Consider the following 144,179-nt stretch of genomic DNA (forward strand, 5'->3'; position numbering starts at 1 on the left):
ATTCTTTAAACCTTTTCTCCTCACACTTTTCTCTTCGCGATCTTCATAATCCTCCCTCCTGCTTTTCCTCCTCCACCTCATCTTCCTCCTCCATTCCTCGAACGCTCCCCTTCCCTGACGTCCCCATCACTACTTGTCTATCGGGCTAAAACTTTAAATCAAGCACTGTGTCTGATCCCTGACCCTAGGCCCTTTGTAGCGGGGGAGAGAGAGAGAGAGAGGAGAGAGAGAGAGAGAGAGAGAGAGGAGAGAGAGAGAGAGAGAGAGAGAGAGAGAGAGAGAGAGAGAGAGAGAGAGAGAGAGAGAGAGAGAGAGAGAGAGAGGGAGAGAGAGAGAGAGAATCTTTCTGTAAATACACCGGCGTGCTTCTCCGTCATATTTAGATTTGGTCTTTTCTTCCAATATTTCTCTTTGCATTGACGCATTGCATCGACGGGCCGCTGTTGACAGGGAGACTTTTAATGTCATAAGTTCACCACAAATTTGTATGGCAAACCGGCGCCTGGTAAGCAATTCCGGTTCGCGCCTCGATGCTGGTCTTTGGAGAGGAGCGCTGCATTAGTGTGTGCCTCCTGCAAGCCTCTGTGCACCGAGGCGAGTGTTCTTGGTGCGCTTTGTTGGTCTTGGTCAAGTGAGCCGCGAAGGAGACTCGGTGCCACTTGTAATATATAATCAACTTTTGGTATAATAGAAGGAAAACAGGCAGACCGAGAGGAAAAGAGAACGTGGAAGAAGAGGATGAATATAAAGTTCCCCAAAGAGAAAGTATGTTTTTTTTCTCTTTATCGTAGAAAAATAATCTCTTAATCAATGACTGGAGGGAATTTGATAATCAACATTTACTCAACGATTCTTTTTATTGACTAATGAACTTAGCGTCAAGACTGCCGGAGGCGATCCGGCTGAATATGAGGAGCCGCGTGTCGGGACCCCGAAGTGACTCGGCAGGTTGTCGCGGCGGTCACCAATCGATACCCATGTCAGTCCCTTCATGCCGCGTCCCCAACCTTCCCTCCCTCACGTCACCAAGAATGCACCCGACTCAAATCACTACCAACACCATAATTCTATTAATATTATTTCATAACTTCACACTATATATATTTCAGTCCCCTCTTGGCTCCGTGCCGCGTCCCGGACCTTCCCTCCCTCACGTCACCAAGAATGCACCCAACTCAAATCACTACCAACATCTATCTCTTAATACTATATTCAAACATCAATCAATATTTATTTCAGTGTTTCAGTCCTTTCCTGCCTCGTATCGGACTTTCCTTCGCTAACGTCACCAGGAATGCACCTAACTCAAGTCGCTACCAACATCAAAGCTATAATACTCTTAATATTATTTCTATACGGCAACTGATATCTATATTAGTCCTTTCGTGCCCTGCCCCGTCCCGGACCCTTCCTTCTTTGTCTCACCAGGAATGCGCTACACTCAAATAGTTATCGATCTATATTTGTTATGTTACTATCTCAGCACCAATTTATATCTATTTCAGTTCCATCGTGCCCCTTTCCTGCATCTTGCCTCCCTCGTGTCACCAGGATTGCACTCTACGCAAACTATTATTAACATCAACATTCTTGTCTTACTTATGAACACTACTTTCTGTATTTATTGAATGCAATACGTAGAACATCGCTCACGCTCAGGATACTCACGAACTTCGAGTGTATTCTCTTGAACGCAAATCTAGCAAAACAAATCAGTCACAATGATTCAAGTTAACAGGTCATTTAGTTCTCTGGGTGACGGTATATTTGTTTTCGTTCATTTGTTTTCCTGTTTCGCGTCCCAGCGTGGCCCGCGCCTCGTGCCGGCCCAGCTGACCCCATGACTCGCCGCTTCCTGGGCCCGGAGTGTTTGTGGTGCCGAGTTTGTGTTTGTCCAAGTTAACCTAAGGACCCGACGCGTCCCTCGCCGTCTGTGCGTTGCTCCAGGCAGGTAAGACTGGTATGAGGGAAAAAGAATGAGGCAATTTTATACGTAGATTTGTCTTTCATAAGTGTTGACAAGCGCTGTGTGTGTGTGTGTGTGTGTGTGTGTGTGTGTGTGTGTGTGTGTGTGTGTGTGTATGAAGTAAAGGTTCCTCCGCCGGTACCCACGACCTACCTTGGTCTTGGAGGATAAACATGAGGGAGGCAGCGAGGGAGGTGAGGGCGGAGGGGGAAGACAGGTACGAAGGAAGTTGGACGCCCTAAGGAAAATATCATTACTAACAGTCACGAGACGCACCATGTATTTTTCCTCCTCGTCACATCCTCGTATCATCAACTTGACGTCCTGATAACTGGAGACAAAAACACGAGGCATAATTTGTCGAGCATATGCTGTCTAGGTCGGCGCTTTTAGTAAGAACAAATATGGGTAAAAAATTATTCCACATAGGGAGTCTTCCCGACCTAATATTTCAGCCCGCCAGTCCCACCCGCCCTTGCACCACCAGTCCCTTCGCCGCCCTCCCGCCCACAGCCCCTCATACCAAACCATTCCGCTCACCCCCGCCCTCGTCTGAGCCCCTTTCATCCAACATAACTGCATGATGATGAGTCAGTTTTTTTTTATTTTTATATCTATTTCCTTTAATAGTTTCGGCTTAGGGTCATTAGGTAAGTGTTTTGCTGACGCACCAAACACACAAACTCTCTTTCTTTACAATGCAGTGAACTTCCCACAATCTCCAGGACGCCTGCTGGGTCCTGGCGGCAGCCGACAACAACAGCTTCTCGCTCGCCAGGTGTTGTTAACGAAGTTCACAGTTCAAGTCTTTCCTTCTCCTGACCTTTGCCCTCGTGTCACGACGGAGCCCTGGGCAAGGCGGGGGAGGGGAGGTCTTGTCCCGGTGAGGATGTGTCCTGGGGGACAGCACGCAGACTGGGTGAGAGGGTGGATCGACCTACGCGACCGTTGTTATTACCTGCGCCGCCAGGCATTTCCTGAGGCACACACCTGGTGAGCCCATGGCCGAGTAGGGAAAAACTTTCAACGTTGTCAGCATGCTGATGCAAATTTACTCGTATTAATAAAACAAATATTTCAGTGGTGGACTTCTAGCCCTGAGATACAAAAACTGCATTGCAAAATTACCAAACCCATAATAACACTGAAACAAATAGTGCAGAACACATCTATGACTTGCATTTGTCGCAGAGTTTAGAGCGAGGAATACCTGAGGGCAGGGTGCGGAGCCCCTCCCCCGGTAGCGCTGCGTGATGCGCTCGAGGGAAAGAAATCGGTCTTCCATGTTGTTGATTTAATAACATCCGTAAAGCGTTTCTTCTTCAGGCGTTCTGAGGTCAACCTTTTGTCACACTTGGTGCCCTGGAAGAGGCGCCGCCTCGCCTGAACCACAGGATCCCGGCAGGTCCTGGCGGCTTGGCTGAATTGATTTATAGGGCGTCGACCGAGGTGTGGAAAGCTTTGTCTCTCTTTTCCTGGGAAGTTTTCCATCATCTCATAAGCATTCATTAAGGTAAATGCAATTGCATTTACTGTTTTTACTTTGGTGGAGGTTGTCTTCCAGCGTGCGACTCAAGCGTTTAATGAACACTAAGCAGCCTCATCGGCGCATAAATGTGATGTACGCCTTGACATAATTGAATGTCTTAGCTCAATAATTGACTCTAATTTCCAAGAAGTTATTTCATTAGTAATTATTTAACTTTTGTAGCCAGAATCGAGTTAGGCCAGTCACAAAGACAGTGCAAAACGAACACGCCACGACCCAAACATCACCACGCCAAGGAGGTTATCCCGGCAGCGGGAGTTACCACGACCAACAAACACATACAAACGCCAATTTGTTCTGCCTTAGCAAGCCTTACACTTCCTGGTTTGCGGGTTACTTGTTAGTCGCCGTGTGTTGCGTGTCCTTCCCACACTTGACTTCATTATAATGTTGTTTTGCACAAATCATGCTTCTTGTGCATTATCTTGTGCCGCTGTTGTGCATATTCTTCTACACGATGTAAAATGAGCTAGTATTTAATAATATTTATGGTATAATAATAATAATAATAATAATAATAATAATAATAATAATAATAATAATAATAATAATAATAATAATAATAACAATAATAATAATAATAATAAACGGTTTATTCTTTAGGCAGCTAACAAACTGAAAATGTACAGAGGGAATGTGTGTATGTGTGTGTGTGTGTGTGTGTGTGTGTGTGTGTGTGTGTGTGTGTGTGTGTGTAAACAAGACTGAGGTTCATTCTTCATGCCATTTTAGCGTCAAAAGTGAAAAGTAAGCAGTACAGTCCTGCGGCACCGATAGACCCGTGAATGTTTTAGCCTCATCCTGGCTACCGCACCTTTCCCCTCCCCTTCCCCCACCCCCTGCCCTTGCTCCTGTGGTATTAGTCACCGGCAGCCGATACTTGGGGTCCGGAGAGGCCTCCCGCCGAGCATTAAGAGGCCTCCCGGACACTCCTCGCGATATCGCTCTTATCACGACCAATACGGCTTTATCGCCACACTCCATCGGCGGGCCGGGAAAGCCGATACCTCAGGCCGCTGCCATCCATCAGTTGTATGGCTCCTCGGGGGAGTTTTTCAACGGGTGTCAATTGCATTCGTGCCGCTTGTTGCCCCAAGTGGTGCCTTTGGTTCCGGCTCATTTGTGGCGCAGCGGTGCCGGAGTACCAGCGAGGAAGGGGGAGCCTCAGGAAAACTTAGGAGATGTTTTCTGCAAGTGCGGATTTACATTATAGTAAGATTCAATAGTGCCTTGGCCGACCCTTGGCCGCGCGGGGCAGGCTTGGGATACCTGTCCATTACGGTATGCATAAATTTTCATTTGCACGCCATCTGTACGCTTGAAATGAGCACCTCTAAATATGCAGAAGTAAATATTTAGAGAAGAAAATTTTGAAAACATCATTATTTTCCAATCAATGGAGCGGCGAAGAGCGAGTCAGAGATGGATGGAAAGATGTTAGTTTGCCTCATGAGACGTGCATTGGTTCGCCTGTGTCCCTGCGAAGCCGCCTCCTGGGAACACCCCGCTAGGGGCGTGGGAAGCAGGGACGTCTATTTCCCAGAGGAGACTAGTCAGAATGAAAAAAAGATAGAATTAGATAAATAAAAAAAAATAAAAAAAAACGCGCAACACAGAAAATTATGGAGTATGGCTGCTTATTTTATTGAAACTCTACTAATAAAGCAGGGAGTCAACAGAGCCGCGAGGCACAAGATTATGACGGGAAACATTTCCACCACATACCCTGAGCACTTGAGTGTGAATCCCTGTGGTCGTGAGACTCAGCTTGAGTGAGAGGTGAGGAAACAGGACTGACTATCACACTCAGCCTTACGTGAGACTCTTCATCCAAGAACCTGAAGACATAACAGAACTTTAGGGCACTCAATGAAAAATAAAATAAGCATGCCTCTATAATTAAAAAAATGGAAACAAATAAATAAATAAAATAGAATGACATAAATAAAATAAAATAAACAAATAAATATCTTTCAGTTGCTTCATAATTAATATGATGCATCTTTCGCCAATATTTCTAGAATACTCCCATAAGTTACAGCACACAGAGTGACATAAGCACATAAAAACCCAGTACTTGAAACACGCTCATCTAGAAAGAATAATATCCCCGGAAATAACTTGAATTAATCTGAATTAATCGTACCTCTCCACTCGACCTTGAACAACTTACACACTTACGCGAACCTGCTTCCTGTGAATCAATAATTATCCTCACTGATGTCTGACGAACTTCTTAACTTGACCTTGTGACTCTCTCACCAAAACTCTCCCAAACACCAGACTTCATCAAGCACCCTTCCTCTATTAGCACATTAGCATCCTTGTTCTCTCATCACCTCATCTTTGCAAATCGTTCTCTTCATCGCCTTCCTCCTCCTTCACCTCCTCCTCCTCTTCCTCCTCCTCCTCCTCCTCCTACTCCTCTTCTGCACATCCTCCTCTCTTCCCTAAAAAGTTGGTGGTGTCGCGTACCCTAAGGGATGACAAAAATAATAATACAGCGGCGTGCTTCTGTATTCTCGCGGCAAACTTCTCAATGATGTGGCGTCTAATTTTCTCCTCTTGAGCGTTGTTGGAAATCCCTTGTTTTGTGGACCTCTGGTTTCATCTTTTCTCTTTTTTTTTCTTTGATTTTTTTTTTCATTCTTCTTTATTTTGTCTCGTCCCACATTTTTTTTGTTGATTTAAATTTAACAGTCCTCTAGTTCTTATTTTTCATACAATGAGTTTTTTTTTATTTTTGTTGTTATTTTGTGTTCTCTGTCACCTAAATTTTTTTTTTCTCTCTCTCTCTCTCTCTCTCTCTCTCTCTCTCTCTCTCTCTCTCTCTCTCTCTCTCTCTCTCTCTCTCTCTCTCTCTCTCTATTTTGTAGCCGTCATCTCTTTTTCTTGTGTTTTTTTTTCCCCGCTTTTCTATTCCTCCAACTCTCCCTCCTCTTCCTCCTCCTCCTCCTCCTCTTCTCGTGACCACACTGCAAAGTTTTCAAATCATGAGCATCTTTATTCACATTTTCACTACTCAAAATTTAGTGTCTCTTCCCTCCTCTCTAGTCTCTCTTCATTCTTAATAACCTCTCTTGCAAATTCGACCTCATCTTGCGCAGCTCCTCATATCAAAAGTTCTCAATTCACATCTAATCCACTGTCATTATCCTTCTATCTACGTTTCCCTCCGGCCACGTGCACAAATTGGCTAAATTTTTTCTTCTTCCCGTGACTCGTGGCGGTGTTTTGTGAGAGCTTGGCAGGTTGAGTTACTTTGTCCTTCTAATAAAACTTCGAGACGTTGCTTTTACTGTTTCTCCGTCTTATAGTAAAGCTTTCATCACCAGACTTCCTTTTATGTGTATTTCTTCTCCACTTATACATAGACTTTTCTGTTTCACTTTCACACCTCTTTCCTTTTAAACCATTTTCTAGTTAATTCTTGGTTCCTTCTTTCAGCTCCCTTACTGCTTTGTCATCTCTCTCTCTCTCTCTCTCTCTCTCTCTCTCTCTCTCTCTCTCTCTCTCTCTCTCTCTCTCTCTCTCTCTCTCTCTCTCTCTCTCTCTCTCTCTCTCTCTCTCTCTCTCTCTCTCTCTCTCTCTCTCTCTCTCTCTCTCTCTCTCTCTCTCTCTCTCTCTCTCTCTCTCTCTCTCTCTCTCTCTCTCTCTCTCTCTCTCTCTCTCTCTCTCTCTCTCTCTCTCTCTCTCTCTCTCTCTCTCTCTCTCTCTCTTACAATCTAATTCACTTTCATCTTCCTGTTTCGTGAACACATTATTCTTTCATATCCTTTTTCTTTCTCTTTGTCCTTGGTTCATTCCTGTCATCTTCCATCAACTTGTCCTCTTTTCCTTCCTTTCATTTCACTTTCTTCCTCACGCGGACATTCTCTCTCTCTCTCTCTCTCTCTCTCTCTCTCTCTCTCTCTCTCTCTCTCTCTCTCTCTCTCTCTCTCTCTCTCTCTCTCTGATACTCTATCCTTCGCGCTTTCCCTTCATCTTTCATCGGCACGTTCTCTTCCTCTTCTCCCTCCCTTCCCCCTCCTCTCTCTCTCTCTCTCTCTCTCTCTCTCTCTCTCTCTCTCTCTCTCTCTCTCTCTCTCTCTCTCTCTCTCTCCCAGCACTTCTCATCCCCGTCCTTTCCACATTCCTCTTCTTGCCTCTCTCCCTGCCACCTCGCCGCCACCACCAAGCCCACCACCACCACCGGCGGGTTCTGGTGCCATAAAACACAAGGCAGCGCGTGTGAGGCGGGGCGCGATACGGGTGTTAAGAAGAGCATTTGCATGGACGGTGCATGATGGTCGGGGGTACGGGATTCATCACCTCCTCCGCGGGGCTGCTCGTGAGTCAATAGTTAATGCCATCCCATCCAGCATCCCGCAGCCCTACCGCCCTCCAACCCTCCCGCCAGCTCCACCTCCTGCTCGCCCGCTACTCAGCCAGGCGGGGCGCGTGACACCAGCATCGTTCACCTGCTGATGGTTCTTCTCCTCCACCCTGCTGGGATTTCACCTTTCTCTTCCATTATTTCATGGGTGTGTTGTAAAACTGGTTAAGGATTTAATATATGCGAGTCGAAGGGGCGCTAAGGAGACCCTGCAAAGACGGAAATGAGTTAAGACAAGGAAAAGTGTGCTAATATTGTTCGTTTTCTTTTGTGACCTGGTTCTCTACTCTACTGATTCTCTTTCTCCTTCTCTCTTTATTGCGAAAGTTTGTGTGCGGGGATGGAAGATGGAGAGAAGTAGGAAAGGAAATGGAAGAAAACGGGCAGTTCAATTCATAGCTCATGGATGTTGGCGCTAACTAGACTTGTTTTTCTTTCGTTGTATTTCGTGAGTTGCTCTTTCCTTTAATGGATGGTTTTCAGCATGACTTGTATCACTGAAGATTAATTCGCGGAAAATAAAAGTGGCTGGTAGTCAAGTGTAGTTTATTGTTTCCACTTATGACCTTTTTTTTTTTAGAAGGACTGCATACAACAACTACAGAACGACAATATACAAGAACACACACACACACAAAAATAAATAAATAAATATATAAATAAATAAATAAATAAAAATAAATAAATAAAAAAATAAAATAATAACAAGCACACTGATAACAACACATAAACACACAGAGACACTAAAACCGTACAGATAAACAGACAGACACACAGACAGAGTTATATATACACCAAGTCTCAATACAAAACCTTGCAATAAATCACCGGCAAAACACCCACTATCACTGTCCCTCCTTCAACCTACCCCCCAAATAAAAAAAAATAAAAAAAATCCCCCTTGCTCTTGAAAAACCGGTTGTGTTGCGTCTCTCCTTCACTTCCTCGGTCTAATTTATTGTTCTGTCGGAAGTGTCGGGGGTCGGTTCCCACGTTTACCGCCGTGACTCGCGCCTTCCACGTGCCGCCGTCGGGGGAGGAGGGGGGGACGCGGAGAGGAAAGGTCAAATAATGATAATATTAACATAACACGGAAAGGCGTGTTGTGCAGGGGAAGAAGTGAAGGGGTGACCTTCCTACTGCTGGAGGTGAGCTGTGGGGTTGGGGTGGAAGGGGGGAGGAGGGGAAATGATGATGAAGGAAGAGAGAGCGGGGGATATGCTTGTGCTAGAGAGAGAGAGAGAGAGAGAGAGAGAGAGAGAGAGAGAGAGAGAGAGAGAGAGAGAGAGAGAGAGAGAGCAGACACCATGAGTACTGTTAGTCTAGAACGAGGGTATCTGTTGATCTGTAACACGGAGGAGGAATAAGAGAAAGACGCGGAAACACTGTCGCTGATCGTGATGGGGACTAAGGAAAAAGTAGGAAGTGGGAGACATCAAAAATCTAAATAAGACAACAGAGAAAGAAAAAAATAGTGGCGAAGGAGGAGGAGAGGGGGAGAGAAGGAACGGCACAATACAATGAGGGTTATCATGATGTCAGAGTGCAGAGGGGCAGCATTCAGATGGTGTAGGAGGGAGAGTTAAAGTATCATCACGGCCTAAGGGAGGACGAGAAGAAAGGAAGGAGGAGGAAGAGAAGAAGGAGGAGGAGGAGGAGGAGGAGGAGGAGGAGGAGGAGGAGGAGGAGGAGGAGGAAGAGGAGGAGGAAGAGACGAGGCGAGGGTCACGAACAAGTACTGAGAATGGAAACTCGGGAATGTATAAGCTCAAGGTGCAAAGGGATAAAGGAGGAAACGGGCGGGATACAGTATAGTGGATGGGTGGTGGCGAGAGAGCAGGCGAGGTGGGGCGCTGGCCAGAGGGAACCGACTTGACCCCGACCCTGAGTTCCATAATTCATGGCCCCGTCTGGATGTAATGGCCCCAGATGGCCCACGTGGGGGCCCAATCAATCACTGGAATATGATAGATTCTGCAGGCAGTAAAATCACTGTTCTGAATGCGAAATTAGACTTGCAACAGCCAGTGCATGGACCATTCCCTCCTCCCCCTCCTCCTCCTCTCTCCACATATGGAAATCATGCGTCACTTCCTCTATTCTCTTGGTGTATACGTTTTCCTTTTGTTTTTATCTTTTCTTGTGCAAAGGATACGCAAGGATATTCTATACCATCGCTCTTCCTCCGCCGCGTGATCAATAACGCTCTTGACGCACACATCAGATGCTCAGGACTTCTGCCAGTCTGAGAAAAAAAGATTAGAGTTCTTTCAGAAATGTAACTTGGGTGGGATGAGCAGGAAGCACCGAGACATTGCACCGACACACTGCGCCTCACTCTGGAACTTTCTCCACGTACCTATGGTCTATGGGACAATGATATAGAGGCAAGTTTCGAGACATCGCGCTTGCCTTGTTGAACATAATAAAGTTCTCTCACACCAAGTCTTCTTTAAATCCCTTTTAATTCATGATAAAGAAAATTATATCGCTCTCAAACTCAGTAGAATTTCATACCAGCTTCACCTGTAAATGTGACCAAAAGCACTGATAATACAAGATATGATTAAATTACTGTCGCTTAATTTCCTTTTTCTCTTATTTAAGTAAGTCACCTTCTTTACCTGAGGGAAATCTGCGCCTTTAACTGCTATGAATTACAGGGAGTCCAGGTTCCCTGTCACCCCGTCTACGGGTTCATCAGAAGCACAAGGGAACAGAGAGTAGGGTTATACACCACAGCATATTGGATCAAATCTGTATGACAGCCCCTGCCAGGAACCACTGAAATGTTGGCTATCTGTCAGCTGGTTGACTTTAATTCATCACTGCCGCCGTCAATAGATGGCAGGGTTTATTACCGACGAAAACGCACGCCAGCAGTCAGATAGAGAAGCATCGCGACATTTCTAGCACATCTTACAAGGAAGACTTATCAATTAAAAAAAAAAAAAAGGTTGCTGCTCCTCCGTCGCCAACGATATGTATCTGGAGCATCCCAAAGCGTCTCGTTGTTCCAAGCACCTAACGAGGCTAAATAAACAAGTTGAGGCCTTTGCGTGTCCCGTCCCTCCAGCGCCCCTCGCTCGGACCACCCTCGTCCATCAGCCTCAGGCAATTAACACCACGGTCGGGCTAAGGCGCAGACCGCATGCAGTAAAAATAATCACAGAGCCCTAGCTGGCGGGTGGGAGCCACACCTATCATAGATCTCGCTGCTCGTGCACATTAAACGCAGGACATGAAGGAATTGGGCGCACCGAGATGCTATATCCCTCACCTGCCGCGGCGCGTCAGGAGGATGCACGCAGGTGACGTGACCAGCATCCGCGGGGACCTTGCTCACAGATGCATGTCCTCCACCCCTACCCACTGGCACAACTGCAGCTTTGTCTTTACTATACTTTAATACGAACACAATATCACGCAGCGTTTCGCCAATACATCCTCTTGAGAAACCCATGCAAGGAGGAAAGAAACAGACGAGAGTGTATCGATCTGGTTCATCTCCGCACGCGAATATATACAGAAGGTTAAAGTCTGAAGGGAAAAGAGGAGGAAGTGAGTGGAGGAGGAGAGATGGGAGGTGGAAGAAGAGGTAGGAGAGGAGTACCGCCCTGTATAAAGCACTGAAACATCAATGACATCTCGGGAAGTGAAAGGTGACGCAGGAATGGCGCGCCGACAAGTTAATCTACAGGGGACGAGGGAGGGCTTGACATGGAGGAAACAAAAGGTGGACGCGTCGTTAAACGGGACGGCGGCGGTGGGACGGTGACGCGGCGGCGAGGGGAATGTGAAGCTTGCATAAATCTTCCGCGATGAAGCCAAAAGATTCCTCGGCGGCGGAGAAAATGAGAGGCGGGAATGAGTCTGCTTTTGGGCCTTACTACCGATAATTCTCCACCACACGCACGTACACGCCGCCTTCCTAAACACACACGCAAACGCACACTCACCTGCCAACACACACACACACACACACACTCTCGCAGACGCGCCTCCTGACATGTGAGGTGGGTTGGGTCCATATCACATCGACCCCTTTTTGGAGGTTGGGTGATTGGCGTAAAGGCTATAATGATATAGTAAGGCAGCGCGCCGATGAAACCCAAGACATGCTAAATGGTAGGGTGGCGGCGCCGATTCGTCTTGAAGCATCATCTGCCTATCTGTTGTTGTTGCCCCGAGACAGCCGGAACGATGGATTATAGCAATATTTTTTTCTCTCACTCGTCTCAAGAAGGTGAAATCTGACTCGCCTGTTGACTGGGCAGGTGGGCCGGTAATCACCTGTGCTCGCCCTGCTCACCTGACTAGCACCTTTACCCTGTAGGAAAAATTGGTTTATGATATTGTGCCTTATACGCTCCTGCCTCTTTCCGTGCTCTACCCTTGACGTAAACTAACTGTGCCTACCTGGGCTCATTGTTTACAATATACTTAATGCAAATAAATTATTAACTTATCATCTAAGCGAAGGAAGTAATTTCTCTCTCGCGTGCTGAGTTGAGATGTAGTACATGAATGCAAGCGTGTAATTGAAGTCATCTGATTAATAAACCCAATATTCATTAATTGGACATTCCCTACCTTATATACTCCCTCGTAACACAGCTCACTGTAATCGGTCTTGCCATCGCCAAGTCAACTAACACGATCAAGGCTTGTCTCTTATCTCAGGTTGAAGGCTCTGAGTGCAAACGTAGAGCACAACATGAGGTACAAACACGGCACCTCACTACACGATACAGCCACCAAGGCCACGCCGCCGCCACCCTCGCGTGACGCTGAACACCGATGAAGTCGGGTCTTCCTTTCAATTGTCTTGATTTGTAACCCTTGGCTTGCACACAGCCTGCACCTTGCCTCTTACTCCCTCCACCTCCACACACCACGTGACCCGCGGTAAGGAGCACCTACCCACTCACTCATTGCGGCAGCACAATGACTCCTACACTATATAAAGAAAATAAAAAAAAATATCCTGGGGCTGTCCGTCCATTCCTACATGTTCGTCATGGTTCTTCACGCCGAGGACGTAACAAAACAGACGTGACGGAGGCCCAGACACGGTCACGGGTCCCGAGCGAGTCTCCCGCTGCCTGCTGGAAGCGTGAAGGCGTGAAGGGAGAGGAGACGAAGGGGGGAAGAGGATGAAGGATAGAAAAAGAAAGACAAAAATTTTATCTTTTGTCAATACTTCTTTCATTGATCGTAAATAGAAATATGTTCAAGATAGAAATTAATAAACGTACAAAAAATGGCCTTTGTTCTTTTTACGTTTTTTTTTTTTTCAGTCCCTTGGTTTTCCACGTGTCATCATGAGAAAGCTGAGTGAGAGAAAGCATATAAGAGAAGAGAAGAGAAGCCAAGGCAGAGGAAGGAGGCACGAGGTGAGTGGAGGTGGAGGAAGGAGGAGGAAGGGACAATAGTAAAGAGGCATACCTACATAAATGCATATTAGACCTGCATACATTAATGTTTTCCATACACCCAGAATTAATATACCCGGGCCTGCATACAAAGAAAACCAGGCATACATCCATACATGCATGGCCGGCCACTCGGTAAGGCCTGTTCTTATTATGCACCAGGGAATCAAGTGGGCTCGATATGCACATACATAAATAAATACATACCTACACACAAACACGGCACGCATACATAGCACGTTTCATTACGGAGGGAAATAAATCTGCAATTATTCAAAGACGTGCAGTGAAAAACAGGACACACACACACACACACACACACACACACACACACACACACACACACACACACACACACACACACACACTGGAGGGTATCATTCTTGGCTTCACGCTGCCGGCGGAGAGGGACATGAGTGCACCGAAACATCAACATGCGAAGAGGCGTCAGGCTGAGGAAAAGTTGCTGTAAATCATGAGGTGAGGAAGAGAAAGGTCACGGGAGGGAGGAAGGAAAGGCAGAGGGAAGAGAAGGGGAAGGGAGGTGGAGCAGGAGGAGAAAGAGAAGGGGATGGGAGGTAGAGTAAGAGGAAGGAGGAGGAGAGGATGGAAAGGTCAGAGGAGGGAAGGGAGGCGGGTCACATCCCCGGCCTATTGATCAAGGTGATGACCTCAAGAGTTTTGTTTTTCTTTCCGCACCATCCCGGCGCCGCCTGTCAGCCTCTGCGTGCGGGTGAGGCGGCGACGCGTGAGGGAGCGAACTGGGTGTGAACTGAAGAATTGCAGGCCGAACCGAGGGAATTGTAGTGTCCGTTTTGAGAGGAATTACAGAAAGTATTGTGCGGGGATTTACGAATACCAGTGTGCTTGGGGATGACGCAGCGATTGCCGTGTGAGACCTGCGTATTACATGACCCGACATATGTTAAGTTTTTACTCCTCTTCCCTCAGACGACCCTTCCATGTCCATGCCGACGTGCACGCGGCCAGTTATAAGGCTGACGGGGCGCGGCACGTCACGGCAACAATGACTGGTGTTGTTTCTTGCCTCGCTGCGACGCCGGTGGTTAGCTGGTCGTTGAAAGAGAGAGAGAGAGAGAGAGAGAGAGAGAGAGAGAGAGAGAGAGAGAGAGAGAGAGAGAGAGAGAGAGAGAGAGAGAGAGAGAGAGAGAGAGAGACAGAGAGAGAGAGAGAGAGAGAGAGAGAGGAGAGAGAGAGAGAGAGAGAGAGAGAGAGAGAGAGAGAGAGAGAGTAGAGAGAGAGAGAGAGAGAGAGACAGAGAGAGAGAGAGGAGAGAGAGAGAGAGGAGAGAGAGAGAGAGAGAGAGAGAGAGAGAGAGAGAGAGAGACAGAGAGAGAGAGAGAGAGAGGCAGACAAACAGAAAAAATACACACAAGTAGACAGACAAACAGACAGAAAATAGACACACTAACAGGCAGACAGACAGACAAAGGCAGACGGACAAACAGACATACAAGACACACGCAGACAAAAACAAATAGAAAAAAAAGACACAGGCTGATAGACAAGAAAAAAAAAAACACAGGAGACAAAGAAGACACGAGTGATATAAATTGATGTACTATTATGAAACCCATCGCAATCTTGTATCTGATATCAAAGCCTAGTCGCTCTGTCCACTACGGCTCCTGCGGCCTCCCACCTGTCGCTTCAGTGTCTACGAAATAAAACTAGGCACGTACAGTAATAAACAACAACTATGCGATTTAGATACAGTAACAGAATGATCCCTAAGTTGTATTACCAAACATCCTGGCGTCTTAACTTGACTTCTGACAGGCTGTTGTGGGAGGTATTGGGGTTTTCAGGAACGTCTTCATGATTCCAGTGATAGTTTAACGAGAGTTCTGTACGGTGAATGAAGACGGCATTATGAAAACACGGGCAATCATCCTTCTTGCTTTTAAAAATACACTTGATAAGATCACAAAGCGTTTCAGAATATAGGCCATGAGGGAGATACAAACACACAAACTCACTCATCACCCGACCTTCAGGACCCACAAACTGAAACCAGCACACAACTTTTTTGTGGCCTTTGAAAAAAAACAGTCGAGGTGAGAACACACAACACAACAGAAAACGAACCATGAGACAGATAAAAACAAGCACATCAAGCACTCAATCGTCACCAGCAGACCAAGAAAACCTCACACCAGTATATAACAATGATGCACACCCTAACATCCCAACACCCTCACACAGCCTGCTATAACAAACACCCCAGCTTCGCCGTTTAATCCCCTGCGTGACTCCCGATCGGTCTTCTCAGTAGTCAAACAGAGGAAATAATTAGATGCATAACTGGGCTCCGGTGGGCCGTGGATGGAGGCGTGATAAGACAAGCAACTTGTAGACAGGAGGAGGAGTGGGAGGAGGAGGAAGAGGAGGAGGAGGAGCAACAGCAACAACAACAACAACAACAACAGCAACAACAACAACAGCCAGCAGCAACAACAACAACAACAACAAGATGATGAAGAAGAGGAAGAGGGAGGAAGAAAGAAATACCAACAAGAAACGAAGAAACAAAAAAGGAACAGGAAAATAAAAATAAAAATAAGAACAGATGAAAAAGAAACCAGCAACAACGATCGAGGAAGAAGCGACAAGGCAAGACAAAAAAATCGAAAAAAGGAAAAAAAATAATGAAGAGAAAAGGAGCAGAGGGAGACGGAGAACGAGGAAGAATAGCACGGTGAGGAGGAGGAGGGAGGAGGAGGAGGAGGAGGAGGAGGAGGAGGAGGAGGAGGAGAAAGAGGCTTGAGGGGTGTAGGGGAGAGCGAGGTGAAGGGTCAAGTATTGGTTGCTGACTGCATCGAAAGGTGGAGAAAAGCGGACCAGGGAGGGAGGCAGGTCAGTGGAAGGGTGGAGCCCGTGGAGAGGGAGGAGTGTGGGCAGAGAAGGAGATCAAGTGTGCAGAGAGAGAGAGAGAGAGAGAGAGAGAGAGAGAGAGAGAGAGAGAGAGAGAGAGAGAGAGAGAGAGAGAGAGAGAGAGACCAATTGCCTTAACATGGGAGGACGCCACAGTAGCCTGGACGTGAGGAGAGTGGCGGACGTGCAATGTTGAGCTGAAAGCAAGATAAAGAAAAACTGTCTGGCAAATGCAAAACGGTGAAGGTGTTGCCTAAGAAATACAACGGAGCCAAGTATGGAGGACAAAAGGGCTCCGAGAGGTGGGTCGCCACGGAGGCATCTGGAACCATTTATGTGCTGGCGAATGGTGACGGGCCTTGTATATTTGATCAAAGGAGAGGATACAAGTGGAGTGGAAACGCTGCTGTCTGTTGAATGAGACAGAAACAGGACGCATAGTAGGAAGGCTATTGCATACAGGTAAAGAGATAAGCTAGAGATAGGATGGACGTTTTGAAATGTTACAGAAACGAGAGATGGAAGATATTGGTATGGGAAGATATGAGGGAAGATCACTGAGAGAAATAAGACCCAACACAGAAAAAATAGTTATAATATATATAGTGAGAGACAAGCAAGTGATAAGATGAAAACTTGGAGATGTTGACGGAAACGAGGAATTGAAGACACCTATAAGATAAGATATTAGGGAAGGAGGATTATTGAGTGAACCAGGAGATAGACTAGGAAGGTTTACACTAGATAGACTAAGACAAGATGAAAATTTTGAGATGTTACGAAAACGAGAGATTTAAGATAAAAAAGAAGGTATATTATTTAGCTGAAAGAAAAACAAGTAGGATACAAGGACCGAAATGAATTAATAAAAAGAAACTCCAGTAACAATAACATCGAAAAATAACCATCGAAAAATAAATAGGAGGAGAAACGAGAGATCTAGGCAGCTTAGTTACTGATCCCTTTTTAACACAACGCAACTTAATAAACAAATGAACAGAGACGCTCGCTAGCAATAACATTCCAACAAAAATAAACAGGAGAAGAAACGGGAGATTTAGGCCCAGCTTAGTTACTGATCCTTAACACAACACATCCTTAGGGCAGAGTGAAGCCTCGTCCCGCTGATTAGAAAGCTCGCCGCAGGAGTGGGACGGATAAGCAAACACGAATGAAAAAGGAGAGATAATCCTCTTAAGAATAAGCAGTAAACAAAAAAAACAAAAAAAATGTCGCTGTGACTGTAATGGCGCGAGTCACAGAGGGTCTAAAGAGAGCCATTGATGAAACAAAGGATGAAATATGAATGAATAATGAAGGATTCTTGAGATTACTGACCGTCCTCACAAGTCAAAATTCACCTTTCATTCACTTCACGTGATTGACGTCCCTCTCTTCTCCTCATCTTCCCTTTCCCTCCCTCCTTTTCTCCCTTCCCTTTTCTCTTCACTCAGATGACTTACCTCTCATCTTTCCTCCATATCCCTCCCTCCAATTCCTCCTCTTTTTTTTTTTTATTCATACTATCTCGCTTTCTTCTAACACGTTCTTATCATTTCCTCTTCTTCCTCTTCGTTGTTTTCTTCCTCTTTCTGACTCTCACTACTCTTTTACTTTCTCCTTTCCATCCTCCATCTTCGTTTATCTTCCTTCCCTTTCTACCTTATTTTCTTCCGAATACGTCCTTTCTCATTCATTCTTTTTTGTTTTTCTTCCCGTCTCATCCCCTTTTATTCTCCTTCCACTTCTTATCCTCCCTGTGCATTCCTCCTCTCGACCTCTACCACTCTACCTCCTCCATTCCCTAACCAAACAAAGGACTTTTTCCCTCTTTACTTTCCTTTCCTTTTCTCTTGTCCGGCAACCAACCATTTGTTCCTTCTGTCTCCTTCATCAGTCATTCATTTAATCCTCTTCTGCCTCGAGATTCTTCCTGTTTCCTTGCCCTTTTTATTTTATACATTCTCTAATTCTGTCTTTCTCCTGTCCTGTTAATCATTTTTTTTTTCTTCGAATTTATAACCCTTGACTTTATCTTCCCTTCCTTGTTCCTTTATCTTTCTTATTCAGTTTCCTACTTCCTATATTTCCTCACTTTTTACGTTCCTGCATTCTTACAACCACTCATTTCCTCTATTTTTTTTTTCCATTTCCATCCCTTTCTTTACTTCTTTTCTTTCTTCCTTCCCTCCCTTCTTTCATTCTCCCTTTCTATGTAAATGAATGATCAAAATTTGCAGGTTATTTCTTTTATCGTCGCATAGCCTACTCTCTCTCTCTCTCTCTCTCTCTCTCTCTCTCTCTCTCTCTCTCTCTCTCTCTCTCTCTCTCTCTCTCTCTCTCCTCTCTCTCTCTCTCTCTCCTCGTCTCTCTCTCTCTCTCTCTCTCTCTCTCCTCTCTCTCTCTCTTTTCACATCACGCCTGCTGCACAACTCCCACACACACTCCCATAACACACCCTGGAATTCACACCTGCCGCCGGTCTCTTCTTTACGAGAGTGCCACTTACTTTGTCTGTAGGTGATGTGTGTTGACTGTAATCACGAGCATAAGAGGCGGGATGAGTTTAGCATAACTTGTTCTCTGGCTAATAGAAGGCATTTGCACACAGCCAGCCCGCCAACCAGCCAGCCAGCCATCCAGCCAGCCGGTTCCCTCCCTGCCCTGTGGCCTGTATTGTGAACACTTCTCCTGGCGACTAATGATTAAGAAAGCAGCGAAATTACAATATGAACCTTCTGTGCATGGTGACAAAGGTGAGACTTGACCTTGAGGGATTCCGTGGTGTTATTATTTTTTTTCTATTGTGAGTGTTATTATTACTATCATTGGCTGCATCGATTCACCGTCTCATTCCTATCAGTTCAGTGTATAATGAGGAGAAAGAGAGGAGAGTGAGGGAGAGAAAAAAAGGGTCATTCAGGGCAAAGGAGAAAGCAGGAAAGGCTCAAGTTTAAAATTCGTCTTGGATTTTTTTTTTTTTTCTCACCTTGCACTTTCATGAGTTTCAAAATGATTTCAATTAAAGAGAGTCTCAGGAACACGCAAGCCGTTAGTCTATCAGTGTTAAATTATATTGGTCTCTCTCTCTCTCTCTCTCTCTCTCTCTCTCTCTCTCTCTCTCTCTCTCTCTCTCTCTCTCTCTCTCTCTCTCTCTCTCTCTCTTTCTTCTCTCTCTCTCTCTCACCACACACACACACACACACACACATACACACACACACACACACACACACCTTTCACCTCCCTGGCTAAGGCTCATAGAAGCTCCCTGGCGAGGAGGATTCAGGCATAACCCGAACACGATTTGAATATAATTTGAATATCAGAGTATAATGAGATACACACTATAACACGGGCGGCGTGTGGGAGAGCGGGCGGCGGGCTGCGAGGGGGAGGAGGGCAGCAGGGACAGCTGGTGACGGAGAAGCAGCTGGTGGTCCTCTGAAGCCTCCCAATAGTCCTGTAACTCCTGCAGGTGCTAAAGATTTCCTGTAAAGGCAACAGCTGTGTCTTCCAACGTGACCCGCGCGTGTGTGAGGGTTAGAGAGAGAGAGAGAGGGAGGGAGAGAGAAAGAGTGAGGGGCACAGCAGCGTGTAGTCTGACCTCTCACTTCCCTCACGACGCTTCTCATTCCTCTGTTCTCTTCTGTTTCATCATCACGTGACCCTCACCAGCTCTCTATGTGTCTTCTGCCCAGTAATTTTCATCTTTATCTTCCACACTCCACTTCATCCTCTGTCCTCTCATCCCTGGTCTTGTCTGTATCCTCTTCCTCCCTGCCTCCTCTGATCCCCTCATCGTCCTCCTCCTCCTCCTCCTCCCTCCGCCTTTCCTTCATGCTCTGTCTCCTCCTATTCCGCGCCACGCGAAGGTAATTTTGATATTCTTAACTTTAATGTTTTTAACGTTTCCCTGAAATTAATTGAAGGTGAGTATAATCGGCTTCCTCACGCCCTACCGGCTGTCATATTTACCTTCATGACACGAGGTTGGAAAATATCCGAAAAAATGTGCTTTTCAGTCTCCGCGGAGGCTAATAACTCTATTGTGTTATCATTACGTCCTCGTCACCGTCAGGCGAGACATCCTGGAGCTTCCTTAAGTCTGCTGATAGCGGCCTGTCAGGAAGCTGAGGGGCGGCAAGCCCTCCTGTGTGTGTGTGTGTGTGTGTGTGTGTGTATAATATATATATATATATATATATATATATATATATATATATATATATATATATATATATATATATATATATATATATATATATATATAAAGAGTGTTCCAGCTTCCAGCCTCCCTAAGTCTTATATGGCGAAGAGAAACTCGCATCACAATCGAATGAACTAGGGATTAATGGCGGGTCCTGCCTAATGCAAACAGTGCAGTCACCTTTCTCATGGATTGGAATGCACTGTAATTATCACAACATAATTTGTGAGGAGGAGAATTATTGATATAACGAAGTTCATTCATCAGGTGTCCGGGAGCTCACGACACCATTATGTGACCCCCACGACGCCCGGGATCACCTGGTCATTATCTGCAACCCGCAGCTACTTATTCCCGCATGTTCCCGCTGCTACGAGTCAACGATTATTTCTGCCGCGGCGGCTGCAATTTACACCCGAAGTCTCATTTAGACTCCTGTGCTCACCGCGGGCCACAGCCTGACAGTGGCAGCGGGGGGTCAAGGGTTTTTCCGACCCGGCGGGTCACCTGGAGGCACCACCGAGGGCTTGCCTGTTCTCACCTGCCAAGCATCACCTGTCTTCAGCCACCTGGGACTTGCGAGTCTAGTCGAGTAATCCTGCCGATTCCCACGATCTCTGCAACCCTGTATGCAAAGGCGGGCCGCGTCCAACGTTCCTAGGAGTACGTGTGCTGACGCCTCAAGCAGTGGGGGGTCGTGCCCTCAGAACACCTCCCTCCCATCCGTGCATTAGTCCTTCCCCACACTCCCTCTTCCCTCCCACAATTTATTACCTCCCGCCACCTCCACTTGTTCCTCCTTGCCCCCATCCATCTGTGCCTCCCGGCACCCCTTCCTCACCGCCTCCTTCCCTTCCCTGTACTCTTCTTTGTGTACATCGCGTCTTGTTGTGTCCTCTCTGTCGTATTGTTTCGTCTCATTCACACAGACAGACAGAAATGCAGATAACCTCACACACACACACACACACACACACACACACACACCCTCTCCCAAGCATTTCCTCCCTTGCCAAAAACGAAAAAAAAACTATATTCACAGATGCCACTATCAGTTTCTCTCTCTATTTACCACAATATATGATAATATTCGCAATCTCTACATCACCTCCATTGTGCTCAACCCTCCGCATCCTATTTGCATCTCCAACACCACTAATCTTCCTCGCCTACTGTCCACACCTTCCATTACCTCACGTCCCCAATTCTTTCTCGCCTGTCTTGGTTACCCTCGACCCCTCTGCGGGCGATTCATCACTTTGCCATCATCATCACATTACTCAGTAACACCTCGTGACCCTCGCCACCACTGCCTGGCCGCTAATGTTCCTCAGGCACCACCATGTTCGCCAAACACGGCTACCCGCGCTTCTCCATATAACGCATACAAACACGTATTTACCTTCCCACATCCCTCGTGGATCTAAACATTTTTCCTTCTTCCTGCACGGTCTTCCTTTACATCTTTTTTTTATTTTATTTATTTTTTTTTTCAACTCACGGGTTTAATTTGTCCATAAAACGCCTTTAATGAATCTGGCTCGCACAGATCGCCCCCCAGCGCGCGTGGGTTGTAAATGATCCGCACCTCACGTTTGTTATTAAGTCCCGGTGTCATAAGGCTGATTTGATTTTCACTCTTCGCCTCCCACCCAGAATGCAACACCACCACCAACACTACACCGCCACGACCTCTCCCGCATCAGGCCGCGTACTTCATTACGTCACCCGAACACGCAGCGGCAGGAATCGCCTTATATTTTTAAGATTTTCTCTATGCAAAATCATGCGACCCTTCGACCTCTGTTTTGCTGCGCCCTGGCCTCGCGCTGCAGGGGGAAGGCAAGGCGGGAGGAGAGTGGAGGCAGGCCCTGTTAGACGGTCGACGTGGCTGACAACCTCCTCAATATTACTCCGCCATCAGCGCCCCGGCAAGCTTAATGGCGGATGATGTACGCCCTAATTATGCTTCTTCCTGCTCATGACTGCTCTCACACGGCGCCATTTGTCACTATTACTCCCTGCCCTACTTCTTGCTCTCCCTTCCTCACTCTCTTTCTCTCCCGTCACTCCATCTCTTCCTCTCTCTCTCTCTCCTCCCTACTTCCTTATCTCTCTGCTCCCGAAGTTGCTCTCATTCTTCATTTTTTCCTCCACTTTTTTTTTCCCTTCAGAGGTCAAAGGTTATCGCTCACTTATGTATATTACTAAAATGGGCCTCACGTTCTTATTTTACTGGACGAGAAAGTTTTTATTTAAGTATTTTCACCTATATATTTTTTTTTCAGTTATTCTTTTTTTTTTACTTCCTTGCTCTGCCTTATTTTTGTTCGTGTTTCCCCCCCCTGCTCTCTCTCTCTCTCTCCTCTCTCTCTCTCCCTCTCCTCTCTCTCTCTCTCTCTCTCCTCTCTCTCTCTCTCTCTCTCTCTCTCTCTCTCTCTCTCCTCTCCCTCTCTCTCTCTCTCTCTCTCTCTCTCTCTCTCTCTCTCTCTCTCTCTCTCTCTCTCTCTCTCTCTCACATACATTTTCCACGCTTGCATCAATTCCTCTTTAGTAAAAGTACACGCCCTTTACCTTGTTCTCACTTCTCATTCGCGTGTACATTCTTTTCTACCCATTAACTTGCGCTAGTTTACATCTCTCTCTCTCTCTCTCTCTCTCTCTCTCTCTCTCTCTCTCTCTCTCTCTGGTCAACGGTACAGAGAGTATTGAATTCTATCGTAAAGTTAACCTATTTTTATCAATTTGTTATACTCCCTCTCTCTCTCTCTCTCTCTCTCTCTCTCTCTCTCTCTCTCTCTCTCTCTCTCCTCTCTCCTCTCTCTCTCTCTCTCTCTTCGTCACTGTGCCTTGGTTGCCCCCATTGACCACCATTATAAGCTCACGCTCCTCCATCCGTCAAGGTAATATATAATGCAGCGCGCTAACAGGAGCCTTGATTTACGTGCAGCTTCCATTAGAGTTGCCTTTCATTATAGGGGTCGGAGCCGCGCGTCCCCGGATCGTCCTTCATACAACCTAACGACGGGGTATTTATTATGCACTGGATTATTATCCTCTAATTACTGCCGTTAAAGAAACACTTTAATACCTGCAGAAGTGTGGGAGGGAGGTATTCATTTTGGCTCCATCCCATCGTGAATTTTTTCATTTACTTGATATGTTGAAAGGATTCTTGCTGTTTTTTTTTTCTTATTGTTTTCTTCTCTCTCTCTCTTTTTTTTTTAATTTTTTTATGGTCATTTTATTTGTAGTTTATTTTCTCTTATATTTATGTTCCTCTTAAAGTTATTTTCCTTGTTTGCTTCACTTCCTATGCTCTTTTCATTTGTATTTTCTTTTCTCTTACTTTTCCTTTTTCTTCTTTACTGTTTTCTTTTCTTTTCTTTATCTTTGTTATTTATTGATACTTGTTTCTTCCTACTTTCCCTGCTCTTCCTTCATTATCTCTCTTGTTTTCTTTATTTTTCATGATAATCTTCATTTTATTTTTCTCTCTGTAATACTTATGAAAATATCAATGATGTCTTTTCCTTCATATATATATATATATATATATATATATATATATATATATATATATATATATATATATATATATATATATATATATATATATATATATATATATATATTTATTTATTTTATTTTTTTTTTAATTTCATGTTTGTTTTTCTATTCATTATTTCTTCTTTCATATTTTCCTGGTACTCCACCAATAAATAAAAGTCCCTTGATGTTTTTTTTTTCCATTCAAATCTATTTTCACATTTTTTGTCTATTTCTTTCTCCTATTCTACGTCATCTCCATTCTTATTGTCCTTACTTTCAGATAAATTTTTATATTCCTTTTTTTTCTCTCCTAATTAACTCTTTGGTCATTCTCATTTTCCTTTGCACCGATACTCCCTCTTCTCACCCACCTACCCTCCCTCCCTCCTGCTGCTCCTTCATCGCATCGCCGCTTGGCCAGGCACACAAACACAACTTCATCAGCGGCTTGGTCATCGCAGACTTGCAAATTCCCGTGTTAACATCCACACCGGAGAAACAAATCCTTGTTACGTGTACCAGGAAGCGGGATAACTCTTTCTCTCATTACTTAGTTCCGTTAGGGAGGGACTGACGTGCGTGTTTATTCCACCAAGTAGTCGTAGGCTTGGGAGGGGAGGAGGGACAAGAATAAGTTTAATTTTCGTTTTTAGGCTCACGCGGCGGAGAGGTTAGTTGAGTCCAGTGGGAGAGAAAGCGATAACTTCAACATAAGAGCCACAAACAAACTCAATGGATCTTCTCATATATATAATTACTATCATTAACATCGCAGTATAAACCTGTGCGAGGAGAGAGAGAGAGAGAGAGAGAGAGAGAGAGAGAGAGAGAGAGAGAGAGAGAGAGAGAGAGAGAGAGAGAGAGAGAGAGAGAGAGAGAGAGAGAGAGAGAGAGAGAGAGAGAGAGAGAGAGAGAGAGAGAGAGAGAGAGAGAGAGAGAGAGAGAGAGAGAGAGAGAGAGAGAGCACAAACGAGAAATCTAGTATGCAAATGAAAAATGAGGGGAAGAAAAGATAACAAAGGAAGGAGGAAAAGGAGGAAGAAAGAAGAAGGAAAAACAGACAGAAATAAACAGGGAAGCAAGAAAAATAAATGAGAAAATGCACAGAGAAAAGAAAAACAAAGAGAAAACGGGAAAGGAAAGGAGAAGATTTGAAATAGAGATGAAAGAAGGCAAAGAAGAAGGTTACAGAAGGAAATATACAGAAGATGGAGTGAAGGAGTAGGAACAAAGTAGTGGGTGGAGTGAAGGGAAGTGATGGAGGAGAGATGGGGAGAGATGAGATGCGGTAATGGGGGCTTCTGGGAGAGGAAGGGGAGGCGGGAAGCTGGAAAGGTAAGAAGGCAAATTTTCATTCAAGAAAACGAACGTGAGGTTTAAATTTGAGTGAGATAAGAGGCAATAGAACCCAGCATCTCTCTCTCTCTCTCTCTCTCTCTCTCTCTCTCTCTCTCTCTCTCTCTCTCTCTCTCTCTCTCTCTCTCATCAGCGCCCAATCGGATCTGAAGTACTGGTGAATTTTAAGATATTCCTCCCATAAATCTAAGAGGGGTTATCCGCTCTAGACTTTCTTTCCATTGCAGGAGTGTCTGATGGTGGTGATGGTGGTGGTGGTGGTGGTGGTGGTGGTGGTGGTGGTGGAGGTGGTGGAGAGAATGGTGGTGGGATGAATACCCTTGTGGTAGTAGTAGTAGTAGCAGTAGTAGTAGCAGTAGTAGTAGCAGTAGCAGTAGTAGTAGTAGTAGTAGTAGTAGTAGTAGTAGTGGTAATAGTGATGTTGAGAATTATAAAAGAATAAAGGAAGTGACTGTGACAAATATGCATAAGGTTTTCATGCTGTGATTGCAATACTTTAGGCAGATAATGTGGGTAAATAACGAAACTAAAGTATGTGAGAATCCCTCGCTGCCTCACAACACCCTGCCTTGCGTGTCTTCCACAGACTGCCTCCTTCACACAAGCAGGGAAAGGACAGGAGCCTTCACGTGCACTCCCAGCCGTGCAATAAAGTGTCAGTGAATTACGGTTCTATTAGCAGCCTCCACCGTTCTTGTTTTTACTCTCGCCATGACAGTTCAGCTTCCAAACCTCCCCCAGTAAGAAAAAATGCGCAAATCCATCCTAGGTGTCATTGGGAAATTTAAAAAAAAAGGACTAACATAAATGGGAGTGAGTCGCCATATTACCAGGATTTCGGCCCCGTCCTGTAATTATCGTCAAGGTAGCCGTCACCGTCCCCCACGTAGCTGTGGCGCGGGCTCTAAGCAGTCCTATGGTGGCATTGCCCGGCCGCTGTTGTCCCTCCATTCTGTTTCTCATTAGCGCCACTTCACGCTGTGTCAAGTGTCCGTTTAGATTTTTTCTTTTTCTTTGATAGTTAATTTTCTTGTTGACTTCCATGGGTCGCGAAGTGTCTTGCGTGAGGCCTCAGGTCACGTCCCTACCAGCTGTCACCGTGGTCTCTCTCTCTCTCTCTCTCTCTCTCTCTCTCTCTCTCTCTCTCTCTCTCTCTCTCTCTCTCTCTCTCTCTCTCTCTCTCTCTGTCATGATCCTCCTCTACACCTACACCAAGGAGAATAATTCACTCTTTGCGGGTCAAAGAGTAAATCATAACAAAGAAAATCAAATGAGAAAGAAATTAGAGAGTAAATTTCCGTTTGGCAGATGCTTGGTGAGATATAATAAATCATGCGGCGTAACCCTGACCCGCGCACGCCCCCGCCTCGTCTGGCCGCCAGGTGCGCCCCTCGGCACACCTGGGAGGGTTGCCAGTCACCGGGCATTGTGTCGCGCCAGACAGGCTTTACGGGTCTTCCGCATCCTGCCGGAGGTGATATGTTTGATGTGCACCCCAAATATGATGCCGAGTGCCGTGTTTTAAAGGCAAAGGCAGCTTGTAAGGAGCTCTCTCGTTTGGAGGCTTTCTGTCTCTGGAAATATGTGACTGTTTTATATTATTTACGAGTGAAGATACCATCCCTTTTACACATGGTGTCTCGTATATATGTTTTCGTTTTTTTTTTTTTTTTTTGCCACCAAACGTCTTAATTTCTAAACCTGCAATGTGTAATGTATACATCCGTATTAGGATACATGCATATTATACGCATATTCATATACAAGATGTCCTGTGAGTTAAGGTACATGTATGCTTCAGGATTTGATCAAGTAATTCTAAGTAAAAAATAATCTATACACATATGCTGTGTTTTGCTTTGTTTTGAGATAAATTAACGGGAACCGCTCGCCTGGGTGGGCCTCCGCCTCTTTCCTTCCCTCCACGGCTCGAGTGGCGCCGCGCGGCATTAAGTGATCATTATTTTGTGTACAATCTACGCAGTAAAATCCTTACAGGAAACAGCAAATGACAAGTTAAAATTTTTTGTGTTAGTGAGGAAAATGTACAGGTAACACAGTAATTGTGGTTGTTAAGTGCTACTTTTTAAACATATATGCAATTGTCAAGCCCCCCTCAACACCCAAACAGTTGATGTCTTGACACCTAAGTGACAGGTCTCGTCAATCAACTGACTACCAAAGTGCATCTTTTTGGTAAGGTGAAGATGCCTTTCACATTCAGTAACGAACATGATATTCATGTGATAATATTCATGACATGATATTCATTCTGCGATGGGAATGGCCTGGCTACAGCAGAATACAGACATAGTTACCCAGACAGAAGACACCCAGATAGCAGAGTGCTCTACAGTATCAGTATCTCCGTGAGAGAGGATGTTTCCCTGGTACTTCTGCAGCAGCTGAACGAATTGGAGCAGTTCAAGATGGTATCGTCTAGATGACAAAAAGGAAACTCAGTACAAGAATACAAATACAAATACACAAAGGGACAAAATTCACGGAACACAGCACAATTTGGCATCACTTAAAAAACAATATCGTACAATCTAAAGTGATTTTGCAGGAGTGGCGGGAACACCGGGCAGCCGTCGTGAAGCTGGCGTACACGTATGCTTAAAAGTAGCATTTAACAACCACTATATTGCTGTGTTACCTGTACATTTTTTTTTTCACTGAAAAACAAAAAATTAATGTGTCATTTGCTGTTTCCTATAAGGCTTTGCACAGACTGTACACAAAAATGATCTCTTAATGCTGCGCGGCGCCACTCCAGCAATTTACGTAGCGAGCTGAGGAGAGAAGGAAGAAGCCGGAAGTTTTCACGTCGATGGTCAGTGCTGTGAACACCCCGTGACTGTTAGAGCGAGGTTGAGATAATGTTTTTGTGTGTGTGTGTGACATTGATTCTCCTAATTGTGGACACAAGTCGACAAAGATCAAACATACAAATAAACTTAGTAACATAACAAATAAATATCATGTAATATTCTTACCTTACATTCGCGGAAAGCAGGCAGCAGACCACCGTCACGTGGCCATCAGCGGCTCTTTGCAGCATCTGAAGTCACACGGTTGGGTCAGAAGTTCCCTTGGAAATATTTGTGGTGTGTGAGCGGCACTAGGCTACTGAACAGGTAATACTTGAGAGTTAGAATCACAGTCAGTAAATCATTATAATCTTTCAGTTACCGTTTCCAAGAAAGGACGTGTGGTGGAGGCGACCTCGCAACGCAAACCACAATCTCGATAATGAGATTAGAGGCCACAGTGATTGTCAAGTGACTGGTGAACATAGGGAGGGTAATAGCTGGCCGCCGCGAGTCGAGCACGGGATCCAAGGGCCGTGGGTGAGTTACATAGCCACACACTACAGTTTCCACCGAATAATAAACAGCAACAAAAGCGGCATTTAGACTCCTTGTGGAAAGGATAACGGGCTCAATCTTCATTATTGCGCCGCGTGAGACACAGAAAAGGAGGCCTCGGGCAGCGGCGCGGAACACTATGAACAACGCCTCGGGACAATGACGCAGCTGGTTAGGCATCACTTGTTGTTTAACCAGTTACATCTTTGAACATGATATGCATTACAATGAACCGCATAATTTAATACATAACCAGATATTAAGTTACCTTGAGATTATCTAATGTAGGGAATTTCTTGTAAAACAACAATAATATCTGATAAATATCTCTTCTCAGTTTATACGTGCCTATCTTACATTTTCTCTTGTAACACTCTACTGTTGCCAAGTATTGTATCTGAGCTCTATTTGTAAACCTGCTGGCTGGCCTCCAAGTGTGGCAAAACCTAATAGCTTTGCTTAGGAGTGCAGTCGCTAATGTGTGAATCCCTCTATACTCACGCCTCAGGCAGGCGTGTGTGGTGCGCATCAAAATGTTAGTTGGAGAGATGGCATTTGGCACTATTCCCACCAGCGACTGTGTGTGCCCAGATTTCATTATCAGTCTGTTTCCCTCTCCCATTGCATTGGTTTTCATGTCACTTGGCATGTAGCTATGGAAAATAAACCATCTGTTAGCAATAAGGATCTCATAGTAGTAACTGTAGCTTGCTTGCATGGTGTGTCATGCAAGCTTTGAGAGTCAACCAGTTTGTGGATGTCCTTGGCAGGGCGCGGCACTTCATTTCGCTTCCAGATGCGCCTGCCAGCGCATGTAGATCCTTCCGGGCCGTAGCAGTAGCAGAGTGGTGGTGTTGCTGTGGTGTGTGGCAGTACCTTGGTTGTATTGACGCTGGTGATGGCGAGGATGATAATGAAAGTGATTGATTGGTAAGTGATTCTCATAATCTAGTGAGTAATAGTAGTGATGATGGCTGATATACGTAGCGGTGGTACTATGTAGTAGCTGGGATAGTGGTGGTGGTGGTTGTGGCCACTGCCGCGCAGTCACGTGACTCAACGAGGCAGCCTCGGCCTGACGCTCCAACAGCAGCTCTTCCCGTCGCCTCCCCTCCCGGCCCCTTACTTACGTCTTATGGCCCTGCCCGTCCCTTACTGTCTCTTCCCGTCTCCAGCATCTTCCCGCCCCTTCCTGGTAATTTCTACCCCCTTTCTAGCTCAATTCATCTCTGCTCCTCTTGCTTCCTCCCGGCTCATCGTATTTCCTTATTCTTCTCGTTTCCTCCCGGCTCTTCCCGTGTCCTTCTGGGTCTTCCCGTCTCCCTCAGGATCTTCATATCTCTTGAAACTTCCCGTCTTCTCATGTCTCTTTCGGTCCCACTCAACTACTCTCGCCTCCTCCCTTTCCTTGCCGCCTCCTCCCGGCACTTCTCGCCTCCTCTTGACTCTTCCCGGCTCTTTTCACCTCCTCCCGGCCCTTCCCGTCTCCTCCCTGTTCTTTCCGTCTCTTCCCTGCCCTTCCCGTCTTCTTTCAACTCCTCCCGTCTCCTCCATACTTTTTCCATCTCTTCTTGACTCTTCTCGCCTCTTCCATCTCGTCCAATCTCCTCCAATGTTTAAGACAATGAGTTCTTGTGGAATGATAAGGGAGTTACTTAAGAAATACCTTTACTTTACCTGTACATGAAGCATCAGTACTTACCTGTGTGTGTGTGTGTGTGTGTGTGTGTGTGTACCTGTGCAAGCAGTCACGTTCACTCCTGCGTGGCTGGTTATATGTATTTATCTTAATTTCTTTTCCTTATTTGCCTATTCACTTATCGTATCTTATATTCATTTCTCCCTTTACTCCGTTATTTACTCACTTATTCACATGATGTCACCTTGTTTACGCAGCATTCACCTCTCTGGCGCAGGTAGAAGGAGGAGATTAAAATAAAATGAATATCATAAAACATTTTCCTTCTCGAATACATTTTGTGCATCCTGGGGGGAATCTTATCTGCAATCATGATCTGGAGAGCAAAAAAAAAAATAATAATAATAATAAAAAAAGAAGAAAAATGCAGTAATCCCTCTAGTGTTGGGTGTGAATGGTCCGTCGCACCACCAGTCATGTACACCTAAATTTGTAAATCCCCACCTTTTCAGCGGCGCCAGTCAAGCACAATATGATTGACGCCTGAAGGGGCCGCGAGGACGGGACAGGGCTGGGTTGGGATACGCTGAGGCGGGGCACAATGGACAAGGGCGGGGTTTTGGGGCGTGGCAGCTTTTACTGATCAAAACTTTGGTAAATGCTTTCTTTCGTTTAGGGTAATTATTTCTTAGTGTTTTAAGTTTGTATTTAATGTTTGTTTTATGTGAGTTTTTTTTTTTATTGCTGAAGGAAAGAAGCCTAGTGCAAGTCTTTTTGTTGTATTATTTTTCTTTCCCTTCTTGGTTGTTTTCCTTTGCTGTGTTAGACAAGAGAGGTCGGATGTGGGTTGTGAAGGAAAGTGCTGCAAGGATAATTTTTTCTTTCTCCTCTCCGTTTTAGCTGTTGGCGTTGGTGCTGCAGTTACTTTATTTGTCTTCAGAAACTCGGTAGTCTTCATACATTTACTTTTTTTTCACTTGGAAAGGTTTCTCTCTCTTCCTTCGTCAGGATCATTGAAGTCCTTCCACGCGTCCCCCTCAGCAGCAGCACAGCGTCACCACGGACCATCGTCAGGATCAGCGGTAGCACAGACAGCACCATCATCATCATCACCATCACCATGCATACCAGAGGAGACTGAGTGAGGCAAACAAGTACAGTTCTTTTCGCTCTTTATTCCGGTGTTACGCTATGTACAAGTAGGGTGTGTGGTGTAGTACAAGCCTTCCCGATAGAAATTAATAGTATAAACAACAAAATAGAATTTCTTTCCCCGTGTGGAATTCTCACAAAAATCGAAAACTCCACGTGTATTACATATATAATTATTTATTGCTTACATCCGACCCTGCCTGCGATCCCCATAGTGCCTGGCCGGCGGGGCGACCTGCGCGGCGAGCAAAGGAAGGCGGAAGAGTGCAAACTTGTGCCGCTCCTCCCTGCTTCTGAAGCCCCGCGCCGCAGGAAGCCCCGCCAGGCTCAGTCTGACCACCGGGTTCTCATTCTTTTATAATACGTATTGAAAAAAAAAAAAAAAATTTGAAGTAAAGGAGGATGATCTCCATATGTACATAATGTATAAAAAAAATTACAAGCCTTTATAAACAAAGTGAAGTATGACAGCGACTTTATAAGGGAGGGATGGCATGGAGGTGGGTGATAGAGGTGGAGGAAGATGTGGAGGAAGAGGAGGAGGAGGAGGAGAAGGGTGACAAGGCGGAGTGACCATGACAGTGGAGGATAGTGAGGGGAGGAGGGAGATGGTGACTCGTTTTCTTTCCTCGCCGCCGCTCAGGGAGACAGACGAATGGTGAGTTGTGACAAGCTCATCAAATAAATAAAATTAAAAAATCCACAATTTTTGTCAGGTTTTAATATTATCAATTATTTTTTTTTCTTTTTGAGGATTTTGTGAGATTGTTTCGCTAAGTAATTTACTGAATGGTTTTTATCTGTTCTCGAGAAAGTATATATATATATATATATATATATATATATATATATATATATATATATATATATATATATATATATATATATATATATATATATATATATATATATATATATATATATTTTTTTTTTTTTTTTCGCCAGTCAACTGTCATCTCTGAGTGACCATGTTAGTTTCGAGTGAAAGGAAGGAAGATGGTGAGTGACTACGATAAATGACAACAACAACGAGTAAAAAAAATGTTTTGAAGACGTTACATATAACATGACAAAAAAAAAAAAGATGCATATCAAGAATATAAAAATGACTAAGAAATCCTTCCTCTGGTGACCGTGGGCGTGGTGGGGAGGAGGAACCAGCTGGCCAACGCGTGGGAGTAACAATGCTCTCTCTATATACAAGCTACGTATTAATCACCAACAATTTAGGCCTCACAGAATTATACACAAATAAATACTGAACCAACTCTATGCCCCTACCATCAAGGAAATGACTAAAACATCCGACTTATTCATAATCTTTGGGTTAACACAGGTGTGGTTTGTAAGGGGGACGCCCCGGCAGGCAGCCTCTTGAGCCACGCCGACTCGGTCTCCCTTGCAAAGCTACCACTTGTTCAAAGCTAAACTCTATACAGCATGTGTCGTTTATTATTAGCTTTAGCTTTTTCCTGCATATCTAGAAAAATATAAGTTGCAATGCTTTCGAACTGGAATAAAAAAAAAACATCTACTAATTGTCTGAGGTATACCTACGCAAGTACGTTTCTTTCTAATGATGAACAGTTGTACATGGACAAATTTTCCGGCATGAGAATGATGAACAGAGTTGTAAGGAAACACTATGACTTGAAAATCTTGAGCGGGTTTTGTCTTTTGAAGGCCCGGATAAACTCAGGGCCTGGAAGCACCAAGCGCCAAATTCTGAAACGTAACTTGAAAAAAATAAAAATAAATAAAAATAAATAAAATTCCTTTCTTTCTTTGCTCCATCAGCATTTTGAATAAATACAAACACAAATATAACATGAAGTACAAGAATTTGAAGTAAGGGAAGTACTAAGATGTTATTTAAGTATTAACACTTAGAAACATATAATTTGAGATCAGAATTACGTTTTAGAATCTGGTCCTAGTAAGCGCATGCCTCGTGTTACAATGCGGAGAGTTTGTGAACACCTACGAGAGGTCTCATTGGTCGACTAAGCAACAGCAACTACCATTGTCCATCGTCAGTTAACACTTTGGGAAATAAGAGCACCTTTGTGGGTCCGGGAGTGGACTGCACTTAGCTTAGTCTCTTCAAGGATTGTCTCGTGTGTAGTGCAGAGTTACTGGTACTGAAGCTCGCGGCGCCACACCGCGAAGCCATGAAGACCGTGGACACTCGGGGGTCATTTGAGTACAGGGCGATACTGCACTCAAGTGATTGACTCGCGCTGGCTTGTGTCGAGGCCCACACTATCGCAGGTTATCACACCAAAATGTTCTTTGGGAAGGCTTATCCGCATTACCTCCCAAGTTCACTATTAGTTTCAATATCAACACAGCACGTCGTAGGGGTACCCAGAAGGTCCTCTGGGTGAGAGTACTGCAGGTCCCTGAGGTCATTGTATGCTTTCACTAGCCCGGTGAAGCCGAGCCAGCGTGTGAGAGTGTGTGTCATCCCTTACTAACCCACGGAACTTGTCCAGCGTTCGTTCTTGGTACACGGAAGACCTGTGGGCATGCCCAGAGGGATTCACATTGGGTTGAGGCTCCTCCTCGCAGGCTGGAGTGTGGTCCTATTGACCTGACGAGGCGGAACTGGGCCGCCGCTCCTGCGTCTGGGAGTGGCAGTGGTCGCAGTGAAGGCAGACGTTGCATGCCCCCAAGCGACGTGCCAGGACGGAGCGGAGCTTGAGAGCGGGGCCGAGCTTCATGTTGATGCTGGAGGTGAGGTGTTCCTCTGTCAGCAGCGGGAGCGCTGAACCATCGATACGTTGCTCACGGAACGCCTGAGGGAGAGGAAAAGAATCATGGTTTAGCAGAGGTGTCTTAACGACGTCCTAATGGAGGGTGTTTCACAAGTGATGGACGTCAAGACTGGTTCTCTTTGGCGTAAATGTATGTGGATCCATTACGCCATTGATAACGTTTATAATGATCACTATTATCCATCTAACTTATTCCAAAGAGAGAAAAAAAAAAGTAATGTTGAAAAAATACCAAAGTAATGAATGTCATAAAAAGTAATGAATAACAATAAGACTGGAAGAAGAAAGTTCTCCATCTCAGTGCTGGAAACCTCGCCCCGCGTAGGTCCCGCCAGAAGCCTCGACACCCAAGGAGTTCATTAACACTGCTTCGTGTCAGTGTCTTCCCTCGCGGCTGCAGTACAACCGTTCTGGTCAGTTTGTATGTAGATGAGCTGGTCGCTGCGGCTGCCAGGGCCAACATCAAGTATAAAAACAGCAGCGGTGGGAGCGGCTGTGTGTGGGTCGCGGAATACAGCTTTGTTTTACGACTCGCGTGCCGATGTCTGGCCCTTATGGATGTTGGGTATTGCGGCAGTATAGAAAGTACACGATGGTACATGAAGTATTGCTGCATAATGTTTTATACAAGGCCGTCAACGACCTGCCAATGATGGTTTGGCAGAGGATGCTTGCTTACTGCGTGTCGCTGCCACCGCTACCACCACCACCATCATCACTAAGGCCACGTCTAGCCAGTAGCCACTACGACGCCTCGCCATCATAACCACCGCGCTTTGCCAAATTGCCACCGCACCCGCATACCAGCAGTGGAGTCAAGGCGCGATTCAAATAAGGTTCAGCTTTGGTATGTACCATGTATTTTATTTTTAGACCGTTTTAAGAGTTTGATGTAAATAAAAAAAAAATGTATATATATACCACTGTAGTTTTCCTTAGTTTTCTCGAAGCAGCAGCGGGAGTATCGTGTGTAAGGCGGAGCACGTAGTACTCGCTCACAGGTCGCGGCAAGCACCACAACCCTCTGAGGCAGGATCGATAGGAAAGCAACGCACGTAGCCGAGGGTAAATAATAATAAAAAAAATATTCCCCCACTCGACGTCTAGTTTGGCCGCGGAGTAGAGACGCTGCCCGCCGGGGGTCAGGAGGTAACGCTGTTGCATGCTATATGATAGTAATTTTCGCGCAGCGCCCCGGTAGCTTTGTTTACTGATTACCTGATCGTGCTGCCGAGCCCGCCCTCCGCTCACGCCTCCCCTGCCCCGCCGGGGTCACGAGATTATAGTGAGTTAGCCAACGCAGCATCGTTTTGGCAAAGGAGCAAATTTTTTCTTGCTCACACGATAGAGTCTATTGTCGGCATTTTACCTCACTTGTACAACTTTCGCAAGCCTCTATACAGAAAAAATCCCCGTGTCCACCTCCCCGTGCCGGACACTGATTTCTTTAAGGGAAAGAAAATTTGATATGTAAATTCGTCAGGTAATCAGAAATTTTCTTTTTATCCTCCTCCGCGTGGCTTTCATATGATAATTTTTCACATTATGTAAGTTATGCACATTTTTTCTTCTGTCCAAGTCGAATTGAACCTGCGGGTGATGAGAGGGTGACGTCACGGCCTCGGAAGCGTGAGCGTGGGGATCGATTTGTTAAAAATTAGCTCGTGACTGAGGCGGGAGGAAGGAGTCGAGCTGGTCACGTCAGCGGGTTGAGAAGTTTGACCCCATCTTCCTTCCCAGCCACATCCAGCCGCGAGAGGACTCAGGAGTGCGGCTGGGGTCATCTGACTCTGATAGGGGAGGCTGGCTGACCCCGGGATGCTGCAGGGGTCGCTGAGAGGTCATTTTATCTTTTGCTGGACGTGGAAAGTTTTCTGCCTGGTGGTGGTGGTGGTGGCGGGTGTTACTGAGGAGCAAGCGTATGGCGGCGGCCGGCTGAGGGGGCTGACGGGACTGACGGGGGACAATGTTGGCAAGGCGAAGGGTATTTGATGGAGTGTATTATTTCTGGGCGAAGATGACTGATGAGGGTGCTGCTTGGATGTGATGGCGGCGGGTGTCGGGGAGGGTCGGCGAGGGGGGAGCGGGAGATGACTGATGGGGATGGTGGTTGCGGCAGGAGGAGAAGGGTGGTTGCGGCTTGTTTATGGAAAGGTGCATGGCTGGTTGTGCCTTGATCACGGTTCTTGTCCGGGGCTGAGGATGGCCTGTGGATGTCCCTTGTTCTTTTAGCACCGACATTATTTTTTCTTCTATACCTCAAGGCGTCAACGGTGAGAAATATGCATAAAGGAAAGACGCAATGGCACAATATTCTCTGGAGGTTTTTCAAGTTAAAAGAGCTTATCCTTCCACGCAACATCGCTCACTGGCTCTCCTCACCACCACCTCCTCCTCCTCCTCCTCCTCCTCCTCCTCTTTCTCCTCCTCCTTCTCCTGCTCCTCCTCATCTTCCTCTTCCTCTTCCTGGTCCTCTCGTCCATAACATGCAGTAGCTGACGGTGCTCCCGGACAGGCGAGAACCATGATTCATGATAAACATATTATGAGTGGGAGTCAATATATGTTGATATATTCTCAGCTGCAGGAGTCATGATGGTATCTGGCCCTTCACTCCCGTCTTGCCACACCACATCGCTCCTTTGTTGATTGAGGCCACAATTCCCCAGCTAGAGGGAGCCACACGTTGTCTCGTCCTTCCCTTATCTCCCGTGTTATTTTCTTATCTTGTCGTCTTGCTTGGAATAATTGTGACGTGGCAGATCAGGCAGGACAAATGACGCAACTCTTCAAGTCTATCAATGTTTAAGCCAATTTCACAAGTGTGTTCAATTTTCTTCCCCGCTAATAAATGATAGCGAAGCACTTGTTCACCGGCCATAAATGTTACTTTTTATCATGTGCCGCCTCGCTTCAGCAGCGCGAAACAAATTTGTCATTTTACATCCTTTTTATACTGGCGTGGAAGAATCCTTTAATGGGCGCAATTTGTACCTTCGAAGACAGCTTTTGGCCTCCTGCTCCCCCTCCATCACCCCCCGCACGTTTTCTTCTGGCCAAAACACAAAGCATCATTCATCGTGGCCACATAATGAGCATAAATAACCCCCGCACCCCCGCACCACTGGTCACGGGGCAGCTCTCACACAGGCCGCGTCGGGACGAAGGGTCGCGTTGGGGTCACCGGTAGGTCATGAACGAGCCACTTGAAGCCACCAACCACTGCTGCGAGAAGAGTACCCGAGGCGATGCGGGGAGGGGGAGGAGGAGTGGTGTGAAGGGACCAGTTGCGGGAAGAGAGAAGGGAAAGGATGAGGAGCTGGAGGAAGAAGAGGAGGAGGAGGACATGGTAGTGGTGGAATAAAAGGAGGATGAAGAAGTGGAAGAGCAGGATGAAGAGGAGTAAGAGAGAAGGAGCAAAGGAGAGGAGGACAAGGAGGAGGAGGAGGAGGAGGAGGAGGAGGAGGAGGAGGAGGAGGAGGAGGAGGAGGAGGAGGAGGAGGATGCTTGCTATGAGAGAGCTGGTGGCAAGAGCGTGGGTAGGTTTTCAACGTATTCATCTGATGGATAATTTTGCAGCGGAAGTCTGGTTAAAGAGACAGTCTTAAAGCATCAAAGGAACTGCCAATATACTGCACGGTGTTGCCTCTCACTGACAACCCGTCATTCGCTTGCCGGTCGTCCTTGGGTGAGTCCCGGCTGGAGGTTAAGGGCACCAACACACCTGGCGGAGGGCAAGGTGAGGCGGCTGAGTGACAGTCTCACCCAAGGAATACCTGATGATAAAACCTGTCCTCTAGTGCCCAGGTGCAACACGACCATCTACCGGGACCTGGAGATACCCGGGTGTGTACCTTGCCTAGCTGTCCTTCCCTTCCTAGTACATCTTCAGTGAGACTTTTTAGTGTCCCAGCAAGGCCAGGTGCAGGGAGTGGAGGGACGACTGGTGGGAGGCGAGGCAAGGACTGGATGAGTGATTGTATTCCTTCCCAGTGAAAATTCTCTGCATACCTTTAAAATGCTTTGTATAACGAATGTTTCCAGGACGTATTGTTTCAGTTAAGAAAGTGTAACTGCATGATGAATTGACACGTTACCTGAGTCCGTGCCCAGGTGTGTTCCGTACCTGCCCTAACAGCGCCACATAAATACCGTTGGCGGTCGACAAGAGGACGAAGGTTTGCTTTACGATTGCCTGATGCATCAAGTTCTTAATCGATGCAAATTAGGCTTCTCGAAACAAAGACTCGGCTGCTTAACGAGCGAACATTAGTAGGAACTCACTCGACACCGGGACTCACCGCTTAACGACGCAGCATTAGCAGCCCAATCTAATCTTACAAGATCATGAACAATGCAAATGTCTTGGAATCCATCTCGCGAACCGGCGATCGCAGCCCAGATAAACACCTGAGTAGTTACGCGCCGCCGACAAATCACTGGGTGCTTGGTTAGGGTCGAGGCTTCGAGAGAGCGAGCGAGGCAGCACGACCCTCCCTCCACGACCCCCCAGACACACGCTGCCCGTGATGGCTATCTTCACCACATAACTTATTAATTGAGCTTTTGTTTCTCTGACTGCCATTGTTGCCACGCCAGTCCAACTTGAAGTAACAAGCCAAGAGCTCATGACATATTGGCGGAGACTGTCTGTGTTTGTGTTATTATGGTGCAGAGAGAATATTTGTAAAACTAGATACCTGGCAGTTATTTATTGCCTCCCGCACGTCAGTAAACGATATTCATCATCAGGAACAATGAAAGAAAGGAGTTTTCAACTAAGCCAAGCCTTTAGCAGAAAACAATGGAGGAACACGATGATGATAGTGATAATGGTGATGATGATGATGATGATGATGATAATGATGATGAGCACTCTTCGCCTCCCACCTCGTACCTCACGTCATAATGTCAGGCATGCTTAGAGTTACTATTCTTAGAGAAGAATTTAGTTATCCTGCCTAACCGGTAACAACAACCACATTTTCACCTCCCTCGCTGCCCTCCCTCCCTTCATTTCCCTCTGCTTACCGCCACAACACAACAATTTTGAGCCACACCTCGACCTCCTACACGCCGAGTTATCAGGGCACAGTTTTGACGGTTACCTCAGGACTTGAGCACATTAACTATCCTCCCAAGAGCCAATAACCTCAAATAACCTCAGCAGCCAAGAAAGAGCAACTTGGAGGAGTATATAAAAGCTCCGCGCGCCGCTGCCACCTTGCCGGCTACTCTCTGGGACCTTCGTGCCATCCCACTGATCTCAGATTAACACGAAGCCAGGGAAGGTTACATGAACCAACCCCCGAGAGCTGCAGAGGTCAAGGGTCGCGTCCAGGAGGAGCCGCTTTAGCAAGACCCACTTACAAGGGAAGCTCGGGAGGAATACAATCCGTGAGACGCCTAAACTGACAGGGAAATGCAACGCGCCAGTGAGTCCCAGCTGGCAGAGTATCACTTTATAGAATTATCTTCACTGCCCTGTTGACGGAGGCAGAGCAAGTGAGCGTAAGAGTACGTACAGTGAGAGTAGCATCCGTTGAGTGTTAAGGATAGAGAGACTTTGAGGGAAGACTACGGGGAATGCGAAGATGATGGGTTGATTACGTAACCGAGGAGGGGGGAAGAGTGGTGACAGGACAGTGAAAGGAATGTTTGCACGAGAGCCTGGCTGGGAGATGAAAAGGAGAGGATTGGTGAAGGTGCTTAATGAAATGTGAATGAATATGAACAAGGCGATGTGTAATGAAAATGTTAAATAGAAAACAGACGATGAACTGATGGAAGATGTGATATGATAATTAGGAGAACGGGATGACACACGCACACACACACACACACACACACACACACACACACGCACACACACACACACACAGAGAGAGAGAGAGAGAGAGAGAGAGAGAGAGAGAGAGAGAGAGAGAGAGAGAGAGAGAGAGAGAGAGCCCCAGAGTAGGGGAAAGGGGGAGAAGGAACAATGATGATGAGAAATATTTAGGATACGTGACAAGGTTTTATAAGATATTAAAGAGATAATGAGAGAGAGAGAGAGAGAGAGAGAGAGAGAGAGAGAGAGAGAGAGAGAGAGAGAGAGAGAGAGAGGATTGAGAATTACGTAGAGGAAGGAGGTGGCGAGAGGAGCATGACCCGCGCAGCTCCTCCCGGCGATGGTATCTCCTCCCGCTCCCACGACTGAGGTGGCGTGGCAGGGCTGGCGTGGAGGGGCGCACTGCCGAGGTTTTTGTGGCCCGTCGATGCGGCAATAAAAGAACCGTCGTGAATATACGGAAGAATTGTGTCCTTCTGAAGAGGCGGAGGGAAGGAGGGAGGAAAAAGAGTAGGGAAGGAAGGAGGGAGTGAAGAAAGAAGCGAGTGAAATTGAAAGTGTTACGAGGAGAGTTTTTCAGTCTGTAAAAATGTGGCGAGGAGTGAGATTTTCCTGATCGTAATTGATAAAGGTGAGAGAAAAACAGAGAACAAACCGAATGAACAGCATGAGATTTACGAAAATTGCAGTGTGGTTTCAGAAGATAAATTTCCGTGTTATCAGCGCAAGGATAAACATTGTAGCGGGATCTGATAAGGTGGTGAGTGGGAACGTATTTACAACTATGTGGTTTGGCGCAAAGAATCACCAGCAAAGAGATTTCAAGTGAAAAGCAGGTGTTGGCCCGAGGAGCCGCCCCGTTCCGCCACGCTCCGCCCCGCTCCGCCCCGCCGCTGGGACGATTATTTCCTTATCTCAGGAATAACGTCGTGACCATTCGTCCTGGCCCCGCCCCGCCGCAAGTCGCTCCCGAGCCACCAGATTATACAACACCTGTCTGATAACATGAAATTATGGCTGATAAAGTAAGTGACGCTAAAGTTGTCTGCAGGACGAGGGAGGAAGCGTAGCCTTAAATCGCAAGGAGGAGCACCTCGCATCTCGCCGCCCAACACTGATGGTGAGAGGAGATAACGCTGCCCAGACACATTGCCACGCCCTCCCCTCCTCCTCCACCACCTGCACCGCCACCATCGCCTCCATCTTTACCATCAAAACAACAACAACACCACCTATAAATTATATCTAATTAATTGCATTCCTGCCTCCCACCAACGCAGACAAATTGGTGAGGTGAAGAAGTGGTTCCGATGACGGTAATTATCGCGTTTTATGTATCAATTTGAGCGTCTTGATATTTACACCAGCAGGAACACCGCAGCTCTGCCTGCTGATGTGGCGAGAAGGCTTTGAACGATAGAAGAGTGACTACTGAGCTTGCATTCCTTGTTCTGCCACGCCTACAATCTTTCGTGTTTCAGCAGTAAGTGGTCAAGGCCGTGACTGAATGAGCTTCACTTTTCTCCTTCCCTTCCTCCTCCTTCTTCTGTTCATTCTGTACCATCATCCCATCAGGCGCCCTCATCCCTCATCCTCCACAAAGCCCCTCCAACATCACTTTAACCTCACGGATCACAAAGGCAAATCGAGAGCGTTCATTGTTCCTCATTTTATCCACGAAGGGGCAATGATTAACAGAGAAAGGGAGGGATGGTGACGGGAAGGAGAGGGGAAGAGAGAGAGAGAGAGAGAGAGAGAGAGAGAGAGAGAGAGAGAGAGAGAGAGAGAGAGAGAGAGAGAGAGAGAGAGAGAGAGAGAAGGAAAGTGAGGGGGGAGAGTGTGAGTGGTAGGGAGTGCTATAAAGGGAAGGGAAAGGGAGAGGGGAGGAGATCATGACAAGAAAATTGAAGAGATGATGTGATTTTCAGTCGTATTGAGTAGTGAGACCATCGAGGGATCCGCTGACTCACTTACTGACTTACTGATTGACTGACTGACTAACTGACAAGATGGTTAATCAGTCAGTACTAAAGGCTACACGTTTCTTTCTGCTTGATCTACACACTTCGACTCACTCCCAAACGTACACTTCACGAAATCAAGTCTCCCTGTCTTTAATCAAATGAGTAAAAAAAAAGAAAAAAAAAATATATATATATATATATATATATATATATATATATATATATATATATATATATATATATATATATATATATATATATATATATATATATATATATATATATATATATATATATATATATATATATATATATATATATATATATATATATATATATATATATATATATATATATATGAGCTTTTGAATTTCTCATTTTATCAAGAATAGTATAGAATTATCATGGCACTTTCTTCATCCACATTGTTAACGGCAGGAGGAGAAACTGGACCAGGAAAACTGATGAAAGCTTTAAGCCTATACTTAATTGAGTTTAAGATGAAAGAGAAGGAGGAAGAGGAGGAGGAGGAGAAGGAGGAGAAAGAGTAGAAGAGAGGCCTATAGGTAGGAGGAAGGCGTCAGGGTAACAAGAGCAGGGTTCATTAAGGAGTTCAAACATCCTCGCCAGCTTGTAATGGAAGCTTTGCCCTTTCCTCCTTTCTCTTCGGAGCGTGGCGTTGCCTTATCTGCTGGAACTAGAGCTTTTTACGTTTTCCTTATTCCTTAGTTATAATTAGTTATTTGTATATTTAGTTAATTTATGCTTCTGTTATTTGTTTGATATTTGTTCACTGTTTAGTTGATTTTGTGACTATATTTATTTATATTTTTTGGTTTCTTTATCCTCATCGCCATTCCTGTAGGAGTGTGTGCATGTAAGACGTATCCTGTGGCTCATAAATGTCCCAATTTTTTCTCCTCGCCTTGCTCCTGATGTGAATTTTATGTTTTCTTTTATTAGTTGATAAAATTCACGCTTGTTGTGTGAGGAAATATTACATTATATATATTGGGTTGATGATGTGAATTATCCGTTCGTTTTGTTTCTTATTTTCCTTCTTCTCGCATATACATTTAACTCCCTTGATTCTGTCCTCTTTCATCATCCCTGCCTGTCTGTCTATTTATTTTCATCCTCGACTATTTTTCCTCCTTCGAGCAAGAATCTGGGCAACCCACACTACAGTCCAGACCGGAGACGAGATAACACCCGGCAGGAGATATTATCAGCGGCGATCCCACAGCTGATACAGTTCACCCTCGAATCTGGAGAAGCGCGGCGGAGGCTTGGGCGATGCCTTAACAACGGCCCCGGGTGTGGTATGTCTCCCCGGGCACCACTGAGGCTTAAATGGAACATAAAGTGCAAGTCACCTGGGGCAAGCCGCCTCAGCAATGACCTATAGAAGACCACCAATTAGCATTCCTCGGCGGCCGGTGTTATGATGGTCGCTGTGGTGGTGGTAGTGGTGGTGGTGCTGGTAGTGAATCGTGATGGTGGGGATGGTAACGGTGGTGATACAAAGCCACAATAAGATTTCATATGAGAACAAAAGCTTGAGATGTCTTATAAAGCAATAGAAAAGTCGAGTGATAAAGCAAAACAGCTTGAGGCGAGGCTACCAAGCACCGTACAGTCTTCGGGAGTCACGACAGAAGCTCCCGACGAATAATAACACGAGGGCCCAGTAGGGAGGCGGGACCTGTCGCTGCCCCGGCTGGCATTCCTGGCCCGTGTTCTGGTTCCATCAGGTGGCCGAGCGGGAAGACCCAAATGGGCAGGAGATCAATCATCGTGCCCTTCATTACATGGACAACCCTCCCCTTCCCTTGCTGCTCCTATACGCCCCCGCCTGGCCACTACCTGCTCCCACTCATACAAGTGACCCTTAGGCCTGTCACGTGAATCCTACAACGGTCATACGAAATAACAAAAGTTGTGAATTATCTTTCGTTTTCTGTTTTACAATTTATACTGTAACCACTTTTGCGAGTCCTCTGTCATTATGTTTCTGTACGTCATCTAATACAAAGGGACTCGAAAAAGTGTTATAGGACGAAGTACAATACTGAAGAGGTACTCCCCTTGCGGCGCCATGTAGGGGCAAGGGGATGAAGGGGTTAAGGTGGCTCGAGTACAGGTGACAAAGAGTCGCGCCGCGTGGAGGAATGTCTCACCTGGATCGGGAGAAACAAACAGAGGCGGACGCTAATGACGCCGCCGCGGGACTCAGCAAGGGGGGATGGCAGTAATATCAGCCGCGTCGGGAGGCTGTAGGGGCATCGCAGCTCCTCTACACTGGAGCCCAGGCGGGGGTCGAGTGCCTCCGGTGTTTGATCTTACCTCCCGTGTGTTTAATGAGGTCCCGCAGCGCACACTGGGCTTGGGGTGTTTGCCTGACCCATAGCATACGGCAGACGGGGCCAGGGAGCGGCGCCATTAGCATCGGCGTGTCCCGGGGTGTAGCCGTGGGAAGCGCCGCCTAACAGCCCCATTACGAGTCGCTGTGGTCATAGCCGGCGGGAGGCACGGAACGAGAGGCCTTTGTTCCGCATTCACCTATGGCAGGTACCCTTGATTGTAGCAACAGGTAAACGGTGTACGCAGGTAACTTCCTCTCCTCAACCTGGTGACAGGTTGATTGCTCTACTTCACCGGGTCGGGCAGCTTCATCATCGTCATCATCGTTATCATCATCATCATTATCACCACTTTCCCCAACATCGCCGTCATTAACATCATCGGTATCATGAGTGTTATTAGCGTTGATTATCATCATCTCACTATTACTCATCTCTCACTATTACTACAAGAGCAACAGATAATCGTTAACGTTCTCCATTTGCGCCTGAGGTTGTTCACACTTTCACTTTACTATTACTTTCTACATTCAATTATTATTTACAGTTCCCGGTCGATGCATATCCAGAGCGTTCCTCGTAACTCTGTCATATTCACATCACATTTGTCCATCCTTAGACACATAAAGGCCATGAATGTCGCGTTGTCTTCATCTAATATAGCCTGCACAATCTGTCTTGCCTCAAAAGGATCATGTAAGATTTACGTTCATATTATCGCATCTAAACTTCAGGTGACGTGTTCTCGCGGTGTTCTTGGTTGCGAGGCTCCGGCAAGCCACTATATAAGGAAGTTTTCTCACCACAAGATAGAAAGGACAGAATTAAGAGTTAAATATATTATAAAAATAGGACAGCTTACCTCTACATACTCGGCGCAGAGTTCTATACTCCCCACAAAGGAACAGACGTCGTCGACGGTCCAGTGGCCGATCGTCTCGAGTGAGGGACAGTTCTTGTCTGAGCAAGGCGTGGGTGGCTTATGGGATCCGGGCGAAGGCGTGGGCCGTGGCTTTGGAGGCGTGGGTGACCGCGTTGTGTGGGCCTTAGTTTCCAGTTTCTTCTCCTCTTCGTGTGGAAGGCCAAACAAGGTCTTGACATCGAAGGACTTAGAGGGTTCCGTGCGGGGCCTCTTGGTGGTCATAGTGGCGGACAGGTCGAGAGGAGACGTCGGGGCGTCAGCCGGCCGCTTCATGGCACCCCGCAGATAGTTCTCCAGCTGGGACTGTTGTGTCGCTGAGGCGTTCCTAACCATATTGAGAAGGACTTGTGAGGAGGACATGTCCACGAGGGGGAACGCGGGGAAGCCAGAGAGGCCCGCTGCCCCTGGGAACATCGGGGGCCCGCCGGGATGTGGGAGAGCAGAGATGCCGGCGGCAGTGGAGACTGGGGGTGTGTCGATCTTTTTATCTGTGTCCTTGGCTGAGGCGGAGGTGGTGGGAGGGGTGGGAACACCGAGGAAGGGCGCCGACCCATGCTTGAGGCCCGCCAGCCCACCCAGAGGATGACGTAGAAACCCGTTGTTTGGACTGCTGAAGTAACTGTGGGAGAAAGAGAGAGGCCCCATTAGCAACGCTTGGCAAGGCAGACGTTTCCATTACATTACCTACATCAGGCGCCATTAGTGGCTGGTCACCCTGGTCACCCGAGGAGGGGACAGAGGCGGGCCGGGGCGGGCACGGGGCGGACCTAGAGGCCAAGAGGGTCAGGCGATGCGTTTTAAGGTAATAGTGCAGGCGCTACGGCCGTCCGCCCCCTGCAGATTACCAGCCGTCACCAGCCCCGCCCCCCGGGTCGCCTCCCCCGGCCCAGCACCATAACACCGCGTGCGCAGCGCCATTATTCATCACCTACACGCCATAAAACAACACACTCGCCCGCCATGCTTTAAATTTTCAATACCAAAACTCTAAAAGTTAAGGTAGTTAATAATTCTCTAAGTCATAAATCAACCTTTAAGATTTATACTCAGCATAATAGAAACTTCACCTTGTAGTGTGTTGAATATCATCATATGATACATTGTACTTACATTTTGTTAGATCTTCATTTCCTAGTGGAGACTTAGCATTTTCTTAACTATGTTTTTTATCGCGGAAGGAGTTCACATACAAGTCTATCGCCTCACAAACATCGCATAAGGATTCTCATGGAAAAACTAAATACAGCTACAATAACTGAGGAAAGCAAAGGAAAGCACGAGGAAGGGTGTGGACTTCAGGGTATGGCAGAAGGAAGTGTTAAGGTGCTACAGTTTATGGGCAGGGCGTGTCTGGCTGTAGACTGTAGCGGGCGGGGATACAGAAAGACAGGGCATGTTTGTGGAGTAGAGAGGCCCTGGGTGTGGTGATGAGTGGGAATGGGAGGTACTGGAGTCCTGCTAGAGAGAAGTCAAGTGTACAGCTATTGTGAGGCTTTAGCGGGCCAAGTGTGAGTCTAGGCTGAATGTGGCGGGTGATGTATGCGTGCAGGATGCGGCGAGGCTCGGAGATGGTGAAAGAGGGTCTGACCACGTGGATAAAAGATTGTGATAATGAGGGTGAGGAAGGTGAATAGTCTTGGTAACGTGAGATTGGCTCTAAGCTTGACCGGGGTGTAAGAGGGAGTGGCGGCGTGTCAGGGGGAAGGGAAGCAAGGTAGGCGGGGAGCTAAGGCCACGTGGGGAGAAAGGGGTGAGCGTAGTGATGGATGGAAGGCACGAAGAAGGATGGATATTTTATGTAATGCTTTCTTGGCACGATAATCAATAAATCTCGTCTTTCGCTACGTATAAACACGACAAGCGTCCCTGGAGAAAGAAGCTACGTCTCCAAACTGGGGCAGACAGCGACGCTCCATTCATCAAGGGGAGAGATGCAGTGATAGGTTGGTCAATGATGATAAAAACGAAGCACCTCTTGGGACTCTTGTGTCCACATGAATCATCCACTCCCCAAGCACTCCTCTCCCGTCCCTCTGTCTGTCTGTCTGTCTGTCTGTCTGTCTATCTGTCTGTTCGTGTCTCCGTGATTGTGACTGTTTTGTCTCTGTCTATCTCGCTTGCTGGCTGACTGTTTGAATCTGTTTGTGTGTTTGTCTCTCTGTCTGTTTGTCTGGCATGCAGGCTGACTCTCTGAATAATACATACGTATATACGTAGTGGGAGGGTGCACACACACACACACACACACACACACACACACACACACACACACACACACACACACACACACACACACACACACACGTCCATCGCTTTGTTCACCTTGAGATCAAAATTTTAAAGTGAAAAAAATATATATAAAAGTTTAGCAAAGAAAATACCACGAAAAAGGTGACGCGAGTGACACGAAGCTTAGGGCAGACACAAAGCCACCATTAGCTCGCCCCCTCCCTCCTCCCTGGCCCCTCGTGACCTCGTGTCATGGGGGTCAGGACAGGTACACGCCCTTACTGGAAAAACAGGTGGAACACAGACAAATTTCACTCGTACGCTGTCTGTGAGTAAAGATTATTCTGGCGCCCTCGAGTGACCTGATGTGGCGGCCCTGTGTCACGCGGGGTCATCGGGGAAGGTCACACCGCGCAGAAACCAACCTCGGCTAAATATGACTGACGATTTGCATTCTGGGAGGGAGACTTTTTTGAAACTCGAAAACAAGTGCGCATTTTGTTATTTTTATTTCTGGGCGAATGTAAAGCTAGAGGGGCGTCTGCTGCGCACAAAGGCGGAGGGGAACGAGTCCGCGCCTGTATTTTTTTCTTCCTTATTTAACTTCAGAGGAACCTCAATTTCTCTTCCAGGTTCGGCCCCTGTCCTTGAATGTGCTATTATCTTTATCTTTATTTACTTTTATTGTTCATGGTGACATTTTTCCTAAACCATTTACATATTAATGAAAACTGTCTATTCCCGCTGTATATGCTAAACATCCTTTTGTGTCTTGCATCTCTAAGAAGCGACGACAGCAATGGATGCAAATAATCGTAGTGGGAAGAGTAAACATCCTACAAGGCGATGGGAGGAGGGAAGGAGGGAGGAGGGAAGGAGTGAGGAGGGAAGGAGGAGAGGGAAGTGCAAGGTGTAAAGACCAAGGAAATAGTTATAACAGACTAAATCTTACAAAGGCGAGGTACGGTGGGTGGGCTTCGGAGTCCCGCACCGAGGCCTCCTCCAGGAAACTATTGGCCTGGCATTACTCAGCGCCGCGCGGCCGCGAGTACCGGCGACCCGCCAACACAGGGAGGGATGGAGCCGTAACCTCACTCAGCTCATTGAATTCGCCGGCGTCTGTGTTCACTCCTTACTCATGCGTCTCAACGGACTTTAGAACGTAAAGAAAGCGATATTTCAGGCTGATTACCCCAACAAGTGGCTCACCACAGTATGAGATTTTGCCTTTCTCGGCCCCCTGCGAGTGTTCCATTATTCGAGTGGTCATTCAGAGGAACATCCTCCCCGCCGCCGGGTCAGGGAGCCACACCCTAATTCACGACTCGCTCAAGAACAATAAGAATTCGAAGTCTTCCAAATCCCAAGATACAATGGTCTATAAAGAGGAGCAGGGCATAAATCCTCCGGCCGGGGGAAGAAGGGCCACGCCGGCTCTCGCCGAGCAGCGGGCCCCCTCACCTCTGACCTGTGGGGGAGTTGTTAGCGCCGGGAGGCCCCAGCGCCGCCGCCACGAGGGGCTGGCTGGCCCGGCCACCATCTGCGGTGGGGCCACAGGGGCGGAGGAATGGCCGTGACCGCCCTCAGGGTCACACGCCACGCAGGAGGGTGGCGGCGCTGCTCCGGGTTCGTAATGAGGTGTTTTGTTTACTTTCGCCATTTTTCAAAGTGTGTCGTGTCGAGAATCAGAATAATTGAGATATATTGTTTATGTGATGCGTGGGCCGCCGAGGAAGGCTTCCTGCGGCAGTACATAACCGACGAGAAAAATGTGGTGCGACCGAGACGAAAAAGACAAGGCAAGGAGAACATTAGTAGCAGAGGCACGAATGATAAGCGGACATTTTCCAGATCAAGATGTGTTAACGAGCGGAGCCAGTCACGACCGAGCCATCCAGACTAATATCTGGTCCAGGACCGTCCAGCCGCGCCCTTGGGCTTCCTCAGATGACCATGTTGGGAGAAGGAAGCTTCACTTCACCCCAAGCAAGGAGTGTCCAGAAGACCCTTTACATCACTCCCCGTTACCGCCGCGCTGTTAAAGACTTATACACAACGCTCGGTGAGGAACACTCCCTTATAACTCGCTGCCTGCATTACAAAGGTACACATGGCGCCTCTGCCAAACACTTACACGTGACGGTATAAAGAGGAGGAGGCTGTAATCACAAATACCTCTCCTTGGCTGTGGTCGGCCCCGCCCGCCACCCACGGCTGCTGAAGACGTTCGAGGAAAGGAGTGGCCGCCTGATGCTCACGACTGATGGCAGTTAATTGATAACGACGACACATTAATTTGCCATCAGACCCCAAGTTAGGAGACGACAGTCCTTAATAGTCGTCGAATAATTAATGCAGTGGAGAAGACATAAAGATAGAAATGGAGTCTTGCACGCATATGTAGGCTGATAAATGGATTAGTACGTCCGTTGAGAAACTATCGGGGAAACATCATGCCAATGTAAACACGAGAGAGAGAGAGAGAGAGAGAGAGAGAGAGAGAGAGAGAGAGAGAGAGAGAGAGAGAGAGAGAGAGAGAGAGAGAGAGAGAGAGAGAGAGAGAGAGAGAGAGAGAGCGCAGATGTTCAAACCAGTCTTCACTGGAGATTAATGTGGAGGTTCTCGGGAGGCAAGCGTGAGGCTCGGGACCTACGGGCTCCAGCATTAACTATCTCCGATATCAGCGGTCAACCAATTGATGGGGAGATGGAGAGGGAGGGGGAGAGGGAGGGAGAGGGGAAGGAGGCACAGGAGCTGTGGAAGGAATGGAAGAAGGAATAAGGAGGTGGAGTAGAGGGCTTGAAGAACATTATGCAAGGGATAGGCGCAGACGAAGGTGTCTGCCGGTGGGGAGGTGAGGGAGGGAGCGCACGGGTTATCATTGAGGCGATCTTTATGACTCGGCTACCCAAACATCATCTGCATATCGAGAGGCTGGTGGGCTGGACTCGTCTGGGACGCGCCGCGTGTCTGGCCGCGACCTGGGGCGCCGGTAAGCAAGATGTATTGATTGGGAGCGGCACCGCGTTACCCGCACGTTCCTCGGCCACACAAACTCAATCAGGTATAAAGAAAAAACAAGCAGATGATTTAAAAAGTTGGCGATATGCGATAAACAGGCGGCGTGGGCGGGACGTGAAGGCGGGTGTGCACCCCAACACGGTATCCACCCGGCCATCACCTCCTTGTGAGCAAGACGTATTGTTGAGTAGCGGCAGCCACGGCCACTCCTGCCCGACCCTTTCCCGGGTGCAGGCGGCTCATTTATTATCATCACTACCAAAATTTCATACACCTGACGATATCCATGATTTTATTGTGTGCTTTGTGGGAACATTCTGAGACACTTGACTCAGCTGAAGTTGAAAGGGAAATTATAGGTATTTAAAACGGTGATTAGTTGCAGGTTGAAGTTGTCGTAACCTCATACTCAAAAAGTTCAAAAGGAAATTGATCAGTTTCCTGTGGCGAGGCGTCACCAGTATGACCTATCAGGTGCTCCCTTTGATGCTCCTGTCTGAAAATTTCCTCTCATTGATTGTGCGTCTTACTTTTACTTTGTCCTTGCTCTGCTCCAGCCTCTCCTCCCTGCCCTCCCCTTGTCCTCCCGCGACCCACTCAGCGCGCTGTGATCTTGTCACCTCAGCATCTCGCCTCCAGTGGTCTTGGCCTCTGACCCCCACCGCCTTACAGCTTGAAGCACCTCGTTAGAGTTGTTTTTCTGTATATGTAATTATCCTCAATGACAACGAATGCCAACAATGATACGCTCCACCGCTCGTTCTAACTGACAGCCTCCCTTTGCCTCTCCTGGAGCCCTTCTGCCGTCTCCTCTCCTGCTGCACTCATAACACTGTCTCCTTTCTTCCAGCTCCTCACACGCCCTCCCTTCCCTGCAGCTGCAAACACACAGACATCCTCTCCTCTCCTCTCCCATCGCACTCACACCACAGCTTCCCATCCTGCCTCGCACGTTAGGCGACACACCCATCCTGCCAAGCTCTCACCTCCCTCTCCCTCCAGCTGCAGCTTAAGATAATGACACTTTCAGGGGCATCAACCGAAGGCACACATACTGCAAGACCCTCGAGTTCCCAGAAGACAAATGACAACACTCCCTTCCTCAGGAGACTTTCGGAGTAGGTGTCGGGATATAATAGATTTACTTTTTGCCAGACCATGATGGCGCAGAAGGAGTGAGACAATGGGGTTGGTGGCTGGGAATAAATAACCAATTTGCTAAGGGTACAGCGAGCCCAACCTGGATCCGATCATAGAGGGTCGACGAGGCTCTGTACATTTTGAGCCTTTTGTCGCGGCGTGATAGAGGCGCCAGCCTGACCTCCACGTGTCCGGCAGAGAGTGGCACGAGGTTTATCATGCAGGAAAGTGTTAATGATGGGCAAGTTGCAGCGGTCCAGCAGTCCAGCGGTCCAGCAATGAGTGGCGCCTCGACCCGAGTCCTGCCCTGCTGGTGACCTCAGTCTGCGTGTGGGTTGGTCACTCACACCCACCACTGCCTTTATAATTGGTAATTTATCAGGGTACCACAGATTTAATTAGGTGATCCCCGCGGAAGGTGACCGGGATGTGGGCTTAAGTGAGACAGTAGTGATCCTCGTCCTGCAGGAAGAATCTGTGCCACGGAGCCAAATGAGATCCTGTCTCTTACTCGCTTTATATACGAGTGTTTCCCAATTTAAGATTGATTTAACACGCACATGGATTATTTATTTATCTCTCTATAAAATGTTCTTATTCTGAAACTGTTTTTTAGTCTTAAAAATGTTCATTCTCTCTCAGACATATTTTCCCTCGTGTTGCTTGCCAAAGAGAAGAGATCCCGAGGCATGCATCGTGTGCCAGCGTCTCGGAAAAGTACGCTTGATTTTTTTTTCTCTCTCCACCTAAAGCAGCAGCGAGGCACATAAATCCTGCATGACCCCGGCACGGCTTATCGTCTTCACGGCAATTAAAGCGGAGATCGAGTAACCCGCTGCCTCCCTACCTTGCCTCCGCTGCCTCACCCCGGAAATTTGTCGCTTACTTTCCTTGACGCAAGTAAAAGCTTAGGTTAATCAGCAAAATTATTCATCAAAGACCCAATACATTCACACGTGACTCAAGATGATGAAGCTGTTAATCTAAATAAAAGCGAATAGAGATGAAAGGTAATTCCAAAATAGTTTCCAGGCAAAAGTCGACATGATTTAGTGGTGTGAAGCAGAGAGAAAGAGAGAGAGAGAGAGGGAGACAGAGAGAGGGAGAGGGAGAGGGAATGAAACACGTCGATGGGAGTGGAGACAATGGCATGGTGGAGGCAGCTGTGATAATACTCGCCGCCGTAATTGGGACTTGTTACCTTGGCCGAGGGAGGGAGGGAGGGAACGGGAGAGAAAGGGAGGGAATGGGTGTAGAAGGCGAAAAGAGAAAGGGAGGGGCTGAGGTAAGGCAAGCGGGCAAAAGGGGAAGATAAAAGAAAAGAGGAAGAATAGCTACCTTACAAAGGGAGGAGTGTTTAAGAGAACAGAGCTAATACAAAAGATAAGATAAGCAGGAGATGCGGTGAAAATTACGTATCGGCGCAGCAGTTACGTTGTGGAGCGGACAGAAATATGGCTGACGAACAAGAAGAAAGGGACTGCTAGGGTGTAAAGTGGATAAGTAAATGTAAGTTGGAAATTAGATAAAAGAAATTCTGTAATAAGGTTCGCATGAAGGTTTCCCATGTTCTGAGTTCCATTCGTGAAGACAGAATGTGCGGATAAATGAGGACTGATAATGATGAACACTCAGGCAGATGGTCGTGTGATTATCAACATGTGAGATTCATACAAGTTCAGGTTACGAGAAGACGACACTCTCTTTAAGGACAAGATCTGTGAAACTATGTACATACATGTACATATTTTACATGCATGCATTTACATATGTATACTACGCACACATACACACGCTCACACTCGCAAACTCACTGCATACATACACACACACGCACAACCACACATATAAGCAAATGATCCTAATTCGAAAAAAAAAAAAGAATAAAAAGTGACTCAGGGCGGCACCACTTGCTAAGACGGGTACATCTAAACACTCACACGCACACACACGCACACAGGAGGCAGCGCACACAGACACCCACTCATGCTCACACACACATAAGAACGCACGCAGTTGTACACAGAACAAAACAGGGCAAAGCATAACCGAATAATAACAAGGAGCAGCAGGTGGCAACGGCGGAGGGAGACGGGACCCCAGAGGTTAAAGGTCGGATCCCCGCTGGCCTTTCCCTCTCCCTCCGCTCCTCCTCCGCCTCCTACTCTCTCCACATAGCAGCCTCTCTCTCTCTCTCTCTCTCTCTCTCTCTCTCTCTCTCGGTTCCTGGCAGGTAGCGTGGTTTCATGGCGTGGCGGGCTGTCGGGCGCACACCTTAGCACGGAGGGAGGAGTCGCGGGTTTGTCCATGAGGTGTCTCGCTTTGATTGAAACTTATGGAGGAGGTGGACACAGCGGCGCGGGGAAGTCTCGGAAGGGGGGGGTGGGGGAGGAGCAAGCTGGGAGGAGCGGGGTTTGTGGAGGGTTCTGGGGGGGTTCTGGGGGTTTCGTCTCTTCTCCCTCACCCCCCATAGCCTCCTGGAGCGACGCCAGAGGGGGTCCTAAGTGACGTCCTGACGGGAACACCTTGTGATAAATTTAATTGGCTATGTGATATTTGTTCGGGTCCGTTTTCTCTTACATGTGTGTCTGAGAGAGAGAGAGAGAGAGAGAGAGAGAGAGAGAGAGAGAGAGAGAGAGAGAGAGAGAGAGAGAGAGAGAGGGGCAGCTTCTGGAGATAAAACGGATGAGTGGTGGATGGAAAAATGACAGAGAGAGAGAGAGAGAGAGAGAGAGAGAGAGAGAGAGAGAGAGAGAGAGAGAGAGAGAGAGACGTCCTCCTCCTCCTGCTCCTGCTCTTCCTCATCGTGCTGGTCGCCTTCCCCTTGAGCCACGGCCTCTGCCCTCTGCCGTGTCTGGTGGGAGCCTCGAGGGCCGCAGCAGCAAGCAACACGGCACGAATTTCATACTTGTCAGGCAGCGCGAAGTTAGGGAGCCGTTTCATTTGTGTTGCTTTATAAGAATGAAAATATATAGTGACGACTTAGAAGCCCTGACCTCATATCTCGGTTCCCGCCCAAGCCGCCGCCTTTGCCGACACAAATGACGCGAGGTGCCTGACTATACGAGTCTTCGGCATGTCTGCTAATGTATGATTTCCTGAGTTAGCTATTGAGGGTAGGCTGTTCCCGGCGCTACCCATGTAATAACCATTCAAGGATGCTCTTGTAAAATGAGTTGAAGTGTGTGTATATCGCGCCTCTGTTTAGAGTTTTGGACAATGGGTGATAAATTTGAGTTTCGTATGTATCTCTTTTTTTTTTCTCTCTCTTCTATCCCTGTGTTATCTCTGCTTCTAAGCATATCCGTGTTTGTTGTACAGGTGCGAACGCTGATGTGTATTCATATATTACCGATTAAATCTGAAGATCAAAACACGTTCCTCTCTCTCTCTCTCTCTCTTTCTCTCTCTCTCTCTCTCTCTCTCTCTCTCTCTCTCTCTCTCTCTCTCTCTCTCTCTCTCACACACACACACACACACACACACACACACACACACACACACACACACACACACACACACACACGCAACCCTCAAGCATTCCTCCGACATCATCCCTCAGCCTTGCATGCTTACTCTCCCTGCGCCAAGCTCTTCTCGACCCCTCAACACCCTCCACCCGCGCACTGCAACAGACTCCAGGTGACGGATGGTGACGCGTGACCACTGGCGGGGGAGGGGAGGGTGCTGCTAGCCTTAGGAATGACAATTAGGAGAGAAGGTCGGCGGAGCGAGGAGAGCCGTTTAGCAGGCGGCCGCGACCAGGCTCCTCGGTTGCCCTTGCCCGCCCCAGGTAAAGGCAGTGACTAATTGCATAAACACTCGTGAGGATGCCTGGGATGTTGCAGGACTTGAAAGCCTCCAAGGACATTCCCGGCAACATGATCGTTTTGTGTTGTTTGTTTTGCATTGGGTGTCTCGGGAGCTTCTTCTTTTTTTTTCTTTTTTTACGTATTTTTTATTACTTTTTTTTTAAGTGGAAGACTGGTAGTAGTGTTTGGATAGGATTATTTTAATTAACTAAGACCTGAGTTTGGTGAAAAGTGTGGCGGGGGGGGGAGGGGAGGGGATTTTGCTTATTGTGTGTGTGTGTTTTGTGCGTAGGTAGTATAGTTATGAAGATGTGCATGGTTATTATTATTATTATTATTATTATTATTATTATTATTATTATTATTATTATTATTGTTCTGATGATGACAGAGTCGTGGAGTGGCTTATGACATATGAATGTTTCTCTTCATATTGATTAGCGTTTTGTTGCTGCTGTTTTTTGTTTTTTTTCCTCCTCTCTCATGTTAATCACCGTTGTTAATTTCATCCACCGTTTTCTTATTTGCCCTTGACGTTTATTTGTTCAGTTAATTCAATCATATAATCTCTCTTGACTTGCGTTTATTCTTTGTATTATATGAATTTGTTTATAATATTGATTTATTTAGGTGTCTTTTATTTTTGTTAATTAGCTGACTTGTGCATTCATTCATTTGTTCGTTGTTTCCTTATTCGTTGATGTGATATTCCTTCATTTATTGTTTCTTTATTTTGTTTTCTTCTCTTCGTTTATTTTCTAAGCCTAGTGTCTGACTCTTTTATTTATTTGTTTATTGCAATTTTTCGTTAATTTTCTCGTTCATTATAGCAGTATCTGTTTATATTTATTCAAGGTGTTTTTATCTTCTTCTTTTGTCTGTTGCTTAATTCTCATTTACCTTCACCACGAGGGTAAAGGTAAGCACAGGTAAGGAGTGTCCTTGGTGGGCGTGGCTTCATTACCTGGAGGGTCACGTGTGGCGCTCCTCAGGTATGGACGAGCCCCCACACACACACCTGTTCTCGGGACCAAGCCATGAATGTGTTAGCCGCACAAAGGGTCCAGTTTGCCTGAATTATTACTGCTGCTTCTTAATAACCGTCCAGACAAATACCATACAAATTGTCTTTTAGAAAATTTGCATAGTAATTCAGGACTAGAGGCTCGTAATATGGACATGTAATTAATTTAAGAACATTTATTTATTTATTTTTTCTGTCTCTAGGCTTCTAACCTTTACTTTTGTACAGGTAACATATATTTCGCACCTGGCACTGGACATGGTAGATAATTAATTCGGCCATTATCGCGGAGGGCATCTCGGAAATCCAATTACATTCGATATATAATAATGTATGAGCGAGCAGCGTCACCGAGAGGCACGCTGTCAGGCCGCTAATTGTCCGGGTCGAAAATGAACAGCTATTATAGAAATCTTAATCACGTCCTGCAAATGGCTTCTCTATCCCTTACGAGGGAGATAAAGACGCCTGATTAGCATAATTTATGACATTAGCGGGCGTGCGGGATTTAGCATAACAATGATGCTACATCGAAAGGGTATAATTTTATGTGATTGGTTGTATCTTCCCCTCAGTGTGCGGTGGAGAGGGGGAGGGCGAGGAGGAGGAAGAGGAGGAGGAGCAGGAGGAGCACGGAGAACAGAGGGGGCGTGCAGGAAGGTAGCGGTTTGTTTACGGGCTTGTATGGTGGACAGGTAGATAGAGAGGGAGGGAGGGAGGGAGGGAAGGAGATATAGAAAAAAATATCTGGAAGATCATTGGTTGTAAATGATAAATCAGGTTCCCCATAGAATAATATGACAACCGGAGGCTTCTACATGGCAGGAACACACACACACACACACACACACACACACACACACACACACACACACACACACACACACACACACACACAGCTATACCTAAAGGTCAAAGTAAGAGACATAAAGAAATCAAAATCCACAAAAAAAGATAACAAAAATTGTTATAAAACATGGCAGCAGCTGCAACACCAACACACAATGGGGAACCGAAGAAAAGAAAGAAAGAGATCAAAGAATAAGTATAACAAGTCCCTCCCCTTGTTAAGTAAGATTGGAGGAGGAGGAGGAGGAGGAGGAGGAGATTGGACAAGGCAAGGTGAGGTAAGGTGAGGTGAGGTGAGGCTGGACGGCAGATGCTTGGCGGCTGCTACCTCACATTGGCAGGCAAATTGCAGGATGCTGTGAATTACTTGAAGGACCACGTGGCTGTAGTACCTCCCCTTGTGATACTGCGAGGGGCGAAACAGCAGCACGAGGCAGAGTTGCAGAGGGAGGAAGAAGGGGAAGAAACGAGACAAGGCAGAAGAATAATTAATAATGGTGGATAGAACCGCAAGAAGGAAAAGAAATGCAAGAGTCGAGGAGGAAAAGATGAAGATAAAGTGATTATATAACGGAGAAAAGGTTGTATCGATGAGGCGAAATTAAAAGAAAGTTTTACGAAAGGAATGTGTGTGTGTGTGTGTGTGTGTGTGTGTGTGTGTGTGTGTGTGTGTGTGTGTGTGTGTGTGTGTGTGTGTGTATGTGTGTGTTGGAAAGCAAGAGAAGTAGACAGGAGGTGACTGAACAGAAAAGGATGGATGGAGAGATGGAGTAGAGAAGAGGAAGGAGGGCAGGTGATGAGAGATAATGAAAGGCAGCAAGTCGTGTGTTCTTACGAGAAATTCGATCTTGAAAGTAATATGAGTCTTTTATCGCTGAGATTATAGGAGGTGGCAGCCTGATGATTCTTTATTGATAGGTGCGCTCTGTCAGAAAGCAGGAAGTGGGAAGATATGAAGAAGTTTGAAAGTTTAATGTCTTAAAACTTTTCCGTAAAACTTGAAAATAAATATCTTTCTTCCAGAATATTTTTACATCGGCTGAAGTGGGTCTTTTTTTTTTCCTGATCCATGTTCGTGTTAGTGTTTTACTCCTAAAATAACCAAGAGGACTTGTACGAATAATTTTTCCTCATGTTAGTCTTCAAGTAAATAATGAGTAACACTTGACTGTGATATGCAAAGTTGATAATGGAAATACAAAACAGGTTCTGAAATATATATTTTTTTTTTGCCAAATGGTGTAATACATTTCTTCTTTTCTTTCTTTATCTCCTTGGATGGTAAGGTGGTTGTTACAATATGACTCTGGCATCACAAAAGATTTATTTAGTCACTGCTCCTTTTGGTTCAATTTATTGCCACCGTGGGCTGAGTTGCAGTGTTATTTTGACCTTGTATATTTTCTACAGACACCGCTATATTCAGACTTACTGGCTTCTTGCAGCTTCCATCATGCCCTTATATTCTTATGTTACAAAGTGTAGTGAGAGTGATGGAACGCTTGCGTGTGCTGCCCCAACAAGACAGCAAGGAGGAGCAAGTGGGATGAACAGTAAGACGAAGAGAGTAACAATAGCCTTTAGGTTCATAATTTATTCTCATTTTATCAACTATGCTTAACCCGGCGCTCGGTCCTTGACATTGCGTGCTTTGGATAATAATTGACTCCTTCCTGCAGTGTGTGAGGCCAAGTGAGGCTGGTGGGTATGCTGAGGATGGCTTCCCCTGCTACACCACACGCTGCCTTTCCGCCACAGCGATGCCATGATGCACCACAACCCGAGTAACTTGCATGTGAAGGTAAATGATATGCACTTTCATGTCTGTCCGGGTGTATTTACTGAACATTTGCAGGGAGAGCAGGCGTAGAGGCTTGACTGGTGATTCACGTAATTTATCATAATGGATATTCTGTTTCATTAAGTATCAATATATTTAAAGTTAATGGTCAAGGGGAAGTTGTGTACTCTCTCTCTCTCTCTCTCTCTCTCTCTCTCTCTCTCTCTCTCTCTCTCTCTCTCTCTCTCTCTCTCTCTCTCTCTCTCTCTCTCTCTCTCTCTCTCTCTCTCTCTCTCTTTATTTCGCATACTGTTGTCATTATTATTATTATTATTATTATTATTATTATTATTATTATTATTATTATTATTATTATTATTATTATTGCTCTTATTCCCTGGTCATGTTTTTTTTTTTTACGAAACCACATAAAACGTGGTATTTGTCTTGCTGCCAGCGATGAGGAGAAAAGAGGAGGAGGAGAAGGAGGGGGAGGAGAAGGAGGAGAAGTAAGAGAAGGAGGAGGAGGTGGTAATGATTTACTGCTAATGAAACTTTCCATCACGGTGGACGACTCATAATTAGGCCCTTCACGTCTCGCCATGTCGTTAATGACGCTAATAAACCAACACGAGCTGGAGGGACGGCCACTGGGGGTGTCGCTAAATACCGCCTGGCCTGCACTCCATCTTAATTGACCGGACCATCGAGTAGCCCCGAGAGACGCATTCGCTGCTGGACGATCAATAACCTTCAGGAAATAGAGCAGTCTTGGTTAAGGGATGGCATTTAAGAGTCTCGGAAAACACTGTTCCTCTTATAGTGGCTTCTATAATCGGCAAAAGGGACAGATTTGTAGCACCGAGGTCAGTAAGGTAAGGAAGGTTATTAGTGAGTGTGGCAGGGACTGTACTTAACTGCATTCGTAAAACAATGCTTCTGGATTAGGCAATGTTAGAGGTATGAGGAAAAAAGAAGCGGTTGTTAAGTCGTATAATTAACTCAAGTGGCAGATTTGTGACAGTCAGACCAGTAACGCAAAGAAAATGATTACTTCACTTATTAGGCACTATACTTAACCGCATTACAATAACAACTGTGCTTCCGCCTCAGTAAACAGATGTATGAAAAAAAAATACACTCGCTATCGTAATGAAGAACACGGGCAGATATGTAACAGTCGGATCAGTAATGCAAGGAAGGTTATTAGTACACGCGGTAGGCACTCTGGTTAACCGCGTTAATAAAACAGCTGTGCTTCTGCCTTGGGAACATTTGAGGCATGAGAGAAAAAAAAAAAAAAAAAAAAAAAAACAAGAGCCTCGGATCGCAGTACAAGTCACCATGAAGAGCTGGAGTGCACGGTTAGCGGCATAACTGGCATTGCGTGGCACTTCAGGGTCGCATTATAGCATCGGGGCGGCATGCCGTGTGTTCCAGCGGCGAGCGGCGGAATACCGGGGTGGAGGGACGCGCCGGCCACCGATTCCTTATTTGATGCTCATTGCTATTCCGACTTCGTGAGACAGAATACCTTATATTGGCGGTGGACACCCCTCACTACAGCCAGCCGCGCTCCTTGTCTCCCTCTCTCCCTCTCTCCCTACACCTGTCTCTTGGTTTCTCTCTGTGTTAGTTCCGCTGTTAATATTTCCACAGACTTTCTTTGCTGCAGTCTTTTTGTCTCTAAGAAAGCTGGCATTATTGTTATTATTATTATTATTATTATTATTAGTAGTAGTAGTAGTAGTAGTAGTAGTAGTAGTACTAGTAGTAGTAGTAGTAGTAGTAGTAGTAGTAGTAGTAGTAGTAATTGTTGTTATTGTTGTTGTAATAGCAAGGGTGTGTTTACTGGCACGTACTAAATACTACTGGATGTCAGGGTTTGATATTTTTTCCCACCCTCTCTGTGTTTGTTCGTGTAAGTGTCTGTGAGTTTTTAATGTCAAGGAAAACGTGGCAGGTACTCGGCGAGGTGAATTTACGGTGCATTTTCTCAGCGAAGGGAAAGCGAGGGAGGGAATTAAGCACTTAGAGGTTCAGTCATGGGAAGAAAGTGAGGGAAACGTTCTTAGCATCGAAACTTAACTCATTCACTGGTGTGGCTCCTTTATAGCATAGCATAATGGTATTGGTTAAGTTTACATGGTTTTGAAAGGTTACACTTATAGCAAAAGGCGTTATGGAGTATGCATCAGTGCCATTTTTAGTGTTAGTAGTTTGATGTCCATTAGTGAAGTCCCCTGAGCTTACCAGAATGATAATAATATACCCTCTCTTTAATTTATCTCTTCTCACAGTGGTCGCGAAGTGTTTTTGTAAGAGGCGATTGGAAAGGCTAACCTTCTCTCTCTCTTTCTCTCCTGTCTATGTACACACACCACCTGCTGCCCTCTTGCGACAGTGTCAAGTACTTGTCCTTCTTTCAAAGGTTCGAGTTCATTTGCTTTTTTTTTATTACAGTATTGCTCAATTTTACCTTCGGATTAAAGATTTGTTAATATCTCCCTTGTTTACTTCATTTTTTTATCCCTTTTGTTCCAGAGAGAGAGAGAGAGAGAGAGAGAGAGAGAGAGAGAGAGAGAGTGAGAGGGATCGTCGGGCAGCAGGCTCGTCACCGGCGTTTAAAAACCCCGCCCTCCCCATTGGTCGGTGGGCCGCGATAATGATCTGGTAACCACAACAATTACACCCAAAGCCGTGACCTTCCCCCGTCCCTTATTAGGTTCCACAGCTGCCCGGCCGAGGCATTATCAGCGCCGACCCTGGAGATACCGCGCGGCCCTCCTCTGTTTATGGCTGAGAGAGAGAGAGAGAGAGAAGAGAGAGAGAGAGAGAGAGAGAGAGAGAGATGAGGAGAGAGAGAGAGAGAGAGAGAGAGAGAGAGAGAGAGAGATTATGCATGAACGCGTCAATATTACGTGACTTTAATTCTTTCGTTACAAGCCAAGCAGCCTAGTACAAGATTTATTGCCCTATCATGCCACCTTTCATTTCTACCACCACTACAACCAATAACAACCTTCCCTTCCCTTCTCTTTCCTTTCCTTCTCCTACCTTACCTATCTCCCCTTGATCCCCACCACCACCACCACCACCACCACCACCACCACTCCCACTAGCACCTTCACCCCTTCGTCAGGCAGTGTATGTAATCTTGCTACCGCCGCCTCCTGGACACCTAGTCAGCCATTCGTCTCTGCCACGCCCCGATTACACGTACACGACTCTCTCGATACCCGCCGCCCCTCGCCCCGTCCGACAGTAATTACACCTCAACGATACTCCTCCATTTTTCACCTACATGACCCGGGCCCGCGCTACACCTTTGATGGCTGGCAGCAACACGAGGCGCCGCTCAGGTTAGGGGGCTCAGGGCAAGGCATGGGAGATAAAGGTGATGTGATGAAAGATGAGACGATGAGAAAAAAAAAAAATAGAAGGGAGGGGGAAGAGAGTAGGAAGTGAAAATGTATTAGGGAAAGTAAGGGAGGAGGAGGAGGAGGAGGAGGAGGGGCAAGGGAGAAAGATAAGGTGATGGAGATGAAGATGAATACGAGTAAATTAAAAAAAATGACTGGTGTGGTGTGATGTAAGAGAGAGAGAGAGAGAGAGAGAGAGAGAGAGAGAGAGAGAGAGAGAGAGAGAGAGAGAGAGAGAGAGAGAGAGAGAGAGAGAGAGAGAGAGAGAGAGGGTCAAGTTTGATGAATACATGAAGAATGAATAAGAGGAATGCAGGTGTCATTTCCGAGAGGGACAGTTCTCACCTTGGGCAGGGCAGCGGGACGCACAATTTAATGGTGCATAAGCGAGGAATTGCAATGCGCCGTGTGAGTAATTACCCTCTGGCGGGAAAGGGTATGAAATTTGTTAGAGAGAGAGAGAGAGAGAGAGAGAGAGAGAGAGAGAGAGAGAGAGAGAGAGAGAGAGAGAGAGAGAGAGAGAGAGAGAGAGAGTGCTATTTCTAATACTACAACATCTACAACAACAACAACAACAACAACAACAACAACAACAACAATTACTACTACTACTACTACTACTACTACTACTACTACTACTACTATTACTCCTTCCATTCCTCCACTACATCTTGCTCTACTTTAGTAGCAGTGATGATGATGGTGGTGGCAGCAGTAATAGCAGGAGCAGCAACAACACTAGTAATAACTGTCAGTTAATTGGCACGAGCAACCTTGACAATCCTTTATTTTTTTTTCGTATACCTTTTATTTATGTGTGGGATGGAATGAACTTAGAGGAAATCTTACTTTGAAGAAAATGAGTGGCGGAATGGAAGAACAGAGGCAGATGGTTGGTGAATGTAATCCCACCAACGCAAGACTTTTTCAGGATCGGTGCTAGCGGAGCCTAAACGTGCTGGCCTGTACAGCTCGTGATTGCAGTGGGGTGTAATGAAGTGGCAGCTGTATTTTATGTGGGACGAGCCTCAACTCCTCATCACCTCCACTTACCACCACGTACTATTGTCATTGCTACTACATTGCTCGGAAAAAAATAAACACTGTATGACCCTGAATTACGCAGGCGATGTGGCTGTTGGGAGGTGTTTATGTGTGTGTGTGTGTGTTTGTGTGTGTGTGTGTGTGTTAGCGTATACAGGTCTGTACTCCTATTCCTCCCATCTCTCCTACTCACAAGAATCCTCTCTCCCTCTTCTGTCATTCCACCCAGGCTCTCTCTCACTTCTTCCCCTTTTACAAACCTGTCTCCTCCTCCTTTTCCTCCTTGATGCCTCCCTCCCTGTCTCCCTTTTCCTCACTCAATACCTCCCTCCTTCCCTGCCTCCCTGCGTCCCTCCTGCGGTGTGTCAGCCTCCCGGGGTTTGGCGTGGAGGAAGGACGCGGAGGTGTGTTGTAGTGGACGGCTGGCGGGGCCTCGCTGAATAATGCATGCCACCTCACTTGCCCAGCATCCCACAGTAGCCTCAAGAAGTAGTGTGTGCTACGGGAGGCTCGGCGCGCAGGGGAACGTGGCTTCGGATGCAAAAAACAAACGCGACAGACTCCACTACATGGGACACTGCCATCACAGGTTGGTTGTGAAGGCGAGTAGTGTTGGGTGTCGGGTGTTGTAATGCGGGAGATGCGACATGAAAAGCCACATTAAGTAGTACTGTAAGGGGGCAAGTAAAGGCTGGTTGACTTTCATGAGAGAGAGAGAGAGAGAGAGAGAGAGAGAGAGAGAGAGAGAGAGAGAGAGAGAGAGAGAGAGAGAGAGAGAGAGAGAGAGAGAGAGAGAGAGGGATGGAATCTAGTATATGAAGATAACAAAATTGTTTGAATGACAAGGAAATGCTGGAGTTTGTTCGCAGATGTGTGTGTGTGTGTGTGTGTGTGTGTGTGTGTGTGTGTCATTGTGATGCTGCGCGGCGCCGGGTTGGGCACACCTGCTGTGATTGCTGACGATTCCCCGTGAGACTCATGCTCTCCTCCATTCACACTCACTCCCTCCGATAATTGGTGTCTCCATCACACACATTCGCTCAGCGCAGGGAACACGCTTTTTCTCTCGCATTGTTTATACCCTCGTTCCTGCAATTCATTAACTTAGCAGTCAAAATCTCGCCTGACCCTCGCACTCCTCGACGCAAAGGTGAGGGTTGCATGCTCTCCTCAGCTGCTCATTTCCACTAATTAGATGTGGCGTACTTTTACCAGTAGTCCCTTTTTGTACGTGTATATCGTGTACCTTTGATATAAAAAAAAAGTGTAAAGAACTTGCTCGTCTCCGTTCGCTTCCAGTCTCTTTCGTTTTATAGGGACTAGATCTTCATCGGCCGGGAAAAAAAGGAAGCTACCAATTAGCATAAAAGGTTTCGAGATCAACCCTCTCTTGCCTGTAAAAGGAGTGACGAGGGGGTGTACGTACTTACATAAAGCTTGACCTGCTTATCTGGGCCGGTGTAAGTAGCTGGCAACACCCGAGGAACCTCCGTCAGGGCACAGGGGACTGGGGAGGAGGTGAGTGGGACAAGGTACCCTCAGAGGTATGTACTGGTAGCTTTTTTGATGCCCAGTAATTCGGTGGCGGAGCGATCCTGTCCAACGTCTAGGGAGGATGGTAAACAAGGGCGCGATGTGTCGTTAGCGGCCAAGAGAGGCGGTATCACACGTCGGAGCGGTGACATTAACCGTGTGACATGTATCTTAATGCATTTTTCCCCGTCTTCCTCTCCTTCTCACTTCAATTCCGCGTTCTCAAGTAGCCGTTACCTCGTCGTCACTTGAAGTCGGCTGCTTATCATCAAGTTTGAACCAGCGGCAGTAAGAGCGGGTGATTTCCTGTCGATATCTGGGATTTAGCATTGCCACAAACAGGCTTCCTCGAATAAAGTGATGCGGGATTATATTGGGAGTCGCGCGGCGCTGGCAGCGGTGAGGACGGTGGCGGTAACAACGAGGAGTTAATATCATCGTTGAAGGAAAGTGGTTCTAGCGAATTGACGCAGTATGAGGCCCCCTGCTGCTGCGTGGTGTACTTACATGGTTTTGAACACGACGCCAGAAGTGCTGTGTGTGTATTTGGCGGGTTTTAATTCCTCGACGAGTGGACTGCGCCTGTGAAAGCGGGACAAGGTTATGACTTGAACCGTTGTCGTTAACCCGGAGTCAGTCAACTCCTGGTCTCATCCTTGCACCTCGTGACACATTACGCGGTTCCAGTGATGGTGGGACCTCGAATATGTATTTTTTTTTTTTTTTCTCGTCCTCTAGCTGTGTCTTCTCCATCACCACAGGGAGACGGGTTAAGGGAGTCACACACTATTCAGCTGTAGAGGGAGGTGAGGGCGGGGGTGGGGCGTCACTACGGGATTCGAGTAAGGTGACTCCAGAGGTCATCATATCCTGTGGCGCTGCCTCAAAATAATCTGATTTTCCTGCGGTCTACCGACGCGAGGCCCGCTTATGTCGCCCACTGCCTCGCTCCCTCGCTCGTGTTTCGCCCCTTGGGTGAAATCGCGGTAAGGGAGATTTTATTGTGTCGTTTTCAGCCGTTTTTTTTTTTTTTTTCATAGGTAATAGGTAGTTAATGATCGCAAAAAATTATCTTGCCAGCAACTGGAATCCGCTTCTCCTTCTTCTGTTAGTCCTACATAAGGTCATCTGTCTACTTGTGATGTTTAGCGAGACGTTAATAGAATTTTCTCTAGAAAGAACGGGGCGCCCTGAGAAGTAGCATAAACATATATTGTATTTGTATCAGTTATGATGTGAAGCTGAATGAAACTTTGAATTTACTGCGAAGAACTTTTGGAAATATGAGGGAAGAGGAAGGCTGTGTGTTGGGAAGAGAGACAAGGTGTAAGGAAGGTAAGAAAGGTGGTAGGATATTTAAAGAAAATAGCACAGCTCGTCACAAATCAAACGTGCCTCATTTATTATTCAAAACAAGATACTCTTTACGTCTGTGAATATGTGATCAATTATTCATCGATTTTAGCGTCACTGCTCACGTCACGTCCCTCATTACTTCATTCCCATCCTCACATATTACTGATGCTCGATGTCCCGCACTGATAGATCATTCCTCATACACTGCCAGAGTTATTCATGTTTCCATCAGACTGTGGCCGCTGATCAAATTCTGGCTCGAATACGCATTCAGCATATAATTATTTTCCACTGCTTATTTCTCACTGTTGTTTCCCTGCCGGTGTTAAGACCTTACAGCACAGCCCTGCCTTTCCCTCACGTTGGTCGACACGGCCGCTCTTAGATATTACAAAATGGGGGAAAAAATATGTAGTGGCCTCGCGTCCCTGAGTTGCGGGTGGAGCAACAGGGCGGCGGTCGGAGGGGAACTGGAGCCGCCCACACGCGACTATCACGCCCAGAATCAGACAGACGGGCGGGTGGCGTCCGTGGCCCCGGCAGACCCACGCAACCATATGTCTCGTACAATTATATAAGGAACACAGAGGACGGGAAAAAAATACATACAGGCATGTCAAAAGAGGGAAAAAAATGCAGGGGATCCGACCGGCTGGCTGCCCAAATGTGGACTTGTTTTCTTTCATAGGGAGAAAAATTCCTCTTATTTAACAGCATGTCGACGGGGTGTTCTGAGGGGCGTGTGGCAATCCAGGCGGCTCGCTGCGCCTCCGCCGGGCCCGAAACACAAGACTCCGGAGGGAAAGTATTGCAAGGGAAGGAAAAAAAGGAGAAGGGTATTATCTTGACGTTAGACTTGGAGATTGCCGAGGACCGGTATAATCCCCTTGTTGGGTGTCACGAGGAGGAAAAGGAGGAGGAGGAGAAGGAGGAGAAGGTGGTGGTGGTGGTGTTGGGGTGGTGGTGGTGGTGGAAGAGGAAGAGTGAGATGAAGACTGAGAAGTTTTGCCCGTTTGTGTGACATGACTAAAAACTTTTCAAACCAACACAGGAATAGAATAGAGAGCGACGCAGCGTACCTGTCATAACTGCGCCACCGCCATGATCCACACGCTGCCTCCTCCTCCTCCTCCTTTTTTTGTTTCCTGGAAGCCGCAAATCCAGTCATCCCATCGGTAGCTTCCATTCGTCACTATACACACCGACCGACTCGTCCGTCCACACCCATCCACCAAAACACACACACACACACACACACACACACACACACACACACACACACACACACACACACACACACCCTACACCTGGGAATTAAATAGAAAAGGCTTGAATGTCAAAGTGAAAACAGGTAAATATTTACAGGTATATAAAATTCACCTGTATCTTCATATTATTGACTACTTGGTTACGATTTAGTTCCTTATACACAGAGATTAATTATACACGAGAAGTGGATCGACAGTGTTGAGAGGGAAGAGGGTGAAGGTGAAGAAGGGGAGAAGAAAGTGACGGGGTCACGAGTCAACACCTTGTAATTATAGGGCTGTTGGGACCCTATCATCTGCGTCTGGGTCTGTCTGGTGCTGTCACTCTGTCGTCTGTACTCTCTCTCTCTCTCTCTCTCTCTCTCTCTCTCTCTCTCTCTCTCTCTCTCTCTCTCTCTCTCTCTCTCTCTCTCTCTCTCTCTCTCTCTCTCTCTCTCTATCTATCTATCTCTCTCTCTCTCTGATTAGGCCTGTAGCATCGGATGACATACCACGCCCATCAACGACAGAAAAAAAAAATTTAGTAGGCTAGGTTAGAGAGGTCACCAGATGTGTGTGTGTGTGTGTGTGTGTGTGTGTGTGTGTGTGTGTGTGTTGACAGGTTTCTTAGCGATTATGTAAGTAATTTACACGTTTATTAGCTGTGGAGCGTCGTTAAATTTTTGTTCGATACGGTTATTCGGTGAGATTTTATACATATTTTATCTTTGGCCAATCGTGGGATGAGGTTGACCTGAGTAGCTGATGGTATTGTGGCTATCAGCAGACGACTTGTTGCCAAGTTTAGCTCTAGTGTATCAATGCAAGGAGGATGATGAAAAATTAAGAAGCCTCTTTACGTTCTAATGGAAGACACGGACATACACATTCCATAAACCCAGGTTAGGCAATAATGACAATGTGTAATACGAAAATGTGTGTACTTACTCGTTGGGATTACTGTTGTTGTACTTGGCCGCCAGAGATCTCATGAGATCAGAGCAGTTTCTGTTGGTGAGGGATTCCATTTGCTTTATGGCTCCGGGGCCGCCCGGAAGGCCGCCCACACCGCCCAAAGACAATGGACTAAAGCGGTCGTAGGCGGAGGTGATGGCAGCGGGCGGCGTGAAGGCGGGATTGGGTGGCGTGCCCGGGAAGGAGGGCGTGCGGGTGCGGTGCGAGGCGGGGGACTTGGGAGACACAGAGGGGCTCGGGGTGGCGTGGGTGGTGGCTGGGGCGTCGCTGCCGGGGTCGGGTGATAATCTCTCAGACTTGACGTCGTTGGTAGAGTCTGAGGGCATCCTCTCCTCGACGCGCGTACCGTTGAGCACCTCGCGCCGCACTTTCTTGCGGCCCTTGGTGCCGTAGGCTGCGGCAGCCGCGGCAGTAGCGGCAGCGACCGCAGCCTGCTCTTTGTCTTTGGTGAAAGGGGTGTTGTTGTTGAGCGCCGGGTCTTGTGCTGCCTCGCCCTCCCCCTGGTTATCTGAAACAAGAAGAAGTTCAAATTAGCTTATGGAGACTGGGGCGCAAACACAATTGGTGACTAAGGGTTTATATAGTCGTGTATTGAAATACTGTATAAAACATAGTACATTAAAATATGAGTATCCCACACCATGCCCTCGTTTGGCATTGTGGCGAGCACCACAGGCACCAGAGGGAAGTGGGAGCACCGGCCACGCGGGTATGACTGACGCAGCACGTGCCGAGCACGTCCCGCTGCCCGTCCTCCCCGCGGCCTGGGCCCAGCCTGTTCGCCCTAATAGCCACAATAGCGGCTGTGAAGACAAAGAGTGTGGGACGGCGCTGTGAGCCCGGCCAGTGCCGCGGGGGGTGGCATGACCTCTGCCATGCTCTGACATGTCCTCGCCCCAGGGACACACATTAGCTGGGTGTGGGGTGCAGCTTGCCCCGGGCTCCTGGTGGGGATCTCGTGCAAGTAAGGACCAGTCAGCCCGACCAGGGGTTTGAAGGTGCAATTTAGTCGGTCGGTTGAGGGTTAGAGTGGCGTGCGCGCCCTGCAGGGGAAGGTGGAGACTGGGGGAGGGACTAAAATTGTTCGGTAGCGATGCACAACGCAGACTAAGCAGAGACCACTCCCGACCTGTGATCTGAGTGTACAAAACGCAGCATGGGTGGCAACACATAGTCTTAATTCTTATCCTCAACGAACCTCAGGGGTCTCCGCCCCAAATCCCGACTCCCTCCTCCCCCCAAGGTCCCCAGAGGCCCATGTACCCTTGACCCTATCCTCGCCCGCTGACCCGCCACTGCCCCGACCACTTTTTGTGCCGCGGCTGCCCGCCCCTGTCACCCGAGGCTCCACGCGTCACGCACTATGAGGGAATTCGATGTCAATTTTTGAGTAAGGAGTAGGCAGAGCAGCACGTGGAATACAGTAGTGAATATTGGTGCGTGAATAGAGGGTAGGATTCGCGGACAGCAAATAGTAATATAAAACGCAAAGTTGGTAACTTCTTGACGTCAAGAATGGTAAGCCAATCAGGATGGAGAGCCGCTCCTTAGGGAAAACTTCTTCCTTCTTATTGGTTGCTTGTTTGTTATTGCATGTGTGTGCCAAAGATCATTGTATTTTTGTTAAGGTTTGGAAAGGAGTGTTATAGTGATAATCAGCGATGAAAGAGGGGAAAACTGGCTTGCTAGAGCTCGAAACAAATCTCTAATACACATCAAGAGGCGCTGGGTGAGGGCGGCGAGGATTCTCGTACATCAGGCAGGCGGGCGGCGGCGACGGGGACCGCAGAGGATGGGTTGGCGAGGCCTCACTGCGAGCCGTGGCGGGGAAGCGGCGAGACCAGCGCTACGCCGCGCCGCACCGCACGGCATCCACAACTCATCCATGCACTTCGCTATCAGAGTTCAAACACCAGCAATGGATAAAAGCGACCCTGATGATGATAATGATGGTAAATGATGACAGTAGTAATAATAGTACGAATAGCTGTCCAATCCTTTGTCATCCAGTTGTGCGTAACTACTTCCCACTTGGTCAGCTTAGCCTTGAACTCTCGGCACCTAATTACAGTGTCAGAGTTATGGGTGTTATCGGGCCGTATCGGAATGCACGTGGGAGTGGCTGCTGTGGGCGGCCCCCGAGGGCCAGGGTAGGCCAGGTCACTACTGTCTATGATAGGAGAGGGAAGGGGAGCGGGAGTCTCCCTTCAGTTGTGAGGGAGGAATTGCAACATAAAGCTCTAGTAATTTTTAGTCATAAGGTGAGTGACAAACTTGCTGCACTAGTCTTGTGTCTTGTGTTGTGCTGCAGGAGATAAAAGGTGCGATTCCTTAGATCATCTTGAGAGGGCACGATTTCACGCTACTGAAGAATTTACGAGAAAAATTTTATACCAGATATGCCATCACCTTTCTCCAGTCTTAATTTCAAACTGAAAGAGGCTATCCTGAGCTACAAAAGACGGCAAGAAACACACACACACACACACACACACACACACACACATACACACACACACACGAGTACAAACGCAAACAAAAAGTTCCTCACTTTTCAAATTCTGTCCCAACCTCCTCTGGTAGAAATATCCATTGTTTTGCAGTTCCTTAACCCTTCCCAAGAAAGTCTTACACGGCCGTTAGAAGTGAAGGCAGACCTTGTTGGTGGTTAGTGATGCAGCGCGCAGCCGCCGCGATAAGGCTCCGATACCGTCCATGCACGTCGAGGCGAGTGGAGCAGCGGGGCAGCCTGATGCTTAGACACTGCCGATGCGATGAAATGTTTCCCAGGTTCAGTCTGCTAATTCGAGTTTCCTTTGCAATACGCGGTGGAAAACTGACCAAAGCAAGACCCTGAGAAGTGGACCACTGAAAGGCCTTATGAAGCAGACTGCACCACTAACAGTGATTATAGTCGACGTCTGGACCAGTACATCACACCACAATAAGTGTACTGAACAGGAAGCAGATGTCATACCGATGGTAACCTACCTCAAGGTAAATGCTGGAAGTATCCCTGTTGGCGGGAAGCGCTTATAGTCTCCAGGAATGTGAGGGCCGCCGCCGCTGCCACCTCCAAGCCTTTGCTGTCAGCGACGGTCTTGGGCATCCAGTAATTATGTGTCCCACGGCTTAGCTATTTTGTTCAGCACGCGCCCCTTGTCGCTGGATAATGATCCCGCGCGGCATATAGTTTGAGCAGTTAATGGCTCAGCTGCTGATATAGTTGTGTGTGGCTTTACGAAGCACAGCACACTACTATGTAATTATTTAGTGACCATATGGTATGTCAGGAAGTTACTAAGATGGTGTTTTTGAACGATAATTTGTCATACACGGTGTCTCCATATCACAATTAGGTCATTCAGGATGTAGGGAATGTAGGAACTGGTGACCCTTGGCTCAGTTCTTGCGACATGAGTCCCGCTATGGATGCCACAGCGGCCGCCTCGGGCATACCTTCCAGGTACCGCCGGGTGGGCAAAGGGGCACGTCGGTCAACCCTCCCCTCCTCCCATCCGCCAGGCCTCATCCTCTCGCTCTCCCCTGCCGTAGTTGTGCCCGCGGCCACCACAAGAGGCGAAGGGTCACCCAGGCCTCACCAGCGACGTGTGGCGGAGGGGCGGCACACGCGTCCTCGCTCTCAGCCCCCTCCATGCATCTGCCGCGGATACGGAATCCCACCACCACTGCTTTACAAGTGCTGAGAGATTAGTGGCTACATGTAATTTTCTCCATAGCAATGAGTGAACTCTTTTATGTATGAGGAAATATCGACGGACACTCAACAATACTTTTGGACTCTAGTTAATAAGAGACTGGTGAAGGGAGAATACCAGCACGTTTTTTTCATCGTCTGTCTTTGTCCTCGCGTGACGCATCTACGACAATTCTATGGAGAAGCGAAAAATATCTTTCATTTCACTGGGCATTCGTTGTTGTTTATCTTCGCCGTCTCACATAACTTCTATGCTCTTTCCTCATATCCTCTTTATCACCCACCGGTCTCTGTTATCACCACCATCATCTTTCACTCCGCCTCACCACCACTACCTTCGTGTCCCACCCATCCAACACCACCCTTGTCTTTGCCCCACCCTGTCCCATCATCCTTATCTGCCCACCCACCTACCCCAGCTACCACCGCCCGCACAGCCACCACCTCCCATTCTTCACCCTTTGTAAATTCTCTCTCCCCCACGCTATTTTCTCTCTTTCCCTCCCTTTATTGGTTGTTTAGGCGGCTTTTTGTCAATAAAATAATTACAGTCCCTTTTTTCTTAACACCGCAGGACCAAAGGGATGTGAAGGTGCCTCCTCCTCTTCCTTCCTCACATCCCCTAAGCACCACCAACATCACCAATTCTGTTACCTTAGTTATTTTATCGTCCTGTATTCTCGTAATTATGCCATTCAGATAATTCTTATTTCTTGATAACCACACACACACACACACACGCACACACACGAATCCTTTCTACTCTCAAGATCTACTATCATTGTTTTTTTATTTAGGTGTATGTTTCTTTCTGTCTGTTTGTCTGTCTTATCGATCTTCCTCACCAAACTTCTTCAACTATGCATCTTAAATTCTTCCATCATTTTCTTTATTACGTAGTACTACATTAATATATCGAAGGGCACAAGTGACTTCCCTCCCACCTGTTCACACTGACCAGCTCACCACGCCTTCAAGTCTCCGGGAGGGAAAACCACCATCCCAGTCGACCCACAATCTAATAAACCCAACGTATTTTCCCTTTCCTGAAGATTAGATATGGAGGTTAAGCGAACAAGAGAGGATTAGATTCTCCTCGCACCAGGCACGCGATCGCCTTTTGTTTTGGAATGTGGAGAGGGCGAGGCCACCCTAACCCTCCACCCCACCTCAAGCCATTCCACTCCATTCTGCCCACCGCGCGCCCCCATTTCCTTCTCCGCCTCCTCCTTCACACCACCGACGCGCCTGTCACTCCCTCCAGCCCCTATGATATTATCGGTGAAGGGGAAAATAAATGGTGTTTTTTCACAGGTTTTCTGTAGCCTGTGCCGAGGAGTGATGAGGAGCGCCCCTTCGTCCACTCCTGGGCTACCAACAAGGAGAGAGCTTGTGTCATTTTCGTCAAAACGGAAGAAACGTGCTATTTTTTTAGTTTCTTTGCTTCCCCAACAACCTTTAGTGATTATTACTTACTTTAGTTACATGATTTATATAAGAAAAAATATAGTTTATGGGTGAGTTTAAGTGTGAAACGTGTACTCCAAAACCCTGTAATTTTTAAATGGAGCATCGTACAATTACTCAATTTTTCCTTTCATACAGTCCTTTATTAACGCGTGAGGCTGTTACGTCCCATCACTTCCCTTCGTGGCCTTCCCCGCACTAGTGGCCTCAATTCCCACGACAGATAACGCCTTCAAATGGCTCTTCCCTAAAATTATCAACACGGTTCACGGAGGGCGGGACCCGCGGCCTCTAAAATTTGATGATACCTTCACCGATCCTTAACAGGTCACGCCACGCCAGGGCGCCGCGGACGGGCGTGTAATGCCGGGCGGGAACCATTGTTTCCGTGGCGTTGAAAGAGGAGGAGGGGGAGGAAGAGGAGGAGGAGGAGGAAAGGATGGGGGAAGAGGGAGAGGAGGGCTAGAAGGATGGGAGAAGGGAAGGAAAGATTGGACGTGCAGTGGATCACGCTTAAAAGTGCTTCTTTCTCCTCTTGGTGCGAAACAAGAGTGTGTGCAGGTCTTCATGTGATAGATAGATGTGTCAGAATGTGTGTGTGTGTTGGTGAGGTATAGCTTTTATTTTATTTTGCACAAAGGCGACATTGATTTGTTCAGACGTCGACTCGAGGCGTCAAGATTTTCTAAAAATTATCTTGAGTTATATCATGCGTGACTCATTAAAAGGAGAAAAAGTTGCAGGAATCCCTTTGCTCCTCGATAAAACTATCATCTTCTAACAAGCTTCTCTTTTTTATTAATTTTTATTGACTTATTAAGTATCTTAATTTTCGTCCTGCTAATATGCTTCCTTTTAAGGCAAGCTTTCAGGTAAATAGGGCTTATTACCTTCAGGATTTATAGGTCATGAGGATTCGAAATAATGTTTCTGAAAGTAATGTTGAAACTAGACTCAGAATCCCATCAAATCTAGAGCAATTGTTTGAAACTATCTAACTTCTTCTGGAGTGATGCTTTCTTCCAGTGATTTTTATTCGCCACTTGTTCTAGTCATAATTGTCTTACCATCTACGTAGTGCTGGCGCCGAACCTCAAGCAAGGAGACCCAGAGAGCGTCATATATGTAGGTACTAATGTTAGGCGAGCAAATAAACCTCTGAGTTAGGCGCATTATCACTTAACAGAGCAGGAACACAAAACTGGCCCTTGAGAACGTGGTTATTAAGGCAAAACTGTGCTGAGTCAGGTGTGTACTAGGCGATACAGATCAGGTGAGTTTTATAATAGTTTGTGCCTGCCTTGCTCTCGCTTATTATAGATATCAGCTTACCTATTTATAGACTGTGGTAAAGGTGTAAATTTGGTTCCCAGTGAAGCTCCTGCATGCATCACTTTGACTCAAACCTTTGCCCTTGGAAGAACTGGAGGAAAATTTTGCTTCTTAATCATTAGATACTTTCATTGTACTATTATTACTTATCAGTAGCTCTGTTTTTCTAAGCCTCATGGTCTGAAAAAAAGTCTGGGAAACGAGCATAACCTTTCATCCTTGACTTCAACGTATTACAGATAGAACGCTTCATTATTAGTTAGAACTGCGCCCCAGTAGATCGGGAGATTAAGACTGCTATACATAAGAAAACTATAACTGATGAATACTTGTCCATGAAAAAAAAAAAAAAAAAGAGGGCAGAAAAAGTAGGGTTGCAAGGTTATAGACTGCAGGACATAGATGGCTTGGGGCGGGTTAAATTTTGAGCAGAATCTTCGCATCCTGTTCTCAGAGGGGGGAAAAAAAGGCTGAAGGGTGACTCTTCGATTGTAAATATTCGCCCTTCTGGACTATCTGTGTCTTGCATGTGTTATTATGCAGCGCAGGCAGGTGTTGAGACGGCCGTTGCTGCTATTTAGTGTTGGAGAGGATTGACTGTTGTTGTTATTATTATTATTATTATTATTATTATTATTATTATTATTATTATTATTATTATTATTATTATTATTATCATTAATGAAACTGCTAGTGCTGCTGTTGCTACTACTACTACTACTACTACTACTACTACTACTACCACCACCACCACCACTACAACTACACTCACTTACATAATCTCGTCACTATAACCAATACCCACCTCCTCCTCCTCATATCTACAACTAACAGCAATAACAGTGACAATAATATGCGTAAAGAGCACAAATGCAGTACCTTTCTATGCAACACCTGTACACACACGCATGGCAAGTGGGACTGAGCTCAGGACTACTCTGCTTGATACTCAATACCCTTTTATCCTCTATAAAGCCGAATAGAATAAGACCAATCTACAAGGGAGTTCTCAGCTAAGGCTCTCAGGGCGCGTCAAGGTGATAAAGAGGCTCCGCACTAAGACTCCGAGTGAAGCAGGATGATGGGAAGAGAGAGAGAGAGAGAGAGAGAGAGAGAGAGAGAGAGAGAGAGAGAGAGAGAGAGAGAGAGAGAGAGAGAGGGCGTCCAATCATGCTACAATAAAGTGGTCTCGCGGTTTATGTCGCCCAGCCGTTGGTCAGCCCAGGATGCATCAGATTGGTCGGCATTTAACTTAGGCATGTGGTGTTGTGCTGATGTGAAAGAGGTGATTTTCTCTTTACGATTCCCATAGTCGTTGGCAGTGGTAGTAGTAGCAGCGGTGGTGGTGGTTGTGGTGATGTTGTTGTTCATGGTGAAAACAATATTATAAAGTATGATAAAAGTGATGATGAAAATAAGATAATACAGGAATGAAAGGAACAATATTCATGGTAAAATTATATCAACTAGCTCTTCTACCACCACCACCACCAACAACAACAACAACAACAAAAGACAAAAAAAAACATCAACAAGAACAACAACAACACTCCAACCAACACACTTGCACCACTACAGCACAGGATATTAATCAGCAGTTCCCATGGGTCCGTGGCACTGGTATTCCTTTGAAGTGTCCAGCCGTGGGGGGGGGGGGGCGGGGCAATGAGGGCTGGGGAGGGCAAGGGATAAAGGGGAACTCAATCCGTTGTGGAGGCTCCCTATTAAGACGGGAATCTCCGACAGTAAGCCAAATTGAGGCGTTAAGAGTGTAAGAGTCCACTCTCAGTGAGCAGCGAGAGTTGTAAGGAAGGGAGGAAGAAGGGGCATGGAAAGGTGTCATGGGGTAGGGGCACACAGACTTACTCCATTCATAGAAGCTTTACAGGTTGATATAAGTGATAAATTAAATCTCTTCTATAAGGAATGATAATTTTTTTTGCATGTGCACCTCGCGGACAGCTACTAAGTAAATTTAAAAAGTTTACATAATGAGGGCCTCTTGCCACCCGCCCCAAAGCCTAAAGCCTCCCATTCACACATCACGCCGCAAGGGAGGAGCCGTCGGGCATCCGTCACACACTAAATTGATTCAGGGTTTATAGGTTCATACCAGGACGCTGGGTGGAGACTTATCATTACCGTGGTGGAGGTGGGAGGAGGGAGTCAAAGATTCTCACACGCTCGGGAAAATATTATGTAACCGGATCAAAGTTCACGTTCCCCTCGCGTTAACTCTGAGGCAATAAGATGAATCGTAAACGCCGCTCGCCATTAGCATAAGAATCGTTGTCACCTGCACCCCGGCTCTCACTGGAGCGTTTTTACACCATATCGCGAGAACGGAAGCCCTGACAGGACCCTTGATCGAAATATATATGGCAGGAGCTGGAGTGCAAGGGACCTTAACTTCACACTTGATAATAGACGACCAAGTTAGTGTTTGGGAGGTAAAACCCATTACTTTTGCACCCAGTAGACCCCGGCGTGCACGGGGCGTGAGGGTGCATCCCGTGCAAGGGAGGAAGGCGGGCACAAAACATTTGGTGCACTGTCATGTTCAGCTCCTTCCTTGTCTCTGAATTGGACTCTTCTTTCTAAAGATTTCTATTTTTTTATTCATTCAGTTTAAGTCGATAACTACAGTTGTAAATAAGTGTAAAATGCTGTTTGTTGTTCCTCTGAAATGACACAGCATTCATTGTACCCCCGGTACTCGGCAACACACACACCCACGCTTTCATTAGGGGCCAAGTGAAGAGATAATGTCGCAAAGAATGACCAGGTGCTCAGACACCCGCAAGCAGCCTCACTCCAGGTCCACATTTGCTGGGCACATGGCCGGCGTGTCATTGGAGGCCTGGAGGCTGATCAGGGCATTGAGTCATTGCATGTTAAGACTTTCCTGTCTGTCATTTAGGTTGGAAAAACAAGTTATAAATCAGTTGGTTATGTTGAGGAGTAGTGGCGCCCTAGGCCTCCGTGCTTCGCTCCCAGCCGCTGCTGCCGCTGCGGCCGCAGCCTCGGGAGGCACTCCTTATTTAGCTCCTCCCCTTGCTCCTCATCCCCAACCGACTCAACCGATCAATTCAGATTAATTCAGCAGCCTTCTCACCACCTGAATAATAGATGTGTGGAGAAACCGATTTACACAGGTACTTTTTTTCCCTTTTCATATCGTTATATCGTTCCCTGGGAGATGAGGCTTGCCTTGCTCGCCCACCGCTTGTTAAGGAGTCCTGATGGCCTAGGTAAAGTAGCTGGAACGCGCGCCACCGCCAGTCGTCAGAATCAGCTGTGTTAAAGGGACCATCCACATCTGCAGCAAAACGTTGATAATGCAACACAACATATTAGAAGGCCATCACGATGATCACCTCTCTGTCCACCTCGGTGGTCCCCGCGCAGCGCGACCCGACCCGCGGCAGAGATGGAAAGGAAGCATTCCGGGGCGGGGCAGCGTCTGGGCCCCGGCGGCTCAAACGTGCGTGTTCACAGTTACTACATTTACATCTGAAGCGACCTCACCTCCATCACGGGTCTTGCCTCATTTGCACCGCTTCTGCAGTTGTTGTGGCATTCCGGCACTCGACAATATATATATATATATATATATATATATATATATATATATATATATATATATATATATATATATATATATATATATATATATATATATATATATATATATATATATATATATATATATATATGTTATATCATATTATATTATATTATGCCTCCTTATTTAGAGATGTTCGCATTTTCTACTTATTCATGAACGACATATTGTGTACGTGTAGTGAGATGTAATTCTGCTCCGGAGTGAGGTGGTTGCAGGCACCCTCGACCAGCGTGACGAGTGCTGGGTGCGCCATCTGGCCTCGGCCCCGGGGAGGGAGAGTCCGTCGTTCTGAAGACCCAATAGATAATTGTGATGGCTCAGTTTAGTAGGTAAAGGAGGGCCATGGAGTCAACAAAGGTCGTTTGGGGGCAGCGAGACATGCCGGGCAGGAGGTGGGTAGGGTAGGGCGTGCTGAGGGCAAGCAGTAGCTGACGGAGCCAAGCATCCCTAGGTGGCGCGTCAAGTATGTAGCTTCGATACCGTAGAGTGTTATGCGGCGAGTGTTTATATTTCATCCTGACCCATTAAAGACATGCTAATGTGTCTTTCTATCCCCATTAGGGCAGATGAGTGTAAACTGTCAGGTAATATGAAGCAGTTGGCGAATTTTACTGCGAAATAAATTTTCATACATACACAAAGAGAGAGAGAGAGAGAGAGAGAGAGAGAGAGAGAGAGAGAGAGAGAGAGAGAGAGAGAGAGAGAGAGAGAGAGAGAGAGAGAGTAATTATTCCATAATGAAAACGTGAAAAGCTCTTTAGTAATCGTTCATGTATCCTGAAAGCTTGTGAAAATGTTATTTCTATTGATATCCCTCCAAAATACTCTTAGAAATTGGTCTGACCCAACAGGAGACACGAGAGATAAGCTGAAATTCAACAGCTGCAAGAGAAACGAAGAACGAAATATATACTTTTTTTTTTTTCAGACGGTGACACCTGGCACGGCACTTGGGGAGCAAGAACACATCGCGGGCAGTGGTGACTTCAATGCCTGAGTGAGTACCTATCAGTAGCATAGTGGACATTGCCTGAATAGCATCAGTGGGCATATTATTTTCTGTCAGTTTTTTTTTTTTTTTTTGAGATTAAAATTACTTTGATAAATGGACGACAGAGGACTCAGGAAGACAAGTTATGGAGCCCTGTGGAATGACATGTGACGAATGTGAAAGATTAACGAGGAAGAACTGATTTACAGATGTCTATGTGAATATGTATGATACCTTAAGTCGTTTCATCTCATGACTTTTTATGTTAGTTTCATGTAATTAGTAACAAAACTGGAAATTCTGAAACGCCATAATTATTAATATGTGTGTGTGTGTGTGTGTATTTGCACATACACACATTCACACGAACAACTTACGCATATATAATTTTTACTCAGCAAGCTCAAAGAAAACTAATTAAATGTCGAACAGATGGAAGAAAAAATATCCCTGAAAACCACGTTCAGAGATCACCAGAAGAGACGTGTGGTCGCCTCCTGTGTTCGCTCTGTGTTCTGACTCGCCCACACTGCGCCCTCACGCCCACGTCCATACCCACGCTGCTGTTGCCGCTGCCGCTCGCCAAATATACCTAATCTAGCATCAGGGTTCTTCAGGGGTCAGGGCAGATAGTTTTGGGGCTTGAGTTTCCCTCCTCGCCAACCATCACGGCAGACTGAGTGGCCAGCCCTTCTCGCCTCGCCTCGCTAAATGTGTAGGTACTTGGTATTCGCTCCGGTTGGTGATTCGTCTCTTATTTTTTCCACTCCTTTTTCCCTCCCTGTAGTTTGGCTCAGAAACAAGCGAGATAACGTGATTTGATTGACAGCATTTACATTTTGGTATTCATTGGGGGCCTCCGTGTGGGCAGCAGTAATTTCCCTGTATTAGCATTGGTAGGGCACGACTACCATTCACTGACGACTGCATGACAGTACTCGGCTGATTCGGGTGATTGGTCAGAGAAAGAGAGAGAGAGAGAGAGAGAGAGATAAATAGATAGATAGATAGATAGATAGATAGAGAGAGAGAGAGAGAGAGAGAGAGAGAGAGAGAGAGAGAGAGAGAGAGAGAGAAAGAGAGAGAGAGAGAGAGAGAGAGAGAGAGAGAGAGAGAGAGAGAGAGAGAGAGAGAGAGAGAGAGAGAGAGAGAGAGAGAGAGAGAGAGAGATACCCTTCGGAAAGTCAAGTGGGAGGGATTCTCATAAATTGACGAGTAAACTTAGGCTCCTCCTGCGGCCTTCCATGATGGAGATAGGCTGCCTTCGACGGAAGAATGAGGAGGAGTAGGAAAACAAGGAAGAGGAGGGAAGTTTCTCGTGACACAATCCATTCCTTGTCACGTAAGGGGTATGAAACGCCAGAGCGTAGCAGTGACATTGTTGAGCATGTCACACCCTACACTGATGCAAACAGTAATCTTTAATACAAAATCTCTCGTGAAAAAAAAAATAGTAAAGGGTTGCACTGCTTCAACCTATGTCAGTACGGAGATTACCCGTGGAGTGAACTCAGGTGAGATTTAATATCATGACATCCCGACACACCCACACACGCACTGGTCCTACTTATCACCTGCAAGGGATGCGGAAATCAACCTCTCTCCCTCAGATGACACTTTATACACGAGTGGTGGGACGAGGCAGTCTTCCCTGGTGTGTATGTGTGTACCTGCTCTGGTGGAGAATTGATAAATCACTGAAACGCTATTCAGCCTCACCTCTCCCACTACACTATCACTACCACCACCATAATCTACCTTGTCCTCATCCCTTTTTCATATCCGCACATATCACACTCTCAAAACTGCTAACTTAGATCCGAGCCATTTATAGGGGGCGCACTAACTCTGCCACATAGACGCTGGTAAGGGACATACGAGGCAAAACCTTTGATATAACATCTAATGAAACCCGACTTAGTGGACATCCCGCCGCCCTTGCACTCCCTCTTTCTTCGCATCCCTGACCACAGGCGTCTCTGAACGGGTCACGTTTCCATGCCAAGACCTGCTGCAGAGGTTCGCTAGCACGGTGTCTTGTTGGCACCGTTCTGACACGATGCTATGGTTATGTTCCTTTGATGAATGTAAAGAGAAGAGTGATGAGTAGTTGTGTGACACTTTATGACTGTTTCATTTGTGTATTTTCAACACTTGTTTTTCTGTCATCAGTCACAATTTGCAATGTACTATTTTCGGTCTTGTAAACATCTAGCAATTTAATTAACGTACCACTTTATGCTAATTGCATCTCATAAAATCTTTTCTTCATGGTGTCCTTACACTTATTTAGCTTCGCAATAATAATATTGGCTCTCCTTTTAAAGCGACACTGCGAAACTTTTCGGTACTTTCTTCCCTTCAGTTCCTGTCATATGTCTGTAGGTCTTAGGTAAGCTCTGTCACACTTCTCTTTGCGTTTCTCTCGTGTCTCTCTCCCAAAAATGTCTCTCCGACTGGGAAACTTTTTATACATGAATGGTAGTTTTTTTTTTTCTTTCTAGTTAACAAAACTTTGCCATATACCATAAACCTAGAGTTTCTCTGAAACTCATCACATCCCAACTGAGTGATAGTTGTCTATCCATCACCTACAGAAACTGGAAACTGTCTCTTGCACCTCCCTTACTCGACAGTGGTTGACGTGTCGGTTCCGCAGATTCAACACACCAATAATTTATGTTACTTGTGCCTTCCATCACTGACTACTCATCTCATTCATTTATATATCTCTCTTGAAGTCTACCATGTGTCCGTCAGTAGAAAAGTGATATGTGCTTTCTTATTTCTAGGCCAACTCCTAGATACTCAGTAACGTGTGACCAATTCTTTCAGACGTAAAGAACTTAGGCACTGGAATGTATGTACTCCTTGTTGGGGGTGCCAAGAGAGGAAGTGTCACGACCTCATCCAGTGACAGGCGGGAAGCGATCTGTTTAGCATGTGATAAGTAAGGAACATGTCACGCGGTTGGATGTTATATTTTTCAAGTCCCTTACTTTTTAGAGGGCCAAAACAGAGGGAGGACTGGACACTTCGTTTACTGAGAACATTTTTTGAGGCCGGGTAATCACTGAAAGTTTTCCTTGATACATTGTAATTTTACATACACTCATATTCACGTGAGTCCAACTTGTGACTGTGGAGGTGAGGCACTGTGCAATGCGCGATGATAAAAGATGATTGTGCAACTACGAGTTGGAGGCTCAGCTGTTCAGCATTAGTGGAAGACTATACTTAGGTTAGTTAAGGAAGAAAAATTGACTTACTGGGATGATACCAAGCTGACTTACTGGTATAACACCACTTGGGCCAGACGACAGCGCCGGGGGTGTCAAGATCCGTCATGGCTCGCATCCAGCCTCAGTGACCCCGCTCTCCCACTGGACAGGTCAGTTAGGGTCAGATAGGGTCACTGCGCGCTGACCACCACTTGACCAGCGGAGAACAACATGCAGAGGTCACTGGACGCTTCAGAACACACTGTTCTCAGCAGAGCGCGTCTGCAGAGCACAGCTTTAATCACTGTTTCCTGTCAACATAACTTTAGAATCCACGTCAAGGAAACACTGCGTTTGCACATTATTCAAACTCTTCATGGAAATCACAACAATATTCGTGAGATCAGAGTATAAGACACTGAAAATTGGCTCCCCCGGCGGCGGGCTCCGGAGAGCGTTCACTTCACTGCGTAAGTCAGAGGATCCCGAGCTCGGTGACGGGGTGCCGGCGGGGCGAGGAGCAGGGAGGCGTTGTGCACGGTATGGCGTCTGCCGCACGACTGTCGACTCCCGCTACAGGTGAGCGAGCGCAGGTACACTGGACGGCGGGAGGGAGGGGTCAAGGGGGGAAGGGGAGGAGCTGTGTGTTCGTCCGTGCGTGTTTAAGTTCGCCACGTTAGCGATGGTTGGTGGGAGCAAGAGGCCAGAGGCAGTGTGGCTGGCGCGGGAGGAGGGTGTGTGTATGTGTGTGGGGAAGTGCTGTCCCTCCGCTTCTCCCGATGCTCCCACTCACTCGGCCTCCTCCTGCTTCTCCGCCATTAAACATTACGCTTCTCTTCCAACAAGCACTGAATGATTTGATATTTTAGGAGGTATATTACTATATCCTTACACCTTACTGATTTTTTTCTTTTTGTCGCAGTTTATACCTGTTTTGTTTATCATTGTTTTCCCATTGAACTTAGAAGATGCATCTGCGGTCATCATCCCTGTATTTTTATTGAATGAATTGATTTTTTCATACTTTCTCTTTGCCTCTGTTTTTTTTTTTCCCATTAAAATTCGATACTTCAGCGCTGGACTTAAATATTCTATTCTTTCCTAAATTCACCTTAAATGCTCTTTTAATGTTTTTTTTTTTTTTTTTACATAAAAATTCTTAGATTTTTTATTTTTTATTTTTTTTTACCTGTTGAGTCTCTTCTCTACCATCCACTGAGTCTTGCCGCCGAACAGTCTATTGATATAGTTACATGTGTCCTTGAGAGCTTGCAGTCATTTGAACTTTTTAGTCGAGACACCGTCCTCGTCGCCAGCGTCCCCACCATTGGGTTGTGATGGTGGTGAGAGGCTGCTCAGCGCGTCAAGTGTGCGTGGGGGCCCGAGGGTGGAGGCACGGAGGGGGGGCCGTTTGGGACGGGAGGGGAGAAGTCCCGGGGAATGGGGAGGGGTGACCTCCTCACCCTCTCCCCCGTCACCGCCGCTGCCGCTACTGAAGAGAGACCCTGACCGCTGCTGCCTCTGGGGGATATGGGAGGGGGTGAGGGGGCCAGACACCGTCACACACGTCACCTTGGGCGCTTTCCTCTAGCCGGGTGAGAGGGAGGAAGGTGGTGAAGGTGGAGGGGAGAGGGAAGGAGGGGATGGGGTGAGATTCGGACGTGGGAGGTGAGCAGAAAGCGCGATGTTGCGTCCCTGTGCTGGACGATGTGTGGCTGTCGTCGCCTGATACTGAGGGTTGAGAGACCCTGAGGTTTCTCTTAAAAGGAAGTCGCTGCTGTGCTCTCAACAGAATGCAGTACGCGCGCCGCCTCGGGACGTGTTGCTGCTATACACACATTAGTGCTCGGTCTCTCTCCTCCACTAACACACTGCAATATAAATGGTTAATAAAAACACGAGGCAAAAAAATTAACACGCATAATCCTAACAATGGTATTAGGATTAAAAAGAATCATTACTTTACGTGTTTATTACTTACAGAGATGAATGTTGCATCCGTGTGCCTCAGGATGGTGAGTGAGCGTGCTGCCACAGGCTGAGGAAAGAGTAAATAAATACTGCGTTAGGTAATACGTAGCTGCAGTTAACAGTTTTCTTCTTATCTTGAATACTTAAAAGACATGAAAAACACCAGAACATGAAATATTAATACAGGATATTCGGTAATCATAACAATTGGCTGAGGAACTGATTGTTTTGGGTAATGTAACTTCTGAAAAACGACGAAAAAAAAAAAAAATGCTCGCCTGCAGCGGCGCCCGAGTCAGGCTACGGGTGAGTCCTCGTAAATCAAGGGTGCGGTAATTTTTACTTCTCTTGTACACCTTGCTTACTGACTCACCTGGGTAAACAAGTCCATTAAGTGTGCGTGCGTGCGTGCGTGCGTGCGTGCGTGCATGTGTGTGTGTGTGTGTGTGTGTGTGTGTGTGTGTGTGTTTGTGTGTGTGTGTGTGTGTGTGTGTGTGTGTGTGTGTGTGTGTGTGTGTGTGCGTGCATACTTCATTATAGCCTTATTTGTTCAGATGTGTGTGTGTGTGTGTGTGTGTGTGTGTGTGTGTGTACTTGCATGAACATGTTTGCATATCTTAGCCAAGCAGTATGTGTTAATTCAATTTATTTGTGTGTAGAGGCGCAAGTTTGGGTCCTTTGCACCCCGCTGAGGCCGTGGCCAGCTGGGTTGCTACCACCTGCCTGTCTAGGGCGCCGCCACACTTGATAACTCCCGCTCCGACAGACAGGTGTGAGTGAGTGCACCCCAGCATCACACTCGGAATTTGCTGATTAATGCTGCTGTAAACGGTGGGAGGCCAGGCAGCGGAGCAGAATTTGGACCTGCTACTGATTGAGAGCCTTTGGGTGGTGTCAGGGCGGGGAAGTGGCTTCATTGTGCGCTGGAGGGACTAGCAGCCTTGATTTGTGTGTGAGGAACGGGGCGACTGTCGTTCTGGAGTTGTGTGCCGGGAAGCGAGTGTTGGGGACTGGTTGCAAGCTTCAGTTTAGGCTATTTGACAGTGATTGTGCTTTTTTTTTTTTTTTACCTGTTGTCGCCTTTATTCCCTGTAATTTGGGAAGGGTTATTGGAGTTAAGTTATTACCATTAAATTATCGTCAGCAACAGCATCATCAGTCTCAGTGGCACAAGTCTCTGATTCCACTACAGAATGCAGGCCTCTCTGTACCTCGGCTACTTGTCTCTGTCTGTTCCAGGCCACTCTTTCCTGCCGAGTTAGCTGAAGTTGATTTATATAATGATTTTAATTAACCAAAACACTGATTTATCTTAAACCGGTTCCTTAGATCCCAGTTTTCTTTTAAGTCCTATTTGCTTCTGTGAATTAAAGGAAATCGAAAGTTAAAAATGACGAAAATAAAAAAAAACTATCATTCATATGGAGGAAAAAGAGATCACCTTCCCTGAATCTAACGAGCAGTTTGTGAATGTGAGTTGTATTCGATTACTGGGAGATGATGGAGGCTGTAGTGTGCAGAGAGTCTCAGCACCGCGTCTGGCTTCCCGCTGGCCTCACTCCTTAACACTCACGGCGACACTCAAGCCTTGTTGACGAGATGAATGTACTAAGGTAAAAATTCTTACGCTGAGAGTTGTAGTGAGCGTCTGGAGGGTGGAAGGCTTGAGCAAAGGGTGTGTTTCATAGATAAGTTTAAGGGGAAGACCAAGTTGCTCGGTAAGGTGTTCATTGATGAAGGCCATACTTGGAAGTGAGCTGATGGAATGATAGATTCGTAGATGGTGATCGATGGAGAGGGGGTGGTGGGCTTGTAGGTGGTGACAGGTGGAAAGTAGTGACACTTACGTGGTGATAGGTGGAGAGAGTGGCAGGTTTGGGTGATGATGGATGGGAGAGTGAAATACAATGATGGACGGCTACGTTCACCTAAAAAAAAAAAAAAAATAGTAACTATATGCTGAGTACCACAATCTCCACATCTATCTGTGTCTGTCTGTTTATCTATTCATTTATCTATATTTCTATCTATCTACCTGTTTTCTATTTATCAACGTATATCTATTATCCATCGGTATCCTGATAATTAAACCAATCTGATCACAACACGCACGTGAGACATAAACTTCGTGGTGGCGATCATGTGTAGCACCTTACGTCGCACCTTATTAAAGGGTGGAGGCGAGGCACGGAGCGTTAAGCCTATTAATCCCTAGTTACGAGAGCCGATATAGGCTTTGCTGGAGTACTTGACACACGAGGCAGTGCGAGGTGACTCTACTATGTATAATAATTGAGCCACACCATGCGTACCTCTCTCCTCTCTCTTCTCTCTCCCTCTTCCCTCTCAGCCTTCATGCCTCGCTCTCTCGCCTTCACAAGGAGAGAGATGCAATTAGTTTGTCGCATAACTCGATGGTCATTATAGCGCCAATTGGACTCGCTCTAATAAGCCTTGATGCAGATGTCCAGCGGGAGGGTTCATTGAAGATTTATTGGGCCCCCACGGCACCCAGGACGCGGCACCCACTCACACCCACACGCCAGCGCACCCACACACACTTACTCCAACGCAAACACACTCCTAGTTTTAGCTTCTTCGCTTTACCACGCGTTGCTTTGTACCATTATTGCCTCTCACGTACTCAGCATCCTCATGTGCCTCGGTGTAGCGCCCTGTGGCATCCTCATCCCTCACGCATGCGACCAACACTTATGCATCTTCGCTGTCATTTTCACATTATGACTGCAGTACTAAATCAGGCTTTCGTATTAGAAAACCACTAGCGTTGTTATGAAATATATATCATCTACTATCTGACTTGTTTATTGTTGGTAACGCTACATGTAGGTTCTTCACACAGAAGCATGTACATTAAATCTTCCTTGTAAAGTGTTCTAGGGCGCTTTGGTCTTTGGAAATACGAGGAAGTTCCCACAGGGAGGTGGTTTTAGGTACGTATTTCGTCTATTCCCGTCTCTGTTCAGGCGTTCAATGCTTATGACGGCAGTACAGCACTCCTCTGTCAGTTCAGGTGTGTCTTATTCCCTCTAGAAGCCTCTTTCCAACTACTAGGTCTGCAGTACACGACTTTCAGCAGAGATGGGAGGTTTTGGTGGCTAGAAATAGGATAGCTGAGGTCACAACCAGGGTCATGTGCTCTTGGCCATACGCTCAAGTACCAAGCACTAATTACAATAAACTTTAATCTTTAATGGTGGGGGGGGGATCTCTCTTAATAATATTTCCTTGTTTACCAGAAGCACAGCATCCCATTCTATTTCTCCTCTGATTATCTAATGATATAAACTTGTACTAAATTCCTGGCCTAGATAGATAAATAGACGGAAATGGACAATATCTATTCCACTTGATCCTCTGCTTCAATTCCCTGAGTCTAGTACTATGTAATTGTTGAACTTCAGATTTGGTTTTCTCCCTACTTATCTGCAGACCCACTTTCTGGCTTTCTCTGTGTAATTGCAAAATCATCGGTAGTTGTAGTCTACGGAAATATCACCCACGTAAATTTTGCATCGCCAATTTAGAAGTAAGTGGAATTGTGTTAAAATGCATTACCTTCATGGCCATAATTGCTGAGTGAGGAAGAGGAGCAGGACGGAGAGGGGGAGGCAGGAGAGAGAAAAATGAATGAATAAATGAATAAATGTAAAAGAAAAAAAAAACCGACAGTTATAATAACATATACCACGAGGAGGACGAGGATGAGAAGGATGAGAGAGATGAATATACAAAGAAATAAAACGGAAAACAAGCGGCAACAGACATGTTGGCCCCTGCTAGACTGCTTGATGGTGAAGAAAATAGAAATTCAATAATGAAATTTTGCCGTAACAGAAATAATAGTTGAGTAAGAGATAAGAAAGACGAAAAAGAAAATGTGAGGAGGGAAGTGGGAATGACTGGGTAGATGCAATACAGCGAAAAGATAAAAGTGAGGTAAAGAAAAGTGAGGAAGGGAGGGAGGGTGGAGAAGAACGAGGGAGGAGTCTGGGATGGTGAGTGAATGAAGGAGGGAGGAGGAAGGCAAGGGGCGCGTCAAGAGAAAGCTGTCTATTATTTTTCATAGGATGTTATCTGTTCCCTCGTGCATAGCGTCATGTTCTCCATCACGGCCACGCGTTAAAGCTTCCGTCTGCCACACACACACACACACACACACACACACACACACACACACACACACACTCATAGGTCACAATAATCTTAAACTGTTACTTCTGCTGTTGCTGGTACTACTACTACTACTACTACTACTACTACTACTACTACTACCACTACCACTACTTGACACACACACAACGATCTCTCCAGCAACTTACCAATGCATCAGCTACACGTCACATACCTCTCCTAATTCTTTAACTAATTGCTGCTCCTTACATACAAAGAGAAAGAAGAGAAGCACGACTAATACCAACCAACACACGTATGGTACAGTACTTTCATCCCGTGTATGGCTGTGTGTGTGTTCCTCCCCGGTGATTTATTTATGTCTATTACGTGTTTATCGTAGTGAGGCGTCGTGGGTGTGTGGAGGAGTCAAAGCGCTTATCTTAGTGCTGTGTCAAGCTCTCCTCGGGCCGTGGAGAGCCATCAACCAAGATGCAAACATCACCATACATACTGAGAGGCTTACCATTACTGCCAGCCATCCCTTCCATCCCTTCCCTCCCTTCCTTTCCTAGCGCCATGTAAGTCTTCCATAGTTTTAGGCCCCTACTCCACCTTCTCCGACTCCTCCACCCTTCCTCAGCGGCGCTCCATCACTGTATCTTTTATCAGAGCCCGCCGGAGCCCCTCGACCGTCACCCCCGCCGCCTCTGCCCCATAGTCCCTTCATCACCCCGCCAGGCCATCCATCCCTGTCCCCCTCACGCGCGCCATCACTGAGTCTCTCCATTTGTTCTCTTCGATAAAACTGGTAGCTCGATCTACGCCACTTCCAGGGCTTATTGTTATTTTTTTTTTTATCTCTCTCCTTCCTCCTTCTCAGCTTCCTTTTCCTCCTCCTCCTCCTCTTCCTCCTCCTTTTCTTGCTGTTGCTATTGATGTTGTTCGTGATTTGGGTATAGTCCATCTTCTTCCAAGGTTTTTTTTCTCTCTTTTAATCTTCCTCTTTTTCCACTTTTTCCTCTCCATTTTTCATCTCTCTTTTCTTTTTGTTCTTGTTCTTGTTCCACCACCACCACTACCGCCTCCTCCTCCTTCTTCTTCTCCTTTTCCTCCTCCTTCTCTTCCTCCTCCTCTTCCTTCTTCACGTACCTTTTCTTAATCTTGCTCGTTTCAGTACTTTCACCCTTTTTTTCCTTGGACCCCTCTCCCGTATGTCTATCTCCCCCTCACTCCAGCCATCATGGACGAGTTATTTAACACATCATTGCTTCAGAACAACAGTAAGAGCAATACCGGTAAGAGAAATGTCTCGGTTACCTATAAATCTTCTTGTGGCAACCAATAGTTCTTCCCTTCTTTCTTTAATCTTTCTTTAGTCCTTCCCTTGTGCCATTCTCTCTCTCTCTCTCTCTCTCTCTCTCTCTCTCTGGTCTAGCGTAACTCGTTGTTGTATCTTTTTTTTTTTTTTTGCATTCCAAGCTTCATCTGTTTCCATTTCCATCGGCATCAGGTGATTTACTCCGTGGCTTCAAGGTGTCGTCTGATAAATGGGTTCAATTACTGAGCTAATTGGTAGTTCTCTCCGGGCAGCACGAGGCACAGAAGGAACAGGAGAAAGAAGAGGAGGAGGAAGAGAGAGTGTGGAGAGAGTGGAGTACAAGGAGGAGGAGGAAAACCTGTAGATCGTTGTTGGTGATGATAATGATGAGGCTTATGATGATGAAGCAACCATTGGAACCACTTCGTATCCCAGTAACTCTGCTTAGGTAATGATGACGCAGATAATGATGATGGAGATGAGCAAAGAACAATGGCAGTGTAGATTATCGGTGCAGCCTCCGTGCCTCGTGGACCGTCCCTGACCGTGAGAGTCCCGCCGGCCCCTACTGAGAGAGAGAGAGAGAGAGAGAGAGAGAGAGAGAGCTAACTTAATATACATATACAAGGGCGATATTGATAGGTTAGATCACGAGTTTAGACTTCGTTAGTTTATTAGATGAACACGTAGGTTATAATAGATAGACTTAGTTGCATAGAGTATATGTTACAGATAGGCCTACTTTGGGGATCTAAAGGGATAAGGAAATGCAAGGGATAGTGATGAAAGGCTGAAGGAGAAGGAGTATATAAAAGTTTATTTCCTATATTAAACTCTGGAAGTCCCTGCCTGGTTGTGAATTTCCTCCTTCCTAGGATTTGAACTCTCTGAAGAGGGAGGTTTTAAGACACTTATCCTTCAATTTGCGATGATTCTCTTGACGTCTCTTTTGGGACTGGCGCCTAAGTGGGATTATTATTTTTTTTCCTCCGGTTTTGTTTCCCTTGGCCAGTGACCCTCTTACATTAAAAAAAAAAAAAAAAAATTGTCATAATTTCCTGAAGAATATTGTCGGGTGAAAAATTAAAGCCTTATTCTGAAATAGGTTTTGGCGATTTATCCATACAAACTGTAAATTGAAACATGAAGCTTTACTTTATAATCCCACCCAAACTCTTAGACGAGGCAGGACGCAGATGTGAACCGACCACGCCTCTATGAAAAAAATTAATTTCTTCTTGCATTTTCTTTTCATTCTTCAAAGTGCGCGGTCCAATTTATTCGTGTCTGTAAAATCAGGCTGTGTACCGTGTTATCTTATTCATATCAGTTCAGGTCGTGTCCCACTCAGCTTTGTTCACAGGAATGTCTTGTGATACTTACAGCCAAGATTTCTTTGCTCCAGGCTACGTTTGTGGAACCATGAATTAGCGCTCGTGTTTGGAATCGTAATGCTGTGACCGTAGTTCTGATAAATCATTTGTCATTGAACACACACACACACACACACACACACACACACACACACACACACACACACACACACACACACACACCAGATCGCCACCTCCTCGCCGCCTGTTCCGCCACCAGCCGTTCCCTTATCACGGCGGCCGAGGCGAGGCAGCACGGCCATCCATCCCGCTAACCACGCCATCATACTGTTTTAATCAACCTCTTTACGCTGCGTCTAATCTCCTCCAGCATCGCCATTACGCAGCATGATCCCATCCCTATAGTCGTTCATATCAACCCTCACCTCGCCTCACCTCGCCGCCTCCCTGCCTCCCTCCCTTGTCTCCCTTACATCCTTCTCTCCCACTCCTAAGTCACCCGTACCCTTCTTCCCCCCTACCGTTACCTTTCCTGCCTCTCTCACCTACACACATCACCGCGAACCCCTTAGTAACCTTCTCTTCATCACTCTCACCCATCTCTCCTCCTCCTCCTCCTCCTCCTCCTCCTATAATGTAAACAATTACACCAATGAACTCTTTGATACGGTCGAGGGTGGAGTCTGATCCATCACGTCTTCGATGATTGTTTCTCCTCCTCCTCCTCCTCCTCCTCCTCCTCCTCCTCCTCTTCGTCTTCCTCTTCTGTCAGGCCTAGTGTTTATGGGATTTATGATTCTTTTTTTCATTTTTTCTTTTTCTTTCTTTCTTCTTCTTCTTCTTCTTCTTCTTCTTCTTCTTCTTCTTCTTCTTCTTCTTCTTCTTCTTCTTCTTCTTTTTGTTGTTCTTGTTCTTCTTGTTCTTGTTCTTGTTCTTCTTCTTCTCTTTTCTCCTCGTCCTCCTCCTCCTCCTCCTCCTCCTTCTGTATGATTGATTGGTGCAATTTTCTGCTTCATGTGCCTATGTGTGTTGATAGGGCCATATTTCGTGTTGTTGTGGTGGTGTTCCAGAGACCTGTTTCTTACTCATTGCTCTGTTACGCATTGGTATATTTTTACATTAGTTTTCTTTCGGTTCGCGTTGGGTTTGTTAGATATTTGCTTTGGTTTTGTCTATTAATGTTTTTTTTTTCTAGTTCAATGAGAAATGTTTCCTCTCTCTCTCTCTCTCTCTCTCTCTCTCTCTCTCTCTCTCTCTCTCTCTCTCTCTCTCTCTCTCTCTCTCTCTCTCTCTCTCTCTCTCTCTCTCTCTCTCTCTCTCAGTATGTATTATTTCAGTTCCTTTTTCAGTCTCATATTTTTTCTCATAATTCTTTGACTTATTTTTTTCTCCTTCCTTCATCCACTTCCTATTCCACCAACTAATCTTTTCTTTTCTCTCACGTCTTTTTACTCTCATTCTATCTCATTTTATCCTTCTCTTACATTTTTCCTTACATCCCTTGTCTCTGCGTCAGTCTTTTCCCTAACTTTTGATTTTTTTCTTTCCATGTCCATAACTCATCGCATGCTCTGCCCCCCCTCCCCACAGACTGTTCGTCCATGCATCTGTCAGCTCGCCAATCAGTCAGAAGAGCCTGGCATTAGATCGTAAGTGAGAGCAGTCCACTTGGTAATTGGCAGACTTCTGGGCATCAAGCGGTGACTGTCCCTTGGTGGTGGCCCGGCTAATGAAGGAGGGCGTCTTCCTTCAGGCAAATTCTCTATACACTTAGCTCTTATTAACGGACTTATTAAAGCCCATTATCTTGCGGATTTAATGTTCGGTACACTCATTTGACCCGTACGAGCGAAGAGGGACGGTAGGGAATCCAGGCCCCGAGAGAAGGAGGATTGAAAGAAAAAAGGGAGCAAAAATAAGAAAAGGGAGAAGACAAAAACCAGTAGAAAGTGGTGTTGGTCTGTAGTTCCACCATGTATCAGAGGCTCCGGCCCCACAAGTGGACAGGGAACACCCAAGGCGGCGGCGGGGCGGGGCGTTGAGTGTGTGTGTGTGTGTATAAGGGAATCTCGTGCCTGGCCCCGCTAACTCAGGCACCGTCTTCCCCTCGGGTCTTGGATAATTCACCGCTACCATCGCTATCCGGCCATCGATAAGTCAAACACTCCTACTGGTTCTTAACAATTACTACTGTTATCCTGGAATCCCTGTGCCTTCCTACAAACCTTCCTTTCTCTCTCTCTTTTCCTCCTCGAAGTAGTTAAGAGGTGGTCGCTTTTTTTCCCCAATCCTTTGTGTTATCAATCGAAATATAGAGGTTTATATATGTCTTCTGCAAAGTAAAGTATTCATTAATTTACGAAGCGTTTATATTAGAGCAGAACGGGGTAGCGAGAGAGAGAGAGAGAGAGAGAGAGAGAGAGAGAGAGAGAGAGAGAGAGAGAGAGATAGAGAGAGAGAGAGATAGAGAGAGAGAGACCAGGTATGTATCGTGCTGGTAGACACTCAGGTTTTAACAGTTTAACATCTTGCCAACGCCCGACGTTCAGCGGGGAAGAAGAAGTAAGGGACCAGATATTAAAGTTAGATCCGTTGCACCAATTTATTGTCTCATACAAAACGCTGGATTATTATTCTGATATTTTTTATTCGGGAGTATATAAGAGTGTGCTCTATAATTTCTCCTCCTCCGTGTGGGTATTGATGGCGCTCGTTCCTTATTACACTCGTATTAGTCACACTTGGTATTTTTTTGTATTAGTCATAGTCACGTAAAAGGATCATGAAACCTACCGGAGTTACGGATTAGAATCTGGAGCCGCAAAGATACGCTGGTCAGAGATGCTGGTTCTCTTCAAACACACCGCTGGCTGGCTCTCTGGATCTGCCTTTACCCTTTACTTAGGTTCCTCTTCCTCCTGCAGCTCCACCTACTCGTCCTTCTTCTCTTCCTCTTCTTCCTTCAACTTCTCCTCCTCCCCCTCTCCTCCTCCTCCAAGAATTTCCTTATCCCTACCTTGAAACTCCCACCCGCTGCCCTCCTTCCTTCTTTCCTTCTTTTGCCTCATACCTTCCCACTCTTCTTTACTTCATATTTTATTTTTTTACTTGTTTATTTGTTTATTTTGAGGGCGTCGCCAATAGTATAATGATAGGGGGGGAAAATATTCAGAGTGTTGGTAACTGCGGCTGGTAACGTTACAGTGATATAAGCTGTGGGGTCCTCCTTTTTGCAGACGCTTTCAGGAACTAGAGTGTACCCTGCTGGTTCTCAGGTTACGTATGAAGGATCCTTTAACCTTTTGAGTGGCATTGCTTATTCGCAGCCTAAGAAAACCATCGCGTGGAAATTCGGTTTATAATTTTTGAAAGATAACACTGAAGGCAAAGAATGTATTCAAGTATCTGGTAAAGCTTTTTAATGGATAAAGTCATTTTTTTTCTGCTTAATAAAATTGCCTTTGATTACTTTAATAAATTAATCCCTGTTATTAGCTGTTAAAAAGTTAATCTGATCATAACTCACACACAACGAGATTAAGAAGTCAAAGTTCCACAGGAGAGTACCACGGTTGTTTAGAGTTTGAATTAAAATTATTTTTTGGCGTGGCTTTGAATGGAGTCATAAAACCTATAACTTACTTGGCTCCAGACGCAAGGAAACCTGTATTTTTAACCTACATTTTTTCATTGATCTGGGAGGTTTGCAGCCTGTGGTATTCTTTGCTCCTTGCAGTTTGTGCTGTGATATCATGGTTTTGTATTTATAGACCGGTATATACAGACGGCAGGACTGTGGGGTGGCTCAAGGGTAATTATTATCGTTCATATAAGAATTAAAAAGTAAGGCATCTAAAAATTAAATGAATAGATTGGTAGGTAAGTAAATAAATACATAAAAGCATTAAGATCCTCAAAGCGTCAGTATATAAAAGATAAAGATAACCTGCCAGGATTCAGTAATGGCGTCTTACTTGGAAAAGAAATTAATTGCATATTATACCATTCGTCTTGTGACTCCTCTCTGTCCACCTCACTCGGGTTCCTCCCTCGCCTTTTTGCTTTCCCTCCCGTCCCTCCCTCCTTCCTTCCCTCCTTCTCTCCCCTCCTTCCCTCCCTCACTCCTTCGCATCCTCACCCCGGGTCTCCCTCCCCCTCCTCTCTTGTCTTGCAATTACAAAGGGAAGTGAACGTTGTCAGTCAACACGCCGCTCTTCTCTCGACCAACAGCTGAGCCATTTTTCATAGTCACTCCAATAAATATAATCGGATCCTCGTGATGCATGCTAATAATGTCATTACGGGGCTTTAGCGCAGATCAAATTATCGCCCGCCCTCGGTATCCGTTTGATTCCAACAATCTTAATTGATCTCGGACGCGTGAAATAGAAATGGACTTTGAATTCATTATTGCTTATCCGTATTAGGCCGGCTTTCTATTGGCTATGGGGGACGGCAGGATTTATACAGGCAAGATAACCCTTCCCGCCCCCGCCATCTGAACGGGGTAGCAGGTGAAGGCAACTCGCCGCCTCCGAGGAACCTGATCGTGTTGCGGCTCCACTGTCTGTATTGACTCGGCCTTGGTTGGGATCACTGGTCTTGTTGTCACCACGGCGGGGCTGAGGACACACTGAGCGGACACTCGTGCTGCATATGTCCCCTAAAGGCGTTAGCATCTGGCCGAACAGTAGCGTGTGTGGACAAGGAGGGTTTTCTTGTTGGGGCTCACCCAGGAGGGAGGGTCGGAGTGCGGGGGGAGGTGGAGGTGGAGGGGTGCGGGGGAGGTAGTGGTGGCAGGGAAGACGGAGATGAAACACGCGAGTGTCTAGTTTGTATGCAAAGACGTTTATACACCTGCCTTTATCGAAGCGTCCATCAATAAATTGATTCGTGCTAAAAGGTGGTTAACCATCCATATCATTGTCAAGGAATAATTTGCTCAACGGGATTGCGGCTATCGTTCATCGCGCAGGTGTCAATGGCTCGGGTGCGGACGTTCTGCCGTGACCCCGCCCGACCCTCGCCGACGGCCCCTGAACACTTTGGCAAATCTGAGTCGTTAATTTCTGACTCTTATCTAATCCCAAACACTGCCCTGCATCATGCAATGGCCACGCGTCCGGCACCGGGCTGCTGCTCGGTTGCTCTCCCGCCCTGCACCACGTCTCGTTCAGCACGGCCGACTTCAGTAGCCTGCACATTTTTTAACACGTGTACGTTAGCTGAGCGATGAGAATACCAAGCCTAGAGATTTATTCCAGATACATCCATTACGTTGGCAAACTTGTTGACTTTCTTTCAGGCTGAGACATTTTTGTAGCCGTATCTTTCTTTTCCTTTATCTTGAAAACTCTTGGTTATAAGTATGTTGTTATCAGAATTTTTCCTGTAGATGAAAGACCCTCAGCTGAACCTTCCGTCCACACACACACACACACACACACACACTGGAATTGTGACTAGACTGAGGGTAGTAAGAGGAGCCGAGCAATTCCTCAGCGCGGTCGGGCATGGTATACCACCCCGGCCACCATCCTTCATCACTACCCAGCAGCCTCTCAGCACCTCGCCGTTAACAAGCCGTTCCTTCCTCTGCCCCTCCTGCCCTCTGTACGATTACTAATGGCGATATGCAGTGATTAAGGATAAACACCATGCTTCTACCACACCGTCAGATAACAGAATGGTGGCCACATGAACCTTCAATTACAGCCAGACATTGCGTGGCTCCTTATCTCTGGTCCATTAGTTTTCCCTTCCTCTCGTGACACTTTCCCTACACCGTCTTCCTATTAAGCTTACTCGCTGGACGCCCCTGCAGCTTCTTCCTCCTCCTCCTTCTCCTCCTCCTCTTCAAATGGTGGACGTCCCTCTGGCTTGGTGAAAAGGGTAGGAAAGGGGGAGCGGCGGCCAGTTAAGAGCCTAGTCGTGCCTCAGAGTAGCGCTGTAGGGGTGATGGAGGGACCCTTCTGATGCTGACGTCACCCCTATAAAGACTCGACCTCAACCCCATCCCCATCACACCCTCCCCTCATCCCCTCCACCACTGCCATCACCATCTGCCCACACCCCCACCCCTCTCACTGTCTCTTCACCACCTACCTCACTTCCCCCTCCTACCTTCACTTTTCAGCCTGTTCTCTCCTCCCTCCATCTACTCCTCTTTATCTATAATCTCCCTGTCTCTCCCTTTTGCTCATACCTCTTCTTTTCGCCAGTGCTTTTGCTTAATTCTCAGTGGAGTTTTGCTGTGTCATTTACGTTTTCTACATCAATTTACTATCCATTCAGTATCGCTCTAAAGTAAAATATTGCGTAATAAAGTATAAGTGATGGTGTAGGGCGTGCATATCCCGTGTGGGGCTGTTATCTCTGCTGTCGTGGCCCGAGAGCCCTCCGCGCGGTATTCACCAGGTATCCCCCGGCGCAGGGCTACTGTACTTATCTGGTATTGTTATCTCGCATAGGTCTTAACTCAGTTTAACTCATTTGCCGTCACAGACCCGCAACTGAATTTGTGTGTGTGTGTGTGTGTATGTGTGTGTGTGTGTGTGTGTGTGTGTATGTGTGTGTGTGTGTGACAGGTGGCAGGTAGCAGGTTTTCAGCGTCATGTGTGGATAAGAAGTCCAGACATCCCGCGGCACCGCCTCCTCCGTGTCCCGAGCAGCGCCCCGCCAGGCTCTCCACATTCTCCTCCCAAACAGTAGATAAATAAGAATCGATGTTTGCTCCGCGTGGGCGTGCTGCTTCCAGCGACTACTTGCAGCCAACTGATGCCTATAATAAGGTAGCCGGGTGTGTGTAATAAGGTGGGCAGGCAAGGCGTTCTGATTGCGGGGTGGGTGGGGCGGCCCTGACGGGACTCCTGCCGTGTATGGCGAGGGGCCGGCCAGGACACGCATCTCCTGGGGGCAGCGGAGCAAAGGTCGGAGGGTGGGTCAGGTGCTTCATCACCATCATTATTGGTGTATTCATCATGGCCGTGTGATCGTTATCATCTACATAAACTGAACGATAAACGAATTTCGATGCTATCTTAGTAAGGGCTTCCTGAGCTCCGCCGCGCAGTGAGGACTGACGCCTGTGCTGGGCTAGGTGGAGGCGCCTCGGCAATGAGAGAGAGAGAGAGAGAGAGAGAGAGAGAGAGAGAGAGAGAGAGAGAGAGAGAGAGAGAGAGAGAGAGAGAGAGAGAGAGAGAGAGAGAGAGAAACCTTACATGCAACTCAAAATTTATCATTTAGGTTGGAGAATGAGAAAAAAGAGAAGGAGGAGGAGGAGGAGGAGGAGGAGGAGGAGGAGGAGGAAGAGGAGGAGGAGCGCGAGGGAGAAGAGAATCAGGAGGAATAAGAAGAAAAGTCGAAGAGGACTTAACCAGATATTGATCTCCAGCGGGTCGTCCTTCAGGGTCCCCGGCGTGCTGCCAACGCCGCCGCCCCGTCAGAAGATATTTTGATGGTAAACAGATTATCTAGTAATTATATTGATCAGGTCGGGTCGTGCTGCCGTTTGGAGATTACCCTCCCGTATGTCAGGAGGAGGGGAGCCAGTGAGCTGCAGGGTATCGGGGCGCTGGCTGGATTTACATTTTAGCCTTCTGAAATCTTGGGTTCATGTGTGATTATGTTTCCATCTGCTTTTGGGTGATTTTTACTTAATTGTTCATGCATTTAGCTTTATTTATATCTATATTAGCTTTGTTTTATTGATTTGCGTCTATATTTTTCGTGTATATAGATTTTTTTTTTCAGCGAGAGGCAAAATAGATGAGAAATTGAGACACAAGTAAGTTATTGTTTTCTTTATATCATAACGTGTAAACAAGGTAATCAGCAAACACACACACACACACACACACACACACACACACACACATCTTTACGCAACACCTCAAAATCGTCCTTCCCAGTCATCAGTATCGACCTTAACAATGGGCCAAGGCTGAGCAGCTCATATAATTTCCTCCTGCCTCTCTCAGCCGAGGTTGGAGCGCCTCGGCTGAACAGGGCGCCGCCGATGCTTCCCACACGTACTCATGCCATTCCCCTTCGTCTGCACCTACATTAGTTGATTTTCTGATGATCTGAGAGAGAGAGAGAGAGAGAGAGAGAGACGATCAAGCATACATAATTATAGTCCACATAAGCCATAATAAGCGAAGGTCAAGATTAATAATAATTCTTAAGTAATTGAGGAAATCGTAGAACATGATAACAATAAGATGTAAGCAACGCCCTCCGCAATGCATGATACAGGGCAGTCAGGGGTATATTCAGCCAGCCTGCCAGCCATCCTCCGCCAGCCTCCTCCACCCTCCTTCAGAAGCTGCTGGTGCTGGGGGAGAAGAATTGGCGGGTGGGGTGGAGAGGGAACAGTAATCAAGGTATCAGGATTATATAGTGTATAGTGTGAAATGAAAGGTATTATTTTGTTTTCTCTTTCTCTGCACTCTCTCCTCTCTGCTTTGCCTTCTTCTCCCCTGCCTACCTATCTACCTACCAATATTTAATACTTGCGTATGTACACGTTCCTTCCTTCTTCCCCTCTGACGTGTATCTTAGGTCGCCTTCTTCCTCTCTTCCTCCACATCCACTTCCCCGTCCCTTTTCTCCAACCCCATGCTTCTCATTCCTCCTTCACCCCCACCTCTCTCTCTCTCTCTCTCTCTCTCTCTCTCTCTCTCTCTCTCTCTCTCTCTCTCTCTCTCTCTCTCTCTCTCTCTCTCTCTCTCTCTCTCTCTCTCTCTCTCTCATCTAAACGTTCAGGATAATTTTTACAATATAACACACACACACACACACACACACCGCATAGTGTAGTGGTCAGCACGCTCGGCTCACAACAGAGAAGGCCCGTGTTCGAGTCCCAGGAGCGGGGAGGCAAATGGGCAAGGAATCTTAATTTACTGTTCACCTAGCAGCAAGTAAATACGGGATTTAGCCCGAGGGATTGTGGCTTCGCTGTCCCTGTGTGTGGTGTGTGAGATCTCACTCTTACCCAAAAAATCGGTCGTTATGAGCTCTGAGTTCTTTCCGTAGGGTAACAGCTGGCTGAGGTGACCTTCAGACGACCGTAGGTGAATGACAGAAACACACACACACACACACACACCAAGTAGCAGTCTAAGGATTAAACACCTATAATACAGTTTTGTGACTGGTCTCTGATCGGGGTCACACACAGGCGCGCGCGCCCAGACACACACACACACACACGGTAGTTAAGCTTGCGGAAGTGTAGTGTTAACACCACACTACCACACCATACCATACCACACCATACCACATGACTCCACCACCACCACACCACACCGCTACCAGACACCACCCCACACCACGCCATACCACACCACATCACACCACACCACTAGCAGTACACACCACACCATACCACACACTTCACCAACCACATCACACCACCACACCACGGTATCCTTGGCGCCCCGACCTGCCCAGCCCCACCGAGCCCCGCCAAGTTCCTCAGACCGCCGCCCCGACCCGCCGCTGCTACGATAATTTCCCGTCACATATTTAGCGTAATTTCGAGGGTTTTGCAGGTGTTTCCAGGTGATTTAAAGGCTCGCTGTGTAGGAGTAGATGGAGGAGGTGGAGATGGAAGGTAGAGGAGGAGAGTGAGGGGGAGGGGAGAGGAGGAGGAGGTACTGAGAAGTGCAAAAAATCTACTTCGGCTCTATATCATCATTTTATATTTTTTTTTATTAGTGAAGTTTGCAGTGTTTTGATATTTTATTTATTAATAGAAAAGTATAACAAGTTATGGAATATGATAAAATTTTGTCTAGCTGTTTCTTTGTTTCCGGCTAAAATAACACTTTCGTCACTTAATAAATCTTCCTTTTATTTATTTTTTTTATTAGCACGCCTTGGATTGTTTTAGTGTCTGATTTAAGGCTTAAAAAATATAAGAAACGTATCCCAAGTAATAATATCCAATAAGATCTACTGTAACATTTCGTATTTTTAAATTTAAAACAAGTCCGTTGCTACATTTAAAAAATATTTTCCTTATACGAAGAGGAATTCGTGTTTTCTTTATCTATCTGGAAAGTAAATATTTTTTGTATTCAGAAAATGTAACATAATATAGTCTAGCTGAGTTTTCATTCTCGATATTATAAGCTTTTTGTGGTCCTGTTCATAAAAATTACAGATTGTATTTTGGATTTTTCTTTATTATTGGTCAGGATGGAAATGTTTTCATATTCCAGGTATTTATTAAAGTATTTGGCAAGTCTGAATATATAAAGCATTCCAGTCTAGCTCCATTTTTTCGAAAGGTCAATTTCAAAATGGATTAACGAACGTATTTTAAAGTTTAAAGTGACGTCATCAGTGACGTCAAGGTACCGAGACCCGGGACATCCCTCCATTCCAGTCTTTCTCTGTCAATGTTCAGTGTGTTAGTTGAAGTATATGGCAGATCAGACTATAAAGTGCAGTCCAGTCTGGGCGTGTTTCTTCTCGCGAGTCAAAATGAATTGCCGTACGTAAAAATAAGGGCCGAGACGGACATTTTTCCTGCCTCCACCCTTGCCTGTACATCAATATTTAGTTAAGACTCCGTGTGTTTCCAGACTCAGATGTGAAAGAAAACCAGAATCAACCTCGAAAATAAATAAATAATCCCAAAATGTCCCTAATAATACTTAAATAAAGTGCATGTTGCAGCCCCGTTCAGAGCGCCCACCGTGAAAACATCAGGACCAACGTTTTTTAGGTTTTTTCAGATGTTCTCCAGAATAAGATGTGTATGAAGAAATGAGGAATGGAGGGAGAGGAGATATAAGAGGAAGGAAGAATGAAGGTGGAGGATGGGTGGAGAGTGGTGGTAATAGTTGTAGTGGTGGTAGTAGTAGTAGTAGCGGTATACAAAGGAATACAAAGGAAAGCCAAACAGCAACAGACCTTTTGGCCCTTGCAAGGCTGTTTGGTAACTACTTTTAACTAGCTACAGGGAAGAGAGACAGGACAGCATAGCAGAAGGCTCCTCCCCACCCACCACTCTCTCCAGCTTGCGCTGCCATGGAAATAGTTGGGAAAAGTGCCATGCAGTATGGAAAAACTGACATGGAATTTTCATAGGAAAGGATGAAAGGAAGTTCTACTATTCACCCAACGGTGAACTCTATACGCCTATCTGAAAGTTAATACAATTTATATTAAAACTGGTGTCTGTAGAATAAGAGTTTATTAGTGAATTTAGTAATTATTCGGACAAGAAGAGAGTTTGTTGGGGATTTGCTTTTAAATATTTGCCCATTTTATTTTTGAATGATTCAGTAGTATTGCTGTTCGCAATTTCTGCAGGAAGTTTATTCCATATATTTACTATGCGATAAAAAAAAAAAAATGTTTGGTCTCGTGCGATTTAAAACGTTCGGGTATAATCTTGAACCCATTATTTATTTTTAGGTTAGAATGATCAATGGTAAAATATTTATATGCATCAATGTTACTATATCCTTTGAAAATTTTGAACACTTCAATTAGGTCTCCTCTTATCCTGCGCTTTGTTAAACTAAATAGGTTTAGTTCTTCCAGTCGTTCCTCATACGGCTTATTGCGCAATCTTGGAATCATCTTTGTGACTCTGCGCTGTATCTTTTCTAGTTTTCAATGTCTTTTTTTGTAATATGGTGACCAGAACTGTACACAGTATTCTGGATGAGGGCGCACCAGTGAATTATATAAAGCAAGTATAACCTTTTCTGATTTAAATTCAAAGGTTCTTCCAATGAACCCTACCAATTTATTTGCCGTCTTTACTGTTTCTGTGCAGTGTTGACTCGGCTTTGGGTCGTTTGATACAACAACACCAAGATCTTTTTCTTTATCGGTACTTGACAGTGGCATGTTATTCATTACATATCTCGCCTGAACATTGTTGCTGCCGATATGTAGAATTTTACTCTTTTCTATATTGAATCTCATCTGCTATTTTTCTGCCCAGCTTGTTAGTTTTATTGAAGACACATTGCAGTTCCTGCCATTGTGACACAGACGTTACTCTACTTGTTATTTTGGTATCGTATGCAAATTTACTTATTTTGCAATTTACCCCTTCATCAATATCATTAATGTACATCATGAAGAGTACTGGTCCTAATACAGAGCCTTGAGAAACGCCGCTATTTACCTTTTGCCACTCTGACTCTTTTCCATTTATCACTAAGCGCTGTTTTCTGTCAGAGAGCCAGTCTCTCAGCCATTTCAGGGTGTTTCCGGCAATGCCGTGAGCTTTTACTTTACTGATGAGTCTCTTATGGGGAACAGTGTCGAAAGCTATCTGGAAATCAAGGTAGATAATATCAACAGCTTTTGTCTCGTCATACAAGTTAATACTTCATAAAAGAAGTCTAGCAAGTTTATTAAGTAGGAACGCTTGGTTCGGAAACCGTGTTGAGAATCCATTATGATTTTTTTCTTCTAAATATTTAACAATTTTTATCTCTGATTATTGTTTCCATCAGGTTGCACACTACTGAAGTGAGACTGATCGGCCTGTAATTGGCTGGGAGAGATTTATTTCCTTTTTTTAAAGATTGGCGTGACATTTGCTAGTTTCCATTCGTGTTAAACTTTACTCGCTAGTAAAGTTTTTATTGAATAAAATTGTAAGCGGTTTCACGAGGTCATTTCTTGCTTCTTTAAGAAGCCTGGGTGATACTCGTATGTTGTCTGGCCCGGGTGTTTTGTTTACGTTCATGCTCTTCGTGACTGAGAGGATTTCACTTTCTGTGATGGTGAAGTCTGGCAGCGTGGTGCCTCGTGATTGAGGCGTGGGGGTCGGCAGACTGCCCTGAACATCCTCAGTCGTGATGACTGTTGAAAAGTAATCGTTCAGGGTGTTCGCTGTAGTAGTAGTAGTAGTAGGAGGAGGAGGAGGAGGAGGAGGAGGCGGAGGAGAAGGAGGAGGAATAAATGAGAAATTGAGGGGGAGAACGAAGAGAAAGAGAAAATGGGAAATGGAGGAGGAGGAGGAGGAGGAGGAGGAAGGAAGGAGGAATGGAATGAGGAGCGGGTTCTCTCTCTCTCTCTCTCTCTCTCTCTCTCTCTCTCTCTCTCTCTTCTCTCTCTCTCTCTCTCTCTCTCTCTCTCTCTCAGGCAATTATACTTAATTCATAGAAATAAAAAAAAACACCTTCCCTACGGGTACTTTCTAATGATAGTCCAGTTACTAAACAAAGGTAGGCATAATATAATCTATGAGTTGTTGCTAAGACCTCTCACCACCATACACCTCCGCTATGAGTGGTGTGTGTGTGTGTGTGTGTGTGTGTGTGTGTGTTATATTGTAAAAATTGTCTTGAACGTTTAGATATGAGAGAGAGAGAGAGAGAGAGAGAGAGAGAGAGAGAGAGAGAGAGAGAGAGAGAGAGAGAGAGAGAGAGAGAGAGAAAGAGAGAGAGTGTCTTAGATGGAGGTGATAGGGAGAGGGATATGAGAAATGTAGAAATAAGGAAGGAGTGAGGATGGGGGAAGCGGACATGGAGTGCGGTTGAGAAAGGAGATGTGGCTTGATTTACACGTCACGACTTCTGGCCAGTGATATTTACCCATTAAAATCCCTTGAGTTGACATGTCGCTTTAGCTGAAAATAAGAGTAGGAAGGCTGTTTCATCAAGTAGGGAGCCGTCTGTACATGTTCTCTCCTCCTTCCCTATTTTACCCACCCATCTACTTACTACCTAAATACGTTCTTTCTTCTCTTCTTTCATTCATTCCTGCATTCACCTACCCAATCAGCCACCTATCCATCTACCTACCAATACTTTATACTCACGTATGTATTATAGTGTATAGATGTTCCTAGCTTCCTTCCCTTCTTACCTATCCGTCTACCGACTACGTTCTTCCCCCTCCTTCTTTCCCTCCCCGTATTCACCTATCCAACCATCTAGCCAGCTATACCTACTTAACCACCCAGCCATCCAATCACCGCACCTCCTCTCTCCTCGTAACCTGACTCCGATACCGCCGTGGCTTCTAGAATAATTGAGTGAGTGCGCAGCCCGCGACTAGGGGCTCCATAGTACCTTTCAATTACCCGTAGCGGCAGCAGTATGCGGCGCGCCTCTTACCCCCCGCCGCGTGAGGGCCCTGATATCATCCCTAATTATACCGGCGGCGAGGAAAGTCACCCTGTAAAAGAATAGTAAGTGTGTCGCCCTGAGCACCCCGGAGGTCACTGAGAATTCATCAGATAAACGAGGAACAATCAGGAAGCTGCCTCCATTGTGCCTGCCTGATTGCACCGGATGAGAGTCCTCTCGAGGATAATTCCCTTAACGTCATACTTATTCTGCTCCTCCTCTTGTTGTTGTTGTTGTTGTTGTTGTTGTTGTTGTTGTTGTTGTTGTTGTTGTTGTAATTATTGTTATTCTTCTTTTGTCCTCCTCCTCCTCCTCCTCCTCCTCCTCCTCCTCCTCCTCCTCCTCCTCCTCCTCCTCCTACTACTACTACTACTACTACTACTATTACTGCTGCTACTACTACTACTACTACTACTACTACTACTACTACTACTACTCATGTTCGACTCATTCACATCTTCAACTAAAAAAGAAAATAGTAAAGCGGTGTTGCGGAAGATTTTATTGCGTGATAATGAAGAAAACTCGTGTGTGTGTGTGTGTGTGTGTGTGTTGAGACTTGCTTCTCCCACTGTATTCATATTTCATCGTGCAGCCTTTAATGAAGACATCACAATACTCGTGTGGCAAAGAAAAAGAAGCAGAAGAAGGAAAAAAAATAACAATCAACCAGACTCTTGTAGCAAACCTGCAGACACACTAGAAGGAATAAAGAGAAGGGCTTCATTACACAGTGGACGAGCAAACAGCAGTTGATAATGGTGAAGGCACTCAGGCAGATGACGAAATGCTCTGCTGCCAACGTGTACTTAACTCTAACGGCGATGGAAGGGGAGGAGGCGAAACGAAGCGTGCAAGGGCGCGGGGCATCTGCTCATGCTATGGCTATGGTCTCTGATCACGACACTTAAGAGGCACGAACCTATTTATATCTCTGGCCTTCGCGGGTATTACCTTGCTCACTACTACTATTATTACTGCTACTACTTCGACTACTAATACTTCTATTCCTGTTATTACTACTGATTATGTTGCTGCTGCCACTGTTACTAATGTTGTTGCTACTACTACTACTGCTACTACTACTACTACTACTACTACTACTACTACTACTACTACTACTACTACTACTACTACTACTACTACTACTACTACTACTACTACTACTACTACTACTTCTACTACTGCTACTACTATTGCTGTTACCACTACTACTACTGGCCTAAGGGAACAAAAGAACGAAAAAAAAACTGGAGAATAAGTGTATTGAAACTACTACTACTACTACTACTACTACTCTGTCTTATTCCCTTCTTTCTCTTCATCCATGCGTTATATATATATATATATATATATATATATATATATATATATATATATATATATATATATATATATATATATATATATATATATATATATATATATATATATATATATATATATATATATATATATATATATATATATATATATATATATATATATATATATATATATATATATATATATATATATATATATATATATATATATATATATATATATATATATATATATATATATATATATATATATATATATATATATATATATATATATATATATATATATATATATATATATATATATATGCTTTTCTTCCAGCTTCCCTCGCCCAGAAGTCTTTTCTCATTCCATCTTTCCGTCAGTCTCTCTCTCTCTCTCTCTCTCTCTCTCTCTCTCTCTCTCTCTCTCTCTCTCTCTCTCTCTCTCTCTCTCTCTCTCTCTCTCCTTTCAGACGCATCAGCTTTCTTTTTCTCACTCTTTCTCATTCTAATGCCACATACCACCTCGTCTTTCACTCTCACACCCACACTCCACATTATTCTTTTTTCACCTCTCTCAGAAGCCATCCCAATATTCTCTCAGACGTCATTATCTTTCTTTCCATTCCGTCTCTCATTTAGACTGCAGTCACTAGCACAAATAACTGCTACTATGACTATACTGTGAGATATTATTTAGTTTCAAGGTTTAGAAATTGAATTCTTTTATGAGAGAGAGAGAGAGAGAGAGAGAGAGAGAGAGAGAGAGAGAGAGAGAGAGAGAGAGAGAGAGAGAGAGAGAGAGAGAGAGAGAGAGAGAGAGAGAGAATTCAAGACTACTCCACACAGAAACAACCTCTTTGAAAGTTTGTGAGGGAAGAAGAGGAGGAAGCCGGTCCCTCACCCTCTTTCGTGCCTTTATTAATATTTGCCTCCCTCCCTCCCTGCGTCCCTCCCCGCCAGGCCTCCCGTGATTAGCGAGGGTGCCGCGACAGCCTCCGTGACCCTCCTGTAGGTGTTGATGAAGTGGTGAGGCGGAGGTCGTGGCGGGGGAAGAGAGAGGAAGCCCAGAGGGAGTGTAATGGGAGTGGCGTAGGCATGAGAGAGAGAGAGAGAGAGAGAGAGAGAGAGAGAGAGAGAGAGAGAGAGAGAGAGAGTAGACATGAGGAAGTGGATGAGAGTAAGGAAATATGCTTAGGAAATTATGATAGTTGTGAACGGGAAGTAAAAAATAAAGGGGAAAGGAAGATGCCATTAAATATAGGAGGAGGAGGAGGAGGAGGAGGAGTGGGTGATGAAATGAGATGCCATGGGAAGAAGATGCGTGGGAGTCAGGAATTAGAATTGAGTTATTAGCGTGAGATAATTAATGATGAAGATAAATTATATGCAAGAAGTCAGTCTGAACAATGAGTCCGTGATTATTATTATTATTATTACTATTAATATCATTGTTATTATTGTTGTTGTTGTTGATGCTCACTAAAAAAAAAAAACATCGCACCAATGTTACTTTCTTCATATTTTTTTTTTCATCACTCAATTCTTCAGCTTATTTTTTGGATGTGATGCGTGTGATGATGGCATTGGTGGTGATGGAGTAGCTGGGAGGGTGATGATGATAGTGGGTCGTGGTGAGAGTGGTGGTGAGAGAAGGGGGGCGTGATGGCGGTGGAGGTGTTACGGAGTGGTGGTGATAGAGAGCTTAGCCACTGGCGATTAGAGGGATGGCGGCAGTGAAGGATGTGATGAAAGGCAGGAGAAGGAGGAGGAACAGTGAGGAATGGTGGGAGAGAAGAGAGGAGGGAGATAGAAAGTGACGATGGGGAAAGTAGGAGGAAGAGCAGGAGGAGGATGAGGAGTAGATGAGGGAGGCCCAACAAGGTGGGGTCAGGGAAGAGGGTGAAACGAGGCTGTCACGCCACCCTCGTTATCGTTGACCTCGCCTTCCTTGACCTTCGGTGACCCGGCCCACACACCCTACCTAAAGATTCTCTCCGTTCCTTCTCCCTCCTACTCGCTCCTCCCTTCCCATCTCCCTAATCTTCTTCCCCTACCTCCTTACATCCTTTCCAGCTCCACACCCCACTCTCTCACATCTCCCTAATCTCTCTCTCTCTCTCTCTCTCTCTCTCTCTCTCTCTCTCTCTCTCTCTCTCTCTCTCTCTCTCTCTCTCTCTCTCTCTCTCTCTCTCTCTCTCTCTCTCTCTCTCTCTCTCTCTCTCTCTCTCTCTCTCTCTCTCTCTCACTTATTTACATCCCTGTGTATTCCCTCTCCATCCTTCCCATCTCCTCAATTTTTCCTCTTCCTACTTTTACTTCCTATAAATATTTTCCTCTTTCTCTATTATCCATAACCTTCTCGTCTTCCTCTCATATCTTTCACCGTTCCTATTTCATATGTTCATCCTTTCCCTTAATTGCCTCTATTTTCTCTCCTAATTAACATCCTTCCTTTCTCTCTTTTCCTCTCTATTTTTTTTTCCGAGAGTAATTAAGTCACCGAGGTCAGAAAGAAGTGTTTGTAGTTTATCTGAAAAAAAAAAAAAAAAAAAAAAAAAAAAAAAAAAAAAAAAAAAAAAAAAAAAAATATATATATATATATATATATATATATATATATATATATATATATATATATATATATATATATATATATATATATATATATATATATATATATATATATATATATATATATTACGAGAGAATAATAATATAGTTTTGCCATCCAGATTTGATTACCAAGTGTCTCATTTTTTCCTCGGTTCATGAAGTCTTAATCTCATGAAAATTTTTGTGATTTTTCCCCGTTTTTGTCATAGCTTATAATAATAATAATAATAATAATAATATAAACTTTATTCAGTCTTTTGTACATACATTGTATAAAAGAAACTTTGTTCGGACTGGGCTCTAGTCTACATACTGTCATTAAAATAAGAATAAGAAAATATGAAAATAGTTCACATAGTAAAAATTCACACAATCATACAATGAAGCTGATATTACTGTTAAGCATTTTAATGCTCCTAGGTACAAATGAATTTTTATATCGTGAGGTTCGTTGTACAGGTGCTTGTAATCTTCTGCCTGATCTTAAGTACACATAATTATGATGAAGCGGGTGTGTCTCATCCATCATAATTTTTTTGCTTGTTTTATGACATTTACTTTATATATCTCCTCCAGTGGCATCACATTTGCCCCTAACCTTTTAGCCTGTTTTACTATTTTATTGAGTTTATTTTTATCCTTACATCTGAGAGTACTGAACCAAGTGGTTATTGAAAAAGTTATGATGGATTCAACAATTGATTTATATAGTAATGAAATAATAGTTTTATCTACCCTAATGTTGTTTAAGATGCGAAGGTGATGCACCCGTTGGTTACACTTGCTATAAACTAGTTTTGTGTTGCTGTTCCCAGTGAGTTTGTTATCTATCATTATTCCTAGATATTTATACTCATCCACCCTTTCTACAGTTTGTGATTTTATTACAAGTTGTGCTGGAGGGATCTGATTTTTCCTAAAGTCAATGATCATCTCCTTAGTTTTTAAAACATTTAGATTTAAATAATTCTGGTCACTCCATAAAACAAAGTGGTTCACTTGGCTGAGAAAGTTGTTTTCATCACCATTAGATATTTTCCCAATTATAGCAGTGTCATCTGCATATTTCATGATAGTGACATTTCTATGATTACTTTGACAGTCATTTGTATAAATTGTGAATAGTATCGGTGAAAGCACACATCCCTGTGGAGCTCCTGTATTGGTGGTTAGAATATCAGATTTTATGTTTGATATACTGACAAACTGTGTTCGGTTTAAAAGGAAATCTAGAATCCATGAAATAAGGTTGCTGTTTACATTCATATTTAAGAGCTTGTCAATAAGTAGGTGAGGTTGAATGGTGTTGAAAGCACTACTAAAGTCAACATATAGTATACGAATATAAGAGTTTAAAGTTTCCAGATGGCTAGTTATTTCATGGTTCATGGTTAGGACAGCGTCTTGGACACTTCTACCAGCGGAATAAGCAAACTGTCGTGGATCACAATACTCAATTACATCTCTGCACAAGATATTCTTGACAATACTCTCGAAACACTTAAATATCACGCATGTGAGCGCCACAGGCCTAAAATCATTGTTTACTTTAGGAGAACGAGTTTTGGGTATGGGGATGATTTTTTGATAATTTCCATTGGGCTGGGACTTTACTTTGGTCAAGGGATGCCTGAAATAATTTATGTAAAGGGAGTGTTAACTGCTCACGACATGACTTCAGTACTCTGGCACTCACACCATCGGGACCACATGCTTTCCCAGTCTTCACTCTTTTTAAAGAATTACAAACTTCCTTAAGGGATATTTCGATACGCCTATCATTTGTGTTGCTTAACAGTGATCTTAAATTTGCATTATTATTTTCAAAGTTGTGTATATCAAATCTGGCAAAAAATGTGTTCAGTTCGTTAGCGTATTCTTTGGTGATATTTTGTTCTGATATTTTTTGCTTTGTTTGATAACCACTTAATTGTTTCAGTCCTTGCCACGCGTCTTTCAGGTTATTAGTTCTAAACTGGCGTTCTACCTTCTCTTTATATGTTTTCTTGGCACTCGATATTTTTCTTTCTAGCCTTTTCTGTATTGATTTCACTTGGTTACGGTCACTTGATAGGGCTCTTTTCTTTTCATTTAAAATGATTTTTAGATCTTTCTTTACCCAGGGCTTATTATTAGGAAATATGGTTACTGTTTTTGATGGAACAATCATTTCTGTACAGAACACTATATAAGACGTCATTACGTCTACGTTGGCATCGATATCTGAGTTATCGTCGTATAATACTGACCAATCCGTGGACATGAAGCACCCTTGGAGTTCGCAGATGGATTCCTCACTCCAGCGTTTAATTGTCACTTTTTTCTGTTTTTCCCGTTTAAGTTTCTGTTTGTATACCGGCATACAATATAACATATTATGGTCAGAATTTCCAAGTGGGGTTTTCTTCACAACACGGTAACCGTCTTTGATATTACAAAACATGAGGTCTAGTGTGCTGTCTCCCCTAGTTGTACACTTCACATATTGCTCGTATGCTGGTATTTGGTCGTGAAAATTACACCCGTTAAAATCACCAACGATAATTTTGACACTTTCAGGGCAGCTAGTTTCAAATTTATTAATGCTATTTAATAGTAGTTCACTTGCAACTGACATATTGGCAGATGGAGGTATGTACACATTAAAAATAAATACGTTGTTAAACTCTCTGGGTAAATAATAAGGTCTACAAGATACAACTAAAAATTCTAGGTTATCACAACAATGAGTCTCCTTGGTTGTTACGTTATTGCACCATTTGTCGTTAATGAATACAGCAACACCACCTCCACTTTTTTTCATAGTGTTTTTTCCTGTCAGCCCTGACCATCCTGAAACCATCTAATGATACAGTACCATCGCCATCCCTTTCCTCTAACCAAGTTTCGGTAACGGAAATTATTGCACTGTTTCTATATTCATTTAAAAATCTGCAGTTTGCGGCGAGTTCATCCGTCTTGTTCCTGAGTGAACGAACATTTCCAAACATTACCGTCGGTAGCGGAGTCCTGTTCCCTCGTCTCTTGACGAGATCTTATGATTTAAATTTTATTGTTCCATCTGTAAGGTCTCTAATTTTGCTTCCCATTCACTTCTCATTCACTTGTACGATCTGTTATTTTTTTTTTTGTTGCTTTTTTTGTCCTTTCATACGATTACCGCTCTATTTTCTTATCCTGTTCCCATTAGAAGTAACATTTTCTTTCTCATTCTCCTCCTCCACCTCCTCTTCCTCCCCCTCTCCTCCTCCTCCTCCTCCTCCTCCTCCTCCTCCTTCTCCTCCTCCTCCTCCTCCTCCTCCTCCTCCTCCTCCTCCTCCTCCTCCTCCTCCTCCTCCTCCTCCTCCTCCTCCTCCTCCTCCTCGGGTAAAGTTCCCCACGAACGGGTAAAGTTCCCCACGAATGGAAACTAGCAAATGTCACGCCAATCTTTAAAAAGAGGAAATAAATCTCTCCCAGCCAATTACAGGCCGATCAGTCTCACTTCAGTAGTGTGCAAGCTGATGGAAACAATAATCAGAGATAAAATTGTTAAATATTTAGAAGAAAACAAAATCAACCGCAACACGGTTTCAGAACCAAGCGTTCCTGCCTAACAAACTTACTAGACTTCTTTTATGAAGTATTTAACTCGTATGACGAGACAAAAGCTGTTGATATTATCTACCTTGATTTCCAGAAAGCTTTCGACACTGTTCCCCATAAGAGACTCATCAGTAAAGTAAAAGCTCACGGCATTGCCGGAAACACCCTGAAATGGCTGAGAGACTGGCTCTCTGACAGAAAACAGCGTGTTGTGATAAATGGAAAGGAGTCAGAGTGGCATAAGGTAAATAGCGGCGTTCCTCAAGGCTCTGTATTATGACCAGTACTCTTCATAATGTACATAAATGATATTGATGAAGGGATAAACTGCAAAATAAGTAAATTTGCAGACGACACCAAAATAACAAGTAGAGTAACGTCTGTGTCACAATGGCAGGAACTGCAGTGTGACCTCAATAAACTAACAAACTGGGCAGAAAAATAGCAGATGAGATTCAATATAGAAAAGTGCAAAACTCTACATATCAGAAGCAACAATGATCAGGCGAGATATGTAATGAATAACATGCCACTGTCAAGTGCTGATAAAGAAACAGATCTTGGTGTCATTGTGTCAAACAACCTAAAGTCGAGTCAACAGTGCACAGAAACAGTAAAGACGGCAAATAAATTAGTAGGGTTCATTGGAAGAACCTTTGAATTTAAATCAGAAAAGGTTATACTTGCTTTATATAACTCACTGGTGTGCCCTCATCTAGAATACTGTGTACAGTTCTGGTCACCCTACTACAAAAAAAACATTGAAAAACTAGAAAAAATACAGCGCAGAGTCACAAAGATGATTCCAAGATTGCGCAATAAGCCGTATGAGAAACGACTGGAAGAACTAAACCTATTTAGTTTAAAAAGCGCAGGATAAGAGGAGATAAGAGGAGTAATTGAAGTATTCAAAATTTTCAAAGGATACAGTAACATTGATGCACATAAATATTTTACCATTGATCATTCTAACCTAACAAGAAATAATGGATTCAAGATTATACCCAAACGTTTTAAATTCCACGAGGCCAAACATTTTTTCTTTAATCGTATAGTAAATATATGGAATAAACTTCCTGCAGAAATTGTGAACAGCAATACTATTGAATCATTCAAAAATAAAATAGACAAATATTTAAAAGCAAATCTCTAACAAGCTCTCTTCTTGTCCGAATAATTATAAATTCACTAATAAACTCTTATTCTACAGACACCAGTTTTAATATAACTTGTATTAACTTTCAGATAGGCGTATAGAGTTCACCGTAGGGTGAATAGTAGAAATTCCTTTCATCCTTTCCTATGAAAATTTCCATGTCAGTTTTTCTATACTGCATGGTACTTTTCCTAACTATTTCCATGCCAGCGCAAGCTGGAGGGAGTGGTGGGTGGGGAGGAGCCTTCATCTATGCTGTCCTGTCTCTCTTCCCTGTAGCTAGTTAGAAGTAGTTACCAAACAGCCTTGCAAGGACCAAAAGGTCTGTTGCTGTTTGGCTTTCCTTTGTATTCCTTTGTATTCCTCCTCCTCCTCCTCCTCCTCCTCCTGCTCCTCCTCTCCTCATTCCGTCAGCACGAGTAATATCTTCATGGACTTCTCATTCCACCGGCACCACTTTCCCACCCTTCATTTCATTAATAAAATTTTCATTCTATTAATGTAATATAATCTCAATTAAGTTCACTGCAGTCATCGGGTCATACTTCAGGTCACGCACACGCACACGGCCCTTCCTCTCTCTCCCTCTCTCTCTCCCTCTCCCTCTCCTTCCCTCTCTCCCTCATGCACACATTTTCTCTGGAGGTGAGAAATACGGGGCAAAAAGCTCTAATGAATGTTTTGCTATTAAATTCATAATAACGCATTATATAATGAGCGTGAAAGATGCTCGAATTTTCAGAGTTGGCTATTGGCAGCCTTTCCGTTAATTACCTCATTAATCCTTTTAATTATACCTCGTTGTTAGGTCAGGAAAAGGTTACTCCAGGACGAGCCTTCACCGAGAAACGAGCGGAGCCTGATTATTATGTAAAACTGAGGGTATTAACTTCGGTGATATTCGCATAAGTTACGGAGCCTCACGCCTTGCGCCGTCCTGGTCTGCGTACGCCGCGCCGTGCACCGCCGCGGCTCCACGTGAAGCAATGCACGAACCACCATCGCCACGCGGATTAATGAACCCCAGGCAGAACTTGAGCAGAACATCATACTCGTGCCTCTTCTTCCTCCTCTTCTTCCTCCTCCTTCCTTCCCGTGACCTCCTTCTTGGTGGGATGGACAGAGGGCGAGGTCATCCCAGGCCTTGTTTTTGCTTAATTTGCCTCAGCTGACCTGGTTCATGCCGTTGTATCAAGGGTCTTATTATGGACGCTGTATTACTCTTAGACACTATCCTATATTCTGAGTGTTCATCATAACTCGAGTTTTCATGTTATAAATCTCATAGTAATCTTTAATTTTGTGCATTATAATTTTTTTTTCTTTTAGAGGGATTCTGGTCAAGGGGAAACTGAAAAAAAAGTGCTCTGAAGGTGCCAGTCCCTTACGAAGACAGTGTGAAAGGAAGTTTAAATGTACGTTGTGAAGTGTCGCAAGTGTGGTTATTGCTTAGCTGAGGTGACGTGGAAGTTACGTGCAGAGATGAGTGGAGGGAGGAGTTTTACAAAGGTTTTCCCCTGCACTAGAATCATTGACGCTGATGATAGTCACCCATAAGCTTGCATTAGCCTTACATTCTTAGCATCTCAAGTTTGCCGTAGCATACCCCTCGTAATAACAGTACTAAGATTTATTGACTCTTAGTATTCATGTAAAGCTTTCCTGATCACATGTGTTGTATTAACCTACAAGTCTTCATAGTAGCACAATCTTCCTTTATCATTAAACTTCAGAACAGTTTGATTGATACCTGGCGCCCCTCAAGCCCAGCACCCACCAATCAAACGCAGCCTCGCACCAAATAATCATCAGTCACGTAGATTAAAAGAGGTAGTGGAGCGGCGCCTGTCCATCGCGTCGTTCAAGTTATGTGCATTAGAGGGAAGGAAGGGGCGTGGCGTATCCATCACGCGAACCAATGATAGCCATCGAAAGAGTGAGGAGGCGTGGCTTATACGTCAATTTAAGCTGAACGTACCTTGGGGATGAAACTTTTGACAGTCAACTAAACGAGGTCTGTGCAAGATGCGATGTTGTGAAGAGTGATGTTGCGTTGCCTGGTGTAGCTCTCGTTCTCTTCTGGGTCTTAGGGTGTATTGTTATGTAGTGAAATCTTTTTGTAGGAAACTTAACTCATTCCACATTATGAATAAGGAGGATGAGGAGCAGGAGGAAAAGGAAGATGAAACGAGGGGTGGCCTTGTAGTAGGAGTGATGGAATGGTGGATGGCAAGAGAAGAGGTGACGTGATGGTGTGGATGGATGAATGGATGAGGTGAAGTGGCGTTTATGTAAGGGTCAGGAGAGGTGAGGGGCTAGGGGGCGGTAAGAATGCTGTGCAGGATGGAGGAGTGAGTTGTGAGGCGGATATGCAGGTGAGGGTTTTGTGAGTGTGTTGTGTGATGGTGAGGGTGGCAGTGATAAAGTTATTTATGGGGTAGTGGTAGTGGAGGTGAAGAGAAGGACTGAAGGTGATAAGTGTATGGGAGTGGTGGAGAAGGACTTGGGAGGGGCGTGTGGCCGCTCCATCTGGTCCCTGCTGTAGATATTATCATACATAAACCATCACCGCTGCTGCCCCTGTCAGGTATCTATTTTCTCTGATAATGTTGACCCCGCACTTTCAACTTGAGATTTTTTTTTTCTTCTTCTAAATCCTACGATGTCCTCCACCGCGCCTCTGCCACTGCCGCGCCCCCCTCCTGCGGGGCTCGGCATGAGGGAAGAGGGAGCGGTGCTGCAGGAGTCATTCTCATTGTAGCATTTTTATCTATTACTCGATTGTTTTTTATGGTGTATACACTAATATTTACAACCAATAAACCTCTCTTTGTTCCTCTATCTTTATCTGTCCGTGTGTCTCTCTCCGAGACGACAAAAACCCATAAAATGATGTGACATCTATCTTGCGCAGCCATGTCTTGGTGTTCGTCATGCATGGCTTGTGGCGAGGAACTCTCTTTTTTTTTTTTTTGCTTCTTTCTCTCTCCCTTTTTTAGGACCAATTGACAACTCTGTTTGAGGTAGTGAAAACAAGGAAAGGTTTTGCTTCTGTTTTAACGTTGAAACATTCCTCGGCACTTAGCGCCCACTGACGTCAGCTCCAGCAATTTTCAGGTGATTAAAGTACAGTTGGCGATACACTGAGCCTCGATGCAAAGTTCCTCTTGCTCCTGCTTCTCAGCCTGCGGGGGATATAATTCATTCAATGTCTTGAGTCACAGAGTCGCCGCTTTGTCTGCCTTACCACAGCCCACCGCCGTGAATGACAGCCCCCCAAAGTGCTCTCACTGGAGTCTACTTTGATAATCATCATGAAATGTTTTAGGTTTTTGCTTTGCAGTAAATATTAAGTACATTCTCTCTCTCTCTCTCTCTCTCTCTCTCTCTCTCTCTCTCTCTCTCTCTCTCTCTCTCTCTCTCTCTCTCTCTCTCTCTCTCTCTCTCTCTCTCTCTCTCTCTCTCTCTCTCAGAGTGGATTAGTTGATGAAGGACGGATGTGCGAGTAGATGGCTGTAAGGAAGGGTGGATTGAGATGGGTAGCTAGATGGGTGGATCTATTGATTTGTGGATAAGTGAATTGTTGTGTAGATGGATAAGTGGATAGGTGAATGGGTGAGTGAGTGGTTGGATGCATGAATGGGTGGGAGGATAGACAGCTGGGTGGAAAGATAACTGATTAAATGGATGAATAAACCAGTGGGTGTGTGTAAATGAAGGGATGTGTGAATTGGTGGATGCATTGATTAAATGAGTACCATTCCCTCCAGTACCAAGTGACAAACTCCCGTCGTAACTTATGCAGACATTGATTGTTGCGGTGAGGCGGCCGCTGGTCACCGAAGCGAGAGGGGACGTCCGGGGTTTGTTGCACCAGTAGCTTTGGGTCTTGTTCTCTTAGCGATAGATCAACAATGGCGTGTTACTTATTACCACTGATGCCTCACATATCTTGCCAGTTGAATTACATATAGGCGATAAGGCCTAAAGGAAGAAAAGATTACTGTAATATTTTCTTTGCTAAATCTAATAGCCTGCACTCGAGTCTGCACGTTATCTGATACCCGAAAGCTCATTATTAAAGGTAAAAAAAAACGACAACATTCATGTGGACTCTGGTAATAAAAACACTTTGCGCAAAGAAAACAATTTGGTTTCGGGACGTGAGTGTCTGTTTTTCCTCAGCGAGTGTTGTATCTGTCGACAGGAGCGCGTCTCGCCTGTCCAAAGGGAAAGCCGCGAATTAGCAAGTTAAGGCAGAAATAAATTAATAGGCAAAGCACTGTCTTGAGAGGTGGAACATGACTTCGCTTCGCCCACGATACACTCAGTGACGGAAGGTCATTCAGGGCTTCTTAAAAAAAAAAAAAAATAAAGAAAAAATCCTGCTGCACCTTTCCTTAGATGTGAAAACGTAAAAATATAAGGAGTATCCCATGAGAATTTTCCTTTTCTTTTCTTCAGGCATGCAAAAAAGCCTAATTTTCATTTACTCTTTTCCATTGTTTCATGTGTACTTTGTTGCCTTCCTTTTCTTCTCTCTCTTTCTCTCTCTCTCTCCCTCTCTTTCTCTCATTTCTTTTCCTCTTTTTCTTCCTATGCAATACTTACCAACGCCATTTTTTCCCTCTACACTTCCCTTACACCAACATTCCATCCTCTAACTTCTTCACTCCCTTCCCTAAACTCCTTCAAACACTCCCTGCTGCCCCATCCTGTTTCTCTCAGTCTCCTCTCTCCTTCCGTTCCATTCCCGCCCCGCTTTGCTTCCCTTGCCTCCAGTCCTCAGTACCACCAGAACAACGGGATGATAATGGTAATCAGCCGAATACTTATGCCAGACATATATTTGCCTTACGCGAGTCACTGAGGGACGCGAATACAGCTACACTGGCATACTCTTGATTCGATATGCATGAGCAGCGTCGCCTCATAACCTTTATTCTTTTCCCTGAGTTTTTTTATCTTTTTTTTTTTTTTTTTTTTTAGAGAAGGAAGGTAGGCGTTATTTTCTTGTTATTTATTTGTGTGTGTGTGTGTGTGTGTGTGTGTGTGTGTGTGTGTGTGTGTGTGTGTGTGTGTGTGTGTGTGTGTGTGTGTGTGTGTGTGTGTGTTGTCTCTGAGTATTATTATCTTTATTTTTTCCCCTTACTTTCTCTTTTGCATTTAATTTGTTGTATTCTCTCTCTCTCTCTCTCTCTCTCATCTCTCTCTCTCTCTCTCTCTCTCTCTCTCTCTCTCTCTCTCTCTCTCTCTCTCTTGCTCGGTTATTTAATTTTATCACTTTTTTTTTCCGTGCTTGCCTGCAATGCTTCTATTGTGAGGGCATCATTGCAATGCCTCTTTGTATCATAAATTTTCTTCCTATGATCTTATAATGAATTTTTTTTTGTATCCTTATGCTAATTCGCTTGCTTCTTTTATCTCTATGATGCTTATTTTCTTCATACATTCCAGCAGTTCTCAGTCTTCATGATAAATAAAATGTAGCTTGGGTTTAGTTTATGTCTAGAGAGAGAGAGAGAGAGAGAGAGAGAGAGAGAGAGAGAGAGAGAGAGAGAGAGAGAGAGAGAGAGAGAGAGAGAGAGAGAGAGAGTGTAAAGAGAGAGAGTAAGTGTGTAAAAAAAAAATCCTCTTGGTGTTGAGGATAAAATACTTGTGTACTTTTCTTTTAAGATGAGATTAACCTCTGGACACTTCTTTTTTTTTTCTTCACTGGGTTAGGCAAACATCGCCACAGGAATAAAATTTTTCTCGCTTTAAGAGTTTTCCTCGATTTAACTATGGTGTGTGTATGTATGTGTGTGTGTGTGTGTGTGTGTGTGTGTGTGTGTGTGTGTGTGTGTGTGTGTGTGTGTGTGTGTGTGTGTGTGTGTGTGTGTGTGGGTGGGTGGGTGGGTGAGTGGGTAGTTGGTTGGTTGGTTGGGTGTGTTTATCCATCAGTCTTCGAGGTACGGTTCCTTTGTGACATGGGTTCTCGCACACACACACACACACACACACACACACACACACACACACACACACACACACACACACACACACACACACACACACACCACAAAACTGACGAAAACGTTTAAGACAACAAAGACTCAGCCTATCTTACACTTTTTTTTCCTCCTTTTTCTCCTTTCACACAACCCCTCCTCTCTCTCTATCTCCTTTCCCTTTACCACCCTTCCTCTCCCTGACCATGTACACCCATACCTTCCCTCGTCCTTTCCCTAAATGACCGCCTCCAGGTAGGACGAGGACGGAGCTGGTTGGCCTAAGGAACACCCGCCACCACCACCACCACCACCATTGCCTCATTATTCATCTCCTACAGCCGCTAGTCTACCCGAGAAAACACACTCTTGTTGACGCTTCACGAGACCCAAACCCCACGTCCTTCTTCACCTTTCCTCCTCTTGGTTTGTTCCTCCGCCACCCGTCTGCTCAGTTGGCACGGGTGTATATGCCTGACCTGCACAGTGGTAATACAATGTCAGTATTAATATTATGAATGCCCTACACTACTTTTTTTTTTTTATTTCGTCTATTGGTCATTCTAGGTTTCTTCTCTTCTTCAATGTTTTTTTTTTTTTTTTTTTTTTTTTCCCGTGCGGTGTTATCGTTTTCTTTCTGTCTGTTTTTTTTTCTTGTTTTGATTTTTCAGTATCCTTTCATCACTTCCTTTCTACAATTGCTTCTTTTCTCGTACGCCTTTGTTTATCTTCCCCTTCCTTATCTATCATCCTTCTTTTTCCTGCTTTATATTCCGACAATCCTCCTATATTTGTGTGTGTGTGTGTGTGTGTGTGTGTGTGTGTGTGTGTGTGTGTGTGTGTGTGTGTGTGTGTGTGTCTCTCTCTCTCTCTCTCTCTCTCTCTCTCTCTCTCACACACACACACACAAACCACACACACACACACACACACACACACACACACACACACGACCTACCACAAACTTTCCGTCTTTAAAACATTACAGGATTTTTCAGTATCCTTTCATCACTTCCTTTCTACAATTGCTTCTTTTCTCGTACGCCTTTGTTTATCTTCCCCTTCCTTATCTATCATCCTTCTTTTTCTTGCTTTATATTCCGACAATCCTCCTATGTTTGTGTGTGTGTGTGTGTGTGTGTGTGTGTCTCTCTCTCTCTCTCTCTCTCTCTCTCTCTCTCTCTCTCTCTCTCTCTCTCTCTCTCTCTCTCACACACACACACACACACACACACACACACACACACACACACACACACACACGACCTAGCAAAAACTTTCCGTCTTTAAAACATTACAGGATTTTGTTTGTAGGAACGGAAGTTGATTTGGGGATGATTATTACATTGATGTCTTTGTGAAGTGGAAAGGCGAGTTTTTTTACAATTTCACTCAGATGTGGTGGCGGCGACTGCTAATGTGCTGCTCCTCGCTGCTGTTCTCGTGGCGTTCAGGAGCTTCAGTCAAGTCTGCGAAGCTTTTATCATGATTATCGCTTTTTTGCCAAAATGAATGCTTTGCTCATAGTGGAATAAATGTGACTACCGTAATAAAACCGATCCATTTACAACGTCCATATTTTGCATTCTATTTTATATTCATTAGTAACACTGGCATAGCTAAGCGTCACCGTTTACCATCATCCCGCTTCTTACAAGAATTAATGCCTTGTTTAAAACGAAGCATCACAAAAAATATAAAATAACTCGTTATCTGCAGCGTCCTTCTTCTGTGTGGCATCTTTACCTTATATTCATTCATAACACAGGCATGGTTAAGCGTCACCGTTCACCATTATCATATATATATATATATATATATATATATATATATATATATATATATATATATATATATATATATATATATATATATATATATATATATATATATATATATATATATATATATATATATATATATATATAAAACATGGGTGAAGAAAATGACGATATACTCTACTCTGGTAGTTTCGGCTGCAACGTTTAAGAACAGGAAATATATATATATATATATATATATATATATATATATATATATATATATATATATATATATATATATATATATATATATATATATATATATATATATATATATATATATATATATATATATATATTATATATATATATATATATAAATCTTTAACTCCTCTCCTCTCCTTTTCCTCTTCCTCATTTTAAAGTTAATGTTGAAAGGGGAAAAAAAAAAAAAAAACATATAGCAAAATGATGATGTAAATTATGTCCCTGAAATGATCCTTTGGGTGTTCATTGCAGCAGTGAATTATGTACCTGTTTATTGAAGCTTTGGGTTACTAGGTGTGTTGTGTAATATTTTTTTTTTTAGCCTTTTCTTAGCCAGGGAGGTGATAATTTTGTGACGTTGTTGGGAGAGAGGAGAGAGAGAGAGAGAGAGAGAGAGAGAGAGAGAGAGAGAGAGAGAGAGAGAGAGAGGAGGAGAGAGAGAGAGAGAGAGAGTTTATCTAGACTCTGTTATCTTCTTTAGGTCTAATTTGCTAACTGCCTGTCTCTCCTTGACAAGTCAGCTGATTATCATTCTGTCCTTTTTATTCTTTCCTTTTTAATCTCTAGTTCAGCATGACTCTCTCTCTCTCTCTCTCTCTCTCTCTCTCTCTCTCTCTCTCTCTCTCTCTCTCTCTCTCTCTCTCTCTCTCTCTCTCTCTCTCTCTCTCTCTCTCTCTCTCTCTCTCCTTTCTTTTCTCCTTCCTTCTTACAAATTTTTACTGTATATTTTTCTCCTAGTTTCACATCCCTGCAGATTTCTCGCCGAATCTTTACGATATTTATGCAAGGGAGTGTCTTGAGGGGGAGTTGGAGGAGAGAGAGAGGAGAGGTGGTATGGAGGGAGAGCGGAGGAGGGATGCTGAGGGTGGAGGGGGGTGGAAGGCGTGAAGGAAAGAGGAAAAACAGAGTATGTGTGGAAAAAACAGAGGTGTGAAAAAGGAGAGAGAGAGAGAGAGAGAGAGAGAGAGAGAGAGAGAGAGAGAGAGAGAGAGAGAGAGAGAGAGAGAGAGAGAGAGAGAGAGAGAGTAATGCACGATACGAGTAAAATAAAGGAGAAATTAAGATATAGCAAGAAAGTGAAGGAGGAAGAAAGAAAATGAAGGGTGGAATGGAGAAGGAGAAAGGGAGAGAGGGAGGGAAGGAGGGATGGAGGAAGGAACTGAAGGAGGGAGGGAGGGAGGGAAGCCTCACCTGCATGGCCTCAATACATCTGAGACAAGAAAATTAATGCAAATGATTCGGGAGACATTTTTGTTTTCATATCGTGTGTGTATGTGTGTGTGTGTATTATTTTTTGATGTATGCACTATGTATGTATGTATGTATGTGTGTGTTATGTAATGTATATATGCAGTTGGAACGTATATTGTCTTTACTCTTATCGCTAGTTCCTGTTTCCTTCCCTGTATATTTATTTATTTTTTATTTGTTCTTGACTTTTTATAATAGATTTTTGTACTTTTGTGTTAATGCTTCTCTTTTTCATAATGTATTTTTCCTTATTTTTTATGTCTTATTAATTGTTTATGTATTCTAATATATTCTAAGATACCAGCGTTTATGGCTTTCTCAATTTTGATTCGTGTCGTATGTTTGGTTTTGTTATACCGTATTATTATTTATTTATCTATTTATTTATTTATTTATTTATTATTACTAGCGCTTTCTCCTCAATAATTCATGTGGAGAGTGTATGTAACATTTTTTTTTCTTTCAGTGTGTTTTCTTTTTGGCGAAACTGATGACAAGATTTTGTTTGTATTTCTGTTTTACGTTGATTTTGTTTTGTTGGGACTACTACTACTACTACTACTACTACTACTACTACTACTACTACTACTACTACTACTACTACTACTGCTACTGCTACTACCACTATTACTACTACTACTGCTACTACTACTTCTACTACTACTACTACTGTCATCACTATCATCATCATCATCACCATCATCACCTCACGAAAGGCTACATCATTACCTTGTACGTGTGTTGCTGCTGACATTTCCCTCTCTTATCACATTCTTCTGTTATCTGCCAGTATCATTAACTCCCTCCTTTTTTTTCATCAGCCTTGCTAATTGAACCGCGCCAGATTGGAGGAAACCCGCGAAATACGGCGTCGTTTGTGTGGGCGGCGGCGTGTTTGTGGCGCCTTATTTCACCTGACCAATACCTTGAAAACTAATTATCTGATAACAGTGATACTCCGACACGGGCAGCGGCCTCGGGCACCCTCACGCGACGGACTTCACGGCAACACTGGGAGCAGAGGTCGGCCACGCCCCCGCCCCTCGCCTCGCACCCGCCCCTTTCTTCCCCCGTGAAAGAGAAATAGTTGTAATTACCTGAAAATTAGTTAATTATAGTAATGAGCTGAAAGAGTTAACTGTAATCAGCGGGAAAGGAATGTAATAATTAGTTTGAGAATTTATTGAATGTTATGAGTTGAAAATTGAGTGTGTGGTAATTTTTTTTTTTTTTTTTTAGTTAAATGTATAGGAAAGTTGGACGTACTGGAAATTTTGTAAAAGTGAGATGAAAGTTCATATTCTTAAATGTTCCGATTCTTTACCTTGACTACACTTTCAATAGGCTGTACTAGAAGTTATGAGCCTTTCCACGCGTGCTTTCATGGCTCTAGTGATAATTTAACAAAGATTCTTCATTTAAAAAGTAGGATATTAACCATAAAAAAACATATTATTTGTGCAACCTTTGAAAATATCCATAGTTCTTTAAAAATAAGGACCACACACACACACACACACACAAAAAAAAGACCATGAGAATTATTACGAACTGAAACTAATTTACATCCAACTCCTTAAAATCTCCGCAGATATTGGCGCTTTTGATCTGAACGGAAGACCCTGAAATCAGTACGCCATTAAAATTGCTTCCTCCGCCTCACAAAAAGTACTACCAAGCAGCCTTTTTTGTGTGTAATGAGAGGCTGGACACGTGGATGCAGCCTTTGTCCCCTCACTGCCTCACTCCCTCATTCCTTCATTTCCCGATGGCACGGAAGAGACCACACCACACCACTCTCTCTCTCTCTCTCTCTCTCTCTCTCTCTCTCTCTCTCTCTCTCTCTCTCTCTCTCTCTCTCTCTCTCTCTCTCTCTCTCTCTCTCTCTGCCATTGATTTCCTTTCCTTCTTTCCTTCTTCGGGAACGAGACTCACAGCCGCGGGCACTACTCGGGTCGACTTACGGACCGTGCACGCCATCTCTTGACCTCCCTCTCCCTCTCCTCCTCCTCCTCCTCCTCCTATATTCTGTTATGTCTGCCTTTCCTCTGTTATGCCTTTTTTTTTTTTTTTGCCTGCTTAGTAGTAGTTTACCCATAGCATTAAGTCTTTTGGTATTTGTTTCTTTTTTTTCATAGATTTTCCTCCTCTTCCTTCTCCTCCTCTTCCTCCTCCTCTTCCTTAACCTCCTCCCCCTTTTATGCCCACGTGAACCAGAATCATCACCTTCATCATCACGATCATCTTTAATCTTTTCATCTTGGTAATTCTCACTTCTTCCCTCCTCTTCCTCCTCTTCTTCCTCCTCCTCCTCCTCTTCCTATTGCCTGTGCTGCTGCTGGTGGAGAACGCAGGGCATGGCCAGGCCCGCGGAACAAGCCCCCTCTCATCTGCATACATTAGCAGTACCAGTGGAGAGGGCGGAGGGCCTGACGGATGGAAAGCGTATGCACAAAAACACGACACCACGGGGCTAACCATTAATTATGAATTCATGGTGGCCTCAGGTAACTGCTCTACTCCTTCTGCTGCTGCTGCTGCTGCTGCTGCTTGGATGGCCTTGCTGCATGGGACGGTCGCTGGCTTACCCTGTCTTTTATCCCTTAGTTCCCTTTCTCTTCTCCCTTCTTCCCACCCACCCACCTTCTTCCCTTCCCACCCACACGCGCACGTGGTAATCTTACGAAGCTGAAAAAGCCAGGGAAAGAAACAAGAAAAGAAGAATGAATGTCAAAAGGAAAAACACGAAGAAGAAAAAGGGAATAGAAAAAAAAGACAGTACTCAGTACCAAGGCAGCATGTAAGGTTGCAAGCACGACACACAGACACACACACACACACACACACACACACACACACACACACACACACACACACACACACACACACACACACACACACACACGGAGCAGGGTGACGTTCGGGAAAGTACAAAACTAGTAAGAGAGTCTAATTTAAACCAGATACACTGCAAAGTAAATAATGAGTGGTGTAGTATAGTGTATAATGTCAATAGCCACTTCTCTCGATGTGCGGGGAGTGTATACCGTGAAGGGCTGTAAGGAGCGGTGGGCACGGAGCGGCCAATCAGCACCCGGCGTCCCAGGTCATGAAAACGATGCCGCCTCGATCGTAAAGGGAAAAAATATTGGCCATCTTAGTAGCCACCAACCCGCCTTCCTGCAGTAGCTTCTCGTAACACCTGGGCTGGCCTCTTTTTATACAGGTTTTCCGGCACTTTATTAAATCACATTAAGTCCGTGTCCTAATTATTATAACACGTAAAATCGGTGTCCTAATTATCGGTATCAGTGATTTTAGACGATGTAAACAACAGTGATGGCCAACGTGGGACGACTTTAGATGATGTTTATATAGTGGCGTCTCCCAGCCAAGGATATGTTTAAGGTGCGTGTAAAAAAAGGACTGCTATTATCATTACTGTTCTTTATTTTAGTTTTTTTTTTTTTTTAAGTGTACGAAGGTTAGTAATTGCCTGGTTTGCCAATTACAGCATGGCAATGGAGGTTCTTTATAGACTGGCAGGTACCTTGGCTCTCCTAAATCGGATTTTGATTGTGCTTAGAATCGCTCTATTACTGTCTGTTCGATATCTTTTTAACTTGCTGTGAAATTGTATTAAGAAATTTTTTAATCGCTGTGCTCTCACTGACTCAGGCTCGGAGAAAAATGGTCTTTATCTTTGGATTTCAGCGGCTGTGATCATAATTTCTTGACTCGTAGATTGCATAAAAGAATGATAAGAATAAATAAATAAAAAGAAAAGAAAAGAAAATGTACATTGTTATGAAGATTAGTCTTAATTAGGATGTCGGTTTGCTTTTATTTTTCTGTATTAGCTCTTCCTTTCCATTTTGAGATGGTCACTGATAGGCTGGAAAGAAGCAAATGTTTAATTAGCATACTAGTTAATTATTTAACCGAGAAAGATCATTAGTAACTAAGGGCACAATACAAATTCAGTCTGAAGAAGTAGTGTTTCTCAAACTTAGTAAACGTGAACACGCAAGAACATGCTCCGTATTCTTAAACGCTTTCTATTCTCATCAACCTTGTTGTTAGAGATTGTTAGTCGGATTTTTTATAGACGTTTTTGGTTACCGGTGATACAGAATCCTTGTTAAAGCTTTGTAATCATTGAAAGCACCCTTGAAAATCTTAATATCTTCCACTAGAGCCTGTTAAATGAAAAGATAATTAAGACAACGAAATGTTTCGAAATGAGGCTCTATAACATTATTTTTTTGTATATCGAGCACCAACGGGAGAAGTCTTTATGACGGTTCTGATGAGTGGCAGTGCTGGGCTTGCTTCCATGTGTACTCTACGGGGCCGCGACAACCACACATGCTAGTCGGTGTGACAAAGTGACTTCCTACTTGTGTCCTCTCATGCATTACTACAGCGACCACAGGAAGGATAATGATGTGTGATTGATGCCTTATGCTGCAGCTGTGTCCTTGTGTGTGTGTGTGTGTGTGTGTGTGTGTGTGTGTGTGTGTGTGTGTGTGTGTGTGGATGGACTGGTTTGCTGTGTCATGGTGGCGGTGCGTGATGTGTGGACAAAACCTTGGCTATTTGACAGGAACCATTACTGTGATTTGTTAACAGAGTGGCTGGCCAATGCTCCTTATTGATCGCTTTTGTTATTACTCCTCAAATATTACTAGTTTCCTCTCCTTTACAATTAAAGGAGAGGCGTAGATGGAATTATTTGTTGTTGTGTACAGGGAAGTATTTGTTGTCATGTTTAAAAGAGAACAGACGAATGTCTTGTGGGTCCGTTTGTCCGTGAATTAGAAGTTGGACGTAATGTAGTTTCCCATGGTCCGGAAGGAGGCTCCCTCGACCGGAACCTTCCCACTAACAGAAGGGGAAGAGGACGAGGAGGAGAAGGAGGTGGAGAAGGAGGAGGAGGAGAAGGAAAAGGAGGAGGAGTAGGAGTAAGGAAAAGAAGATTAAGGTGATGACGATAGTAATGATAGTAATAGTGATGGTGATGTAAGGGGAATGGGAGGAAGGAACACAAAATGTAAGATAGAAAGGAAAAAGAATAATAAGAAGAGATGACGAAACAGAGACGTGAGGTGTAGTTGGAAAAGGAATAGCGGCGGAAGCAGGAAAGATAGAAGGAAAGGGGAAGTGGAGGAGGAAGTAGAGAGAAAAAGACAAAAAAAAAACAAAAACAAATAGTACGTACGTGACTCCAGTGTCTTGGCGGGGAGGTAATGAGTCTCCATTCCTGTCCATTCCCAAGCCGGAAGCACCTCTGGCCCTCTGTATTCCCCCCCCATCCCTCGTCCCGACACCTCCACGCACGTCCCCCATTCACCGCGACCATTCCCATTCATGGTTCCCGGCAGGTGAGGGACGGCTCCCACGGGACCGGAAGGAGGTTTGGGCGTGAGAGCCGCCAGTGACCCGAGCCGCCCCTTTCCCTCGCCCCTCCTTCTCCCCTAGCTCTGTTTCCCTCCCTTCGTCCCTCTTCCCCCCCTCACTACCATCCCTCCTCCCTCTTCTACCTTTCTTCCTCACACCGTTCTTCTTCCTTCCCTTCCTTGCTTCCTCACAACAGGTGTTTCCTTCCGTTGCACCTGCAGCAGTCGTCGCAGCGTCTTCTGTTATGCGAGCACCGTCATACGTCACTCGTCACCTGTTTCCTCCGCCGTGACGTTTACCACATTGTCTCGGAATCCTTCGTTCATTTGCTCTGTTTTTTTACTGCATCTTTCATCATGGGCAATTTTCGTATCATATCACTCTATATTCGTGGTTTCTCTTTATAATATTCCTTTACGTTTACTTTTTCTTGGTTCCATCTTTTTTCCTTCACGTCTATAGCCACTTTGTATTACGTTTGTGCTCTGCCCATAATGTTGTTATAAAAAGAAAGAACTACAAGTGGAAGAGCAATGTGGAATAGAACAAGGCTGTATCGTAATAGATTCAGTAAATTCATAAGGTATAAAAGCATGACTCCTCTAGAAATATACAGAACAGATAATTGGTATCATTTATGTGTTTTTTTTTTTAATATTTTACTTTTTTCTTACACTGCTGGCCCTTACATACTCTACATCCGGTCAGTCCTCTGTACCACCGATCCACGAGAAGAGGGAAGGTATCCTCGCTTCCACGAAGGTTACATAAAAATGACAGCTTGACATAATCGGCCTCAACAGAATGGCCATTCATAGCCGCGGCGATCCTCCTGTCTTCTCCCAAACATCCTTCCCCTTCGGCTGTTTTCCGGACAGTTTCCCACACAACTTCCGGTCTGATCACAAGAACAAGTTCGTATTCCCATTCCCGGCTTGGTGATTCCCACGAGACCGGAAGCGACGGGAATGACCGCGGAACCACGTGCGCCACGGCGTCCGTACCACCGCCCGCGGGGTCGAGGGTCACGGCCTCGCTTTCTCTGTGGTTCCTCATTTCCACAATGTCTCGTACGCGGCACCAGGCGGTACCTTGCTGCACATGTTTTCTGTAGTGTTAGTTTGGATCTGTAAGGCTTTTCGTATTCAAGTGAATATGATGTATCATTGCCAGTTGATCCAGTGACGGAGTGAACATTTCATCCGCTGGGTTGTGGAAGGACATGAGTAGCGTGAACGAAGCCTTGCGGAGTGAGGAACACACGGGCGAGCTTCCGACCGGCGATGATTGCAATGTAATGAGTCTCGGAAGTGGGTGGACGCAAACTCATGGCTGCAGCCAAAGGTGCGGGACGGTATTGTACAACCACCCCCGAAATTGCCTGCTGTTTTCCTCTTGTCTCGTTTTTTCTTTCTTGACATCAGCCCCAAATTAGAGCGACCCTCCCGCTCTATGGATACACTGCCTCATCAGAAATCACCTGCATGTCACAAATGGAGTTGCTGTGGCCATAAGAAAGGGCACGTCACGACCTGTAAAGGTGAAGTTTTTCTTCATGATGGTGCAGGGACGCTATATCCAGGTGCAGCAGTGCTCGCCAGGGTCTATGGTCGACCCTGGTCAAGGGCACAGGATCATGGGGGACCTTAAGGTCACTTTGCTTCCCCGCGGCGGGTGTAATTTGCAGCGTTTGTGTGGCGAGGAATATCCTGGACGTGCTGTATGGCGGCGAAACGCAGGTGAACCTCGTCCCAGGACGCAGGTCGCTGAATCCTTTGCGCCACTTTTGTCCCGAGGCGCCGCACACTCCTTCGTGCATTATAACATGTTGGGCTGACATAATATACTTCCACCTGAAAAGGAGGCGTAGCATTGTTAGTTTTTCGCGATAAAAGTGCTAACGCTTAAATCACAGTAGTGCCCACTGCGGTCTGTGCTGCGCAAGTGCGTGGGTAACTACTCCCCCAGCACTCCAAGCACTACACTCCACTCCCAGGCAACCTTCCTATACACCCACCATTCTCAGACATATTAATGCATCGGAGCTCACCCAGTATTGACAGTGGCGTCACAACAGCAAGTTCATACTGCACTCGTTCTTATTGACCCGTAATGCTCAATGTTTGCGGTGTTCGTGAATGTAATGGATTATCACTATCAGTCTATCTATTTATCTATCCCTCTAGCAGTATTGAAGGTTCATCATGAGTTAAGTCGCTTATTCTCTGACGTGAAAGAACATATTATTTTGAGCAGATAATTCCCAGTAAATATGTATGGTTTTCGTATTCACACTCATTAACCTCAGTCCTCCATTACGCACCCATCGCGCAACACTCCACGGGCTAAACTTTCCATGATTCACCTCGATTCCCTCAGGTGAGAAACGAGACAGGTTAATGAAGAGGCCTTCCAGCTGCCGGGAAATAAAAAAAAAACTCTCGTCACCCGTAATTATCTCTTGATTATCTACATTTTTAAGTTTTATTCTTGTCCTTTTTAAGCCACACTGCCTTTGTTTATTACCGATAGATTTACCAGTTTTAAGAGGAGTCTATTGTGTTGAGAATGTCTTGGGTAACATTTTCTCTAAAATATCCTGGAGTCGTGATGTAAAATTTGATAAAAAAAAAATAATCATAACTATAATAAACACATCAACCTAATAATAAAACCTATAAAAACAACGGCTACTTATCGCACCACCACAACCACCACCACCACCATCACGACTATTACTCCTACTACTACTACTACTACTACTACTACTACTAAAACTACTACTACTACTACTAAAACTACTACTACTACAACAACAGCAACAACAACAACAACAACAACAACAACAACAACAACAACAACAACTACTACTACTACTACTACTACTACTACTACTACTACTACTACTACTACTACTACTACTACTACTACCGCTACTACTACTACTACTACTACTACTACTGCTACTACTACTACTACTACTACTACTACTACTACTACTACTACTACTACTACTACTAGTAGTACTACAACTACTACTATTACTACAACAACAAAAACAACAACAACAACAACAACAACAACAACAACAACAACAACAATATCAACAACAACAACAACAACAACAACAACAACAACCACTACTATTACTACTACTACTACTAATAGAGGAGCTTCATGAGTGAAACAAAACCTGAAAAAAAGGTGAATGAGGAAGGTCTAGCAAGAAGAAGACAAGGAAGAGAGAGAGAGAGAGAGAGAGAGAGAGAGAGAGAGAGAGAGAGAGAGAGAGAGAGAGAGAGAGAGAGAGAGAGAGAGAGAGAGAGAGAGAGAGGAGAGAGAGAGAGAGAGAGAGTGAAGACGTGACTACCATGAGGAAGACTTAAGGAGACAGAGCTTGGGGAAGGGGAAAGGGAGAGGGAAGGCACTGGAAGAAGAGGGAGGTGACAGATAGGAGGGAGAAGATTGCTACGTGGAGAGGGAGGCGAGTGGGGAAAGAAAGAACACAGGAAGGAGAGGGAGGGGGAAAGTTGGGGGAAGATTGTTAGATGGAGGGAGTGAGAGGGGGGACTGGGGAGGTAATCATGAACAGGAGGGGACCGGAGTGCAGCCTGCAGAGCCCCTTCGGCGGTCACTCGCTGGTGGCTGGCAGTTCCTCGTTACGGTGGGCGGTGCTGGAGGAGCAGGTGGCGGCGGCGGCGTCGGGTGAGTGGCCCCGGGAGTATCAGAGCACGGCGGGAGGAGGAGGAGGAGGAGGAGGAGGAGGAGGAGGAGGAGGAGGAGGAGGAGGAGGAGAAAAGAAGGAAGAGTAAGATGAAGAAGTAGTTCTCAAACTTCTTCACATTGCTTGAAGTGTTTCTTCGTGTGCGTGTGTGTGTGTGTGTGTGTGTGTGTGTGTCTGTGTGTTTCCGTGTCTTGCTGCAACGTACACACACACACACACACACACACACACACACACAGCCTCAAGCCCAAATTATCCCTTAAGAAGATCTGACCCCCTTGACTCTGCCTCTTTTATCCCCGCATCACCGACTCCCGTCGGAGATGTGCTGTTTGGAGAGAGAGAGAGAGAGAGAGAGAGAGAGAGAGAGAGAGAGAGAGAGAGAGAGAGAGAGAGAGAGAGAGAGAGAGAGAGAGAGAGAGAGAGACTGCCCCACCACCTTGCATATCGAACACTCACAGACTCTGATCAATCTCCACCAGTCTTTCTTTCAAGTCACTCATAAACCATACGTCGAATTAGGAAGTCGAACGAGACTCTAATTTGCGTTCGCCGTGTCCACCATCACCCGACTCGACCCTCGACATGATAACATTCGATAGCACTTCAGGGGGCGTCTTGCGAGTCATGACGCCCATACCTCATGTGACGTCCCTTCCCAGCCCACACGGAGCGTTCAAGGGCTGAAGGGAGTGACGGAAAAAAAGTTCTTATGGGGGACCTGTTGTTTGTCTGAAGGATTCTCGTGCACTTTAATCTGTAAATGTTACTTTGAAATTCTCTTGTGGGAGGAAAGTCTGTCCTGTTCGTGGTCTTTTTAACTACACTGTCTTGATTCTTTTTTTTTTTTTTGTCGTTAAGACCGCGATAGAAAATGTTTAAATGGGCAAATTAAAGAATAAAAAGAAAGAGAGAATAAGAGGTCACTTGTTTATTTATTTATTTACTTATATATTTATTTATAGTGAGCTCCAGAATAATTCAAGAAACTGTGGTAAAAGAAAACAAATTAAAAGAAATATTTGCTTGTGATTATGGGGAAAAAATATCTAGTATTGAAAACAGCGAGTCACCTTTGAATATTACAATACTATCCTGAGGGATGTTTAATCTGGCAACATTTCAGTAAGGTTGATTAGTGACTCTCTGCACTCTGCCATGTACCTCCTATCACACTTCAATTAAGAATCCCAGCCAGGAGTAAACATTGGAAGAGTATAATACTGTGGCATCGCTGATTAAGACTGAAGACAAGGGTGAGCATTGGGGCGTTTTATAGCTGTTGCTCATGTTACATTTAAGGCGACAGAATACTGGATGACTACTTCTAATGGAGCCCCGCAGGAGGAACAAGGAAGCGACGAAGTGCATTTAAAAAAGACTGGGATTGGAAATAGCCACTTAAGACTCTGTTACTCACAGGCTGGTGTTCCTTGTCGTGCTCCAATTGATGATATTTATAATTCGACTCATTAGCTTCAGAATTCATCAGTCCAGTGAGCAAATACAACAGGCTCGGGGTTTCGATGAGAGATGGACGTGGGTGGAGGGCAGGAATTATGATTGGCTCTGTGTGTGTGTGTGTGTGTGTGTGTGTGTGTGTGTGTGTGTGTGTGTGTGTGTGTGTGTGTGTGTGTGTGTGTGTGTGTGTGTGTGTGTTTACGTGTTAAGGGGTTCGGCCAAAGACACACACACACACACACACACACACACACACACACACACACACACAGCCTACTCAATATATTGTACACTCCCAAAATATTAAGAGAAGAAGAGAATAATAATAATAAAAAAAGAAAGAAAGTTAACCAGTTTATTTTCAGAGGTGTATTGATGCTCCTCTTTTGAAACAGTGCAAGTTGCAGAAGAAAGAAAAAAAAAGAAAGACAGAAACAGGTACAAAATTCCAGAGCTTACCAGTAAAAGGAAAAAATGAAGATAGCTGTTGGGAGAGGAAGATTTATTATGGTTCCAGTTTTATTGTATTCTCATGGTAATGTAGGCGATGATCTATTTGGTTCTTGCTGTGATTTGAGGGGACCTGATATGCTGGCTTTGATGTTTGTATGAGGTGATATGTTTGGAGCGGGTTTGGGAAGCAGATGTTGTGCGTGGCTGGGACTGGCGTGGTGCTGGCGTGAGAGGCGGTAACATTCCTGGTGGAAAGAGGTATGAGAGTCTTGTGTTTATTTTGCTTGGTGTTCTGGTGTTCTAAGATGAAGCAACCTGGTATTGTAAAGAAGAACATGGAAATCCTGGGTCTTTGTATTGTAAAGAAGAAGAGGATGACGATGGAATAAGAGAAGGGGGAAAAGGAGGGACATGAGAAGGTTAGAGTTGATAGTGACATCTCTTGGTGGAAAATGACATTCTTGGGCTTAGTTTAAAGAGAGATGACATCCTTGATTGTGGGAGATGAGCTGAAATCCCTGAAATGTCCTGGACAAGTTACATCCTTGACATCTTTCTGACCTTCGATTGATTGGTAAAACGTTACATTCTAGAGAGAGAGAGAGAGAGAGAGAGAGAGAGAGAGAGAGAGAGAGAGAGAATATCGCAGTAACTTCTACATGAAAGCGGCCAAAGATAACAGAACACCAGAAAACATCCATTCCCAGGTCCATTCCCGTGTGTTGCTTATCGAGGCGGCAGTCACAGTGGCGGAGAGGGGAGCGGGGAGGCAAGGCGATGCAGCCCCGTCGATGGTGTCAGGTCAACAGGGAAAGTCGCTCGCGTGTGGGTCATCACTGAATGGAGTAGCCGCTAACCGATGCCTTCCACGCCCTATCGCAGCTCCCATCTCTACGGAAGGCTCGTCCTGCTGCCACGCTAATATGGGCCACAGTGATCCGTCTTGGTCCTTGACAGATAACACACTCATGACCCTCTCGGCAAACGTCCGCCCTCTGCTATCTGCCTGCCGTGGCCGCCGTGGCTTAAGGGCGAGGCTACCAGTGGCGCCGTGTGTTATAGCAGCCTTACCGGGCACCCGCTGGATCTGTTGCCGACCTCATTCATATAAAGCTGAGCTGGACGTGCTGGGTATATATTCAAGAGCTATTTGTTGCCATTATCACTCGCATGATGGAGGCGGCGATTGGGAGGCGGGTGAGCGAGGCAGTAACCAACCGCTCTGCAAATATTACACCGCAGGTGACGGGGATCGGGAAGAAAAGCGGAGGGCGCTGATCTCCAGGCTGGCGCGCTGTACTCAACAGAAAACAGCGTTGGTGGTTGATGTTGAGCAAGATTTTTCTCCCTCAGATCGTTATTGCTTGCAGTATTACCAGATAGAAAGAACAAGCAGTATTATAGCACAATAAACAACACATTTTTTTTTTTTTATTATTATCTTTACAAACAGAACGGACATTTCAGAAATTCATGACAGTTATGATGAGAATTTTTTTTTTTCAGCGGTTTCTCCAGTCACTTCTTAACACACACACACACACACACACACACACACACACACACACACACACACACACACACACACACACACACAAACACACACACACACACACACACACACACACACACACACACACACACACACACTACACACACTTTTCTTCTCCTTTTTCTTCTTCTTCTTCTTCTGCTTCTCCTCCTCCTCTTCTTCCTCCTCCTCCTCCTCCTCCTCCTCCTCCTCCTCCTCGTCATCCTCGTTCTCTTCCTTCTCCTTATAAGTCATGATTTGTTTTATTTCCATCATGTCATCCTCCTCCTCCTCCTCCTCCTCCTCCTCCTCCTTCTCCTTCTCCTTCTTCTTCTCCTTCTCCTCCTTCTCCTCCTCCTCCTCCTCCTCCTCCTCCTCCTCCTCCTCTTCCTCTTCCTACTCCTCCTACTCCTCCTCCTCCTTCTCCTCCTTCTGCGTGACCTTGAAGATAAACCGTGAGAAGCCTTACCTCTCCATGTTGATGTGAGGCGAGGCGGGATGGCGTGACGATAGGCCGCGGGGTAATGACAATACGAGGAGCAAAAATATTGATAGCACGAAGCCCCCAAAGAGACCGGCAGGCTGAGGGCGAGGCAAGGAGTGGGAATAGGATAGGGTTTGGTGACTGAAAGGATAGGAGATCGATATAAGATGGCATGATTGAGTGATGTTTGCGAGATGGGAGGTGAAAAGGGGGAGAAGAAAGAGAGAGAGAGTTGGAAAGAGAAGAAATAGGGAATAAGAAAAAAAAAACAGTAGTAATGTAACAAAAAACTAAGTATCTAATTGAAAACGTAAATAAAATGAAACTAAATCGTTTCTTGAATATATAATAAAAAATAAATAAATAAAAATAAAGGTTTAAATTTACTTAAGTTCCTGAATTCTCTCTCACACGTGCTTCTTTTTTTTCTCAAGCTCACGATGTTATGTATATTTCTGAGCCCCGCCCGCCACAACCCGCCGCGCAGGACACAGTGGACACGGCGGAGCAAATATCACCATCCTCTCCTCTCCTCAACATACGTATTTCCTTTCCTGTAACATTCTCATCGCTCCTTTTGCGTCTTGGGGAACCTCTTGAACAAAAACAAAACAAGGGTAAACAATGGAGAGCGCCGTGCCCCCTGTCAGTGTAAAATAAGAGAGCGTCACCAAGATTCATTCTGTTGCAACCTCCCCCCGTCGACCTCCACTTCCCCCGAATGCACATTTCTCAACGCTGCCACGTAACACGCCGCCGTCCTTCCCCCATCCCTTCCCTGTCACGGCAACCCATGCAACCTATCCCAGGAACACACGAGATTCACTAGCGTGCTCCTCCCTGATTCCTCCCATTCCTTTGCTGCTTTCCTTCCTCACATCCTCTTTCCTTTATACTTTCTATGTATGCCTCTCTTCCTATCTGTGCCCCTCATTTTGGTCTCCCTTCTCCGCTTCTCATCTCCAGCTTGATATTAATTCTAGACCTTGATGTTTTGTGCAATCTACCGAGCAGTCCCATCCCTCGACAGCCAGATAACCTTACTTGATACGGTGCTGTAAAAGACCAAAGGTTGTCTTTCCCATTCACACCAGCCATCCAGCCTGACTACACACCCAGAGTCTCCTCACTACGCAGTGTTGTTCCTTGGCAATGGCGTGTCTGAGGAATTCCCTGCCAACCCTGTGCGGCCTCCAAGGAAAGCCACCTCCGATGATCCCTCTGCCCTGACGCCTAATGAAACGAGAGATCTGACGTGGGACAAGTTTTTAAAATGTAATAGTTGGATAAACATGAAGGAGGTCGTACCCTCTTGCCGGTGAATGTAAGACGCCGCCGCTCTGCCATACCCGCCCCAACACTAATACAGATAGAGACACTCGCTATAAACATTAGCCATAAGCACGAGGGACCTTCTTGAGTTGCCCCATAGAGCCGTGGTGACCTCTAGACCCGTCTCATCTATCCGGGTGACGCCCTGCCATAGATACAGCCGAGCTCTGACCACGATATATGATGCGACACCCCTGAGGCAGACACTTACCTTTGTCTGCACCGTCACCTGAAGACAAGGGCACCCCGCACCGTCGCACCATTGGGATGGCAGCGACCCCGCGGGACCCACACTGAACGAAGGACATCGAGCAGAGAATACTCATGGTGACACGACCCACTACCCTTCAGGGGAATGCCGCCTCGTGCATGCGCAAAGATTAAACCGTGTTGAAAATGTTTCGTCCGTCTCGGCCTTGGAAGTAGGAGACCGAATCTAATGCGAGCAGATAGATCTGTATAACATTTTATGTCTCCGTATTTTTCATCGCATCATCATCACTTTGTTCTGCCGGTGTTGCCTTTTCCTGCTTGCCCACAGTAAACTTTAGGTATTTATTCCAGCCGCCCACGTTCAGCCTTTCTTAATTTTAAATCAGGAGGCTTTGCAATGGGCGCACTCTTGCCACCGTCAAAAATTAATTTAAGTGGCTCGCATATTCGTGCACGGTCTGCGCGGTGCTCATGAGTAGTTCCAAATGAGAAAATATTACCAAAGGCGGCGAAGCGGGTGCAGGCGTCCTCGGGAGAACCACCTCGGGAACCTGTCGGGCGGCCAGGCGCTGCGCCAACAACACGCCGCGGCTCAGGACCAGGAGGCTGGGCTGCGTCTCCTTTAGGAAACCACTTGGGGCTTATACGTCAGTCACCCTCGAGATAAGAAACAAACAACTCAGTAGATCTGTGAAGCGAGTCTGAATTACTACAATGGCGAATAAAAATAACTGTCAAAATGTAAACCATGCAAGGCCGAATGCCGCCATAACTCAGATTCCATCATGGCCAGGGCGGAAAGGTATGTCGCGGCCGTCCCTCGTCAGTGCCCCTGTGACACGCCACTCAGGGGACCTGGCGGGTACCTGGTGGACAATAGGGAGGAGACTTAAACAAATGGGAAGCAAGCAACGCCGCCCGGTGACCCTAGCTTGGGGTCTGACGGCCGCCTGGCTGGAGAGAGAGAGAGAGAGAGAGAGAGAGAGAGAGAGAGAGAGAGAGAGAGAGAGAGAGAGCACGGTAAAAACGAAGAGATCGGGAGGACGGGGTTGCGAGGGATACAAACAACATCACTCCAGCACTTCTCAGTGTATGGTGTGCTCGTGGTTCTTTTCCTCTCCCCGCTGCGCCCCTCAGCCCTTCACTTCCTCCAAGGCTCCAGCAGCTGGCCGGAGCGTGTTGGCACGTACCCGCCGCCTCTCATGCATTCCAAACCGAGTTCAGATTACCTGCCGCTGCTCAACGCTCAAGAACAGCCCTCACAGATACCCTCTCTGATTCGCTGGCCCCGACACACTCCATCCCGGGCCTGAGTGATAGACGTCAGACCGATTATATTCAGTGTGCTTGCTTTGATTCGACTATGAAGAACTTAATGCTGATACGTGCATGTTAGGGATTGCAATGGACTGTGTGACGTCCATCGGGCTCGATTTTACGATGATTTTTCTAAACAGTTGTTCTGCAAATATGGCGTTTAGCATATGGTTGAGTGTGTGTGTGTGTGTGTGTGTGTGTGTGTGTGTGTGTGTGTGTGTGTGTGTGTGTGTGTGTGTGTGTGTGTGTGTGTGTGTCTGTGTATGTAGTTTGAAGATTAACAAAGAGTGACAGTATGAACAAGAGGCTGAGGAGAAGGAAGAAGATGAGGAGGAGAAGGAGGAGGAGGAGGAGGAGGAGGAGGAGGAGGAGGAGGAAGAGGAGGAAGAGGAGGAAGAGGAGGAGGGAGATTCAGATACCCATCACTACATATGTGCATATTGTATCTGTGTACGTATTTCTTACATTGAAAAAAAAAAAGTTTAAGTGTATGTGTGTGTGTGTGTGTGTGTGTGTGTGTGTGTGTGATCGATTTGCATGCACGAATGGTCATGAGCGTTGTGTCTTAATACGACGCTACAGAGGCGCCGCCGCCCCCTTTCCCTGGCTCCCTTAAGATGCACCTTCATCTTCTCCTTAAATTCTCTCGAGGTGCAACACTCCATTTATCAGCATCTCTCATGCATACAGAGGCCACGCAAGCATGTACACTGCACACACACACACACACACACACACACACAGCACTACCACAACCAACTCCTTTCTTTCCTTTCTTCTTATCGGCACCCACCACCAGCCACAACCACCTTCACTTCCTCGTCTTTCTCTTCTCCCTCCTCTACCTCCTCCTCCTCCTCCTCCTCCTCCTTCTCCTCCTCCTCCTCCTCCTCCTCCTCCTCCTCCTCCTCCTCCACCTTTCTCCTGCTCCTCCTCACCAGATATGCTGTGTCTGGGAAGTTAAAGCAAAAATTATTATAATGATTTTTTCTAAAGTCATGTGTGGCTTTTAGAACAAAGATTTTTAAACCCGTGAGCTCATTCCACGTGTGCGTGTGTGTGTGTGTGTGTGTGTGTGTGTGTGTGTGTGTGTGTGTGTGTGTGTGTGTGTGTGTGTGTGTGTGTGTGTGTGTAGGCACGTTTTGCACGCACCTGCTGATACCAGATTTTTGTCACTCCAAAGAAGTCGTGTGAGCAACTTCCAAGATTTTTTTTTCTTTTTTTGGTCAAGCAAGGTGTAAAGTATTCAACAGGATCAACTTTCTTGTCTCTTCATTACATACAATTGAGAAAACACACTGCGTTACGCATAATATTTCCAGCCCAGGCATCAGAAGCTCACTTGAGATACCTGAGCGCTGAAAAAAATAAATAAAAAAAAAAGTCGTTGCTATTACGGCTTCAGAATGTTAAAAAAGTAGATCTGAATACCAGGTGAGGAGCGGCATGAGATTGCCACGGACGCCTTCAATTTTCGTGAATTTATAGACCAAGTTACTAGAAGCAAAACCTGATAGAAGAGGAACGAGGGGAGAAGATTAGCCATGACCAACTGGGATTGACAAAGAATACAGGCATAAGTGGAAGAATTAGGAAGCCAGTCATCTTGCTGGGAGGTGACAGTACTGACGAGGACTTTAATGGCGGTGATGGTGCTGCTAATTAGTGTGATGATGAGGAAGACGACGTGATGGTGGTGATGACAGTGACGGTAAAAGTGTTGATAAAATTATGATTCTGGAAACGATGGTGACGACAGTGGCAGTGATGATGGTGTCGCTGATGAAGGGTGATAATAATGGAGACGACGTGATGACGATGATGATAATGGTGCTGGTGGTTGTGATAATGATGGGGACAACGGTGACGATGACACCAGTGATGAGAGTGATAATGACGAGGACGACTAGATGATGGTGGTGATAATGGTGATGACAATGGTGATGACGGTGCAAGGCAGTGGTGCTGACATGAATGAGCCGCAACACCTGCAGGGAGCTGGCCTCATTGTAACCAAACACAGCGCTCCCCAACCTTGAGACGCCGGGTCGCCTCCGCTAATGGGCAGGCGTCGGGCGAGACGAGGAAGCCGATGTGTCGCCGCCGCCACCATCACCATCATCGTTTCGCCACCTTGCACCTCCCACCCTCGCCGCCACACCACCACCACCATCACCACCTCACCACTTCGCCATCTCACCACCTCACCACCTCGCTAGGTGACTCGCTGCCTTCTTCGTTAGTGGCGGCCATTGGTGTGCATCAAGGCGAGTCTGATGCTGATTACTAAAATGCACCAAAGTCTTGCCCGGTAATTAAACAGGGACCAGGCTAACCACTCAAGGGAAGAAAACTTTAACACACAAATATTTGCATATCTAGGCCACACCCATTCCCTGCTTGCCTACCTGCCTGTCTACCTGCCTGCCGTCATCTGCCTCCTGCCGCCTGCCTTCCCCAGCCGCCCACTAATCGCCCCATGTGTGGGTATCTGACGTCTGGCTGTTGGTGTTATTTTCTAAAGTCACGGTGTCAAGATAAACAGGTTAGGCAGAAGCAGAACCACAGACCAAGTGCATTGTTTGTATATAAGAGACCGGGTTTGTGATGCATGTTTTCAAAAGACGTGAGGTGCTCGTTGATATCTGCGTGTGTTGTGAGGACTGCTGCCCACTTACACAGTCCCCAGCAGGGAGAGCAGAGCATGCACCATTACCAAGGGTTCATTAGTTAAAAGCCACATACTCGGTACTCACAAAGAAGAGAGCCCACCCTGGCCGGGCCGTCCGCCGTCACCCTCGGCGGCATTCGGAAAGATAAAAAGCTTTCAGTATTTGCTCTGAGAAGCGTGTCCGAACGGAATGCTTGGCTTAAGTGTCTGCAGAAATATGCACTATTAACAAGGGCCGTGAAAAAATAATGTAAAAGCATCATCTCAATGCAAAAAAACCAGTGAGGCAATAATCCTCAGGTATTGTCAATAAATAAGAGCGTGTATCACCAAGGGACTCCAGTGACAGCACGAGTTAAACCCTGGCGACTTAATTTACAAACAGCGGGGACGCGAGAGAGAATGAATCCCCACTTGACCATTTAGCTCCAGCCGAGTATAAAAATGTTTGATACACGAGTGGACAACATTTTCTTCTCTTCATCTCGCTCGGCATCAGGAGGGGCGAGCAGCAGGCAGCAACAGAAGCCACTTTCCGAGCGCCGTAAACACTTTGCCACCGGTGCAATTAAGCAGTAATAAAGAAAATGGCACTGCAGTTAAGAGCATCAGAGGCCGTGTTTAATGGTCTGCCAGCTCGTAGGGTGACGCAGGTACACTCAGCATCTCAGCGTGGCCGCGGGCGTGCGCGTGTCTGGGCGCGGTGGGCTGATGGGCTAAGGAGTTTATAGGACAGAGCAATTTGTTGAAAGCCTAGAAATTCATCACCATGGCGCAACAGGAGCGTATAGAAGGCAGCGACCTCGACAAAAGCGACACTTATTGAATCCTTAACTGCAAATGTGTCTACTTATTTCCTGTCCGCTTGGCCTCATACCCGCCTTCTTGCGTGTGCCTCCTGACAGCCTCCGCATGTCGTTCACCAGTGGCGCGGTTGGACAGAAATTACCTCGGTGGTGTAAGCCTTGCAAGCCTCGGCACGCTTGTTATATGTAACCTGAGTGCAGCGTCACCGTCACTATAAACCTTGGGTCGTGCTGTAGTGGTGCCGGGGCGTCTCTGGAGTAGTCGACGATGGCAACCTCGAGTTTTCCCGGAGCTTAATTAAAAAGGACGTGAATGAGTCTCGGAGAAGAAAGAGCATCAAAAGGTAACGCTCTCTTACAACCGGCCCGGCCTTAACAATAGTCAAGTGGTCGCCGGGAAAAGAATGGAACACTTTTTTATGCTCCTCCTCTTGGCCATAATAAGCACCGTCGTAACGCCTCGCAGGCTGTCCAGATATGATGGCGCCGCAGAAAAGCGTGTCTTACTCTCATTATAATCAAGTGCTTCAAGCTCCAACGCGCCTCCCAAATTAGATCAGTTGCTCAGGTAATTAATGGCCCGAAAGACAATCGTACTCGAAGTGGCGGACGTTCTCCTCTCGACAAAAACATGGCTGCTTCCTCCTCCCCCTTCCCCCCATTCCTCCTCCTCCTCCTCCTCCTCCAGATCACCACCGATATTTCTGCTTGAAGGAGTAATGCAGAGGTGAATCTTCATGTATTTCATTAAAACACAGAGATTACTGGTATGAAATGTAGATCACTTTCGTTTATCTGTTTGTCTTGGTCTTGAATTTAGACCCTCGCCTACT

The 144,179-nt window shown here is 45.5% G+C and overlaps 1 protein-coding gene across 2 annotated transcripts; it reads right to left on the reverse strand.

The window, feature by feature from the left end:
- Nucleotides 1-31,507: 31,507 nt before the first annotated feature.
- Nucleotides 31,508-84,027, reverse strand: LOC135101343 (nascent polypeptide-associated complex subunit alpha, muscle-specific form-like). Of its 2 annotated transcripts, none has more exons than XM_064005197.1 (4): nucleotides 83,194-84,027; nucleotides 68,762-69,296; nucleotides 45,297-45,975; nucleotides 31,508-34,298 (listed from the first exon to the last, which is right to left on the reverse strand). In XM_064005197.1, exons 1-4 carry the CDS (start codon nucleotides 83,279-83,281, stop codon nucleotides 34,086-34,088), a joined length of 1,515 nt encoding a protein of 504 aa, XP_063861267.1. In that variant the 5' UTR covers nucleotides 83,282-84,027; the 3' UTR covers nucleotides 31,508-34,085. The 2 variants fall into 2 exon arrangements, with proteins under 2 accessions (XP_063861267.1, XP_063861268.1); XM_064005198.1 differs by having other exon boundaries at nucleotides 83,218-84,026.
- Nucleotides 84,028-144,179: the final 60,152 nt, after the last annotated feature.

This window comes from Scylla paramamosain, chromosome 6 (genome assembly GCF_035594125.1).
Source record: "Scylla paramamosain isolate STU-SP2022 chromosome 6, ASM3559412v1, whole genome shotgun sequence".
Taxonomy (NCBI): Eukaryota; Metazoa; Arthropoda; class Malacostraca; order Decapoda; family Portunidae; genus Scylla; species Scylla paramamosain.

Coding starts and splice junctions, on each gene's coding strand:
- LOC135101343 (XM_064005197.1), bottom strand. CDS start 83,281: ATGCGAGCCATGACGGATCTTGACACCCCCGGCGCTGTCGTCTGGCCC. Junction 45,976..68,761: donor AACAACAGTAATCCCAACGA/GTAAGTACACAC, acceptor TTTCTCCCACAG/TTACTTCAGCAGTCCAAACA. Junction 34,299..45,296: donor TCTGCGCCGAGTATGTAGAG/GTAAGCTGTCCT, acceptor CCTCTCCCTCAG/GCGTTCCGTGAGCAACGTAT.